General features: G+C 46.7%; 6 protein-coding genes across 11 annotated transcripts; 3 read left to right on the forward strand and 3 right to left on the reverse strand.

Annotated features, from left to right (window-relative positions):
• Window positions 1-37362: 37362 nt before the first annotated feature.
• Window positions 37363-68167, reverse strand: Pav (kinesin family member pavarotti). Of its 3 annotated transcripts, XR_013324025.1 has the most exons (25): window positions 67948-68167; window positions 65442-65637; window positions 63696-63801; window positions 59429-59565; window positions 58179-58285; window positions 57880-58047; window positions 56711-56945; window positions 50550-50652; window positions 50226-50305; window positions 49696-49815; window positions 49126-49252; window positions 48695-48780; window positions 48504-48606; window positions 47736-47794; window positions 46597-46746; window positions 46298-46408; window positions 45066-45264; window positions 42125-42186; window positions 41939-42032; window positions 41015-41157; window positions 40567-40661; window positions 38772-38787; window positions 38616-38673; window positions 38482-38525; window positions 37363-37525 (listed from the first exon to the last, which is right to left on the reverse strand). XR_013324025.1 is itself a non-coding variant. In XM_077706558.1 (24 exons), the coding sequence occupies exons 1-24, from the start codon at window positions 67956-67958 to the stop codon at window positions 37510-37512; spliced, it is 2607 nt and encodes an 868-aa protein (XP_077562684.1). In that variant the 5' UTR covers window positions 67959-68167; the 3' UTR covers window positions 37363-37509. The 3 variants fall into 3 exon arrangements, 2 of the variants coding, with proteins under 2 accessions (XP_077562684.1, XP_077562683.1); XM_077706558.1 differs by lacking the exon at window positions 38772-38787 and having other exon boundaries at window positions 65442-65634; XM_077706557.1 differs by lacking the exon at window positions 38772-38787.
• Window positions 68168-68295: 128 nt separating this feature from the next.
• LOC144178594 (serine/threonine-protein kinase 11-interacting protein) lies at window positions 68296-96696 on the forward strand. Of its 2 annotated transcripts, XM_077706556.1 has the most exons (25): window positions 68296-68450; window positions 68651-68789; window positions 68872-69071; window positions 69355-69522; window positions 69685-69783; window positions 69873-69941; window positions 70227-70356; window positions 72813-72916; window positions 73595-73726; window positions 74179-74548; window positions 75599-76030; window positions 77050-77207; window positions 77609-77701; window positions 80012-80083; window positions 80538-80619; window positions 81857-81974; window positions 84455-84513; window positions 87932-88142; window positions 88262-88326; window positions 92167-92444; window positions 92925-93025; window positions 93107-93294; window positions 93794-93967; window positions 94593-94759; window positions 96114-96696. In XM_077706556.1, exons 2-25 carry the CDS (start codon window positions 68726-68728, stop codon window positions 96294-96296), a joined length of 3717 nt encoding a protein of 1238 aa, XP_077562682.1. In that variant the 5' UTR covers window positions 68296-68450; window positions 68651-68725; the 3' UTR covers window positions 96297-96696. The 2 variants fall into 2 exon arrangements, with proteins under 2 accessions (XP_077562682.1, XP_077562681.1); XM_077706555.1 differs by having other exon boundaries at window positions 68410-68789.
• Window positions 96637-99557, reverse strand: LOC144178599 (uncharacterized). 2 transcript variants are annotated; one of them, XR_013324026.1, is made up of 2 exons: window positions 98680-99211; window positions 96637-97145 (listed from the first exon to the last, which is right to left on the reverse strand). XR_013324026.1 is itself a non-coding variant. In XM_077706563.1 (2 exons), the coding sequence occupies exons 1-2, from the start codon at window positions 99315-99317 to the stop codon at window positions 97048-97050; spliced, it is 198 nt and encodes a 65-aa protein (XP_077562689.1). In that variant the 5' UTR covers window positions 99318-99557; the 3' UTR covers window positions 96637-97047. The 2 variants fall into 2 exon arrangements, 1 of the variants encoding a protein (XP_077562689.1); XM_077706563.1 differs by lacking the exon at window positions 98680-99211 and adding an exon at window positions 99218-99557.
• Window positions 99558-99924: 367 nt separating this feature from the next.
• On the forward strand, window positions 99925-107123 carry LOC144178596 (FAST kinase domain-containing protein 3, mitochondrial-like). 2 transcript variants are annotated; one of them, XM_077706559.1, is made up of 6 exons: window positions 99925-101354; window positions 103357-103595; window positions 105196-105326; window positions 106360-106485; window positions 106574-106643; window positions 106848-107123. In XM_077706559.1, exons 1-6 carry the CDS (start codon window positions 100065-100067, stop codon window positions 107047-107049), a joined length of 2058 nt encoding a protein of 685 aa, XP_077562685.1. In that variant the 5' UTR covers window positions 99925-100064; the 3' UTR covers window positions 107050-107123. The 2 variants fall into 2 exon arrangements, with proteins under 2 accessions (XP_077562685.1, XP_077562686.1); XM_077706560.1 differs by lacking the exon at window positions 106574-106643 and having other exon boundaries at window positions 106848-106995.
• Window positions 107106-108463, reverse strand: LOC144178598 (fas apoptotic inhibitory molecule 1). The gene is made up of 4 exons (XM_077706562.1): window positions 108082-108463; window positions 107799-108021; window positions 107644-107693; window positions 107106-107551 (listed from the first exon to the last, which is right to left on the reverse strand). Exons 1-4 carry the CDS (start codon window positions 108190-108192, stop codon window positions 107402-107404), a joined length of 534 nt encoding a protein of 177 aa, XP_077562688.1. The 5' UTR covers window positions 108193-108463; the 3' UTR covers window positions 107106-107401.
• Window positions 108464-108640: 177 nt separating this feature from the next.
• On the forward strand, window positions 108641-113753 carry LOC144178597 (zinc finger protein 862-like). Its single transcript, XM_077706561.1, has 2 exons — window positions 108641-109080; window positions 109149-113753. Exon 2 carries the CDS (start codon window positions 109306-109308, stop codon window positions 111322-111324), a length of 2019 nt encoding a protein of 672 aa, XP_077562687.1. The 5' UTR covers window positions 108641-109080; window positions 109149-109305; the 3' UTR covers window positions 111325-113753.
• The last annotated feature ends 474 nt before the right edge of the window (window positions 113754-114227 follow it).

Here is a 114227-nt window from a genome sequence, read left to right on the forward strand (position 1 = left end):
TTCGAGGGTTGTTTGGCGTTAAACCGTTACGCTGTTCGCATTGACGTACTGTTATTATCTATTAGTGCTCGGGCGTTGTCGTCGGTGTGATCAGACTCTGTTTGCGCGCACCTGGATTCCTCGAACTCGGTCCCTCTGTGTTCTTTTCGCTAAATATAACCAACACAGACTCACCTGAAAGGGCACTAAAAACCGTTGCGGCGGAAGGACGGGCAGGCCGGTAAGGACCAGACGCAGGAAAAACAGCTCTTCCAATGCATTTCATCACGTTTATTATTTCCTGCAACCTTCTCGCACTGTCTTTACCGAATGCTTTCGACGTATATATTAGCGCCGAAAAGAACTTGTCCAAGCCAAACTGCGATGCTCTGCTAGTTGTGCTGTGAGTTCCGCGGTAAGCCATTATACGTCAGGGCTCATGTAACAAGACCACCTCTGATATGCCGTCCTGGTAATATCTTTGTTAGGTCTTTGATATCATAAAATGTTACGTGGGCCTGGCTCAAAAAAAAAAAAAAAAGGAAAGATGTGGTCCATTTGTATATATCCGTGTGTAGATCACGGCATTCCATTCTCATCATAATCACGACCAAGGTACCGTGAGGGGTGGGAGTATGATCCCTCCCTTCGTAAGAGACACTAATTTCTGACGGAATAGACGCTACTTCCGACTAATTCCCGGCAATATTAACAATATTAACAGTAAATTAATAAGCAGTACCATTTCAGTCTCAAGCCAGATACTTCACTTGATCTTCACACAATCATTACAAACAGGACACGTCCTAGGCGATTGAAAGAAGGCTCAGGTTATTCCATTTTTTAAATAAGGCAACCACGCAATCCCAGCAAACTACCGACCTATTGCCTTAACCAGTCTCCCATCTGAAATGCTCGAACATATCATAGCTTCAAACCTAATGACATATCTGGAATCCATCAATTTTTTTCTTTTATTGTCGACATGGTTTCCGGAAACTATTATCGCGCGAAACACAGCTGGCAGAATTCAGACATGATATACTACACTTTATGGACGAAAATCTTCAAACTGACGTCATATTTTTAGATTTTTCTAAAGCATTCGAACGTGTCCCACAGAACCTATTATCCTATAAACTATGCAACCTTGGAATCCCTCCCAACATAATTTCCTGGCTAGAATATATATATAAAAAAAACGGAAGCAGTTCACAAGCGCTAATAACTACGACTCGCCTCTTTCTGACCTAACGTCAGGCGTCCCCCGGGGTGCCTGTCTCCGCCCGCTTCTCTTTCTGATATGAATAAATGATTTGCCCACTAATGTACTAGCCAAATTAAGGCTCTTTGCCGATGATTGAATTTTATACTCTCCAATCTGTAAGCTAGACGATAGCGCTAAATTTAAACATGATCTAGATTTAATTGCAGCCGTGTGTGTTAAATCACTCATTCCATTAAACCTTACTTCATGTCATTCACCCGAAAAATGAGCACAGCACAGTATAACTATAGCTTAAAGCCTGTTCCGATTAGCCCTACATCATCATTCAAATACCTCGGAGTGCATCCGTCATCGTCGCTATCATGGGGAACCAAAATTCAAACCATCTGTTCAGAAGCCCCTCGCGCACTCGGGTACTTGCGCCGCATTTTAAAATTATCCTCACCGGGCATCAAAAAGTTGGCATATCATACTTATGTGCGACAGGAACTAGAATACACTCGTTTAATCTGGAACTCCTCACAAAAGTACCTTACTAACGATGTAGAAAGAATCGAAAACCACGCTGCCCGTTTTATTTACTCCCAGTACTCTAACGATATCAGCGTTACCGCACTGGAAGAATCATTGAATCTGCCGTCACTTGAATCGCATCGTATCATTTCTTGACTGTGTCTTATGCATGCTTTTCTCTATGACCCTCAATCACGGCACGTCCTCCTACAACCATCACACCGAACTTCATCCTGCATAAACCTACCTATCTACCCTATCGCACCAACCAACGAACGCACTTCTGCAATGATTAGCTCCTTTTTTCCAGTAGCATAACACTGTGGAACCACCCACTTGATAATATAGTCACGTGCATTAACCGCTAAACTTTCCGCAATAAAGTAAACAATCACATGTCGCAATCTAACTGAATGTACTGTACCCATGCCGTTTTTTTAAAGTTCTGTTTAAGCTATTGTCCTTGTTTTCTGAATGTTTACCCTTTATACTTCTTTTTTTTTTCTTTTTTTATGTTTGATTTTTGTTGCGCTGTTTATTAGATCTTGTACGCCCCCCTTATGCAATGCCTTCGAGCCTTTAAGGTGGAGCAAATAAAATGAAATGAAATAAAATAGTTCCCAACGGGAGACGTAACGGTTCCAGAGGTCAATGCGAACGGGGCATCCTGCCGGCATGGCATAGTCGGTAAGGCATCGACTTCACAAACGGACCATCGCACGGGATGGTCAATGGCATGTGCGGCGGCACTGATCATAAGTAGAGACCGGAACTTCAGGCACGAAAAATTACGGTTTTAGGCGCCTATAATAGGCACTGAAAAGTGCCATTTAGGCATTTATAGGAACCAAATACTGTTGTTTAGGGCACATATAGGCTCAACTCGTATTTATTTCAGCAGCATATTTTACGACAAATTTATGACTTGCAGTAAACACAGTGGACAATTTAAGTTTTGTACAGTGGGAAAGTAATTTTATTTTATTCGTGAAAATTAGCCACACAAGACTTGCTATTTTAACAGATTTACGTGAAATGCAGGGTGATTCGACAACAAAAGAAAAACTCAAAAGCAATGGCAAGGCACACCCATCTCAAATATTTGCGGCCTGAAGTTGTACCTCATTTCGGTCGATAATTGTGCGCCAAAAAAACAACACTCAACGTACACTGAAGTTGGAGGAGAGTGCTTTTTCTTCGGGGCGCTTCATGATTTCATCTGGAGACTGGAATATAATTAAGTTCGGTGCTCAGAACCTTCGGCAGCTGTTTTAGCGCTGGGAATCCAGGAGTTTTATGTCAGACAGAACGGCAGATTGTCAGACAGGAATGGCTCTATCGGAAACCGGTCCCGGATTGTGGCGGGTAAGTACTGGACCTTGGAAATGAGCTCAGCATTCTTAGTCAGAGTGGCGCAAAAGCTCTCATCTGCGGAAATGCTTTTTGCTAAGAGTGTGAAATAAGCACACAAATGTGCCAAGTCACGTTCAAGTGTAGTGTGGTATAAACAATTCGGCTGCGACGCTTTTGTCGTCTGCAATGGTGTTAGTAGCAGCGGCAAGTGTATTTGTACTAAATTTCCTCCCTTAGCCGAGTTTTTAGGTCCCAGCAATAGGACATGTGGTGGAAGAGGGATAATCGGTAACTGCTTCTCGAAGACACAACTGCAAACTGAAGAAAGCTATTAACTAACAGGTATTTATTCGTTGACACAGCAGAACGACCTGACCTGCTCAGCTCTTCACAGCACCGTTGAATCCCATAGCTTCATCGGCGCCGTGGTTTTTATTGCGTTAGCCATGGAGGGGGCACATGGGCAGAAGTTCTCGCCGTTGATCCGCGGGCACAGCGCGTCAGAAGGACATACAACAAAACAGCTCGTGTGGACAAGGGTGACGTCGGGGTAAGGTTGGCTGCGGTTCAGGGCGAGTTGTTGCTAGGGGCGAGGAGGAGCGCGGAGAGATAACACCTGCGGGCGCACGCCGACGGAGCACGACAACCACCCCGCCGCGCCGAGACGACGACGACGACGACGAAGGCAGAACTACGAGGCGCGCGCTCACGTGCGCTCGCGCTGGAAGAATGCAGGCGCACGCCGACGGAGCACGACAACCCCCGACTAAGAAATGCATTCGCATTTAAAATGCCCGCCAGGTGGGATCCGAGCCCACGACCTCCAGAATACCGGTCTGGTGCGATAACCACTACGCTACCGGCGGGGCTGTTTCCCCACCCCCTTCTCGGGTATTTATGTTAAGGTATTTTTTGTTTCCTGCACTTGGGGGTGGTAGCCAGCGCCACTCGGACTCGCACCAGACCGGTATTCTGGAGGTCGTGGGTTCGAATCCCACCCGGCGGGCATTTGTTCACCACTTTTCACCACTTTCTTTCTGACTCAAAAAATTCTTAATCTGTTTGTTTGACCCACCACAACCTCCCCTTTGCTTTCCGATGTTTTCTTGACTTCCAACCCTTAATTATTTTCTATATATATATATATATATATATATATATATATATAGGAACAAAGTTTTCCTGGACGCCGGTAGAATATACACAAAAATGGTTTCGACCACGGTAAAAAAAGAGAACAGATTTAATAACGTTTCGGCCGAGGGACCGGCCTTCGTCATATATATATATATGTATATAAATATATATAATAATAATAATAATAATAATAATAATAATATTTTTATTTTTCTTAGAGGAACAAAATACATGACGGGTCAGCCCAAGCCAGACAGGCTTGTCGGGCTGTACTCGGCAGCCAGTGTCAGGACACTATAAAATACTGCAGGGGTAAAAGAAGAAAGAAAAGAAAAGAAAGGGGAGAGGAAAAAGAAACGGTAGTACAATGAAACCAAAAGGAAAAAAAAATCAAGGAAGTAAGCAATATGTGATGCATACATACAATGTGGCACAGGGTTACGCAACTTCAGAGAAGTTTTTTCTCAAATACATTTTCAGAGCGCTTTTAGATGAAATGGAGTAAATAGCAGTGGGCATAGAATTAAATATATCGGGAACATAATATTTGCGTACAAAACGTCCAAATCGCGTATAACATCGGGGCGTGATAAACAAAGGATGACGTCTCAGTGGTCTTGTAGGGACAAAACGAAACAAAAAATCGCTATTCCAAAAATTGCGAGAGACAACAGTGTGCAAAAACAAAGCGTCAAAAGAAGGCAATTGTAAAGCAGAGAACAAACTGGTATTTTCTGGAATGTTGATATTGTAGGCTACATTTCTTAGCAACGTTTTTATAATGCAGTTTATTTTCGTACGCCAAGTGAAAGAACAGTGAAAAAATACAGTGATTCCGTATCTCAAGATACTGTAGCCAAGTGCATGTAGGATAATCTTACGCACTGGAAAGGGGAGGAGGAAACGACTGTTATAAAGAGTACATGACAAGCCCCGAAGCTCATTGCAGAGCATAGATAGGTGACTGTTCCATGTCATATCTGAGTCGAAGATAATTCCTAAATACTTTACATTCGGCGATAATAGAAGAGGAGAGCATTGACAATTATTACATCGTGAACCATGAAGAACGAGGGGTACAGTATGATCAATTTGCTTGTGTGGATTGTGAAAACAAACCAGTTTTGTTTTTTGCTTATTTATTGTAATAAAGTTTCTGGAAAACCAGTCCATAACAGATTGACTATCCCATTGTAACATTGCAACTGATTTGCTGTAAACGGAGTGCTTGGCAAGAAGAACAGTGTCATCGGCATACTGAAATATTTGGCAGTGGGTTATATGATTAGGTAAGTCGTTTACATAGACATTGAATAATATGGGAGATAGCACGGACCCTTGTGGGACACCAGATTTTAGGAGAACTTTCGAACTAACGTTATCACCAATCTTGACTACCTGTGAGCGATTGCAAAAATAGTTAGCTAACAGTTTGCTGAATGGACCTCGAAATCCTAGTAGATATAGTTTTCGCAGTAGTATTGTGGGTATAACAGAATCAAATGCTTTGCTTGCATCCAAAAAAAGACCCGTTACTACTTCGTTGTTATCGAAAGCGGAGAAGATTATATCCGACAATTTTTCCAAAAGTACAACAGTCCCCTTCCCAGGAACAAAACCAAATTGTGAACTCGACAATAAGTTGTGTTTTTCCAGGAAGTTGGTTATTACTCTGGCTAAGTGTTTTTCTAAAATTTGGCTAATCGCAGGTAAAATCGAAATCGGCCTGTAGTTGTCAACCTGTTTGAAAGAGCCATTTTTATGTAATGGCTTCACAACTGCAGTTTTTAATTCATCTGGAAGAAAACCAAGTTCAATGTAACTGTTCAGCATAAATAGAAGTACCTTTTCTAAAACGGGAAGGTTACGTTGCAACTCGTAGACAGATATACCATCCAAACCAGGCGCCTTCTTTTGCTTAAAACTAAATAGTATGTTGTGTAAGTCATACGAAGTCATGAAAGGAAGGAATGCAGAGGATTCTAAACTGCTAATGTTGTCGCAACCTTGGATATCAGCTGAATGCGTAGCCAATGATGTTTTAGCGAAGTGAACATTGAAATCAGTAACTGCGGATAAAATTACTTTCCCACTGTATTGGGTCCCAGTGGGACCCAATACAGTGGGAAAACTAAACTAAACTAAAACTTTAACTAAACTAATTCTAGAGCTCAATAACTTTGAATTTGATGATATGCACTATGTTCAAATCAACGGAACGTCAATGGGCACGAGGGTCGGACCAAGCTACGCTAACATTTTCATGTGCTCTCTCGAAACCGCATTTCTCGACAAACGTTCTCTTAAACCTTTCTATTACAAACGCTTTATCGATGATATTTTTCTGATCTGGCAACACGGCGAACAAGAACTTCTTTCATTCATTAGAGATTTCAACAACTGCCACCCACAAATTTCTTTCTCCCACCAATATTCGGCTGAAACAATCACCTTTCTTGACGTCTCAGTGTCATTGCATGACGGAAAATTAACCACAAAGCTTTACAGAAAGCCCACAGATCGCCATCAATATTTACACTTTGAAAGCAGCCACGTAAAGCATAACAAGACCAGCATACCTTACAGTCAGGCGGTTCGCTTCAAAAGAGTATGCTCGCAAGAAGCCGACTTTAACCAAAACTGCGCAGTACTCCGTGACTCCCTTACAAAGCAGAAATACCCGGCACAGATTATTGATGACGCAGTAAAACGCGCTAGCAAACTTGATCGGAACGAACTATTGCTCCCAACTAGTCCGCCTCTTGCCCAACCAACTACTAATCTGATTCTAAGTTATTCAGCGTCAGCCCCAAAAGTTACTTCAATTCTTAAAAAACACCATAATATTCTCATGCAAAGCCAAAAACTTCAACGCGTTTTTCCGCATCCGCCCCGCGTAGTCTATCGGCGTTCCACGAACCTACGAGATTCACTCACTTCATCTAAAACCACTCGCCCATCTTACATCGGTTGTCGGCCCTGCCAAAAACCGCGATGCCAAATTTGCCCCCATATGACGACCACCACAACAGCCACTAGTACAGCTTCAAATTTTAAGCTTAATATCAAAGGAAATTTCACTTGTGACACAGAAAATGCTATTTATCTGCTAGAATGCGCGCAATGCCGTCTTCAGTACATTGGCCAGACCGCCAACTCTTTCAGACTACGTTTCAACAATCATAAGTCACACATTAGGACCCTTCCCAATCTGCCGTTATCCAAACATATAAACGCAGTTGGCCATTCGTTTGATAAAATTAAAGTGACAATTCTTGAATCCGGTTTCCGTTCGCACAATGATAGAGAAGTCAGAGAATCCTATCTTATTCATAAATTCAAATCCATGACATCAGGCTTAAACGAAAACATCGGCGCGCTGACATTTTTGGCGCACTCATAGTCGTCTGTGTGAACTTTCACATCTTGATTACACATCTTTGTGCATGGGCATTCGTGTATAATGCGCGCGTGCTCGCAGTTTCACTGGTATAGTTTTAATGTTTTTATTCTATTATCAGTTTCTTTGGCCCCACCTTATATTGTGTAACAGTGACGCATTGGTCGAATGTCGCGGTTGCTCTCTTTCTACTTTGCACTGTAATTGGATGCTGGTTCTGTTGTACTGCACCCTCTCTCCCATTTTTCTGTTTTTGTTTTGTTCGCTACAGCCATGAATGATATGTCAATGTGAATACGAGTTATGTTTTGCTATTGCATCGCACATCATTTTTAAAGATTTATCAGTTGTTCTGACGCACCACGCAGCACGTGCAACCCTCTTTGCTGTGATTGGCCCTTGAAGCCTTTAAAGCTTATGCTCATGCGCTTGTGTTTTATTCTGACGAAGGCCTGTCCCAGGCCGAAACGTCAATAAAGTTTGTTTGTTACCCGTTCGTCTGTTCGCTCTACGGTATATATATATATATATATATATATATATATATATATATATATATATATATATATATATATATATATATATATATACATATATATATATATATATATATATATATATATATATATATATATATATATAAATATATATATATATATATATATATATATATATATATATATATATATATATATATATATATATATATATATATATATATATATATATATATATATATATATATATATATATATATATATATATATATATATAAATATATATATTTATATATATATATATATATATATATATATATATATATATATATATATATATATATGTCTTTCTTTCTTTCTTTATCTCTCTCTCTCTCTCTCTCTCTCTCTCTCTCTCTCTCAGGAGTATATAAATTTCATGTTGGTCTACCATTCTCGAAATGAAGGGACATAACAAGCGGTTTTGGAGGCGTCAATGAATTTTACAGTGACGTCGAAGCTAAGTTGCAGCAGTTGTTGCTAGTGTTACCGGGTACAATTAACATGATGGTAGTGCAAGTAATTTCTGCCGAGTGAGTGCCTTCTCCAGCATCTTCTAGAGTCTGAGAACGGCATGAAGGACCTATGGTTCCCAATTTTTTTCTTTTTTTTTCTATTTTTTTACATTCCAAACTGTCGAGCTGCGCATTGCACCTCGACAGTTTGTGCGGATGCCTCTTCTGAGACGGATGTGAATCTTCGCGGGCCATTGCGCACTAAGCTTAGGCAACCGATGAAAATGATCCCTTGAAGCAGGAAACGTTCTTTCGTATGTACACGCGGAAGGGTGAACATTTGTTCTACGTCAACGCGGCTGGTCTAGGCGCACAGCGTCTAACAGGGCGCTTCAGAAAGCCCTAGGAATATCCGGGGCGCTTGATTGCATGCCTGAGAACGGGTTACGTATCAATCAAGTACGTCAGCACAACATGTCTGACGTTCGGGCTGGCTATCCAGTCTTGTCGAACAGTAATAGTAGGCGGTAAGCAATAATCAAACAATTTCCATCGTTTCGTTATCATGGCCTGAGGTACAGAGTCAATCTCAAAGAGGAGAGGTCTAGGGTAACAAACAGTGATGGAGAGCGTAAATTGTGCGCTGGGAAAATAAGTAGGCGTTACAGTATAATTTCTTTAAGTGTTGTTCTAGTGTGACTGACAGCGGGTAGAGTTCTTGGGTCGGCAAGAATAATGTCACGGTAAAGGCAAGACAAAGAGGACGAAGCTGTATGTGTGGTGCGTGGCTTGGCTCTTTGTATTTTCCTTTAGCACGGCAATAAGCTCTAAACACTAGTGTTGTAAGCGAATGTACAAATAAATGTTTTCTTCACGTGCACAAATGCGTTCGAGTGTGCTTGCATGTGTGCGTGCGTGCGTGCGCGCGCATAAGCGCACACGCGCACGCGCTTATACCCCGTCCATCTTCTTATACCAAATACATCTACAAATTTCTGCGCCTACGTACGAGCGGGCGTCTGCTTGACCCAATCAGGTGGGATGCTTCTAACGGTAGGCCTCTCGTCTATCTTTTCGTTGCCATCACACGTGCTTTTCAGAGACAGTTCGGATAAGGATGTCCCGCTTTGCAATCATTTCGTGGCCCGTGTCCTCTTGTACTGTCGAACGCGCTTGCTTGCTTGCTTGCTTGGTCGCATGGTATCTTGATCACTGGCTTGTTCCTTATCGCATGTCATGTATTCAACAACCTTCTCAGAGGAATGTGAACTGGCATTCGTTTGTGCGATAACCCAACCAAGTCTTACGGGGTGGTTGCCTGAAAAGGGACCCTGATACACTTTCTTCAACTGTTTTTGAAATCTTAAATGCTTGCAGAACATAGTCACCCAACACACCCAGTACTTAGATTAGGGGGTCGCGAAGCACCTCATCCAGAAATTAGGATTATGCCCATCAGATAACTTGTAAACACGCTCAAAAGATTTTTCTTCCTTTCCCCGTCTTGACGTTCTTCGACGGCTCGAATTACGCCACAAAGGCCATGTAGCCGCTATTGGCCGGTTTTCCTTCAGTTACAGCAATGCACGCTTTTCGATAGCAACTTAAAAAAAAAAGCCACAAAAACAAGCAGGAATGGAAGGCGTGTCTGGTGCGACGAGCAAATCACGCAGTGCCGCTACGTGCTGGCAATAACTGTAGCTTTCGCAGTGGTTTCAGACGCGAAGGAAAGAGTGAAAGCGCTTATCGAAAGTGCTGCAGGGTCCCTTGAAGCAGATTCTACATTTAACATTTGGCCTTTGTTTGAGGGTTGAAAATAAAAGCAAAACATAAGCATCAGTCGTCAACTAATTCTTAATGTGAAACCTTCTCCGACCTGCGCATGACGTGCGCGGCGTCGACTAACGACCTTGAAACTTCCGTAGGCGTACGAAGGCTGAAAGACGCTGAGAGCGGACTCCGCGGAGGACAGCCAGCCACCGGAGGTATAGGGGGAGGATGAAAGCCCCAATCGCGTCGAAAGTCATGTTCTTTGACCGCGCCGGGAGCGGGGTAAGCGCCGGCAAGACAGTTTGCCGAAACACCCCCCAAAAGCACCGCTCTGTAAACGGTGCAGGCGCTGCGAATCTCCGTCGTTTCGAAAACGTCATAGAAGAAAAATAGACTCTTCTCAATGCCGAGACCGCGGAGAGGATGGAGCAGCGCGGCATTCAGACCCAATAACTCACGGCATATTTATGGATATTTTGAGGTTCGTGTGATGAGGATAACTGAGAGCAGAATCGCCAGGTACGTCGACACGCTGAAAGGCAGTAAGATCGATCTGCTACACCCATGGCTCTCGAAACTGTAACTCATGTGAAAATTGTCTTTCTTTTGACGCAAAAAAAAAAAAAAAAGAATGTCGAACAAAGCGTCAAGAGAATAGCGTTGCGAATTGTAGAAGTTTCACGTGTGCACCACAATCGCTCTTGACGCTAGCACCTTCCCATTTCTGCGGGAAAGCATAGGATAATTTGAGGAATTTTAGTGATCAAATTGCGGAAGTGCGTACGCTATCGGCCATAGTACGCACTATCTCAAATTCTACATCAGCCTCTGAAGTTACCCTCCTAATTTACGAAGTTACTCAAAAGATTTACGAAAAGGTGACCAAATAAAAGTCAGGCGCCCAGCCATACTTTCCATTTTAAGCGCGCAGAGAGTCTGCACTTTACGCGTGGGAGACAGGGGGTATAGTCAATAGCCACATCACCGATAATATAAAGATTGATTGATTGATTGATTGTAGGGTTTAACGCGCCGACGCAACGCAGGCGATGAGGCGCGCCGTAGTGGAGGGCTCCGGATTAATTTTGACCACCTGGGGATCTTTAACGTGCGCCGAAATCTCGTACACACGGGCGTTTTTGCTTTTCGCCTCCATCAGAACAGCGGCCGCCGCGGCCGGGAAACGAACCCGCGACCTCGTGCTCAGCAGCGCAACGCCTTAGCCACTGAGCCACCGCGGCGGGTTCGATAATATAAAGAGATAGACGTCACAAAGTAAGGAGTATTTGTCCACGCAGCACGCAAATGTGGCATACTGCGGCTTCGATGTTGGTCTCCGCTTGAGATACAAACGAAGCCGTTATACGAATAATCGCCAGTTGGCCAACGCTAAGCGTACGCACGTGGTGTGCAGGCTCTACGCAAGTGACGCACCTCATTCAAGTGTTTCCTGCTATTAAAAACCAATTCCTCGAACACGCAAAGTTGGCAATGGAGAAGCGAAAACGCATTTACCTGTGCAGGGGCAAGAAAAATAAAAGAAAGAAAACGCGCGCTGCAGCTTGTTCTATACACGATCGTCGCAGGCGTGAATGCGCCTGTATACACACACAAGCTCCCGGAAGCGCTCTGCAGCCGGCTGATTATGCCGACTTGAGAAAATAATAGTTCTCCGCGGGCTCGAGTGTAATTAGACGGCCGTTCCAAGGCCGACGTCGTGCGGTAAACCGTTGGCATTGTATGCGAGCACAACGTGCCTCCCTACAGGCATACTGTAGCCGGGCATCGCGTAATCTCAGCCCGCGCTGTCAGCTTCTCGCCATGCGGACAAAGCCGACCCTTTGTCACCAGATTTGCCTTCGCGTGAATAGCGCTGTCCCCGTTTCCGCACATGGCCCCTTCCGAGAGCCCTGCAGCCCGAATCCATTTCGCGCAGCGTCCAAGTTTCCAGCGTACGAGGATTACAAAAGAAAAAAAAAAGGCTTAAGAAGAGCTTCTTTTCTTTGCACTTATCATTACCTTCCGGCCGCCGTATTCAAGGATTCAAAACGCATTTATGCTCCCGCCTCTCTTCTCCTACCCAGCGCTGTGCAATAGACCGGTTCGGGAAACTATGCCACCCGGGCCTCACGCACTGCCTTTGTTTTCTGTACTTCATCTCCCAGCGGCTTCGAGTTACAGTGCGGCCCTCGCAACTCCCGAGTGCCCCCTCGACAAGGGGTATTGAAGAGAAGCGACGGAATATCGCTTCTTCGGAGGCGTTCCTTTATACGCCTCGTTCCTTGCGCAAAAGGCCGTGCAGCGGTAGTCAGCTCTGTCGCGCTGTTTCTTTTTTTATTGCTGTTCGTTCGTGTTCAATTCAAACTGCGATCGCGTGGTGGGAATACCCACAGCGTGACCCAAAACGGGCATCCAGGCCACTTCAAACGCACGCTGCAGGAAAAAATGAAGCGGGGGGCGAGAAATGCGCAAATGGACTGCCCATCTCTAACCCCGTCCCCGTGTACCCTTTTCGATCTTGTACGCACGCGTGCGTGCGCGCTTTAATACGTGTGGGACGTGTTCGGCGACAAAGCACTAGCTTGTTTATACAGCCACATTTTTTGACTGGTGACGTCACGCGAGAGCTCCACCAATCATTTCTGAAGTGACTCAGTCCCCACTTTTTTTTTTTTTTTTCTTCGAACACAAGTAGGAGATCGGCTTTATGGTCACGGAGCATCCACAAAGCCGTGTTAAGCGGTTGCGTTCCAGTTCGAAATTCTTCCGCACGTGGTTTTGATCAGGAAAACGTGCGCCGTTTTCCTCGCGTTGGGGAGTACTGCATAATACTTTTGAGTCACCGAGCTTTATCCATCGGTTGTGAATTTATTACCGTGTACGCTAATAACGGCAACAATCCCCGGCGTATGAAACGGCGCTCGCCGTTATTTGTAATGGAATTTTTTAGAGTAGATTTCGATTTTACTTACAAAGATGTCACAGCAATGGCAGTAAGTAAAAAAATGAGTAAGATAAGTGCCCTCTCACTCTGTGAAGAAGGATGAGAAGAGAAGCTGGGCTCAGCGCAAGGAGTGCATGAAACGAAACACGTTTGTTTGTCATTTGCGACTGGGCATACTTCCCAGCTAATTAGCGGAATGAAACAGAAGGACCGCAGTTTTACTCAAGGAAACACGCACGAAGGACAGCAGTCAGGTCGCACCAGACCATGAGACGTACACGTTGAAATTTTCCCCCAGGTATGTTATCAACGGTGAGCGCGTGAAGCCTGCCTGCGAGTGCATGACCCCCCCCCCCCCCCCCTTTCACAACCAACTCTCCCCCCCCCCCCCTTATGCACGCAAAAAATTAGCACTGTGGCTTAGCTCGGCTATGCCAGGATATACGTAGGGTGAGCTCAGGTTCAGCTGGTTATTCTCAGGTTTCCTGGTTGTCTAGGATTAGCTGATTATCATGCTTACTGCTGCTAAAACGATTTTCAATCCAATCCAATTCAGTCCAGTCTAGTCCAGTACAATCCAGTCCAGTCCAGTCCTAGAGTATCGTACTAATAAATACTAGAGGGAAATCTGTCGCTGCAGTCGCGGGCCGCCGCTGGCGGCGCCATTGCCGCTAGCGACGTTCCTCGCCTGCTTGGTTTAGCTAGCCATATGGATTCTTTTTTGTCTCGAAGCCAAAATCAACAAAAAAGAGTAACATTTTTTTCTTGTTCATCGTGCGTGAAGCTTCTACATAATCACTGACAAATTAATCTTTCTGGAGGTTCAGTTTTATAATAACAAACCAAATTAACCTTCCACAGTACTATTGTTGCTTTTTTGCAGCCAGAGATAACTTTTCAGCCTGTTCATGAGCCATGCCAAGGACAATGGAACGTGCCTGCCCGGTACATCACGAAAAGCTCGCCGAACTCCCCTAGATAGTGGCGCCAGATTTTATGGGTTCAGACCAGTCCAGTCACTGCTCCTCGCGCATGCGCAGCACGCCTCTCCAGGAGCCACGCGAAACGGCTATCAAGCTACTCCGGCGCAGCGAAAGACTTGGCTACTGCGCAACGGAGGCGCACAGCTGGGCACGCGCCGGCGCCAGTGCGTCTGCCGCGGCTATGACGTCACTCCTCTGGAATGCGCAGACCGGTGAATGTGCCGACCCAATTCTCTACACACCCGTACTCCAGCTGGATTGAATCCAATCCAATCCAACACAATTTAATTTAATCCAATCCAATCCAATCCAATGCTCCTCGCGTTTGCGCAGCACGGCCCTTCAAGGTACACGCGAAACTGCTCAACCTCGGCCAGTGTAGCTAACGCTACAAAAAATGGCAGGGAAATAGGTGGACGCTGCGCGTGGCGAGCAATATACACGACTCGGAAAAGATGCGGCGGCGATGCAGGGGAGTATAAAGTGGGTTCTGTAACCATTTTCCCTCCGCAGATGCCCGTGATTCACTGTACAACACGCAATGTGGGAAAACCAGCTTACAACAACCAAGCTTACACCAATCTACCTAAAGTCGGCTTTTCCTATAAACACAAGTGCATTGCCGAGAAGACGTTTTTGGAGCAATATAAGACGTCAAAATATCAAGACCCTAGGCATTTTTTTCTATTATGAATTTTTATATACGCTGAACACAGGTCCCCGAGTTTTAAGGCGAAAGCCTTAAGTGCCCATTTTACGAAAAAGCACCGTTGTTGTTGCTCGGTCAAGAAAAGAGCAGCCGCAGTAAAAAGAAACAAATAAAAAACACGTGTGTGATAAGGTGGAATTTGAACCCGGGTTTGCACAGCAGTAGCCCAGTGCACCATAAAGTTTCTTAGTGATTAACTGATTGTGGGGTTTAACGCGCCGACGCTACTCAGGCGATGAGGCGCGCCGTAGTGGAGGGCTCCGAAGTAATTTTGACCACCTGGAGATCTTTAACGTGCGCCGAAATCTCAAACACACGGGCGTTTTCGCTTTTACAGCCTCCATCATAAAACATAAAAACGGCCGCCGTGGACGGGAATAGACCCGCGTCTTTGTGCTCAGCAGCACAACGCCTTAGCCACAGAGCCACCGCGGCGGGTAGAGTTTCCTAGTAAGTATACGAGAGGAAACTGCACCTGGAATTCTATGACGGCGTGCGGAATTATGGGAAGATCAGTGCTGCTGGCTAGGCATGTCTATCGGATTCTTAAGTGTCTTCTTGGGTTTGTTTTCTTAACTATCCATTACTTACAAGAGAGAGAGAGAGAGAGAATATATTTATTAAGCGTCTATAGTGGGTCGTGTGACCCGTTGGAAGTGGTTCCTTGTTCACTGGAGCGAGCCCATATGACGCCATGGCTGCCTGCGCCCCGTCCACCAGCGCAAGTTATGTCGCCAGTGGGGAGGTGGACATCAATATCTCCAGTTGCTCTATAAAAGAGGGGGGGGAGGGGGGGGATAGAAAAGGAGTAGCTTTTTTGAGCTGGAGTCGCCCTCCCCATTTATGTGGCGGAGTGATCCCGGCTTTTTACAAAATTTGCATTGGGCAGAGCATTGTTCCGGTAACATGAGGTGTAGCCTTGTTGGGTGGGGAAAGGATCCAGATTGAATGAGGCGAAAGAGTGTCTGCTGCTCTCTAGAGAGGCTGGGATGAGGTAGAGGGAGTCTGCCTTTCTAGCCGATAGTGCTGCGTGATTTGTGAGGGTACCCTAAATGGCCGACACTCGCTCCGCTTCTCTCGCTTTGCTTGGAAACTCGAAATTCGCTCAATTTGTTCATGCTAAGGCAGCTGTGTTTCACTATAAGCAAGCACGGCTAGCGCCGGCGAACGACCATCGGCACATATTTACATAGGCACAATGTAGATACGCTAGTTTGTGGTAAGGAGAGTTCGCTTCCCGGTTCTTTGTTGCAGTAGGAGTACATATGTTAACAGTGACCGTAAAACTTGGCCGAGCGTGTAATTACTCTCCGCGAAAGTTGTAGCAGACGGTCTATGCACCGGTTCACCACGCAGGCGATGTCTTTATACATACGCGCATAAAACCTTTCTGAGCTCCTCAAACAATTGAAATGTTCGCAAAATAAGAGTCTTTAATGAGTGTTTTCCCAAAATATTACATTATTGTTAATTAATAGCTTATTCTGCAGGATAGTAGACACAACCGTTCCGGCAGGCTGTCAAAAAGGAATACGCTTTACTTTCAATTTTCTTAACTTTAATAGAGAGTGTTTAGTTTTATACTTATACAATTAAACACTTTTCCTTGCGTTTTTGTTGCACTGTATATATATGAGTTTACGGGCACTAAACGTTTCAATCCAAGCCAATGGTGAAACTAAGGCGAGAGTTACGGTTTGATGGCGGCCCATGACGACACTGGCGGGCTTGACGTGAGCCGCATAGACGCTAGCGCCAGATTCCTCTCTAGTGTAAATTGTAAGAAACTCCATGCAGTGCACAGCGTCGACCGAAAATTGTAGTCGTTGTTTTTTTTTTTTTTCTTCGCGCACATACGCACTTGCGGGATTGGCCAGAAATTCTGAGCTTTCAGGGGATATGTGCCCGCTTCACAAAATCCACAAAACTGTGAATTTGAAACGTAAAAGTTGTTAAATATAGCGTGCCGCGTGACGCCTGAACGTGACTGCACGTGAGTAGAGCAGGTGCTCACCAGTCGCGCAGAACCCTGGTTCTAGGGAAGCTGTGACGTATGCCAGTCTGCTTGCTGATGCAATGCCTGTTGTAAGACGAAGAAACGAAAGCGAAGAAAGGGACGCATGCATGCATGTGTAGCTGAAAAGAAGCCAGTGGAAGTGATTCGTGCCAAAAGATAAAGAAACAAAAGCGAAGAAAGATATGTAAATACGATGCAGCAGAAAAAAAATGTTATTAAGTATACCCAGGCTTTCGCCTTCAAAGCACGTAGTTAAGTGTCCCAAGGAAGTTTTCGTTCCACACGGGCGCGATAACTGGGTACATCTCCTCTGTAAAAATACGAGAAATCGCCCCTACCCCCCCCCCCCCCCCCAAAAAAAAAAAAAGAAAAACATCGCGCATTTGTTTTCTTTTTCTGCGTATAGTTGATATAACATCGATGTAAGGAAAGGGGTTGCCGATGCTCTAGACCCCATCCTTAGTGGTTAGCGCGACTGAAAACTGATCAGGCAGATGAACCCCTCCGTCTCAAAACACCCATGGATGCGTGCCGCATGACGCAGTCGTTTCAACGAGCAGCGAGGTAAGATTAAACATGATTCAGCATGCCTGTTATCCCCCTCATTCGAAAGCTGGAGCGCGCACGACGCAGTGCAGAAAGAAACCCCTTTCCCTCCCCTCCCTTCCTCTCTCTCTCTCTGCGTCAGAGAGGCGTGCATTTGCAATTCATGCGGGGCAAAAAAAGCATTCCTACGACTCATCTTCGCAGGCAATATAGAGAAAAATAAAGTAGCAGCATTCCTCTATAACTCGTCATGCGGAAAAATGAAAAAAAAAAGTGAGATAAAGCGTTGCAATGTCTGGTTTTTGTTTCTTAAGGGGGGGGGGGGGCGTAAATTTTTATCTATTGATTTTCTGAGCGATCCTTCTTATACGTTTTGCGTAAAGTTTTTGCAACCTTTCCATTGCAGTGCAGCTTCGGCGCGTTAACCCCCGCATTTTAATATCACCTTACTTATGTTAAAGGCTTAGCCGTCGGGTCCCGCGGTCTATGTCACTGCTTTTCTTGCCCTGTTTCCCTCTTTTTCCCTAAGCGCCCTCCGCAATCCTATTTTCCCTTCTTATTATTTTCACGTCTTATCACTTCTTAGTGCTTTTACATAATCACGCTTAGTTTGCACGTTGCTCGCCTTTTTCTGTCGTCTTGCGACCCAAGAGGATTCCCGAGGCTTGTCGTACAGCTTCAAGACGAACGGCTTTGTTTTTCGGACGTAGTAAACTAAAGCCGTTTTCTCTGCACTTCGGCCGCACCGGCACGAATCAATCATTACATGCCTTCAAAACGAATATCGCACGCAAAAAAAAAAAAATTCTATAAAGGAAACAAAGAAGAACAACCTTAAATGGTTGGTAAGTGTAACAACAAAGACAAACGTGCACTCCGTAGATGATTAACCAGTGAAACTGTAACGCGCGGCCGTTTTTTACCCATATGTTTCGCTCCCTCCGATGCGCCATTCCAACTTACCAGTGTTGGTAGAAGTGATAGTGTTACCTGCCGCGGTGGCTCAGTGGCTATGGAGTTGTGCCGCTGAGTACAAGGACGCGGGTTCGATTCCCGGCCGCGGCGGCCGCTTTTCCAATAGAGGAGAAAAGCAAAAACGCCCGTGTTCAATATTCAAACGCAGTGTCCCCAAATGGTCGATATTAATCCAGAGCCCTCCACTACGGCGCACCTCATCGCCTGTGTAGTGTCGGCGCGTTAAACCCGTCAATCAATCAATCAATCAATCAAAGGTGATAGTGTTGCTAAATCATCTACGAACCCAGCCATTTTCTCTACCCTTACTTCTAAACCCTTTACATCCTTTTTTTTTTTTTTTTTTTCACGCGTGCGCATAGTATTGCGCCGGAGGAGCTTCTTGCGTACAGGGGACCGCCGCATTGTCCTTTTGCCTAACCTCACAAAGCTTCGCTTTAAAAAGCCTTCTATGAGCTAAAAAATGTCGTAGATGGCTGCAGGATACGTTTGTTCGGAGCTTCTTCGCTCTCGTGTTACAATTTCATACATGCACACACCACAAGTTGCTTTCCTTCCTTTCGAACTTTCGCTTCAGCGTTCGCAGCGTTTCTTTCCCTTTACACGGCGTTTTCAGTCGCAGGTTGGAAGCGAGGCAGAAGTTCTGCGTGCATGGGAGCCACAGAGGAAGGCTTATACATCGCGTTGAGGTACGTTTTTCGCTTGTTTCCACGAAATGTGCGCGTTTTGCGGAACCGGATGGCGTAAAGAGATTCGCAAGTCTGTTCGCGCTGGCTAGTGTAAGTCCTGTCAGACGGTGTGAAATAGTTTGAAACCGGAGGTCTGCTTTGGCGGCGAATTCAACAACGACCGTCGCAGCAACATCCGCGTCCGGCGCAATACCAAGATAAAGCCCCTTGAACCCAACCCCAATGTCGAACAGTCTTTGAGGACTCCGTTTTGACAGAAGCTGGAAAGGTTCACTGAGGGCTGAAGGCTGAACCAAAGACAGCGAACGTTATTTTCTCGTAACGCCTCCGGTGACACGCATGTATTTCGTGGCGCACACTGTTTCTCTTTACTGCAAAGCGCTCTTTTACGTCGCCTAAGTGGGCAAGCCAGGCCTTCTGGTACACGCCGCAGTGGCTTGGTGGCTATAGGAATGTAGCGCTACCGAGCTCACGAGGTCTTAGGTTTGATGTCCGGCTGTGGCAGCTAGCTGTCTACGTGAGTCGCATAAATAATTCGTTCATTTCTCAGTGACGCTTCGGACTTTATAGACACGCTCACACTACTAAACACTCGCTTACAATGCCGAGTTTTGCCGTCTAGGTACAGGTGTTCTCTAGATGGCCACTTGCCAGTTGTAAGTGAAGGATAAGACCACCAATCGGCAAATAGGCATCTAAACAAAACGCAGCTGCTTATATGAGTCGGCCCAGCTGCTTTAAGCGATCACGTGACCGACCAGGTGAGGAGGAGGAGGAGGTAAACTTTATTTAGTCAAGCTCTGTTACGGGGACGTGGTGGCCGCTGGCTTTAGCCTGGCGGCGACAATGGCAGCCCGATTCGTAAGGGAGGCTTGAACCTCCGGATCAGAGCTGCCCAGCGCCCTCTCCCAGTGCTCGTCGCAGGTGATGGAGGGAAAAGGATCATTGGGACAAGCCCACATGGTGTGGGATAAGGTGGCGGGAATGCCGCATGATGGGCAGTTCGGGGAGGGAAATAAGGACGGATGAATGCGATGGAGCAGCGCGCGACAGGGGAGGCTGCCTGTCTGCAGAAGGCGCCACGTGCGTTCTTGCACGTTGTCGAGACTGACGTGAGCAGGGGGATATACACGGCGGGCGAGGCGGAAATGTGTCGCTATGTCGTGATAGCTGAGTAGGCTATCTCTAGCTGATCTGGCACCGTGCGAGGGGACGAGGCTGGGGCCGGCTCGGAAAGTGAACCCTCGAGCAGCAGAATGGGCCGCCTCATTACCTCCTAGCCCGGCGTGAGCAGGGGTCCAGATCAGTTCTACTGAAGTGGAGGGGGGATTTTGAGAGAGAATTTTGAGTGCCTGTGGGGATACGAGCCCCTTGGCAAAATTTTGAATGGCCGTTTTCGAATCCGAGATCACAATTGTGGGAGTCGGCCGGTGCGTTAAGGCAAGCGCTATTGCCGCCTCCTCCGCCGTTGCAGGATTGATGGTGCGGACAGAAATTGAGTCAACTGGTGGGGCATTAGGGCGGTCAATGACTGCTACCGCATACGCATCATAGTGGCGGTAGTCAGCCGCGTCCACATAAAGAATGTCCGGTCGGACGGGGAGTCGCTTATTGAGCGCGCGCACCCTTTGCTCCCGCCGCCCCCTGTGGTAAGTTGGGTGCATATTGCGCGGGAGTGGGCGAACCAGTATATTAGAATGGATATTCGGGGGGATTTGAAGCTTGCTGTCGGTGATTAGCGGAGCTCGTAAGCCGAGTTTTCCCAGAATGTGCCGTCCAGTAGAGGTGCCTGATAGCCGTTGCAGCTGACCTATGCGATGGGCCTCCACCAGTTCCTCCGCGAGGTTGTAAATTCCCAAGCTCTCAAGTCGGGCAGTGGACGTGTACAAGGGGACCTGTAATGCAGCCTTGTAGGCTTTCCTGATGAGACAATTAATTTTCTTCATTTCAGTGGGAGTGACCTGAACGAAAGGCAGTGAGTATGTGATGCGGCTTACGACAAAAGCCTGCACCAGTCGCACTCTGTCTTCCTCCTTAAGCCCTCTGTTCCGGGCGGTTATGCGTCTAATGAGGCCGATTGTTTGATTCACGTGCGAAGAGAGTTGTGAAATGTACTGAGTGTTAGCCCGGTTACGCTGGATTAGAAGACCGAGTATACGTATGCTGTTTACCACTGGGACAGTGATGTCACCAATTTTAATTTGTATATCCGGGACGGACTTGGAGCTGCTTTTTGCCGGTAAAAGAAGGAGTTCAGATTTAGTAGGGGAGCAGTCAAGTCCGGCTGCACGCGCTTCCTCGATGACAATTTGTGCTCCAGTTTGTAAAGTTTCCTCTATCTGTGCATCGCTGCCTCCAGACATCCAGAGAGTGATGTCGTCCGCGTAAAGGCTGAATTTAAGGCGAGGAATTTTCTCAAGTCTCTGGGGGATGTTGAGAATTGCAAGATTAAAGAGTAGAGGGGAGAGAACGGCGCCCTGAGGTGTGCCAATAGAGGGAATATTGATGGGGTCCGAGATTATGTTTCCAACCTGAATAACCGCTGTGCGTGACGTGAGGAAGCTTCGCACATAGTTGTAGATGCGTTCTCCCGGGGATACAGCAGTTAGTCCCTGCATAATAGCCGCATGGGAAACCCGGTCAAAGGCCTTCGTGAGGTCCAATGCAAGGATGGCAGCCGTGTCCACTTTAGATGCTGGAGTGATCACTTCGTGAAATAATTGAAGGTGAATATCCTGAGTTGATAATCCAGAGCGAAAGCCAATCATTGAATGAGGGAAGGCATTGATGGAGGTGAGATGTTTCGTTAGCCGGGCATGGATTATGTGCTCAAGAACTTTACCCATGCACGACGTAAGTGATATCGGCCTGAGTTGATCCATGCTGAGAGGTTTTCCTGGTTTGGGGATGAGAGAGATTTTTGCGTGCTTCCACGACTGGGGTAGGGTACCTGATGTCCAAAAATGATTAAAAAACTTGGTGAGAGTCGAGATTGAAGGATCGTCCAAGTTACGTAACATTTTGTTAGTAATTCCGTCTGGTCCCGGGGCTGACCCTGGGCGGATGTGGAGTAGAGCAGCTCTTACTTCCGCCTCCGTGATATCAGCGTCAAGTTCAGGGTTGGCCGTTCCTTGGTAGAGAGGTAGATCCAGTTTCTCCCCCTTGGGTATGTACAAAGACTTGGCCGCGTCGATGAGCTGTTGGTTCGTGCCCGGGAAATTGTGAGCAATAGCAGTAAGCCTATTAATTTGGGAGGTCTTTGATCTTTCAGGGTCTAAAAGATGTCTAAGAATAGACCACGTGCGTTTCATGCTCAAGTGGCCTTTCATCTGGTCACACAGTTGACCCCACTGATTCTGTGCCAAATGAGCAGCATGGGATTCAATTTGTAGGCTCAATTCTGCCATTTTTCCGCGGAGCTTACGATTACGTTTGTTTTTTCGCCATCGGTGCTGTATGCCCTTGAAGGCCTCCCACAGGTGAAGTAGCCGGGAGTCCACTATGTCGGACAGGATTTCAGGGTCTAATTGGTGGTTATTGAGGTGGGCATCGGTAACTATCTGGCCGACCCAGTCCTGGAAAGTGTCAGTCTGAATTTCTGGTTGGGAGTAGTTAGCGCGGGCGTGGCGGAAATCATCCCAATTTGTTATCTGGGTATGTCTGGGTCGCGGTTTGATGGAATGGGCCAGGGAGATGTCTGTTTGAATAATGAAGTGATCACTACCCAATGATGAGTCAGTACAGCTCCAGCGGACGTTATGTATTCTATGGGTGAGGGTGAGGTCCGGCGTGGAGTCTTTTTGAACGCTGTTGCCAATTCTAGTCGGTATTGATGGGTCTGACTGGACTGTGAGTCGAAGTGCCTGAATGCATTCCCATAGAAGACGACCCTTTTTGGTGCACCTGGGGTAACCCCATGCAGTGTGAGGCGCATTGAAGTCGCCCACTATGAGAAGGGCATGATGTTGAGCAGCCTGTTTAGCGAGGGAAAAGAGCCTGTTAAAGTTATGCTCAATGGCTTTGGGACTGCTATATACATTGAGAATGTATAGCCTGGAGGAGTTATGTTGCACAGGATAGAGGACAATTAGATCATGCGGAATGTCAATGCTATCAAATTGAGATCGTTCGGACGGGATGTTTCTTTGGACAAGAATCGCTGTATGAGGATTAGCCGGACATTGAAAAGCCCTGTAACCCTGCAGCTTAGTCGTAGCTCCTGCTTCCTGTACGGCTATGACTGAAGGGGGAGTTTCCATGCAGGTGACGAGCATTTGCAAATTGTGCCTTTTCTTGCTGTAGCCCCTGCAATTCCACTGCCAGATTCTTAAAGTTTCTTTAGTGCTGGCCATAGACAGGATTATATAGGGGATCAGTGGCCGCTGAGGATGCGGTGGAAGCATTTATACGGGCACCTATTTGGTCAACCCAAGACTGCATTTGCGCTCTTAGCTCCTCAAGATTGGCCTGGAAAGTAGAAAAGTTGGCTAGAACAGCCTGATGTAGGCTGGAGTACTCGGCTTTCTGCTCCGAAAGAGCTAGCTTGCATGAGCTTTCAATAGAAGTTATCTGCCGCTGCAGCTGTTCATCTCGGTCAGAGGGCTCGGGTGGAGATTGGGGGTCGGACGACAGCGCCTTCCGCTTGGGCGGAGGAGCGTTAGGGGGAGACGGATCTTCTTTTCGGTGGATTATTTGCTGTTTTAGGGATTGATTTTCGTGCCGCAGGGTAGCATTTTCCTGGCGGAGAAGGGTGATTTCGGCCCGGATGGCATTTAGTTCTTTAAGAATGTCAGGGGAAAGCGAAGGGGGAGGGGGAGGGTGCGACGAGCTACTGGTAGGAGCGCTCGGGCAGCTCACCTGATATCCCCGCACGTCCTTCTGCCGGTGCTCGCCGTCCCGGCGGGGCTGTAGGGGTGTCTTCGTGGTAGTCTTCATCCCTGTGCCTGCATCGCGAGCTGGGCGGCGGGGAGGGGGGCGAGGTCCCTCTGAAGACAGAGAAGGTTCGTCACGCTGAGCAAGGAAGGAGTCCTTAGTTGGTTTTTCGGAAGACACAACCTGTGCGTAAGTCGGGTGCCGACGGCGGGGCTGGTAACGTCTGGGGCAGTCCGCCGAGCCCGTGAGATGCGGGCCTTCGCAAACGATGCATCTGGGGGAGCAGTTGTGATTCTCGGCAGCGTTCATGGTGCCGCATCGAGAGCAACGCGCGGGGGCTTGGGCATTCGGGCAGACGTCTTGGCGGTGGCCCTGTTGCCAGCATACCGCGCATGCCTCGGTCTTCCTCCGGAAGGGTTTGCAGCGATAAGTGGTGGCTCGGTACCTTATTCAGAAGGGAACTTTCGTGCCGTCAAATAAGATTTGAGCCATGTTTGACGAATTGAGCCGTTTGACGTCTAAAATTCTCATGTCCGGGTTGTAGTTGCAAATACTGTCTCTTATCTGCTCCGGGGTGTCATCTTCGGGAATATTGAAGATCACCCCCGCTACGGTATTCGCCGGCGCCGAGACATGCGCGGCTATCTCGTACTGCTGCCCGCGTAGCGTGAGAGAGGTGATGCTGGCGTACCTTGTTGCGCGGTCTTCCAGTGGGGTGCTGACAAGGATGTAATTGGAGACGTGTTGCACGCGGATCTGGTCCTCTCGATTCGCGGCCAGTCCAGCCTGAGCTTGAACAGCGTCCGCCAGAGTGGCTTGGGCGATCGCCGCAAGGGCAAGTCCACCACGGGGGCGAAGGACGATTTTGATGTCGGACTCCGGTAGTGGGGAAACATGTGGCTGTCGCTTCACGGGACGCCGATGTCCGCGTTGCGGTGTGCCCCTGGTCCCAGGAGTAGCGGTGGTCTGCGCAGGGGCCTGCCTCGCAGCTTGAAGGGCTTGTTGCCGGTGGCGAATGGTGGCCCATCCGGGCTTCTGGAACTCCGCCGGGTCCATTTCTTCTCCTTCAACGACGGCTTCCATTATTGGGAATTACGCGGCAGCGGCGGCGCACCGCAGCTGGCGTGGTCGCGTGCAGAGGTTGCGTCGGCCGGCGACGCAGCGTCGCTAGGCCTGTTAGGCCTGGCGCGACCGGCGGCGTGGTCGGAACTTTGAAGGGTCGTAGCTGGTCGTTACGGGCTCCAATATTCAAGATGAAGGTGTTCCTGGAGTCGCTGAGACTTGGCGTTTCTCGTAGGTCCAACCTTGATGCTTGGTGCGATGTTCAGCAGCAGAAACGGTAGCACAAGAACGAGAGCCGACGTGAGATGCATCTACATCCTGCGGCACCCTAGCGGCCTTTTTTCGCCAGGTGAGGAAACTACGGCGAATGCCAAACCCGGGAAGAGCCAAAGAAGTGTTCGCGTCAAAATGTCCAATGCCGGGGGCATTGCATGAGCCATTAGGGCCAATATGCATGTCCCAGATCGGGATGTCCCAGCTATCATGCACCAAGATTTTAAAAAAAGAGCAATGGCGTTACCTGAAGAATCCCTGGTGCATAATGCTTCCAGTACAGTGGAGGAGCGGAGAGTAATTTTCTCGTTAATGATGTTTGATTAATTAACTGTAACTAATTATCTCAATCTAAAAGTACTGTCCTAATCATTAAAGTTCAATGAGACACTTGTCGGTACCCACGAGAGGCACTGTATTTTTAGCGACGAAGTAATTGCGTACTCATTTATTCTGACTGATAAAGAAACACCGCGAAATATGAAAAATACTGCGTGACGGCGCTCCCGCCGCCTCGCAAAGCAACCCTCAGATTTTATGTGGAGAAGCTGCCCTATGAGTTCCGGCCAGTCTGCTTGTCGGTGCCATTCGCGTCACAAGACGAAAAAACGAAAGTGAAGAAAGATTTGCGAGCACGATGTGGCAGTAAAGAAGTATTCGATAATCGTTAGGCTTCCGCCTTCAAAACACGTAAGGAGACTAAAGTTTCAGAGAAATTTTTTGACGCCCAGTGTCCCGCGTCCCGGCAAACGCTGCTTTGCGGACAGCGTCTGCAGGGCCGCGGCGAAGGCGAGTGATTCCTCGCTTATAGTTTGTTTCAGCATCCAGATTCTCGTACGTGGTCTCTGTTATTGGAGCGTTACCCTTCCTTTGAGCTCTGTGTGACTGGCTTCTATTCGCGCAAACATATATGGGCGTTTAGCTAAGCAGGTCCCGAGTCTGCGCTGCCGTAATAAATTGGTGACCCCTGCATGCAGTCAAGTTTTTAACAGCGAAGGTGTTTAGCAATTCATAATTTTTCGTGTCCGCGGGGAAAAATACCAAGAAATTGCCGCGCACGTGAGCGTGGGCCTTGCGGCGACTGCCAGGCAGTTAGCAAAACCGCGAAGATGCCGAGCGCTCGTGTGTGCGTGCCTCGCGGCGGCCGCCCAGCGTCCCCGGCTTACGTTTGTCAAGCCAAGCCCACCCACTTAGGAAGATTGGCCAAGATCAGCCGAAACAATCCCTCCAGCGTTTGCCGCAATCGTAGCAACACTTGCTCGGAACGACAAAGACATGTCATATATAGCGTACGGTCCTTCAAGGTGATGTCCAATGATTATCGCTTCCAAAAAAAAAAAAAAAAAAGAAAGAAGCTCACACTTATAGCACAATGATGGATTAAAGGTCGTTGCGGCAGCGAAGAAGCAAATCGGCGGCAATCGTGGCCTTAAACCTTCATGACGGTCGTGAAGGTTGCATACAGCTTCGCTACCTTTAAAAGTATCACGCGTTAGTGTGAGCTTCTTTCATTTCTTTTTCTTGTTGCCGAACAAAAGTGCTCCCGCTACTTTCTTTTTATCTCTCGTGCAACTAATGAGTGTATTCCAGCTTCTCTTTTCTTATACAGCCTGGCGTGGTTCATGGACCCTAGCTGTTTCCGCTGATTTGGTTGCTGAGCTGCTTCCGAGGCATTATAGCGTGCGACTAATGGGACGCCCTGCAGGACATTGCCTGCCACTTCAAGTCGCCTGTCGTTCCGCGCTTGCCGCTGCCTGCCAAAAGACAACTCTGACGCGTAAAACTTGTCGCATAGTTCAAAACATTAAATTCTCACTTGCGCAGCACTTCGTATCGCTGTCTTGACGTTACTCAATTGTGCTTTGCTGGCATTCTCTGGTTGAGCACAGTTCCCGAGTCCTCAGGAATTGCGTATTGTCGTTCGGAGCACGTTCGGGGCACGTCCGGATAACTGATTTAAAGCAATACTAACCACATTTTCTGTACCTGCACCTCTTTCCTTCCCAACCCGGCTTTTGAAATGGTGAAAGCGTAATTTATGCGAAGAAATACGGCGCTTATAGTCCTACAAAGCGGCCACATGCATGTTTGCGCTATAAGATATAGCGGGCGAGGGGCACACAAGCTTGTGATCTTTATCTATCATCCGGCCTATATGCGCCATGTGCAGCTTGATTCATTGAGGTTGCAGTAAGGACCAGTTCTAATTCATATCTCTTATGTTCGTGTAAAGTGAACGTAACGCCGGTGAGCGGCGCTGAAAGGAACCTATGGTGGTTTGTGCATGTAGTAGAAAGAGTTAACAACGGTCTCGCAATGACACGCGTGGATGCACCAGGACGCCTCGCAACAGTTGCCCTTCGTTTGGAGCGCGTTTCAGGAACTATAGCCGTGTTCGCTATACTCTGAACAAATTCACGATTGAATGACCATTCAGGCATTTACGGGCTGCTCCTAAACCTCCCTTTCCATCTTCAGCGCGTAACATAGAAAAAACAACAACCGAATGACCTCATTTTCGGAACCAAGGTGACATGGAATAGGCAGAAAATGTGCCAAAGAAGTACTAAATTAAGCATTAAGCACTTTTGCTTCCTTAAGTGCCCCCCCCCCCCCGCGATGCCAAGAACGTTTGTTTTTTCCTTTGAAACGGCCGGCTATTCATTATTCCTGGCAACCTCAGTTACGTCTTCTTTTATATCGGCTTACTTGTGCTCTTGGGAAGCGTACTCGCCGGCTGAACAATCGTTTGCGAAAACTATACGAGTTATTGCTTTCACAGGCCTGCGAATAGCGACAGCAAATTGGCAAGGGCACACGTACGCGCACTGTGTCCTTTTGTAAACATCCGTGTGAGCCGTGAAAACACCGATATGATTTGGAACCCCTGCTGCGCAGCGACGCAGGTCGCCCATTCCAAAGACCAGTGCAACTGGATGCCAGGATTTTAGGCAAAATTTCTGTTAAAAACGGTTCACTGGCGCAGCCCTTTACCGGAGTGTTTTTTTTTCTGTTTTTCAGTTCTCGTGATTCTATACCAACGCTTACTGCGACTTAGCAGCACGGGGCACCAAAAAAATTGTGCAAGCGTCACGTTACTTACCTTGTCCGACGGTGAAGAAGCAGCCCGCCAGCGCGTGCAGCGTGTCACCTACGCACTCGTCCACCTCTGCTCCTAGAGTGAAGAAATGCGGCTGGTTATCGAGGCTTGCTTCCGCGCCTCTTCCGCCAGCACGGGATGCAGACGAGCGGACGCGAAAATCCTGACTGGACTCGGATTCCCACAGCCGCTCGAGCAAGGTCGACGAAACACGGAAAAATCTGGATTTGGGGGTTCACCGTTGGATATGAGTGGAGAAGTTGAGTTATAGGGTTTTGCGCGGTAAAATTGGAGGGCTACAGATTAATTTTCAACTCCAGAAAATCTTTAACGTGCCCCGAAATAAGAAGGCTAAGCAATACTCTATGGCGAGTATGCAATACGTTTTTACGGTAGAACATAGGGTTAACAATAGCGTTTGTTTGTAATTATCGGAACCCTGTGTGTAGGTATGCTTGCGAGAGGTATCTTGATTAGCACTCAAAACAGTGCACCCTATAAGCACAAATTTTCAAGCAACCTTGAGCAGCAGGAGGCCGCTCGTTGGCGTAGTTCGCTTAATTTCAAGTAGAGATACCGAAAGGCAGGGCGTTCAGTTACGGTATAGAGAAAGACTGGCGACCCTCGGTCGAAACCGAACCTGTTTCGCTCCAAAACTGAGGCCTGTAACTTCTTGTGAGGTCATTGCAGTGCGGTGAAACAGAGGTGACTGCGTAACTATGGTGGATCGAGTTGCCTACAAGACGGACGAAAGGGATGCCAAGAAAGCCGTAGCATTGCAAAAAAGTATTTCATCAAAGCGTGCGTGGCAACATTTGTTGGTATTATTACAGCGAAGCTATGTATACAACCAGGATGGCAACATATTTCGCGTCCGTCTGCCCCCCCCTTCCAAAAAAAAAAAAAAAAAATTCAGGCGAAGGCAAAAGCCTAGAGTGCTAGGGCAAATACATCCATAACATCCCACGATCCTTCGCTCTTTCTCAGAACCCTCCACCGGTGCTGCTATTCCGCCTCCGCGACGCGCGCTCCGATTTTCTGCGCGATTTTGTGCACCTCACAACGCGAACATACAGATATAAGTCTCTTGCCTTAAGAACAGCACCTATCGCTTAAACAACCCACAAGTGCGGTGGATTGACGAAAAAATAATGAAGGCTTCCCGCACCACATGCTGAAAATACCGGCTTCCTCTAGGCCTAACTCTTCCAACACAAACTGCATGAAGCACTCGTCTGCTTTGGTTGCCGGCCGCTACCACCGGAATGTGTCGACCCCATATCTTCCATGCGCACGAAGTTCTTCATGTCGGCTTTGTGTTTGGCGGCGACACTTATGTGCTTATTTAAAAATCGCACGTGAACGATTTTTGCCCATGAGAGAGGCGGCGGCCATCTTGGAAAAATGACCACTTTAGAATGGTGGTGTCACTTGAAATATCCGAAACGACACGCGCGATGCGGTTTGCGGGATGGGGATTATTTCATTACACGCTGCATCCACTCTAGAGTGATTGATCAGTGCGATCGATCATGTTGAACGAGCGACGAAAAGAAATTTTCGATCTGTCTCTGCTTTTTCGTGCACCTCTGACAAATGCTTTGCGGTCGCCATGGTACACCGTGATACGCTCTGCGACTACTTTGGCTACATTTGTGAGCAATACCAAATTCAAACACGATCTCTACCACGTGGTTGGTTGATCGGGGTCGTTGCAGCACGCGAGTACAATGTACCCCGCGAAGGCCAAGAACCGTTTGGCAATGTCAACAATCAACGTCGAACTCGACGATAACCGCTTGTGTGCCGCCTTTTTGTTTGACCAACGCAAAGTGCTCATGCATGAAGTTCTCAGTGTCTGTCTTGAAGTGCTATGTTAGTGACATAGTGCGAGCTTTGAGACTCGCACGAAACGGGAAATCCCGGGGAAGGCGTTGGTCAATACATGTGTAAGGAAATGTGCTGCTCTATGGGTATGTATAACACTGTGGGCGTTTTTGCTCACATACGGACGCGAAAAAAAAAAAGATAAAATAAATAAAACCCGAAAGATGGTTATAACGCGAAGCTCTTTCCCATGCATCTGAGTCAAAGTCTAAAATCCAAACTTCTTTGACCGTGTCGAATTGGCGCCATCGGGTAGACGTCGGCTTCATAACACGAGGGAAACAGGTCCCATTCACACCACGTACGAGAAGCATTTTAGGGGCGAAGCACCTTAGGGGCTCGGGCTGTCGGCATCTCCTGTCGTCGTCTCAGGTCGTCACGGCAAATCAAGTTGTCAAACGATGGTTAAAAATTTAGCGTATAATGGATAAAACTAACATGTTTTAAACTAATTTAAAATACAGGAATAACCAGGATTTAACTGCATTGATAACAGAAATTTGTTAAATGCCGTCTCGAAATTGGTTTCAGAAGCCAGGTTTTCTCCTGTAAAGCATACTTCTTAGCATGCTGCGGCGTGTGACACGGAGACAACTTACGGCCAATCTGTGTCTCATTTAATTGCTTAAATCCGGTTCAACGCAAAAGGAGCACCACCGCCCCAGCAAGCGCGCGATTGCTGCTCCCACCGGCGCTTCTCCGGCGCCCAATCAGCGCGTGCCGTGTGGCAAGAGAGAGGCTTACAATCTTTGAATACACTGCATGCTTCGCCCCTCCCTAGGTTTCACGTTATTGGAAATGACCCGGGATATTTTTTTTTACTTGAGGCGCTTGATGTGCCTTTGCGGAAACCCAGTGCGTAAGCTGGAGTCCCCACAGTGTGTTTTGCGCGTAACGATTTGTATTTTGGACTTTGACTTTGAAGACGTTGGCTTTCCACCAGTGAAAACTTCGCGTTTCAACCATCTTTCCCTTCACCCCCGATCATCACCATCGTCGGAGAAAGTTGGCTTTCTTGCAATGCCCTTCGGTGAGGACGGTCGCCATCAGTGGGACATGGAAAGCTTCGCTTTAAAGAAATGGCTGACGACTTCTGTACTCCCTAATGCGAAATCTCGGTCCCGGCGCATATCTGCGCGTCTCAGGAAGCGATCGCGTGATCAGCGAACACGCGGCGGCGCGCGCTACTCTGCCGTTATCTCGCAGGCTGTCGCAGCGCGTCGCCGCCGCAGAGCATGTTGTTGTAAAACGTGTTCGAACATGCCGCGCAGATGTCGAATGGTTCTGGTGAGCCACGTAACGAGGAGGACGCCGAAGGACCGATGTACGTGCAGCGTGCTGGGATCTCTGTGCGCGGTCGCGGCACACTGCCCTCCCCCTCATGCTTTCGTCACTGTCCTCATCCGTTTTCCTTCATTCTTCGGCGTCTCCTCCGTTCGCTCGCTTACGGCGACGGCGACGTTGTCAAACCACAGTAACAGACGCTTAAGTGCTGCGTACTAAACCACATCAACCGTTGGTTATCCGGTGTTGGGAACGCACATACTATGCTGTACCGGTTAGCCTTAACTGTTCGCCTGCCGCCCTAAATGGGGTTGTGAGCACTGAAGCCTACCGTGCGGGTACAGTGGCTGGTGTAGTCCTATAACTATGCCTTCCACACGATTTGTGTCCAGGGCCAAATGAGTGAGGGAGTATGCAGCAGCGCTGGCAATGAAATGAAATGTGGTAAAACGCCATTTTGTCGACTTTATGCAGACGGCCGGCGCCCGTCCGTGCCGAAGGAGGAGGCCTAGGAGTAAATTTTGTTTGTACCAGACTATACCAAAGAGAGAGAGAGAAATAACTTTATTGGGAGAGGCTGGTGATCCTAGGCGTCGGCCAAGAGCCCTTGGGCTCTAGCAGCGTCCTCGGCCAGCTGGAAGGACCAGACTCGAGTATATACCAGTATTTTCTTATTGCTAGACCCCGCCGCGGGAGGGCTTCTTAGTCGGAGTCCCTGCGCTGCAGCGGCCAGTCGCGCGGTTGACCAGGTGAAGTTGGTCGGGTCACGGGTGGGTCCGAACTGGCCAGCAGAGTTTGGAATCCTTCCCAGCCCACGTGGTAGAGGGTGCATGGGGTGGGCAGTACTTGCAGGTGGCGTAGTAGGAAGATTTAGAGCGAAGCTTTCAGCCTCCCACCGATGATATCCGTGCGCGAAAACGCACTGCAGAAAAACTAACTTTCTCTGACTATGATCGTGGGTGAAGTGTAAAAAAAAAATGAAAACGCTTCTATGCTCAGCTCTGCGACAGCTCCATTAGGTTCCTTCCGATAAAGGTTGATGCGCAGCAGAGGGAGGAGATGATGCAACCTGCGACGGTTTACATCATGGCGCCCTGGGCGTGACCATGGGCCTCCACGATTAACAGTCCCGGATCGTCCGCGGACTGCCAGAGACGCGATCCGGCGTTCGTTTTCCCCATGTATTCCTATGAGGCTTCCGGTCCGAGGGCAGTCCTCGGACTGCCCGCGGACCGTCCAGGGCTGGTAAATCGAGGAGGCCCCATGTTGGCCGACGTGACGCAATTCGCCATGGCTGGCCTTCTAGAACGCGTTTCTCGCCTTGGCCTCCGCTGGTGCCCGTGGGTATTGGCGAGCGCCGGCGCGGCTTGATGGGCGCAATTGACAATTTTTTGGAGGGTTGCTATGAATTGGAACTTCGCGTCCGACTAGGTAGTGTGTGCCAGCCCAACCTTCGGTGATTACTGTATCATAAAAATTGCACATAAATGTCGCCTCTACGCTGTTTTGATTCGCGTCCGTCGCCTAGTTTTCTGTTCACGCGTTTTGCCTAACCTAAATTTTCCCGATAGCTTTAGTTTTTTTTTTTATTTCTACGTTCTCCCTTACTGTATCAAAGCCTAATTGTAGTAACTGCGCCATATGACAGAATTCTGCATGCATTATTAATTGTCCAAAGCTTGCTTTGGGAGGTTTCCTTCCCAGCTGGGAAACGCTAAAATGGTTGGCTGTGGACGCACGATTTTATGCCTACGAAGGGCCGTGAAACAAAATGACCCTGCATGGGTGTGGAAGTTGTGTTAAGACGTAGGCTTATGAGCCTACATGAGATACTCTTAGCAAATCCTCCGTAGCTGTAGCGCTGCATTTCAAGAAACCAGGCCACAATTTTGATGACTTTAAGTTGTATATACTTCAATCAAACTTTAAGTCTCCTAGGGACAGAAAATACCGAGAATCCTATTTAATTCACAAATTCAACTCCATGGAACCTGCTGGAATTAATGCGTCTAGGAGCAACTTGGAATCCTTGCGATATTCACAGGTAATACAGCATTAGGCAGTTTCTTGCTCGTACATTATCCAAAGAATATGACCCCTTCCTCTGCTCCTCATGTGGTCACCTAATTCCTTTTGTTTTCATTCTTTAGCTTCCAATGTGGTACGCGCAGGCATCCCTCCAACCTTTTCTGTGAAATTCCATTTTATTTTGATTTTTTTCTTTTTGCTCTGCTTGTCTTGTGCCCCGTGCGTCCATCTAACTTTATCTTTTCGTTTTTGAGTTTCAGGAAAGGCCTGTTCCAGGAATGTTGCTGTTGGCGACACGTGCCATTTAAGTTGTGCTGTTATTGCTTTTTCTTTTGTGTTTGTGTGGTTTTTCCTCCCTTTTTTCTGGACCTAGCCATTCCCCCCTTCTATATCTTTTCTCTTGACCTGAGGCTTGCAGATAGCTTCTGATAAGGACTTCTCCCACCGCCTGTTCTGCTTCCGGCGTTTCTAAGAACCTTTCGGTAGGCCGCACGGCGGGGCAACAAACACCCTCGCATCCTTTCTCCAAGAATTTCCCGGAATATCAACCCCCAGCTGACTTCCCTTTTACCGACTTCGCGGCTCAAACTATACAACCTTCTTTCCCCTAGGGGGGAAGCACTTGTCTACTGTGTCCCTGTACTGTGTCCCTCCCTCTGCGTTCCAATCCCAAACCAATCCACTTCCTCAGTTCCACTTCCTTCTCTCCTCTCACCTGGGGTCCTACCCCTATATAAAGCGTGCCAGCCAGGCGAGAAGTTGCCCTGACGAAGGCAAGTATCTTTGCTGAAGCGTTGGCAACAATCGTGGTTTCTACCTTGTTCGAAGTTTTCGTTATATATATATATGAGGGGCTCATTGAATTAAGACAGAAATAAGGGTTGGCAGTCAAGAAAACCTAGGAAAGCAAAGGGGAGAATGTGGTAGGTCATTGAAACAGATAAAATTTGGAGACTACCACCCTCAAGCGCGGAAAACAAAACACCCCCAAGCGTGGGAAACAAAAAGTACCCTAACATAAATACCCCAGAAAAACGAGGGGAAAATAGCCCCGTTGGTAGCGTAGTGGTCATCGCACCAGATGCGTATTCTGGAGGTCATGGGTTCACATCCCACCCGGCGGGCATTTTTAATGACCTACCACATTCTCCCATTTGCTTTCCGAGGTTTTCTTGACTGCCAACCCTTATTTCTGTCTTATTTCAACGAGCCCCTCATTTCCTATTCTGATTCGCTACTATATGTAAATAAATAAATGGCCTTTCTAGGGTGCAAGGAGACTACAAACTTCTGGCATGTTGCTTTAGCACTTGCATAGCAGACGATACCCTCAGCTGCAACCAGTCGTACAGGACAGCTCCAGGATTAGTTGCACGAGTTGAAGCCTGACATAGGAGAAAAGCTGCACAACTTTCGTCCACTGAATGCAAAGGGGCAGCTTGGCCAAGTCAGAGGGAAGCAGGTGACCAAGGCTTGACTTTTCTTTAAGTGATGTCACACGCAGCACCACTAATAGGTGGCGACAGTGCCACTCTGACAGTTTGGATGCTCCCCTGAAGGGAACGTGACTACGCTATGGGTACACATCATGTGTATTTTGTAGTTTATGTGAGTGCACATAGGATTTGTAGAGAATTTTGCTATGCTTTCTTCCATTTCACATTATAGTTCATTTTACTGCATGAAAGCGGCAATAAGTTTGCCTACTATGCTAAAAGGCCAACTGCACTCAAATTTTCGACAACGTAAAAATAATGTCACCTAACAGTTCATATAAAAAGGGTGCGAAATGCAAAATATTGCGCTCCAAACATCAACGCGCGCGACGAAAACGGCTCGCGACATTCGCGTTTTCGGAACCGAAACTGAATAGAAAAGGCGGCCATAGCGGCGGCCGGACGTGACGTACGTGAGGGAACGGAAGCGACCGCGCCAGAGCCGGCGGCCGCTCAGAGCCGCCTTCAAATGCGCGTGGTAGCGTCGCGTTTCGCTTTTTATTTCCACAGAAGAACTTCCACTAACGTTTGCCCATGATAATGGAGTTGGGCGCAATTCCGGCATCCCGTTGCTATCAATCGAGATGAAGTAGACCACCCGACAGTAATTTTTTCCATCATAATAACTGCCGGAATGGCAATTTTTGGCATTGCAAGTAAAAAACGGACCCTGATTTACAAAGCTATTTGCTCGTATACGATATCGAAAAGCAGCTTTTATTATAGCCGATCCATCGGCTATCACGTCGCCCTCTCTGAAGGGAACAAATCGCACGCGGGCGGTGATAAATCACTATTTCTACTATACATTACATACAAACAGCTTCGTGAATATCGGCCCAGTATTTTTCCCCTGTGCGCACATCGAGAACCGAATTATAAAAGGGATCTGAAACTATAAGCCCGCCTTCAGAGCTAAATGACGCACTAAAACACGAAAACACTTACCATCTACCGCTGTTTTCTACTTTAACCAGAGACAGGTACTGTTGAAAACGTTTTACTTTCAAATAAACTAAATCTAACGCTCAAAGTAAATACTTCACTTGGGAATCGAACAAAAATATAATCTATTGTTTAGGAGAGGAGCAGTTTAGTTTTCGCACTTCCCAAACACGATGGCCAATATTTGTGCGGGTGTATTTGTTACTACGAGAAAGGCTGATTTTGGTTCACTTAGCTAGCGAGACAAAAGTCGCACAAATGTTTATAGCCGCGTGTACAAGAACTCTATTTGGGTCGTAAAACTTTTGGAAATGTCTAAAGGATGGAGGTGGCGTTGGTCCAGCCCAAATGAGGCCAATATTGGACGCGAAAGTGCAAGTGGTCAATAATTTATAATATATCTTTTTTGTGTGTGGTAAATGCAATAGGAATGACAAATTCAAGGCAAGTGCTCCTTTCTCGCTATTTTTTTCTTTGAGTAAAAATATTTTCAAGTAAAAAGAGTTTTGCTAACTTTAACACGTCAGCAAGCACCTGAATAGGTTTAGGCTTCTAATCATTTTTTTTGTTTGCATTGAGAAAAATGGGGGATATTACTGCCTATGCGGTTAGTTTAAACACTTGATGGCGACGCCGGTACAGAGCGCTGGTGTAGCAGAGAAACCCCGGGCGAACGCATCCCTGCGCCCGGCGGAGCGCCCTGCAAGTCGCCGGAGAAGCGCGAGCTTCACGGGACAGGTTCCCCAACCTCCGTCACAGGCCGCTCGGAACTTGTTACGGCGACTCTCCGCCAGGTGCAAACGTCGTCTGCTCGGAGGTACTTTGAACGGCGGTACCTAGCGCTCTTTGTGATTACGAAGCTAAGGATTTCGCCACGGTGATTTTAAGAGCATAGACTACTTATTTGGACAAAAAAAAATTTTGAGTGCAGTTGGCGTAGAGGTCAGAGGGGATCATGAATGCGCAAAATAATCATGAAATGTACGTATGTTGGGGCAAAATGTACCTACTTTGGGGAAAATAGATGTCCGCCATGAAGTCATCTACTCTGGTAGGAATACAGTGAGCTGAAAATAAGATCTTTACAATATCATACTCGAATAGGGGGAGATGGTCCCCCCGCCACTGGGTCCACCGCTGCTTACAAGTGAAATTTAGCGCATTAGAGTAAAGGCAGGGTCCTTTTTGTTGCAAAGCCTTTTATTGGAATAAAATCACCCGCTGAGCACATTTCATTTGTTATCACGCAAGTCCTTGAAGTTATGTACAGCACTGACATTGGCACACGAATGCACACGTAGAAAGCCATTATTGCAGGTCCGGAGGATTCACATCCTTGGTCGCCTGCAACAAAAGCGAGTATGGCATGAATGGCAGTGCAGGACAAAGGGAGAATAAAAGGGAGGAGGTGATGCTAAACTTTACGAATACAGTGAAAGCTCAGGGTGCCTGGAGTCGAACCTCACATCATCTGCATGGAGACATCCAAGGCACGCAGGCCACCTATCTGAGCACCCCAATTATGAGTATACATAATTAAAATCTCTACATGCAGGTTCTTGTTTTCTTTTAATACTTGTTTCATCCTACCGACTACTGCTTGTGATGTTTCGACAAGTATGTTCCCTTAATGCCAAAGGCAAAACACGAGCCGCCTCTGCCAAACAAAACCCTTTCCTGCCACTGTTGCCTATCCTCACTGAAGTACTAGCATTTCCAAGGCTTTGATGCACGATCAGTTAGCGTGATGCTGATGCATGATTAGAATGCCATGCATGCAATTAGGAAATCCCATGCCAGATATTTGGAATTCAGTTTGTTGGCAGAGCCACTCTGTTCATATACAACTTAGTTGTAAAAAAAAAATAATGCACACCTCCTACTCACAATGGCTGTATGCCCGTAATGCCTCTGAAACATCATTATTGCCTCTCACACCCCTAGGTGCCTGCCATCTGCATCCGCACCCCCTCCCTCCCTTAAGGAGGAGGTGATGTTGCAGATCTGAGATTTTGCAGCTATCAGTTCATATACACAGTGGAAACCAGCTGCTCTGGTTGGTTGCTAAACAGTAGCAGCACGTCTAATACAACAGCTTTCCGTCCCTTTGCTCCCACACAATGAAAGCAATGAACACATTCTCTGAAACAGGCAGCTAACGAAAAAAAAAAAAAAAAAAAAACTAATACAAATAAAGGCAGTAATGCTTGCTAGTAGCATGCCTCCCATTCTCTTGAGCTGCATGTTTTAATTTAACATGGCCCTTATCTTCAGAACGAACTTTACTGTGAGGTACTCACTTTGTCACACCTGGATGAGCATGGCCTTCCATGGAAACGGAGCACTGCGAGAAAGTTATTGAGAAGAGTAGGGTGGAAAGTGGTAAAAAACTGGTCACCATAAAGATTTGCGGAGAAAGGCTGCAACTACTTACTCGAGCAGCCACAAAGTTTTCGTCATCGCTTTGACGCCCACGGCCACTGCTCCGCTTCCTGAAGCATGGACAAAAGACAGACGGCCATTAGGATCAAATCGAAGCCTTCTTGCGCAGTGCCACATGAATGGGAACAACGAGGTTGCAAGTGCTTACTTTTCATCGTACTAACCTGAAAGAGGTGCAAAAAGTTGGAAAATAGGTTAGATATGCGATAAGTTGTTGAAGGGATGCACAAAAGGTATTCTTATCATTAATTTTTATCTGCTAAAGCTAGCATGCTGGTACGGTTATGCAGAGCCGTTTAGGGCACTTCTGTTCCTGTTAAAAAAAATTTCGTAGGAAGGTTGGTTATGAACTAGTTCCATTGAATTAAACACACAACAAAGTTTGTGTACAGACAAATCCTTTTGAGGTCATTCTTGTCGAATTGTTGGAAAGTGCCTTGTACACAAAGAAACCGTATACTACAAAATGGGGAAAGGGGTCGTATATGCATGAGAGTGAGAGAAAATGAGCTGAAACGTCTTTTTTCCTATATATTTTATGCTTAGTCTTCGGTCATCATCATAGTTTTCTGCCAGTCCTTTGTCCAAAAATTCTTCCGTGCCGTCAAGCACACTTCAAAGAAAACAATGAGCTCCTTAAGAAGGCTTGTCCATACATTCATGACTCACTCATCTGCCCAGCGTAGCTGGCAAGGCTCGTTTAAGACATCCTGTTGTAGTCAGCGGGCTCTTCTGACTGCATTCACTCTATGTAGCAGCACATGATGCGGTCCTTAAATTGCTGCGACTGAGATGCTATGCTTCCCAGAATGTGGATGAGCTCAGGTGCCAAATCGGAGTCCACCCCCAGCATAGAAGGCAACCGCAGCAGTGCTCCTAGCTGCCAACACCACATAGGCTTTATCCAGTCCAATACAAGGATGCCATCCATCATCCATCCATCCTTTGAGTTGACACCTGACGACAACATTTCTCGAAGACACCTCACCTTTTAGCTTGAACTAAGGTGGAAGCTTGTGTCCATCTGCTGTGAAGGAACGTTATGGTGCACTCCTCCTCTCTGGTCTTCATTGCCAATCCCAATGCGTCCCTACTGAAACTTTTCCGATTTGAACAAGAAAATTACAGATAACTAAAATGGCACGAGTTTCTCTTCATACCTTTTGGGAAGCTTGTGCAAAGCTCAGTTCTAGCTCATCTTGAAGTCCGTCTGTGGAATCTCTTCTTAGCTAGCCAACTTCCAGCTAGCTAGCTAGCCAATAGCTTAGCTAGCCAATACAACTGTTGTTTTTGTATTTAGCAGATCAAAATTTATGGCAAGGTGAGCAAAACATTGTACCCAAACGAACTCAGTTTGGGTAGGTTCTTCTTGTGCAGCGGTGTTGAAAAAGGGCTTGCTTCTGTCTTGGACAATTGCGAAGAATGCAGCCTTCACTTCCTCTGGACTATTGCCTAGTGGCCCAGTTTCCGGTGGTCTCTGCAGTTTGTACAGATTTTCTTCCAAAAGCAGTTGAGATTTGCTTTTGTCGCCCCATCGTTGATGACAGGTAGGACTAGCATAGGGCATGCTTGTGGCAGCGATGGCTTGACAACAACTACAACACAACAATCCTGCACCATTGCTAGGGAGCACACCCTTGTTCTCCAGAAAACCTGGCAATGATGACTGCTAGGTTATCGCGAAAACGGAACTGTGCAAATTTGCATTTCAGTCTGCTTAGTTTTAGTGGTGTGAATTACCATGACAAAATTTGAGGGGAAGAAGAAAAACTTTGCACTACACGGAGGTTTCTACAGAAGGTAGTGATGTTTAAGCCTGGTTAAATATGTTTAAACATAGGGTAGTTCGCATTAGTGAAGCTCGTACTGCTGAGGCTCACATGGAACTAGCTTTATTGGATGTATCAACACGGGGGAAGAAATGCGATCAAGGCTTGACGCACCTGAGTCTGCTCGAGGTTGGAGACAACTGCTTCACCGTCTCCACTTCGTTGAAGACGACCTGTGCTCCACCGGTTGCCGATGGAATCACGTCTCCCTGTGCAACAGGCACAAGAAGGCGTGCTTGAGAAATGAGCAGACAGGTCTAAACCTACATTTTCAAAATGAGCTACATGCATAACAGAATAGATGCTAAGGGACGAAGTAAGTGGCGAGAGAATTCAGGAAGAAAGACTACACCAAGCTGACACAAGATGGCCGGATGCCATGTTCTGAAGTGGATGCTAACAGGCTGCACATGACTACACCCTGCCAGATTGCCCGGTCTTTATAATATTATTTTTAACAACGAAGCCCACAGCTGTGGCCCTAACTAGGATCTGCATCTCGCTTTCTCTGAACAGAACAGGCTTGATTGAGGTTTAAGGCAGCGGCAGACGTCCAGCAGACCTTGTAGAGCTGCTGCTCCACTTCCCCAGTGTCGTCTTGTTCCTGGTGCATGAGAGCGTACTTGGAGGCCCCCTGGGTGACGTCCTTCACCCCCAGCTTGCCCACCGACCGCCGCTTCTTCATCACCGGCTGCATCACCGAACCTGGGCACACACACACACATCACCAAGTTGGCGTCATGGCTGGTGTGAAAGGCCACAGCACCTCGTAATGTAGATTTCCCCCCAAAAATGCACTGCTCGACTTACCCAACACATACGACCCCAATTCACCCGTAGTACAAATACCTATGTGGTATGCCCATGAAAACAAGCTTGGAACACATGATGCTGCCATGGTGCTTCACCAAACATGTGCAATTTAGTCTTCATCTTAGTATTGCCACTCTCTAAATGGAGCGTCTTTCTGAATCTTTAAGAATCTTATGCCCAGCAACAAAAGAAAGCTGCTTCGTTTTTATTGTCATTGCTATTTATTATCCTTTTTGCTACCACACGCATTACCACTGCTTCTGATCAATTTCTTGCAGTGGCTTCAGGTGATCAAAACAAGCAGTCATGTATATGCTGTAAGCCGCTCCATGCTACATAACATGCATCTTTGTGGCATGGCTTTGTGTCAAGTAGTTGGTTCTTGCATAAGTGTATACGTCTGCTAAGAAGCATGGAAAGCTGTTTTTCTGCGAATTTCATGTACTAAGCACTCAACCCTTTTTGCAAACCAACAGCGCTCACAGGTATTTCCATTGAAAAAAAAAAAAAGCCACATTTCATGTCGTTTAGTTCTAATTTCCCCCATTGTGAGATACTGAACAGAATAAATATCCACAATGGCGATATCGAAAGCGGTCTTTGTAGTCACGGGCAGCCTCATAGGAGACCAGAAGTGCAAAGAGCTGTACTACAGCTGGGTGTCAAAGCTCACCGGTGTCAACGGTGCCTGCAGGCTTGTGGTCCACCCAGGTCTCGGTGCCAGAGGACTTGGATCGCCTGTGACGCAACACTGTGCCCATGGCTGGCTGCACACACGAGACGCGACACCCGGCTGTTACTTATCTGCTTCGAAAGTGCCGTAAGAAAAAAAAAGAAGGAGAAAAGGACAACCCAATACCTTGGGCCCACAGCACAGCCTGGGCTCAGAGGTAGCAGGCGACATTCCGCCACCAGAGGCTCCTGCAAGCAAAAAATCGGATCATCAAGTCTTTTTTTTTTTTTTTTAATGAAAACGCACTTATTTTTCTTGATACTTTTGCAGCAATGCACATGACAAACCCAGAACTACAAACTACTTTTAACAGACAGCATATTTTGCTGTTGGCACACTAGACAAAATGAAGTCAATAAACAGAACACAGCCATTCCAGTCAAACTGTAGTTTGGTCGAAACAGCTGGTGGATTGATGCCAAGTACGGATACAACTGGATTGAATAGCTATATCAGGGTAAATGTGTGAGTTGCAGCAACTCTGTTACTGCTGGATAAAGAAACTTTAGCATTACTTCAAATCTCATGCCACATTTGTTTATAACTTCAGTGCAGAACCAATCCCTCTTCATTAGAACTAAGTAAGAGCTGAAGTTAAAGTCAAATAACTAAACTTTTCAAGTGAGAGTATATAAAGCATGCAAACTCCAAATTTCAAGTTTTTGCTGTGCTCAGAAGTTTTGTGAAAATTGAGTGCGCAACCAAGAGTTCAACGCAATTTCAAGTAGACAAAATTGTCTGCGTTGTAAAATAAAATAGTGAAAATAGAAGTTTTTGGTTACACACCTGCTACCACATACCCGTGATTTTTAAAATTCTGCAGCTGCTGCTTTACAGTCGAGTTTACGTTTTGTTCCCACCGTTCTGTATAGATTTCTGGAAATGTGCTCTTAACGTCATTTAAATAGTCACCAAGAATGAATGTTTGTGGATTGTATTCAGCTTCCTATGCAGCCCTCGAGTTTTGAAGCTAAAGCCCCAACCAAAAGGAATTGCAGTTTCAACAGTGTCAAGTTAGGCTTTCCGATAACCAACACTGCAAATAACACAGTAATAACCTGCAACATATAAATGCACTTTTCCAGGCTCGTGCTGGTATGCTCTTTCAGCAACCAGAAAATCAAATTATGGCCAATCCCACAGTTAGGGGATTTATGCCTTTTTCTTTATTTCCGTAAAGCCATTTCGTTGTCTTATTTAGTGTTCCTACTAGTTTTTTTTTTCTTCTCGGGAGTCCTTTTCCAGTTTGTGGAGTTCTAATTTTCGTCTTTCCTTAACCAGCACCAACTAGCCCATTACCATTTCTATTCAGTACCCCTACGGGGTTTCAGCATACGAACAAAGGAGCGAGGGTTAAAGGGGTTGCACCTTAAAGGGGGATTCATTACTGTTAGCAGTTATTTGAAGACATGCACAGATAATGTGAAAAATGATATGCAGTCTGAGGTCACAAAACGGATTCAGTCACCTCTGAAGGCAAGAGTTTTGGTACGTGCCTATGAGGCAGCCAGCTTTCTTTTTGTGCAGTTGCGTTAAGCTGCTACAAAAGATTGTATTACACAAAAGAGTGTAATTGTACTATGAAATACTTCGTTATATCTACAGTTGCTTTGCTAAAGCAAAGAGAAAAATGATGTGCCTCTAGATAAGAAGGAAGGATATCAGAGTTTTACTTATATCCCCAAGGTGAATACCACAGCCAAATTCCATTACCCATACATCTTAAAACAGCAGTTTGGTAAAGAGCTACTCTTAATAGCAGCTTATTTTAATATGAGTATGCGACACCACATGGAAAATAACAAAAGAAAGAAAAGAACCAGTACGGGATTGAATGTCCTTATCCATTTGAAAGGTAATGATTGTATTAAAGACAAGAGTGTCATGCCTGGCAAGTTTACTATTGTTGGCTCTGTCTATGTGTGTGTTTGCGCAGAGCCTCTGATGCGTTTTGCGTACACCTCCATGGGATGCAAGGTCAGCACAGCTCAACACAATGCAATGTGCAGTGGACCACGCACAGCAATGGCTTTGGGATGCTTTATTTCACAAACATTGCTCTAAGCAAACGAGATATATACCGACAGCTCCACAAGTAAGCTTAATCAGCTGTTTTCTCATTCACTAAGAGGTTTGCAACTGTCTAAAAGATAAAAGACAACCAATGTGGTGATAGGCACTGCTGCAAATATCGCACATGCAAACAGCAAACATAAGAGGCCCAGCACTTCCTTTCACATTTTGAGCTTCAATGTGCATAAGAAAACAAGAGGACTAAATGACAATTGTTGTTTTTGCTTCCAATACCAATTTTTTACCCACTCTATAAAAGATTAATTCAGACGAACAAAGCATATGCCGTAGTGAGGACACTTACTTTCCCCAGTGGTGTTTACATCAAATTCTATGCCGCTAAATGGCAGTGTGTTCACCCAAGGTTCCACTTTAGGCAACAAGGTCAACAGGCACCAACCTAGCAGTTTCAGGAGCACTGAAGCTGAGGCATCTTGAAGGAACATTCATGCAAATCCCCCTTGGGAAGCACCATCACGGATTGCACACTTGTCACATTCATTGTGCAGAACCAATGGGGAAATAAAATGCAAGCAAAACTTTTAATAAAAAGGTGAAAAAAATTGACAACTGCATGTAAACTTACAAAACAGCCACGTTCACACTGCAATCGGGATGATGATGCAAAAGTTAAAAGAGCAGATAGAAAGACTGGCATAAAAGAAACTAAGAAAATGCCGAAGCATCCAAAGCATGATGGTCCAATCACAGCATCCGGCTCCCATCAGGAATGCGGTGACAAAAGCCAAACTACGCAGAAAGCTGCAGTCTTGTCCTTCTTGTGCCAAGGTGCATGCAGCAGCAGTATAAGCAGGGAAAAAAAAAAAAGTGCGGTGGGGTAGGAGAGTGCAAGGGGAATGCAATCTGGGTTCAACAGCATTCGATAGACAAAGCACAAATCCAGCAAGCTGCCTGCAGCCCCCACATCCAGCCATGCCACTCAGCGAAGAAGCCAAGTCGGTGCCAGCCCTCGCGCCGTTGTGCTAGGACTCACTGGCAGCGGAGCGTGTGACCATGGCGTTCTCGGAGGCGGGAGGGGCTGAGGGCTCGGGGTAGAACGGGGCAGAGTGAAAGGGGGCCACGGGCACGTCCCAGTTGGCCGAGTTGAGCACGTCGCGCAGAATGCGGAACTTCTCGTGGTTCACACTCAGCTTGGCCTCCAGCTCCGCCTGCTTGTCCGCCAGCAGCTGGTTCTGGGAGGAGGAGGAGGAGGCAGAGGACGCAAGGTTGGCGCCCCTGGAGCGGGAACCGAAATCCTAGTCCCAGCACCAGTAAGCAGCAGAAGGATGATGGGGACTGGAACCCCGCTTTTTCCAAACGCATGACACTTATGAGTAGGCACAAAAAGGCATGCTCTTGTTACACGTAACAGCAGGATCCCGACCCCTCATAAGGGAGTGATGTGTTATGAATGCAGCCATGACCTGTCATGATATTCTGTATGCGCTGATAAAAACACAAGTTGCCAAATATACTTAACTTTGGGACGCCCCTAGATTGCTCTTTTCGTAGAAAATGCTTGGGCAAGGCCCGTCACTCCATCTCACCGCTCATAATTTGTGCTGCCACAAGTTGTAGTGTGGGAAAGTGAGTAGGTGCCGACACCCGTTTGCCACTTTCCACATTAACAAACAAACCGCTGCTGAAGTGACTTGCTCTGCCAGTTCAGTGTCTCTTCGGCAAGATGGAGTTATACAGCACAATGCTGCTTATCACCAGGCCGCAAATCTTTGGCTTGACCTTCATCCCTTGATAAGCTCGATACAGCATACACCAGTTTACAGATGGTTTTCCATGTATTGAAATCTCATATGTATTGCTGTAAAAAAAAAAAAAAAAAAAGAAATAAAGAAAACCAATGTTTTTCCTGTTGCTTTCAAACTACAAACGGAACTGAATGAAGTGCTGTAGTGCAGGTATTTGTTCAAGCCACAAGCAAAATAAAGCCCATTTGAAAGCCTGGGGACGTGGAAGAGTCATTGCTCGAAGGCATGGACCTCCTACAACAGGGATCAATCAGTAGTTTGAAGCAGGAGTGGTAACAAGACAGTAAAATGAGAACACCACACTGGCTGCAAAGTGGAGCACTGAAGACATGACTGCACGGCAGGCTGCATGCCCCAAATGTTGCCCCCCAGAAAGTTCTCGGACTGCTTGCACTGACACTACTTTGCCACCACCGTGCAGAGAGGCAGTGAAAAGGAAGAGCCAAAGTAGGAAGCCCACCATGGCACGCTTCATGCGGTCCCTCTCCATCTGGATCTGCTGCTCCATGCGGTGCTGCATCTGCACCCGCTCCATGGACTCCTTGTTCAGCATCAGCTGCTTCTCGTCCAGCTGCACAAAGGACATTCTCGTCTATCAGCTGCTCATGCACTGCGGTGGCTACCACTTGCAACAAAACGGCTGACAGTAGCAGTGGTTGACTAGTGTTGACCCCCCTCTACACTTCCAGCCTCCCTAACACATGCACGTGCACCCCGTCCCCCCAGTTGAAGAAAGAGGAGGGGTATGCCGAGCGGTACCATGTCCTCGACGGCCTTCTTCTGGCGGAACATGCCCTCGAGCTCGAGGTTCAGGGCCTGCACCGACTGCTCGGCGTTGGAGAGCTTCTTCTCCAGCATCACCACCTGCTGCTCACGGGCCTTCAGGTCCATCCGCAGCACCCGGTGCTCCTGGGGATGGACAGGAGGGGGTACAGCCACAAAAGGGTCCTCGTCAACCCCAGCACGGGCAGACACACTAACACGCAACCACCCATCAAACCGTCCCCACCTTGCTACATACCACCTTGAATGCCGATAGCCCCGCCTTCTGGCAAGTTCAGAAGTTTATCTATCTATTCCTTCAGAATACCCCTAAAGATCCTTTCGCAGAAGGGTATTACATAAGTAGGTAGAACAATATTTCATATTTTACAGTGCAACGAGAAAGGGCCTGTTCCTGGTTTACGAGATGCCAGAACTGCTTGCGTAACCAACCAGGCTGAGTGAATGAAGAGCACAGGCAAGGGTGCAAGTATGGCCATACAAATGAAGAGTGGGACCAGGGAAGCAAAAAAAAAGGGGCAGAGGAAAGCAGAGAGGAGGCATACAGTGGGAATAGGGCAAGAGTGGTGCTGAGCTATGTGGCACTACCAGTGCTTCATCAGTCTTCTCTGCTTGGATAGCCCCTTTGGCAGCAACTGTTCCAACTGTACACATCCAGTTATTTCTTAATCTGATTAAATTACAAAATTTTGTTATCTCAGCTGCACTGTGATTGTTGGCCAAGTTTTTTTTAATATTAAATCTGCTAAAATTGAAATTCAACATTTGTTGCGCATGGTAGGAAAGCCCCATTGTAGAATGCTACCAATCAGTTCAGGCAGGAAGGGCATTAGTTACTATAAGCCGAAATATACTACAAATGGGAATTTTTACACTACATCTTGAGTAGGAGTTTGCAACCTTGAACAAAGCTGTAAAATATCCAGGCAATAGGATGCTGCAAAGAAACTTTTTAAAGGGGAAAAAGAAAAAGTCATTCAGTGACAACCTCTCAGCTACTGACAAGCCCATCAGCAATGAACCTACATTAAAACACGTGAAAATCCGGTGTAGCCTGCCTGCAAGGATGATGGGCAAGTCAGAATAAGACTGACAATAAACAGAAGACACTGTACCTCCTTTAGAAGACCATTTTCTGATTCCACCTCAATGATCTGCCTACGTATGTCCTCCGCTGCAACAGAAATAGGAAGTCCAGGGTTAGAATTTCTCCTCCAGAGGAATTATATGAGCAACTGCAGGTGATGGGTGTACTCAGGAACACCACTGTGTATGTATGTTGGCCGTTACGTGCACAGCACCTTATACAAGTATTTATATGGGTAAGAACAGAATATAACTATGGGCGATGAGGGTATTCGACAACACAACACTGTCCCCAATCACGAGAAGACCACAATTCCACTTCCCTTAAAACCATGTGCATCATGAAAGTCCACCTTTGAAACCCTTGCACTACCCTTGAAAGGATAGGCCTCCACATTGGGCTTTGGGTTACTGTTGCCAGTGCTGCAAGGATTCACACCTTTGTCTGCACAAATCGACATTGTGCTTTTTGATTAAGGGACAGTGGCATATAAGTACTGTCGCATGTAGTCATCTACTGCCAGGGACAGGAGCAGGAGTACAATATTTGCTATAGTAGTCCATGAAAAATGGATGACCCACCAACCCTCAACAAGTGGCACCACACCGCTACCCACCAAAGCGAGGATATGATGGTCGCAAAGATTCCGCGTGGTGTGCACAAAACAGGTTTCTTTGTAAAGCCAGGCATACGCCACATTTTATGAAGCTGGAAGCGACATGCTCTGCTACAATAACCATGATAGCCAGGGGTGTCATGGTTATGACAGCATGCTGGGAAACGAGGCAAGAATTACCTCGCATAGTTGTGGTCACCTTCAGCTCCTTCCTCATTACGATCCTCTGGTTCAGCCACTCAATAATCTTCTGGAAAACCTCGCTGTCGGCGGGGTCCTGAAGCTGTTAGAAAACAGGAAAACACTCGTTCTTGCTACCATGTGGAACGCAAAGCGAAACAGTTGCGAGCAGACAAAGGCAACCACCGGACCTTGTAGTTGTGCAGCAGGGGCTCGAAACGGACCTCCTTCAGTGGCTCAGCGGGCGGGGCATGGGTTGACAGCTCCTTCAGGCTCCCTGCAGCGCACATCAATGCTGGTACTCAACCATCACTTGTTGTAAAGAGGGCCACAAAGATATGATAAAATGAAAAAGCCACTGCAGTGGGTTTGGGAAGTGGTCTGAACCGCCCAAACGTAGGTAATTGCAGATGCAAACTGGCGACTGTAAAGCTGCAGTCGAGGCACGTTCGGTTAACGACAACGATACCAGTGGGGCACCTCATTTTAACAATTGATTACCAATATGCCAAAACGTCGGAAAACTGCAGGTTCAGGGCAAGGAACAAAGACTGAGCAAGGAGAGGGGGCGAAGGGAGGGGGCTCTGTCACAATAAGGCCAAGCACAAAGCATGTAGCTCACCTCCGAACTTGCCCGTGCGAGGCAAGAATGGTCGCCTTCGATTGGTGCGTAGGCTGGTAACCGGTGTGGTCGGCTGGCAGACGGGGACTAGAACCTCTTGAGCCATCTCGGCAAATTTCATCACATGCTGAAAGGCAATGAAAGAGGAACAAACCTGTCCATTGTACTCCTTGAAAGTGGTGGCGGAAGGTTTAATGCAATGTACCGCAATGTAAAAAGAAGCATTTGCCCAAGCGAAGTTCCTGAGTGAGCCAAGCACTTACAATTTAACTCTAATGATGCACAACCTCAACTTCTGTCCTCTTGGTATGTGCGTGTCAGAAATAAAATCCACATGATGACAAGCTTACCAGTGCAAGGTCTGAGAGCACTGGATGTCAAATACTCCAGGTGCACTGAAAAACGCAGCACACTGGCCCTTTCCCGCCTTGACAGTCGTAGCCAGCCGTGCTTCGTTCAACACCCCCTTCCTTATTCCAACAACCCCCGCCCCCCAGAACATTGCAGTTGCTATGCTATTGGTGCATAACTTGGTTCAAGTGCTTCGAAGCAGCGCTGTGCCACACTCACAAGTGTTTCGTCATAGTCGTCTGGCCGTGGGTTCAGGCAGACAATCATCCGCACTTTTCCTTCACCATCAAAGAAGTTCTTGAAAAGATGTGTGATCTTGGCGTCTCTGTAGGGAACCATCTGGACAGGGAAAGAGTAAAGTTAGAGCAATAAAAATTAGACAAGTATATTTTTACTATCAGCTGCAGGGTTAAATGGTGTTGCAAAATTTTTTGAGTTGCAGAAACTAAGGCCAGGAAGGTTTTACGCAAATTTGTATTGATTATTTGATTAGCTGATTTACCAAAGTTCAATCCCTCTGTGTGAGCGCATGATGCTATAAGTATGCAGCATTTACCCTGAGGCACGAGTCATCTACAATGCAAATTTCCACTACAGTGCACATCACGGGTGCAGCAATCCCAGCAAGCGTAACTCAGGCTTCTTGGCTACCCAGCTCCCAACCCTAGAGTACAGAAGACAATCCGTGCCCACATTGTGCCCATGTTTTTTGCCAACTCTAAGTGTGCCAGGAAAGGTGGGGGAATCACCTTGTTGGATCCTGTTGTCTGGTTTTCCCTCAGTATTTCAATACAGGTGCGCAGGACCATCAAGGAATTGTTGATGTTACCTGCAGAAAAAAAGAGCAACGAAAAGAGAACAGCATTAGCAAATTCATCCTACAACAGTTTCTGCACACTACACAGCTACAACAAATCTACAAGTCTAAGCACACTTCCTGAAAACAGAGAGAAAGCAAAATAAGCAAGTCTCTCTGAATGCTGGCACCTCTAGAGTCATGTAAATGTACAGTCTACAAGATGATGTCCAAGTTATTTTTACCATGAAAAATAAAATAAAAGATAAAGGCTCACCCGCTTCCCTCAGCCTGTGGCCAGTGCTGCCAGTTCTGTCTGTGCGCTCACTGCCGGCAAGGTCGACAAGCGAAAGCTGGCTGACCACCAGAGCGTTCTTGTCCTGAAAGTACAAAAAAGGGTAGTAAAATCAGAGTGAAATTCCACATGGAGGAGGCTGCGGTCGCTCAGGCGAACTGGTGTGTTCACATCGGCTCCGTCTTTAATGAGTTATCTCGCAGTGTTAATTAGCCAACACCGAAGTTTCCTCTTCACCAATGTGTTCCTAAAGTCGAGCGGCATCGACAGACACCGAAATCATCGAAGGCAAGTGATTTTTCGCCGACTTATCGAACTTTTCGTGTCAACGCCGTGCGACCGGCTGCTAAGCCTCGGCGTGCAGCGCCGAAGCTAGGTGCAGTCGCTGCACGTGCTGCGCGAGCGCCGGCCCCGGCGGCTGTCGCTCATCTCGGAGATGGAGTCGTCCACTCCGACAACAAGCTCGGATGCCAAGATGTGTGTCGAAGTGATGGGTGAAGAAATTTCTCCCGAAGATTTTCACGAAGACGCCGGCTGGAAACTCGCGGGAGACCGCCTGTTGAGAAACCGCCAGCGAGGAGCAGACAAGAAGCTCCAAAATGACAACGCCATCAATCGCAAGGCAACGTTCAACGCCAAGAAAGTGAAGGCCTCAGCCATTAAGGCCGCAATAATGCCGGCAATGCCGCGCGAGGAAATCAAAATCGTTGTCAGACCTAGGGGCGGCCTAAGCGTCGTCAAGACTGGGCTGATCGACATCACCACAGCAATACACGCAGCGGCTGGAATCACCAAGGAAGCCGGGCACTCCGACACGTTGTGCCTCAACGTGCAGCAAAACATCATCGTAATCAGTACGCCCAAGGAAGAACACGCCTGTCGCTACGAGAAAATTAGCCAAATTGACATTCAAGGCAAGCTGCACGAGGTCGGTGCATACCGCACGGCTCCGCACGACACCGTCAAGGGAGTCATCCGGGGAGTACCTGTGAGCGAAACACCGAGAGACATCGACGTCAGCATCGTCAACGAACGCAACCCGCTAGCCTTGGGAGCCAAAAGAATCGGAACCACGACGACGATCATCGTCGCCTTCAGCGGCACCAAGGTGCCAAATTATGTGAGATACGGCTCCGCCCTCATGAAATGCCAGTTATACCGAAAACAGGTGGACGTCTGCCACCAGTGCGGACGCATCGGACACCGCAAAGATGTTTGTCCGTCGCCGACCGACACCATCTGCAGAGGGTGCGGACAACAGAACCCCCGAGAGGATCATACGTGTTCGCCGAAGTGCAAGCTCTGCGGCGGTAAGCACTTAACCGCCGACAGAGAATGCAAAGCCAGGTACAAAATCCCATACGTCGTTCGCAAGAGACAGTGGGAACGGCGAAAGGTCGAAAGCGAGATGTCACTCGAGCACGACTTTCCATCGCTCGAGCCACCATCTGCGCTTAAGTCGAGAGCTCCTTCCAGGAATTGCTCACAATCGATAAGAGGCAGCAAAGAGAGACTGCAGAGCCGTGACGCTAGTGCACATAGCGCCAAAAGGTCTCCGTCGAGAGACCGGGTGAGCTGGGCAGACACCGTCCGATGCCCCAACGCAATGAAAAGCAGGGACGCAAGCGTCGACCGCAAGAAGCAACAAATGACGAGCAAGGAGACCCAAACGATCGAGGCACTGCGAAAAGAAAATGCTGAGATGAAGGTCACGATCCTGCAATTGACCCGGGAGATGGCGAACATCCGCAAGGAGATTAACAACAAGGAACAACCAATGGAGCAAACACCGACCGCGCCGAGTACTAGCGAGGCAGCGACGAAAGAGCTCTACTCCGCCACGGAGCCTGCGCCAAAGAAGAGAGCCATCGATAAGCAAGCAAATAAGGAGACAGCCAGCGACCTCGACACTCGCTTCGCTGGTATCGACTCCCGTCTAGACAAGCTCGAGAAGCTGATCCTGGCAATGAAGACCACCATTGAGAGAAAGTTCGGCGAGTACGACAGCAAACTCGCCGTACAGGAGAGGAACACTCAACTAATCACGAGCCACCCTATTTTCGCTCAACAGCAAGGTACCCAAGCTCCCGGTAACAACTTACACCTCGGACAAACATGGCCACCGAACCAGCAAGCTTAGTCGTGTGGCAGTGGAACTGCCGCGGCCTCCAACGGAAGCGCGCAGTGATCCAACAACACATCGAGCGCGCCAACCGAAAACCCGACGTGCTACTATTACAAGAGACTCTCACTGCCACACCGTCCCTTCCCGGCTACAGAGTGCACGCCGGCCCTCCAGAGGGCAGGGGCCTGTGCACCCTGGTCAAAAAGGGACTGACCTTCGTGGAGCACGTACTCAAAAACGTCAAGATAGAGCACACATTCACGGAGCTCGTGCCGACCAAACGCAGAAAGGAAAGCGTTTTTTTATTAAACATATACAGCAACCCATCGCAAAGGCTACAGCGGTTCAAGTCGGTGCTGCACAAGGCGAGCACTGCAGCGGGGAGGTCAAAGCTACTGGTGTGCGGAGACTTCAACGCCATGGATCAGACGTGGGGATACACCAAGAACAATGCCAAGGGGAGGAACCTAGCACAAGACGCACTAGAACTAAACTACACCCTCATCACGGACCCGGCATACCCAACAAGAATCGGAAACTCCGTCTCTCGCGACACCACACCCGACCTCACGTTCGTCAAGAACGACGAACCGGTCACCATCACCTGGAGAAACACCGGAGAAGACCTGGGAAGCGACCACACGATCGTCGAAATCATCGTGCCCACGTCGGGAGAACAACCAAGCAGTACAAGAAAGTTCACCTGGGTCGACTGGACCGAGTTCAGGAAGCTCAGGGATCGAGAAGAAGCCGAGACAGACGAGATCACGCACATCGACACGTGGACTCAAAAGATCGTCCGAAACGTGCGCGACTCGACGCGAGAAATCGAGACCGACGTAGATACAGACAGGCTGGACAGCCGACTTGCCCACCTCATCGAGGCAAAGAAATCCATACAAAGCAGATGGAAAAAGCAGAGGCTTAACAGAAGGCTCCGCAAGAAAGTGGCCGAGCTCAACCGCACGATCGAAGAGCACTGTCGCACGCTCTGCAGCCAGCAGTGGAACGAGCTATGCAATGCGGCTGACGGCCAGATACACAACGGCAAGACATGGAATTTACTCAAACAGCTACTTGACGAGACCAAAACCAAGTCCCACCAAAGAGACCGTCTCGCCAAACTTCTGCATCGAGAGACTACGGAGACAGGAGCTGCCACCCTGCGAAAGAAGCTCCAAGACAAATACGTCCCGACGACACCGTCGGTCGACCACGGTCCATACCGCGGCCGACCCAACGTGCGTCTGGACAGGGATATAGAAATTGAAGAGGTACGCACTGCCCTTCACGACCTGAACAGCCGTTCGGCACCTGGGCTGGTTCTCATCACAAACAAGGCCCTAAAAAATCTTGACGACCACTCCATCGAGAACCTTACGGCGTATTACAACAAATGCTGGAGGAGCGGTACCCTGCCAAAGCAGTGGAAAAGGGCCAAGACAATTCTCATACCAAAACCCGGGAAGCCACTGAGCACGGACAACCTCCGCCCGATCTCGCTCACGTCCTGCGTGGGCAAGGTCCTGGAACACGTCCTACTCAACCGGTGGCAAGAGTTTCTCGAAAACGAAGACCTCTATCCCGAGACGATCATCGGCTTCCGCCAACACCTGAGCACGCAGGACGCCTTGATCCAAATCAAACATCAAGTCATCGACGGCGAAACCAGGGACACCAAAGCCGTCCTCGGGCTTGACCTGCAGAGTGCCTTTGATAAAGTCACGCACTCGGCCATCCTTTCGCAGGTATCCAATCTAAACTTAGGTGAAAGGTCGTACGAATATATTAAGGTCTTTCTCAGCGGTAGAACGGCAGAGCTCAGAGCTGGCGACCTGAAGATGGATGAGAAGACATTAGGTAGTCAGGGAACCCCCCAAGGCTCCGTCATCTCACCCATGCTCTTCAACCTCGTTATGATACAAGTTGCCAAAAGACTATGCCAGCTCGAAGGACTGAACCACACGATATACGCGGACGACATCACGCTGTGGGTGGACGGGGGCAGCGATGCCCACATAGAATCCACACTGCAGACGGCTGTCGACGCGATCGAAGAAAGCTTGGAAGGCACGGGACTGCGTTGCTCCCCCACCAAGTCCGAGCTCCTGATCTACCGACCGAACAAAACGCACAGAATCAAGCAGCAAAGGGAGCATGAAAAGATCAAAATCCGAACCAGGGACGGCAACACAATACCGAAGGTCAGCAAGATCCGAGTCCTAGGGATGACGATTGAAGCGCTCGGTAGGAACGGAGGCACCGTCACCCGCATCACGGGAAAGGCGGCGAACGCGACAAGACTGCTCAAGCGCGTTACTAACAAGAAGGGAGGCATGAAGGAGGAGAACCTCACCAGACTCATACACTCCTTCGTTCTTTGCCACATAGCGTACGTGGCAGCCTTCCACAAGTGGATGAAAAGCGAAAAGAACAAGCTAGACATCCTAATCCGGAGGGCCTACAAGACAGCCCTCGGCCTACCCGAAACTACCAACACGAAGCGTCTCCTCCAGCTGGGCATGCACAACACGCTCGACGAGATCGCCGAAGCGCAAAGAACCGCTCAGTTGGAACGACTGTCGTCGACCAAGGCCGGCAGAAAGATCCTGTGCAAACTAGGCATCAGTTATCACGCACAACAGGGACCAAAACGCCCCGTTCCCGACCACGTACGGCGAAACGTACGGGTAGACCCCTTGCCGAGGAACATGCACCCGGACTTCAACGAAGGCAGAAGACGCGCTAGAGCCAAAACACTAACGGACCTGCACGCGAAAGAGCCCGGCGCCAGATACGTGGACGCAGCCGAATATGCTGGCCGCAACGGCTTCGCGATTGCTGTGGTCGACTGCGAAGGCAACTTGCGGGCATCCGCCAGCACGTCAAGCAAGCAAGTCGAGGAAGCGGAAGAAATAGCCATCGCCCTGGCCATCGTAGACCAAGAATGCCACACGATCCTCACCGATTCCAGACAGGCGGTAAGAAACTACGCGAAAGGAAGAATTGCCTCAACGGCGGCAGGCATTTTGAGCCGACAGGCAGACCGCGACAAGAGGATTCGTATCAAGTGGTTCCCGGCGCACGCAGGCGCAGCGTCGGAGAAGAATGCCAACCACAACGAAACGGCACACGCCCGAGCGCGAGGACTAACTGACCGCGCCCAGGGCAACGGCCTCCCGCTGTGGTTCAGCGCCAAAGACCGAATGACCAGCTACAACGAGTTGACCAAGGCCTTTCGGCTGGCCCGTAGACTTCTCCCGCCGCCCTGCAAAGGGATGAGCAGGTCACAGGCCGTGCTGTTCAGGCAGTTGCAAACGAGGACGCTTCCGAGCCCGGCGCTACTGCATCGGATGTACCCGGAATCACACCCCGACGACAAGTGCAGAGTGTGCCGCAGGGAGACGGCCACATTCGAGCACATGCTCTGGGACTGCTCCAAACATCCAAGCGAAGCAAATTCAGGACGTATACCGCCGCAGCTTGAGGAAGCAATGCGGAGTGACCACCAAGAAACTCAACTCCAGGCCGTCCAGCAGGTCATCGAGGCGCTTGCTAGGCAGGAACCTCGCGAGCCGGCAACGGCGAGCGATGATCCTCGCAGAGCACCCGCCAAGACGACGACGTAGGCCACGTCCTAAGCGCGCGTGCGCGCTTTACTGCAGGCACAATAAACGTTTCTCCAATCCAATCCAATCCACATGGAGGAGAAAGCTACGCACTTCTACCGGTTAGTGAAGGCAATAACAGTTTGACTGTAAATAGAAACAAAAGATGGGTGCAAGCGAAATATCTTTTTATCATAGAAACTTCCAGCTCAATGCGTACGATAACTCATTACAAATTCAGCAATTCTAAGCAAATTCAGCGAGACTAAGTAATCACATTATTCCTTCTGTCAGCCCTTGCTCAGTTGAATAAGGTTACAATCGCAGCTAAGGAAGAGATAGGTTACTCTCAGTCTCACCACCCCAACAGCTCAGCAACGAACACCAATGGCTCAGTGTCACAAACACACCTGAAGAACGTCCAAGCCCTGGGCATCAAGCGGAGCCTGAACCAGGCGGATGTTGAAGATGCTATGGCTGCGGCTTGACTCGGCATTGAGTGCAGTGTGGGCAATGCGCTTGCGCTTCTGCCCGCGGCACCAGGCGTCGAACGCTTCATCGGCACTCTTCACCTCAGTCTCGGTCACTCCAAAGGCGTACACACAACGCTTGCAGTCCTCGCGGAGCATCTTGGACTGCAGCTGCCTACAGAAAGGAAGAAGAAAGCTCATTCGCCATTGGTTTTATCATCAGCGGCGGTCTCGACTTGGCATACATGAAAACGTACAAACGAATCCTTCGTCGTCCCAGACTAAGTCCATCAACCTGTGTGGCCTTTTCAAGTTTACAAATTAATGCTACCAACAAATCAAGCTTGAGGCCACTAGACCCCACTGCTCAGTGCACTGGCTCAGGAGGTGACTGGCCTGATATTTCAGCGGACCTGCTTTGTTTTTCAGTGTTTCATAATAAGCAATTCATCAGTGTGACCCACAATTCGATTGATTGATTGTAGGGTTTAACGCGCCGACGCAACGCCGGGGATGAGGCGCGCCGTAGTGGAGGGCTCCGGATTAATTTTGACCACCTGGGGATCTTTAACGTGCGCCGAAATCTCGAACACACGGGCGTTCTTGCTTTTCGCCTCCATCAGAAAAGCGGCCGCCGCGGCCGGGAATCGAACCCGCGACCTTGTGCTCAGCTTCTTCCTCACTGTGTTCACTCGACAAGTCATTTAGCTCAGCTGCTTTATATTGCCACTTCCGTTGGAGGCAGGATTAATCAAAAGTTCCTAAATTTCTTTGTCGGTCAAAGTATGGACGCACATGACACGGTTACCAGTCATGACAGCGCTGCTGGGATGAAGATGAAGTGGTGCGAATGGAGGAAAATGTACTCTATCTGTTGTCTAATTCACCTACAAGTTCTGTACATTTGTGTGAACTCTCCATACATGGCATGACACGCCTGCCACACTTCCTTTTTGCCCGAGTTGTTTCGTTAGTAGGGAGCGAGTTAAAACGGCAACACGAGTGTACTCGGGAGTAGCAGGGCATGTGCATGCATGACCGCCCGAGTTACCTCCGGAGTGGCAGTGAAAGTGTTAAAGGCCACGGCAAGGGAGCTGTGTAGCACTCACTTTGTCTTGACTGGGTCTATGGGGTTGTCCTCGAGAAGGTCGTAAACATAGTTGTTGTAGATCTCTATGTACGACACAAACACAGAGTAAGCCATGTCCGCATCGACATCCTCAACCTTGGCCGTCTCGTGCATGCGAGTAGTCCAGTCCACCACACCGTCGTCCCTCCTGGGTAGAAAGGTAGCAGTAAACTCTCATTACAAAAAAAAAAAAAAAAAGTTTGCCACCGGGCAAACTTAGTTACGCACAACTTATATTTTACGCATATATACGCAAAACTGCACTGCTCCATAACATACTTCCTAATCTTTGCAGGCTTCGGAGCCACAATTTCTTGCTGGTATTCAGCCATCGCTTCGGCCATTGTCTGTGGGTCGTAACCGTTCAGCTTGTCTGGCTTGAACACCTGAAAAGCATGGGAACAGACGCTTGCTTTAACCATCCCAGCACAAGACAGAAGGATAGGCAGCAGGGTAATGACCCCCCAACAACCGCACTCGGATGATCTTAAAATTGAATCAATTCGAATGGTGATTAGGTTGCACACCATGTACTTCGATCAGGTATAACAGCAGCATTCAGATCGCACCTGCATAATTACAATAGCCTAGCATGAGAGGGAGATTGGTTTCAAATTAGCCTTGTTCCCATGGTCACTCTCCCATGAGGTCACTTTTGTCATGGAAGCAAAAGCATCTTCACAAGATGTTAAGCTTAATCCTTCTAAAATGCAAAATCAACCTAGTGCAGCACCCTTAACTATTGCTGCAAAGAGGTGTGACTGCTCCCAAACTGTAAATGCCCCCATAGAAAGACCCAACGATAAACCGAAAAGCTTTGCTGTGAATCACCTTTTTAGCATCTATTCACTCATTGGGAAACATTTCACAATGCCTGGTGTATTCTTGTATACGAGGTATTAGCTTCTATAAGGTTTCAAATTTGATCAGTATAAGCTTTTGGTGCTCTGTTTCTCAAGCAGCATTTGAAAACCGAATACATGTACCAGGCACCGGCAAATAGTGGGCAATTAAAAAACGAGAAATTGGTGTGTTTCGCTACCTGATCAGAGCTGCACGAGACTGCACTGAAAGGCTTTAGAAGCAGCAAACTGCTCTTGGAGGTAATAGGTGTACAACTATTTACAGGGGGCATTACTTTGTGCCCAAACTTTGACCTAGTTCTGCTGGCGATTTGGCACGGATCTCTTCTCAAAACGGTGTCACAGGCTTAGTTTCCGCATTTTCCCCAGTGGTATTTTGGAAGCAGTGCTGGTGATATCATTCACACTGTATTAATCAGAGGGGGGTTCTAAATGTTCAAGCCCGACTATCCAAGGATGTTTTCAATTGCACTCTGAATCAACATTCTTGTACACCAACATTCAAGTCAAAGCAAATATACAGGAGAGCAAAGTATTCAAATGAACAGTTGCCCACCTCTAGAAAAATACACATTACACATAAAACATCAGACAAATTGACGAGGCAACAGTGAGCATGCACACAAAAATGTACAGAGTAACCGCAGAAATGGCATAGACACGCACATATTTTCTTGCTTGGAACTCGCCAATGGAGTTGAACACCACATCCAAGCAGCGTGGCAAAATGCCCCCATCCTGTGGGCTCCCTGTCATGGTGTACGTCTTGCCTGACGAGGTGATGCCATATGTGAAAAGGAGCCCTAGAAAAAGAAAAAAAGAAAAGTAGAACCCTTCAGCAGAGCTTAACCAGGTTTCGCGATACAGTGAGCACATGCAAAAGAGCAATTTCAAAAGTACCTTGGGCTTTTACACAAAGTTCGTGAGATGAAGTTGCAAATTTAGCAACTAATAAAAGCCGTAGGCCCAGAATCTTAATTTCAGCAGCTCATCTGTGCACCTTTTCAACGTCGTGAGAACTGGCTATTAATGGTTGAACACAAGGCGATCAATCACACAGCGATAGCAAGACCAAAAGATCCTTAAAGTCCCTTCAATTCTGCACAGCTTACACAGAGTAGTTTTCAGAAGTAGGACACATATGCATGCATTGTTCTGTTATCAAACTAGTAGTCTTCACAATGAACGTAAAACCTGAAATGCCAAACAACGAAGCTACACTTTTCGTGACTAATAACTTATTTGCACTGTTGCCTTAATTTCAAACACAAAGAAGTCTCCCTACAGACTACAGTAGCAAGCATTACAAGCTGCCATATTCAGTTCACATCAGTAGTCACAGGCCTGCATACTTCAAAGAAGCCACTGAAGGACACAACCGTGCCACATTAAAAAGGCCGGGATGTTCTTTTAACGAGAAACGATTGATCGTAGGGTTTAACGCGCTGACGCAATGCAGGCAATGAGGCGTGCCGTAGTGCAGGGTTCTGGATTAATTTTGACCACCTGAGGATCTTTAATGTGCGCCGAAACATCGTACACACGGGCGTTTTTTGCTTTTCACTTCCATCAACAGGAAACAATAATTAACTTAAAATATGATAAAATAAAATATGAAATAAAATAAACTTGCTGTTAAGGGGTGGATTTCAAATTGCTTATTCTTTTCCCATATGTATATATTTTGAGGGGGTAAAAGGCAGCTCAAAAAAAAAAAAAAAAGAGAGGCCATCAGCAGGCAGATGGCATGACAAAAGGCATTGCTAAAAAAAGGTACTGTTAGTTAAAGGAGTCATGAAGACAAAACGCAAGTTTGGTTCCTTCAAAAGGTTGCCTCGTTAGAATCACACTGACGTCACTTTTAACGTACTCTTCGCTCAAATAAGCTATACAGGGTGTCCCAGCTATCATGCACCAAGATTTAAAAAAAGAGAAATTGCGTAACTCGAAGAAAACCTAGCGCATAATGTTTGCAGTACTGTGAAGAAGCGGAGAGTAATTTTTTCGTTAATGAGACTCAATTAATTAATTGTAATTAATTATCTAACTCGAGAAATACTGTCCTAATCACTAAAGTGTCAATGAGGCACTTGTAGGTAACCACGAGGGGCATCTAACTGCGCTATTTTCAGCGACGAACTAATTGCGTACTCATTTATTCTGACTGGTAAAGGAAACCCGCGAAATATGAAAAATACCACGTGACGACGCTTACGTGCGCATTGTAAAGCAGCGAACCCCATTGTAAAGCAGCGAAAAAAGGCTGAACCCCAGATGCAGGTTCAGTCCGGCCTCAGCGTCCTTTTTTGTGACGGAAGCTAACATGAAAACACCCGTGTGGAGATTTTGGGGCACATTAAGAATATCCAGGTGGTCTGATTGTTTCATAGCCCTCTACTATGGCATGCCTTATCAGTGATGCTCTGTACTAAGGAGGAAAATTCCCATTTGTAGGTCCAAACATTCCCTATTCTTAGCATGTTTTCCCTGTAGGTTTGCCAAGAATTCCCCGCAAAATTCCCTGCATTTTCTTTCGGCAGCTGATAGGTCTTTACGTGGCTCCCTGTTCAGTTTTGGGCGTTAACCAGTGCCACCTGCACCTGCTTTACATAGCCTTCAGGGTGCCGACACCATTCAGAGAATCTATCAGCGTGAACGAAATTCTACTAAATCTGTCACTCAGCAGCATCTGACTATGCATTTCACGTTTTGTACCAAAAAGCACACTCACTTTGCACGCTAAAGTTCTAAGTTAAAACTGCCCATATGAAAAAGAACAAGACATGCAGGGAAATTGAGGTAATTTTAGCTCAGCACCGGGACTGCTGGCACCACCTTTCGTTTACAGCACGCGGACTAAGGGCACCTGAAATACTTTTTTGCATATTCCACAGGAATACATGCAAACAGGCCACTACACCTGACGCATCACTGGCTTGTTGTTATGGCTAATTCTTTCCTCCATGCTCCCTCCTGTTTTATGAACTGGATTGGAAGCAGTCTTGGATGCTTGTGGCTTGTGGGAGCACGACTGCGGATATTTTGACATGAAACTCACAAAGTGTTAAGAGATTCTTTTAAAAGAAAACAAAGTAAAAAATGATGCGAGGTCCAGTTTACTGACAATATTGTTCCTTTTGTCTCCCCGACTCCTAAAATTCCCTGCATCAGTTAAAGATTCCCTTTTGGCAAAACTTACAGCTGGAAATTCCCCCAAAAAGGAAAAATTCCTCGCACGGAACATCACTGCGCCTTATACCCACGTGTAGTTTCAGCCCATAAACCCACAAATTCTGAATTTTCCTTGCTTTATACCAGTAAAGTATGCGAAGTGCCAAATTGCTTTTGGACACTGCATTAGTGAAAAATTACTTACTGTACAATGAGCTATTGCAGCTGTTGTCTTGACGATAAGCTTTATTGACACTAAAAACCTTCAAAGCCTGGGGTTCTGGGAGAAAAAGTTAGCTATACAGACGGGAGGGCCTGACGAACGTGAGCCACCAACACTCGCCACCAGGCCGCCCAGTCCGTTCCCTAATGTTGCATGCTAAATAAAGTTTAGCGAAATTTTTTTTTAAATCTCTTTTTGCAAGTTATTTGTGACGGTAAAGAAGGCTCAGGATCCTACAGAAATGATCATATTTAGATGCCTAATCATAACTTTAGGTAGTGCTACAGCAAGGTAGTGGTCAAATAAACACATTGCAGCCATGTTCTGCACCTACCTGCTAAACAGCGATGAGGAGATTTTAATAACTATACCATTCAAAATACCCACTGCAAGTAACAGCCAGGCATGCAGTATAACCGCACAAACACTATTATACACAAGCAATTGCTAGCAGCATTGCTCGAAAAACAACAAGAAATCAATGGAAGATCCGCTGGTGGATCTCGAAAGGGGCCATGAAGACAAAATACAAACTGCTTTGGAACGACACCAATTTTATCGCAAATTTCAAACCGATAATCAGGTGTCAATAAAAACAGGAAAATCACGCGAGCAGCCACGCAATGGAAGTGACATTGCGGCCGGCCCTGTGCTTTTTCCTATGGCAAGCAAAGAGAACTGGTCGAGCAGTGCTGGGCACACACTTCTAGGACTGCAGTGAGGGCGATGCGTTGAGCGCAGGTTTGCCCCGGCTGGCCGGCCGCATGCCACCACCCGCTCACTGGCTGGGCCAGCCAGAACGTCACTTTAGCCTGGCCGTAATAGCCACACTCTTCTCAGTTTTGCTTTCAAAATCTCCGATTTTGGATGGTCGTTTGTGCCGCAGATATGCGTATTTCAGCTGTAATATTTTGTATCTTGCAGTCTTTTTAGGCAGTCTATATGGAAATAACCTTTGCAAGAGGTTGAAATGTTGCATGCAGTTGGCCTTTAGGGATTAGTGAGCATTTTGTCCCTCCCCCTCATAAACTTGAGGCTCGGCCTGATGCACACACCTTGCTCCAACATCGGAATTCCACAACGCGACGCTTCTTTCCCTCCCCTGCACACAGTGTGTATCGCTCTCAGTGGTCATGTTTGCTCACTTCACAGGCAAAGGCAATGGCTGCCTGTTGCCCCTTCTGCTGTCCATCACTATCACCATTTCTTCGCTGTCAGCCCCATTCCTTCCTCTTTTGCTGCCCGCACTGGCAGCAGATTCAATTTTACAATGCGCAGAGGATGTGGCGGGAGTCGTGGGACTCGTAAGGGCATGCGACAGGTGCAAAAAGGTGAGCTGCACTTCCAACTTGACGTCTCCCGAGCGACATCAGAAAGGGTGCAGAGGCAGTCCCATCAGAGCCACACATTCTTATTATCTGCTCTTCTATTTGCTCTAATGACGGATTGACAGCGAAAAATTTTGACATGTCTCATCTACTGCTCACGCAATGAAATATAAATCTAAAAGTACAGCAAGTAGGTACAGGAACCGCATACCTGGCTTCCCATGGAGAAGGTCGTTAACCAAGGGCAGTCCGACTTGTTCGAAAATCTCCTGCTGAGAGGCGCTGGCATCAAACACATGCTTGAAGGTGTAGCGATACTGAAAAGGAAGGGAAAAAAAAGGACTCTTTTTACAAATGACAAAATGATAAAGAACAAACTTAAAAATGCGCGTTGCAGAACTGCCAGCTTGAAGACTAGGAGGCCCTGATCTCTCGAGCGAAGATGGCAGCCGCTACGCGGCCTACCGTAATGGGATAGCCACCCACTGCCCACAGCTATTTCTCCCCTACCCCTTCCCTATTGTTTCAATAAACACTCTCTCTCTCTCCCCCCTCTCTCTCACTGAATTAACATGTGCTCAGCCAGTGCCACAAAGTTGCACAAACAGTAGTATCATGTTGCAGATGTTCATATGATCAAGGACAATATGGTTAAAACACAGTAGCAGCTGCAGTACACTTTGTTAAGAGTTATTTACCTTCAGTTCGCCAATACTTCCGAAATAAACCACTGCATCAAGCTCACGAGTCCAGCCAAGCATTTTCAGAAGATAATGCCTAAAACCACGGTGGCCTAAAACAAGCGTTTTAATGACAAAGCAATCTCTTTAGCTGCAAAAACAAAAACAAACAGTTTTTCGTTGGAATCAATTGCAAGTTTTAGTGCATTGTTGTAAAGCAAGTTGTTTTAAAGGGGCCATGCAGACAAAACACAAATTTCATTCATTCGAAAGATTGCCCCGTTAGAATCATACCAACACCACCGTTAATGTAAACCTCGCTCAAATACACTATATAATTAGGAAAAAAAGGAAATGGCCATGCGACTTACTAGCTCCTTTCCTGCACTAGAACCTATGATGTCGTATGCCCAGCTGTGCGATTGGCTGAGGCCGGCAAAAGCAAACTCAAGTTAGGCAGGGCTTATAAGCTTGCAGAACGAGCTATTTTCGCATATTCATGCATATGCAGTAATGCATATTCATTTTATAGCAGCAAGAATGGTGGGGCAAAACAATAGAAGTGTCAGTGCACACTGCTGTTGGTACTGCGCGCACTATGCTTGCTATAGCCGCACAGTAGTGCAGCGCTTTGGGGTTGTCTCAGACGACACTGGGTGATTGGCGTAAGCGACATTGTCTTATGTGACCCTATTTGTCGAATATACTCTATGTTTCATGAAACGATTACTACCTACCATAACAAAAAGAAGCCAGGTGCAAATATGGTCAGAAGCAAAGCAAAGGCAGATAGGGGCCCTGTGGCGTCATCGTGGAGGACTACTAGTAAAAAAGGCGTTCCGCAGTCTGCTGCAGAATAAACAGCGCACTGACGTTCACTTGAAGCCCTGTCCTTGTTACGCCATTGCAGACGTCACGAAACATGATTTGGTGGGAGAATCCAAATTTCAACCTAATCAATTTCTCAGTAAATAAAGCACCGTTTGCTGCCAGACATGCGCTGGGGGCACTATAAAACACCAAATCTTTCGAATAAAACAAACTTGCATTATGTTTGCCCGGCCCCTTTAAGGTTAAGGTGCAAAACTTTTCGACCACAATGATCCATAGAACCAATAAAATTCACTAAAATTGGTGTGGACTTCAAGCGCAACAAATTAAAAAAAGGTGCGTTTTTTTAAAAACCACATAGACAAACGCTTAAAGGGACACTGAAGTGAATTTGTGAGTCTTCTACGCTACGGCATACTGTAAAAATATTACTTCGACCGTCTAACCTGCTTAGTTGCATTTTTTGACGGCCCGTTTGTCTCGAGCTGCTCGAACTGGACGGTCTTGCTGTCGACAAGGCGTATGACAGGAACGTCGTTGGGGTTGTACAGCGGGCGTATCCGGCAGTACACCTCAACCGGATCCTGGGGCTCGTTGGAGGCCTGTCTCGGAGGTCCCTTCTTTTTCGGAGTCTTTCCCCTGCTGTGTGTAAAGACACGACAACAACCTCGCATGTGCGTTTACGGTACATACAAAACACACTGTGTCTAAAGGTACGTTGGACGTACCCACAAAATTTTTTCAAGATACATCGGACGTACAGCGCCCAGAGTGGCTCGAAACCAATGTGGTTATCTCATACCATTGATCTCTCAACGGTCGTGCCTTTACTACAGGGGCCCTGAATCTTTTTTTTCGCGTGTTCTTGAGTTGGACCAAAAGTTATTTGAAGGGAAGTGGATATATTCCAGGCAGCCAGCGCCAGTTAGCCTTCAGTGAGGTCTGAGATCGAATGCGGCAATCCCGCACCCTACCATGGCAGCGTACTAACACCGCATCTGTCATCGATGGCTTTACGGGCTTAGGGACGTCGAATGCAAGGAATATTGACTGAGGAATGTCGGACAGGCAAGTACACCCGCCCAATTTTTTACCAATATCACGGGAGCGCCAACCGTTCCGTTGATCAGCGCCGTATGATGGGGCGATACGACAAACTCGGCGAGAGTAGCCGCATGCGCATTAAGCAAAGGCCCCTGCTGTCGTCGTCTGCTAGGCTGTTCCAAGAGCAGGCAGCCACCTCGTGCTGTCGTTGCCAGTCGCTTCCACTTACCCTCTTCCCAACGTTAAGGGCGGGTTGGAGGGCAGTGTGATAAGCGAATAAAAAAATCAGGGGCGGCTGCCTGCTCTTGGAACAGCCAAGCAGACCATGACAGCAGCGGCCTTTGCTTAATGCGCATGCGGCTACTCTCCCCGAGTTTGTCGCATCGCCCCATCATACGGCGCTGATCGACGGAACGGTCGACGCTCCCGTGATATTGGAAAAAATTGGGCGGGTGTACAACCAACGCCAGCAAGCGTGATTGGTTAATCACTGCAGGTAGTGCTCTACATAGGGAAGGATTGGCAGTTGGTCCAGTGTATTACCTCAAGAGACTTCCTGCAGGCTAGCTCTGCGGCAACAGTGCAGCTCTTGGATCATCAGTCGCGGATAGTTTGCCCGTAGCCCGAAAGCTGTCCTCGCCACCGAAATAAGCATTGAAATAAAGAGAACAAACTTCGAATTGCTTCTCGGAGACCAGGTGAGTCCAGAAGCCAAGTGCTGCTTGTTTGCCTCAGCAGATGCAGCAGATATGTTTGGCATGCAACGACTGATCTAAAATCTGAATCATCTCGTCCTTGCGAAAGCATCTATGGAATGTGTAGGTTTTTATATCTGAACCACAAAAGACGTTGTACCCTGAGCAGAGACACTGCGGATAGAGTAACACCTGTAGCACTTCGGTCACTTTTTTTTAAAGTGTGTAGCGTTCCATCAAGACGGAACGGGAAGTGAAGCGTCAAGTTCCTTCCAGATGCAATCAAAACCAGCTGATCAGACGCCATTTGCCGCTGTGCGAGTTGGTGCAGAGGTTACGCCTCTGCTTACGGGTGTTGTAGTCACGGGTCCAAATCTCATGAAGCTTTTTTTTTGGCTGTGGCTAGAGTTGTTTAATAGCTATACTTCACGCTAGTTTTACGGTGAGAGCAGGTGGTCTTGATCTTTACTCAAATGGCCGAACCGCTACCGCTCGCTGAAGCCAAGCCCAACGTAGCCGCCACTAAAGTTACGAACGATCATCTAATTGTTAATAATGATTAATAACTAACAGTGACTCTGGCTAGTCAGTGGGCGAAAGCGGTTTGGCAGGCTGGGTGAAAACCAAGAAAGACTGCTGTCACCGCGCGCCAGTTGCGTTTCCTCTAGACGGAACTTAGCGACAGCTGACATTGAGGCGTTTGGATAAGCTCGCTATGGTCAAACCTTTCTAAGTACCATCAGCTCGCTGAGGTGGCTCGATGTTATAGATAACTGCAGAGGTCAGAGTGCAACCGAATACGTCGACGTACTTTTAAAAACATTTGCGGATACATCCGACATACCTTTAGACACGGCGAAAATAAAGCCTGGTTTAAACGAAGGAAAATATTTTGTGACAAACAAAAAAGCTTAAAGATAAAAAACGTGAAAACGGTGCTCAACCTCACGCAGTGACTAGCGTTCGAGGAAGAACAGCAGTGTAAACAGGCATGACAAATGACACCGGATACCAGGAGCGGCAGAAATTGAAAAGGCGTAGCGAGGACAAAACTGTGGGGAAGGAATGCAGACAGCTCACAAAGATACCTTTTGGACAAGCACCGCAGATTAAAAAAAAGAAGAAGAAAAAAAAAAAAAGCAATGGTAACAGTGGAAACGGGGTTCTCACACGTTGGCCCGAAACGGAATACGAACAACGGTCGGCGACTTACGCAGGCTTCATGTTCGAAGGTTCCCTTGAGCTTTCACGGAAATTCTCTTAGCTATGGGTACCAGAAACCGAGTGCAGTTCACGACTCACGAACATTCATTACAGACTGCCTCCACCTGTCAACAGCTCCAGCGGCTGCAGCTTCGAACCTCAGAGCTACGCCGGCTACGCGGGAACGCGCCCGTCACGAATACATGTTTTAAAATACGGAGGATGCCGTCTCAGCCAATCAACGCCCAGTAACGCGCAGACACAACATTGCCGTCTGGGGGCGGAAAAAAAAAAACCTTCTTTTAAAAGAAGATATTTTAAGCATTTGTAACCTTCGTAGCATGTGCAGAAGCGCTACTTAAGTGTTTAACTTGTAGTGAATATAGAAAAATTAACGATAAAAATTAACAGAGGAGTTTAGTTTTTGCATTTTAACCAGCCCGTAGACTTGGCTTGGTTAGTTATGGTTCATGATTTGGATTTGGCCATGATGGCTGACGACCAGCTGATTGCGTGAGTTTTATTGCGCGATAAATGCAACCGCACCGTTGAGTTTGTTTTTAGTAAACGTGGTTTTATCGGTGTCTAATGGTGTGCGCTCATGCTTCGAACTATCGCAGCTAGTTGTCATTGCAAAGCATGCTAAGGATAAAAAAATAGAATCACATGCGTTCCACCTTGTTGACGCACGTCTCCACCGCCCACTCGTGCAGGACGAACATGCAAATTTCAGTTAGTTGACGGGGAGCTGCTCCAACAACACTAGCAATCGTGTTGAAGAGACAGCCATGACACCAGACTCAAACAGAAGCGAGAGGATACATCGTCTAGCGGCGTTTCTCAGAGATCACGGTGAGAACTTTTGGCTCCGTCAGTGGCCGTCAGTGACCGTGCGGCTTTTCGACCGACCCGGTTTTCTTTTGGTTGTTGGCAGGAGACGTTGTGCTGAACGGGACCAGAAGGCTGACGCTAACCACAGCTTGCCTGAACGAGCTGAACTACGTATTTCGTCAATATTTGGGAGCTCAGGAGAACGAATCTTTTGATGTCCCTTTCGGGTGCAGTGCCAACTCCGACTTTGTCCATGACGTTTTTTTTCTCCATGACTTCATGCAGAAGACATGTTCCTTGAAGGTATGTTAGAGGGTGATGAAACAGTTTGTGATCATTTTCGCGCAACCCTTTTTGCCTTGTAACAAATTCTCGGAGGATAACAAGATTACTTGAAAGTACTGTGTCACATGCTTGCTTGCATGTTGAGGTGTTTGCTGTCAACAAAGACATACCCTGCAAAAAAAAAAAAAGTTTGTTTTTACGAATGGAGGACCTACGTGCAATTGCTATTTAGTAGGGTTCCGCTCGAGAAAGGAACGATTAAATGTTTTTATACACGATGTGCATTTTTTTTAATTTTCAGATTGTTCAGTGCTCTCAAACGATTCAAGGCAGCCTTGACTTGTCCAAGTTTCATAGCCTGAAAATTCTTGAACTCAAGAGAGTTCCACCACATCTGCTTATTGGTCTTGATTCTTTAGTACTACAGCTGGAAACACTGATCTGCCAAAGAAGCATCTCCTCACTGAAGGTAAAGAAAAACGGGCCCACCTCCATAAGTTAAACACTAAAAGCATGCGTTCTAATGTCAAGACACAGTATGCCTAACACCTGTTAGTGAAAGGTTCTCAAATTTTAATTGCGTCTAGTATTCCGCACACATTTACAGTGAGCTTGGTGTGCTGCCTTGCAGGAGATCCTTCGAAGTCGCACCAAAGTGCCGCAACCTTGGTTGAAGATCAGAGTGGTCAATTTGAGCTACAATGGAATCAAAGTGCTGGATAACAGTTTGGTAATGAATGCTGCGGTGCTTTTATCTTCAAACGAATGCCATCGCTATCGATGTTCAATTTTTGCCCCACTTTTTCCTGCTGCTTTCAGGAACTGCTGCCAAGATTACAATATCTTGATTGCAGTAACAATGCCATCTCAGACGCCCATGGTGTGGAGGTTGGTTATCACTTCTTATCCGTTCCGTCGGACGAAGCAAATACAACCTTTTTATGTTTCGGTACTAATTTAAAGAAGTTCTTATGAGCAACAGCATCTGTTGCAATCTTCTCACCTTCACAAATTGAAACAATAGGGCTGTAATCCTTCATGACCACTGTGTGGCATTTTAACTCTGGAGTTCTAGCTTTTAGAAGAACTGCTAAAAGTGAACAAGCTGTAACACTAAACATCCTTGTGCGGGCAGGCTGGCCACCAATGCATACTTTCTTGTTCTCTTTTCAGTTTCTTCACAACATCAGGGTGCTCAACTTGTCATTCAACTTCCTTGAGAAAATAAGGATACAAAACAGAGGGGCATGTGATGCATTAACAGTGCTTTACTTAAGGAATAACCGCATCGAAAACACTTCAGGTATGCTTTGTCCTGGTTTCTGTGTCTCTAAAATTTTGGTATGGACGTGTAGTATAAATGAAGGGGATAAAAATTACCCTAAAATGTTTGTTTATCCTGTGCTTGCTTTATACTTCCATTTCCATTTACGAAAGTTCAGAATTTGATTTTCGGTAGGTTTACTTCGCATCGAAAGTTGTAGGTACAAACAAATGCTGGCAAGTGCAGGGAAGGATAGCACTAGCATTTGTGCGCAAATTGTGAGTGAAGAGAACTAAAAACAATTTGAGCACAAAGCCCTGCGGTGTGTCTCGTCACAGACTTTTTAGATGCAATACAGTATTCATTTTTCTTTCTGACACGTATTGCTACTCGCTTTGCCTGTTTTGGGAGAATTCTAGGAATAACCACGGGCTAACCAACACTAGAAAATCGAAGTGGCTTACTGTGCCCTCTTGCAGCCACATTCAAAACCCATAGGGTGTGATCTTGTTTCGTGTCATTTGGAAATGCCATATTTTCACGTGTATAACCCGCCCCTGTATATAATCTGCACCTCCACTTTCAGCCTTCTGGAAAAGAAAAAAAAAATCCTCGCATACTGTCCACACATTTGATACAGGAAAGGCTGCACCAAAGCTCAAGCAACATATCACATACTATGTGGGCAAAAAAACCGTATATTTAGCGAGTAGAATACACTGACTGCCAGGCGAAAGTCACAATTCACTCAGTGTCACTGCTCTCACTAGAGCTATCACTGAGCCGCAGTTCTCACTGTTGTACACAAGGTCATCTTCACGGCACCATGTGCATTGCCGTGGAGCTGCACTAAAGGAAAAACTCCGCGTATTATCCGCACCCCTTCTTTGCCACTGAAATTTTCGCGTTTTTGGTGCAGGTTATACGTGTGAAAATACAGTAGGCTTGAGTGTTTGCACATGGTACCCGTACAACTAGATAAAATATGATACAATTTTCGTCAAATTGAACTCTCTGGTGCGGTTAAGCCGTAAGCATGTGAACAGAAACCTTGTGAACAGACATACCAATGAAATTTTTTTCAGGAGTAAATCAATTGTGTAACATTACTGCATGGCTTAGAGCACTGCACGGGCCCGGGCCGGCCCGAAAGCCCGGGCCCGACCCGGCCCGCGGGCCGGGCCGGGCCGCCCGAAGTCGATTATCGGCGGGCCCGGGCCGGGTCCGGGCTCAGTGCTGAGGGCCCGGGCCGGGCTCGGGCTCGACGCCATGGGCCCGGGCCGGGCTCGGGCTTGAATTCATAGGCCCGGCCGTTAATAGTTTGACGTGAAGTATAGAAAAGAGCATAAAAATGAATATTCTGAGTTTACTTTTACGCGCGTCTTGATGTTAGTTGTACACATTTACTTTTACGCGCGTCTTGATGTTAGTTGTACACATTGTTTTAAAAACGTGTTTTGCTAGGTCTGAGAGTCACATACTGTAATTTTAATCACATTTCATGTACTGCATCAATATTTTATATTTTGGTGTATAACATATAGAAGATACGGTTACAAGGAATGCCGTAGTGGTGAAGGAATTAATTAAGACACACTGGAGCTGCGCACCTATGTCTATGTACGTGTGTTTTAGATGTCGAACCAATCTAAATGCGGCTGCCGTGGCTGGAAATCAAACTCGCGCGCTAGCGAAGCGCCACCGCTTAACAACCACTGCAGGAAAAATATTTCAACGCACGCACATACTCGTGGATTCAAATGGGAACAAGAAATTTCAGCAATACCAACTTATGACCAAGACAACCACGGGAAGTTGCCAAGAGTCTGGTCATCAAAAATGATGGTGTCTCTTGTGTAAGAACACGAGCTATTATTACGCCGATGTGGCGTGAACTGCAGATGGTGTGAGCTAAACTACGTGCACTTTTAAACCATTATTTTTTTCGTTTCAATTCAGGACGTGCTTCTACAGACTAGATGCTCCGTCTGATTTCCCGCTACGAAGACAATGGACCAAATATAATAAACAAATATTCTTCAGCGTCTAAGACCGGGCTTGGTCACACACACGCGGGCCCTACCTAGGCTCAAAAATAAATGACCGGGCCCGGGCCGGGCATGGGCTTGAGACGAAGGGCCCGGGCGGCCCGGGCTCGGTGTTACGGGCCCGGGTCGGGCTCGGGCCGGGCTCGGGCCTTAAAATCAGGCCCGTGCAGTGCTCTAGCATGGCTGCTAGTTTCCGTGACGCAATACAATGCCAACTTGTGTAAAGCTTTGTGTGCCCAATTGTGGGGCAAATGCAAGAGAGGCTAAGGCACAGGCACAGTTACAGCATTGTCGTAATATGTGTTGCTCTAATGGAGGGTGCTTTCAAATGCTCTGTAGAAGAAACACTCAGATCCTACACTGATACAGAGCTGCATGTCTTTGAGGCAGTTGTTTGTGCATCTTTTTAGTCATTGTGTGCACCCTTTAATTTAAAATTTGTTTCAGGTCTTGAACAGCTGCGGCAGCTCAAGGAACTTGACCTTTCGTACAATTGTCTGGCTGAGAGCTCTTCACTGGCTGGCTTGAAACAACTGTACCTTTTGGCAATTGTAAGAAGGCGCTTTTATGTGACATATGAAGGAGGTATTGGTGGCAGCTTTTTGAGCTGTGTGTGGATATTAGCTATGGGTTCCCAGTCATCAAAGCCAGAGTTTAGAGCTGTGGTCTGAAGCTTGTGGGGGCTGAAATCTCTGTCTCAGTCCTGTCTTTTGCTGTATGAAAAATTGGCAGATTGTGTGCAACAATGTGATGGTCATTTGCCACCCTGTCATACAGTCTGTATTAATGTACACCCTTTGTCAAAATTTTTTCTGCCAATCCTAAGCCTTCTCAACCACAAAGAATTCAAAGAATCGGCTTTACCTTTAAATGTGCAAATGTGCCAAACATATTTTAAAGCAGTAAGAAAGAAAGGTGTTTTTTTCTAGCTTTCCTGCATAAAAAGTTTCATCCTCACTTGGGACGTTAGCTTGTACATTGAATTTCTTGCAGCCTGCGTGTTTCTGGCTTGGCCCACAAAATTTTGACAAACTGTACTAATCAATGATCAGTAATAAAAAAATTGCAACTTTGCTCTCTTGTTTGAAAGAATTGGTAGATAGTAGAAAGGAAAAGAAATTCCACATGGATGACTACACTTGCAGTCTACATATGTACTTCATTGTCTAGATTGAGATAAGGTATAACCTATTGCCCTGTTTTTTTGTTTTTTTTCATAATCTTGACAGCTACGGCTTGTGGGCAACCCTCTCACTTTTCACAAGGAGTATTTTCCCATAGTGGTGTGTCACCTACATCATAGGGCAGCCACAGAAAACTTCAGGCTGGACGACAGGCCATTGCCAAAAAAAGTGGTCAAGGTAACACTCTGTCTATTCAATCCCTGTGTAGCATATGTGCATGCCACTTTTTTGGAAAAGAAATGCTAACAATGCTGCTTTTTTGATTATGTGATCTTTCTCAACTCTCCCCAAGAATTTTTTTTAAATTTTTTTTGGCGGTTAAAAATGGTTGGTGGTTAAAAATGGCTATGTGGTTCCAAGTTCCTCGTCTTTCATTTTCATACTTCGTAGCTTTACAGCTGTAACCAGGCTTTAGAAGCCCTGTAGAATTCATATCTAACCTTCAGAGGTTTGACCAAGAAAACGCACGAGAATATCTTCAACATGTTGCATGCCAAAACTAAGATTAGATTGGCCTTGAACACAGTGCCTCGTGTAATCTCTGTATCTCCCGTTCCGTGTGTTGCTGGCTGCTGAGCGTATCGGAGACAAGCGTGTGTGCTATCCTGTGTTTGTCTCTCTCCACCCAGCCGTCAAACGCCAGGCAGCCTCGCATGAGACAGCTCGAGATGCCAGCACCAGACCCGGTTATCTTCAGGCCTTCATCATCGCGGGTCGAGGCCGGGTCAGGCGACAGCAGTGGCCCCCCTGTGGAAGAAGTTGCAAAGCAGCAAATGGACTTTGCCACGGCTTCTTCGTCAACGTTAAACACTGTCGAGGCAAGGCTTTCTGCATCAGTTGAGCAGGATGGTAGTTCTTGCAGCAGCTTTGAAGCAGCGATGGACACCGCTACGGGCAGACCACCAAGGAAGGGCCGGAGGACCAAGCAACGACCAAGTAGAGTAGCAGCCATTGTGGACCAGGAAGGATATGTCTCCCCGGTCAAGCAGAGCGGGACTGGTGAGACATTTCGATGACATAGTGGTAGCAGCAGATTTCAGAGGGAAAATGTGCTTTGTTCGCGTTGTACTGCTGCGAAGTAAGAAGCAGAACTTGTGTGAAAAGGGACTGTACAAATGGATCTGGACAAAAAGAAAAAAATGTTTGTTTAGTTAGGAAAACCTCGATTGACGCTTGCACACAAAAAAAGAGAAATGTTTCTGCTGAGTTAGAAAAACTTAGGTACTGTGGTTTCCTATCAGGTGTTTGAATAGTGAAAAAGATGTTTATGTATAGGGCCCTTGGTCCTGCAGGTCATCATCATCAGCCTATCTATGCCCACTGCAGGGCAAAGGCCCCTCCCATGGATCTCGAATTATCCTGGTCCTGTGCTAAATGCGAACAATTTATCCCTGTAAACGTCTTGATCTCATCTGCCCATCTAATTTTTTGTCGCCCCCTGCCATGCTTGCCTTCCCTGGGGATCCACTCTGTTACCCTTAGTGACCGGTTATCTTGCCTTCGCATTACATGCCCGGCCCACGCCCATTTCTTCTTAATTTCTACTAAATGTCCTTAACATGCATTTGTTCCCCCTTGGGCCCACCCCACTCTCTTCTTGTCCCTTAATGTTACACCTATCTTTCTTGGCCCGATGTGGTGTTCCACCTTCTCAAGAATATAATACTGCCATACACATTGCTCGTTGAGTCGTCCTCAATTAAAGTTGAACCCTTTTAGTGAGCCTCCAAGTTTCTGCCCCATGGGGTTTATACAGCATGGCATTGTTAACCTGAGCTGTGTCCAACGTAGCACTGAGTTACGAAACAACGATTGCTCCACAGAAAGTGTTGCTGCATGGCTCTAGTTCCACTTGGTCTCTGTGATACATATGTTGTAAATAGAAAGGCTCTTTCTTTTTTTCAGTCCTGTGCCTTAAAGAAATTGCAAAAAAATGGCAAGAACATGGCCATTGTAGCTCTTGCTACAAAATATTGCCCACAACCGCATTGGTCCACAGTGTAGACTGTCAGTGTAGACTTGAGTGTGGACTGCTTTTCCGGCTTGCAGCGGCTGCTGCTGTGGCCCTGGACGGTGAAGTGCTGGACTACAAGATCCAGCTGGAGTGCCGGAAGGAGCAGCTGGGCGACGAGTGGCTCCTGGGCATCTCCTCGCTGCAGCTGCCCGACGCCCAGAGCACTCCGTGTGGGACGCCCAAACTCGAGCAGCCCGGTTTCCCCACTCTGGCCGTCGACAAGCCGTGCGATTCCAAGGACGCGCCCAGTGACACAGACTCTGGGCGGGTGACGCCAGCTTTGGTCACGGATGAGTATGACGGACCCCAGAGGAAAGTCTCCGAGCTCAGCCAGGGGGTCGTTGTGCTGGACGAGGCACCGCCCGACCTGCTGGACGGTGAGCCCAGTGCCCTGTCCCAGCTGGAAGGCTTCAGCTGGACCACAGCCCGGAGCGAGCCTTCGCAGGAGAACGCAGAGGCTGCCGAGGGTGAGTTGCGGGAACACTTCGTACGAGTGCAGCTAGCCGAGGGCCTGCTTTTCTGACTGTTTCAATGCATCAGCAATAAGTGGCACATTGAGAGAAAAATCCAGCAAGGCATTGGAAGCTGTGAAACTGCTCCTTGGGAAGTGTTCCGTAGCACAATGCGTTCCATGGTGTGAGAGGTGGCCATCCACGCCTGCGCATCGCAGAATAATAAGTACAGGAGTGGAAGGATGAAGCCAAACGGGTCAACAGTCAGGCAGCGAAATTCCCCATCATGAGCTCTCCCATTACATGCAGCAGGAATGAGGAGGGCAAGGAGACAGATTGAAGCTATTCAAAAGTGGTAAGGCAGATTGGGAAACTGCATCTTAGGCATCCAATTAGACATAAATGCTTTTGCATTCACAACCCATGAGTGCCTACGTGGCCTCAGGCTCTTCTTCTTCTTCTTTTTTTTTTCCTAGTCTTCTTGCAGTGCAATACAAAGCAGGAGCTGCACATGAAAGTGAACATGATTGAAAATTCGAAAAAAAATCTGGATTTTAGAGCTTCAACTTTCTTTATCTTGCATTGTGTTTCAATCCTAGCTGTGTGTTGCATCGCAGGAAGAGGCGTAAAAAAAGAAAACGCTTGAAGAATTCGGTGTCTTTTACCATGACTCTAAGGAAAGAAGAGTGACAGAAGAAAAAAAAATCAGCGTGGGGCATTTCTTCCATGCATGTTTTTTTTTTCAAAACCCTTCCACATTCCGTTGAGTCAGTTTTGTTGTTGCGAATGCATATTGAAAGTTTAGTGTCATATAGCTACTAAAAGAACATGAGTGCAGTGCTTAGCAAATTTTGTGTGGCTATGATGCAGTATATAAATAAACGTATTGTATACTTTTATGCAGAAGAGCGCTTTGACCAAAACTTATGAGGGACCCTCTCCTTGCAAATAGTGGCAGCTTTTAGCTGAAAAATTTAGGTGCACTGTTGTTACCAATTAAAGTCAATGCCACACCTTCACACCTTCTCTTCTAGATTTGGATAGCAAGTTGTTCCTTGTCCAGACATCTAGTAATGGCAACGAGACATCGATCTTTGTTGGTGTGAAAGACGACGTCATGAGAGAAAGTGACAGTCTGACTGGAAAAATTCTTCAGCGACTGGATCTGAATGTGCTGTCTTCAGCGTCTGTGGTGCGTAATGTCAGCAGACTTCGTTAACCCAATGCGGTGTTCCACCTTCTCAAGAATATGCCGTACACATCTTGGGTTTTGATCTGACAAAAACACCTTTTCTTGAAAGGTTGTGGTTACATGTGGAGCCCTTGTTGCTCAGCTTATTTATACTCCACTTAAAATATAAATCTGAATAGTTCAGTCAGCACTGCTCATTTTAAAGAACCTGCTTACAAATAATGTGCTAATGAGTAGCTAAAAACTTAAGGTGCTGCTTCATTATGCCCATCTTTAATTATGATTTCAGCCATAGCTGATGCACAAAAGGCATTCTCCATGCCTTATTTGTTTGTTTGTTTATTTATGTTGTTGTTTTCTTTGCGTGGTTAACCTTTCGTATTTGGTCCTGCACCATGCAGCATGATGAGACGACCGTGAAGCTGAAGTTTGACACGACTATTCGGAGCAAAAAGGAGAGATGTTACATTTTTGACAGCAGTGAAGATGCAAAGGTCAGAAGAACTTTTGCCCACTTCATGTTTTATTCCTTCTTAATTTTGAGCTATTGGCTGTGTTCAGTGTTCTTACGGTGCAACATCTCTTTCAGGCATAGGCCAGCACTGTTATGTTCTTAGGGTATACCTAGTACACACTGGCGGCCAGCCGAGCCAGCTGAGCACAGGAAAGACACATTTGCATGCAGCTAAGTCGAGGCGTAAAGTGTGTTGATTCACCAGGCATGCATGCTCATTCCTGGCGGCGCGCCCTCTCTCTGGTGGCGGGCTACGTACTACACAAGTACCTTACTGCCAACCAGCCTGATGAGTTTGCAGGTTTACATCTCGGGCCATGGCAGACAAGGCCAAAACATCGCATCACCACCTTGGTGTTCAATGCAGTTCTAAGGCCACTCCCAGTGACCACCAACCACTCAAACCATGTCTCTCGTCGAAATTTACTCTTGATGTAGTGCACTTAATGGCCAGTTTGTCATAGTTGAGGGGATCAGGCAGGATGTTTCTCTAACATTTCTTCACAGTGGCAATTCAGTCCTCTGTACGCCGCATTACAGCCAAACACGGATATATCAAACTCCAAGGGGATCGCGAAATAATTCGATATATGAAAAATTCGATATAAAATAAACTCCCACCTCCCCTCGCGGGAACCCCTGTGTAGATGCGACGCATAGGGGGTCCACGTTGCAGCGTTGGACAGCGGAGGAATGGCGCTGGAACGATGGAGCGGAGCGGTGCAGGCACCGCGTTTTATAGAGCGCATAACCAGACGTGGTTAGGCATAACGTTGAGGGGACTGCGTAAGCCGGTCCCAGTCGATCACGACGTTGGCGTACTTGTAAAGCGGCGTGGACTCTAGGTGTCTGAGCCAAGCGTGGATGTTGCTTCGCCGGAGAACGGCACACCGGTTACATACGCAGCGCGCCCGAAGGAGAGGAAACCGCGGAAGAGAGAGTACTGCACATGCGCCGGCCCCAGCGCGTCTGCCACGGCTATGACGCAACGTGCCACGGCTATGACGCAACACAATCCAACACAATCCACTTTAATCTAATGCAATCCAAGCCAAGCCAATCCAATCCAATCGAATCCAATCCAATGCCCCTTGCGAGAGAGTGTTCGCTATTGGAGAGGAGAGGGGGTGAGCGGCGGAGAGCGCAGCTGGCGCGGCGAGGAGAATGGGGGAGGGGCGGACAACGCCGACAACGACGCCGACGCCGGAGGGACAAGGCGAGTGAATCAGATGATCTGCATTTAAAATATGGGCTCTGAGACCTCACCTATGGCGGACGATTACTTAACGATCGTCGCATTCAAGAATGACCACTAATTCCGCACTCACGACGCAACAGGATGCTTTATTTCTGTGAAAAAAAATCACTGATCTTGGCCTGCTTATTCGTCCTGGAAATGAAATTAAAGACGCTGGTCTCGATCTTCTCGAGGCTGCACAACTAGAAAATTCCAGCAGTACGCTGTGCCTTTGCACACCATGCACAACACGCATGCAAAAGAAGAACAGCGCGCACGTACCAGAAGAACTTTGAAGGTAACGATTCCAAGGCTCTCTGAACGGACTCCAACAAAGCGCTCGTGATGGTCATCTCCGAGAGAAACAGTGATCTCCGAAAGGTGCGGGACAACTCGCCAAACAGTAGCAACAGCAGCAAAATGCAAAAGAAGGAGGAGGCCGCCAGCGCCTTCGTTCCCTCTTCCCTTTCCCGAGACGACATCGGGGGAAGACAGACCCAGAGTGAGAGAGAAAAAAAAAAACTATTTTTCGGCAAACCGGAAAACGTACGCAGCCACAAAAAAAAAGAAAAAAAAAGAAAAGGGACGTGCGCAGTCGGGGCATCCCTACCTCGCACTGTCACATTTTCCGAACGTTTGGGCTTGTGTGCCTAGAGAGATTTAGCATACCGGGCTCCGTCCGCTAACGCTACGGCGGCCGGTAGCGAGGCCCGACTGGGAAGCGCAAATTCGTTCCGGTAGGGGGGATTAGTTCAGCGAGCCAGTCTTCGCCATGCCCGCGCATTCCTCCACATCCTCCTCAACCTCAATCGGGGGTGCAGCGACCGCCGAAGAGCACCTTCCAGCTCGCGCGGCGTTCAATATACGCAATGTCGGGGAAAATACGGTTCGATATAAACGTACGAATTCCTATACTTTTACACAGAATTTTCAAGGGGATAATTTATGAGTTCGATATAGACAATAATGCGATATACCCGTGTTCGATATATCCGTGTTCGACGGTATATTAGCCTGCAGTGACCTAACTGTTTTGTGCGTGCACATTTTCAGGAAGTTGTGGAGATGCTTCTGCCTTTTGTTGAAGCAAAAGCTCGGAAAGATCTTTACTCTGAGCTCTTACAGGTAACCTGCTGTTCTTTACCCATACTCTTGTCATAATTTTGAGATTGTTCCAGTGAAGCCTGTGAGGGGTAACATTTAGCTTTACGAATCGATCTCAAAGAAGCGCTGTTCGTATAGTAAGAGAAAAAGTGATTTTAATTATAGGCGGCGATTTTTTTTCATTGTGGAAGATATTACCTCTTACGTCAAATGTTAAAGGGACAGACAACCGATTTTTGTCGAGTACATGTTCTCTAGCTCATATGAAAGCCAGCTTTTTATAGTGTGGTAACCACAAGCAATTTATAAACAAAGTGGCAGAAATAATTTTCATTTGGCACTAAATTTTCCGAAATTGGAAGGGTGGCAGTTCGTAGTGTAGATTATCAGGCACTTTTTCATTGATTGTATGAGAATGCTGAGAAAAGCATAGCAAGTTTGGTCTTATATTCATGTGCCTGGCCTTGTTTTCCAGTGTGTCAAATGCAATGCTGAGTTTTCAAAGCATGCTGTCAAGAAAGTGGTGGTCAGCACAACTGATGGCAACGTGACAACAGGTAACACTGCCGCAGCAGCAGCTTGTGTCGCCTGCCCCTACACTTGCAAGTGTTGTGGTACTCTTTTTGAGCCTGTCATCAGTGAAGATGACGGACCAAATGTTGACCTTTTCATTCCCATTACTTTTAATACAATGAGTCATGAAGTCACTGGATATTGTAAAAAGGCGGTATTGAAGTTTCGTTTTCCCTAGCAGTCGTTTGCATAAAAAAAATTGGTGAAGCTTGCACTAAGTCGCGCAAGGCCGGAACCGTAGCGGAGCTGGAGGATTTCTTTCTATGTAAGCAATGAAGGACACACCACTACTCATTGCATTAGGTTTGGAATTGTTTATTTATGTGTTCCGTCTTCGCTTTTCACTGTGGTGGTAGTAGTCATCGTCATATCCATTTATATCGTCGTCTTCCTTATGCATGACTGGCGTGTTCGGATCATTTTGTTTGCATGCTTTCACATTTCTCACAAAGTGTAACGCGTCAGCACACGCTAGACGGCAACTGGCTTCGCGAACTGGGCATCTGTAGCGCGAGCTGTCTTGTGCTCCCCCCTTGAGGCGCGGACGCACGTGAACTGTTATTGTGGTATTTTTTTTCGAGCGCCATGCGGAAGCCTGGGCGAGGCCTTGTGCTCCTCGTAAGACGCGTGTTTACGTTAGTGGTAAATGGTGGGAGTAACTGTGGCTTAAATTTTTTTATGACGCCGCACACAGCACATTTTACGGCCAGCAACAACAGCTTCGCTGTTAAAAATAATGAGCACTTAATTTGTTCCGGACTACACTCCACAGCATGTTCAGCAAATATCAGGATTGCTTCTCAGAAGATGTATTGCGAATAGATTGATAAGTCATCGTTCTTTACAGGAAGTGTGCGAGTGAAGCAATAGACATTGTTAGAATTTTTTATCAATTTATTAAATTCTGTGGTCATTATACCAACCTTACATGTTCTTTGCACGCCCAGCTTAGGATGACTACGCAATTCGTTTTTTAAATTGGTTATCAATTTGTGCCTACTGAACTGATTTAACTCTTGCAAACTAATTTGCAAACCGTTATGATAATTGTTTACTTGAACCGGAACAAAATGCAACTGTCTGAATCTGAACAGAACCAGTATTTTTTGTTCGGTTCGAAACCATGGGTCTAACTTTATGTTGTGTTTGCCAATACTTTGTCTTTTGCTTAAAAGAAATATCCTTGCTCGTTCTCCATAGCTGACCTTTTTAAAATTTCAGATGTTCGTGAATCGGAGCGGTGCCCGCATTGCGATGGTGATATCCTCTTAACATTGGACACCCCACAGGCCATTGATGCACTTTCCGATCTCGCTGCAAATCTACCAGATGAATCGAGGTTTGTGTACCCGTCAGTGGCATAAATCATGGATTGGGGGGAGGGTCCTGGCCCCCTTTGTGTTCAGGCTGGAGGGGACACCCCTTGCACGTGCCCCCTCCCCCCCTTCCCCCTTGAGGTCTGCCTTTCATACATCATATTTGAATTGCTTGACAGTTAAGTATGATGCACCCTTAAGTATACTACAACCAACTCTAAAATCTGAAGCCCTTCCTCGGAGGTGAAACGAAATCCAAAAGTGAAAGCTGCTTTTCGTTTCAAAAGGTACTGTTAAGCACAATCGTTCTGAAATGCTATGGGTTACTTCTGACTTGCCGCGAATGGATATTAGGCTGGACTTTAAAATGCAAAGTAAATGAAGAATCCCTGATCATCTACCATTATTTATGTAGACGAATTTGTTGAAGCCATTGACAATGAAGTACAAATCCCATTGCTCGGCTATGACAATATTATTGTAAAAAAATCACCGGTGGATCACCTGCTTCAGAAAATCACCTGCTTCAGAAAAATAAAGTTTCTCATGTCACGCGAAGAGGACATTGGAGAATTCACGGCTTTGATGATACGCAACCCGACGTACACATCTCTACTACTTCAGAAGGAAATAATTGATCTATTCGGAAGGGCAATCCAAAAGGAACTGAGCAACAGCATTCCAACAAACAACGATGCTATCTTCGTAGATGACACAGGAAATAGTGCTGGCATCGAACAAGAGAGCACGTGTGTGCTATGTTGATGAAGATCTGCAACCGGTTGAGGTTTATTTAGTCCTTTGTGCCCTGCTGAATACCAGTGTCTCTGGAAAGTCTCCAACTCCAGAAAGTTTAAGCAACTTTTTGTGAAAGAAAGTTGGAGAAAAACATGAAATCTGTATGCCCAATGCGCCTCTTATGCCGAAAGTCAGCTATATCTGCTGTGTTGTGTGAACAGGATGCCTAATTGCTTCCCTTGATGAAGTGATGAAGGAAGCACCATGCGAGCAGTCTGTGAAGATATCTGGCATTTTGCGCAACATGAAGTCAACAAACACACCCCTCTCTTAAAAATTGCGTTGAAGATGTTCTCTGTGCTCGAGGACTTGAACTGGAGGATGTTCTGGAAGATGTTTGTCAAAAGTCCACAGAATGCTCCAACTCATGGAGACAGCCAAGCGCGAGCTTCACCATCTGCACTCTGAGGAGATGTTCAATATTTGAAGAGTCTGCTAAAGCTGCCGAAGATAGAAAAGGGCATCCTGTCGAACCACTGAGATCCCGACGGCACCCAGCGAGGTACGAAAATGGGCACCAATGGCACCCCAGCTGGAGCAAGGGCCTGCTTTCTATGTATATTTTTTTCAATAATTGATGCAGCTGTAGCAGGCATTGAGTAGAGGTTTAATCTATATCTGGGGGAATATTCAGGAGGACACTGGAACTTGTCCTTTTGAACTGGCCATCAGAAACAGATGTGGGCGTAATCCAACGATACAAGACCATCGTGTCTTGCGTGCTTTGGTTGCACTAAGCACTGCAACCTCAGATCCGTCGACGACGTGGCGGCAGTACTCCTAAACATGCACTCGTCCACCCGCCTGTACTTCAAGGAAATAGAGAATGTTGTCAGGATTATCTTGGTGATGCTGGTCTCTTCCTGTGAAGCGGAGCGATCGTTCAATGCCTTGAGAAGACTTAAAACATGGCTGCATAGTACAATGGGGGAGGAACGCCTCAACTGCGTGGCTTTGGCACATGTTCATCAAGACGTTGTAGACCTCGTAATGTTGTCACAGTTGAAAAACTTTGTCAGTGCATGCAATAACCGCGCTCTCATTTTTGGACCCTCTAAAAATGTTGAAAGCTTGGAAACATCTCTTGAATGATCGTTACTCATATTGCACAGAATACGTATTTCTTATTAATCTTTTTTTAACGCCTGCAATAGCACAGTGCCGTTCAAGAGGTGTGAACCTATGCGTGTCCTTTTATTTTACTTCAAACATGATAGTAATTTTTATGTAATTGAAAATAAAACCTGTATTCATAAAAATGAAATGTTTACCGTAGCAAGATGTGTGTCTCCCCTTGTGATTTTTTTGGATTTACGCCGCTGGTACCCATAATTTCTGTTTGGTGACAGAATGCAGGGCATAGGTACTAGGCAGTTTGTGCCGTTCTCATCACCAAATTGTTGAGACCATTTTTACTAAACTTCGCCCTCTTTGCTGTGTGCAGACAGCTTTAATACACTCCAAGTTGCATAAAAGGCGCTGTTTTTAATCAAATAACATGTTGTACAAGTGAAGTACCTGTTCTGTATTATGAATTCAGTAAGGTGTACTGTTGTGTCCACAAGAATGGTGGTCCACAGGTGGGCTGAACTAGCTTTTTGCTCTTGTCGGTGGTGTGCCTTACGGCAAGTGAACTTTCAGCTTGCAAATTTTTCTGCTGCATTTATTGGAGCATTGTTGTTTTGTTACCCTGCCTGATTTGCAGTGGCTGCACTGAGAGGAAGCCTTCAGTCTCATCATCGAGTAGTAGAGTGGGGGCTCAAGGTTCGTTTGCTTCACACCCTCGTTACTCTTTCCCAAAAATGGCAAAGGAAAAAAGGAAGGGGGGGGGGTTAGTGTATGATTATTGCAAATGTTACTATAATGTTCTGTGCTGGCAGATTAGAGAGAGAGAGAGAATGAACATATTTAACTCAGCGAGCTCATTGGTGCATGATGGCGAGAGCACTGGCCTTGTGGGGGTTGTCTGCTAGTCTGGGATGCCCTGGTCCTTGCTGGCCGCTTGTGCTCTCTCTATCAGCATCGCTGGGTAGAGGGATCTAAGCTGGACAGCCGGTTCACCCACTGCTCATATGCGGAGCAGGGATTGGGTGTGAGCGATGGGGATTGTTGGCATTCCCATACCAGATGGTACAGGGTGCCGGGCTGGGACCAAAAGTTTCAAGTGCTGTAATGGGGAGTGGGGTACATATGGAGAAGGAGCATTTGGCAGTTTTGGCAAGTAATTAAGACAGCATACTCGGGAGAATAAACTAAATTGACCTTTTCATTCTTGTGACTGTATAGCGAGAATATTCACATTTCTGTTTGGAATTACTGTTGATATTTACAGGAATGAAGCTTTTTAATGGTGCATGTGATGTAATAGACCTTTCCGGAAAGTTGCGCGCGCCCCCAAACGGCGGCCGCAAAGCAGCCTGGGAACTGTGAGCGCCGCAGCAGCCGCCGCCGCTGCCGCACGGGCAGCTCTTCATGTAGGTCTGCTTGCCAAACCATGCCGTGCGCGACAGCGCCTGTGGAGGCAGCATTTTTTGACGGTGCAGCTTCGGCGTTTACCATTGTGTAATGCATGCAGAACATCTGCTATCCTAGACAGCTGTTTTATTAACTGGCTTCTTTTTCAAACTTCAGCATTCTTACCACAGCCCGAATTTCTTCAACAAACTGCTGCATTTTGGGGAGTTGCAGTGTGTATCCCATGGATTCATGCTTCACTATGTCTGTATTTGTTTCAAGTACTGTTGCCTAAGAAGTGGCAAGTCTTATCGTGCAATCCTGAGCTCTTTTTCTGTTTTCGGCTGTGTGTAAATATGAAAATAGAAATGTTTATTTCAGTCGAAAAAAAGACGAGGCAGCTGGTATGGTGTCATTGCAATAAAAGACACGTACACTTTTATTCCGTTAGCAAAACGAACCAATGCCGACTAAAAGGTAAAACTTTTCTGAGGGCGCTAATACAAAACACGCATAGTTGACATTTTGCTTACTTATCGATTGAGAAGTGGTTTATATAGGAAGTTGTTCAGGTAGCAACAAATTTTCGATATCTGGTTTGGCTTGTCAGCCATCGCATTTGGTAAATCATACTACATGTAGTATTTCCAAGTTCTTCACTTCTCGAATAACTCGCTCAACGTGTCTCCTCAGGTTGGCGATCTGCCAAGTGCGTGTTTGCTCCGCTACCGTCAGTTGACACCGACCATTTTACATGGGGGGTATTTAACGCCAGGTTCACGGAGCTCATCTTCGATCAAGAATCCTGGGTCAGCTATGGCGAGCTGCCTCCTTTGTTTTCACACAGGAAGCACACCACACCTTAAAAGTGGGAAATATTTCCACAATGAGCGACCGAAAAGAAATAGTCGTAATGCTGAACTCACAACAGCAGAAACCCCATTCCTCCAATACCGCAGGAAATGGGCTGCAGGCAGTCGCTGTCGTTGGAGAAACCTCATCGTTGTCTGCTGGAGCGAAAGCATTGCTTTATCGCTTTGTTACGCCCTTTGTGTTAAAATTTATTACAAAACGGGCGTTGGTTACTCTTGAGCTGACAGGAGTATCTCGACAGTGCTGCATATCACTAGTTCGTTTTGGATTCCTGGAAGCGGTACAAGCGCTTAGTAGGGCGGCGTTTCGTTCACTTCGCGGCAGCTAGGAAACAAAAAAACATAAAAAGCATAATTTACGTTATAATGCTGGGCTTAGCTGTCTTTGCCGGAGGACACCTCTCGGTGAAGACCTGGTGTGGAAAAATGGTCGCATACGGTCCATGTAACATTTGCGTCTGCTCGCGTTGAAATGGGCTCCACATATCCTGTGATGCTCGGACGGCTCCCACAAAGCAAATCGGCCATCACGACCCTTGCGATTTATCCGGCGAACACATTAATCCTATTTAATTTTCTTGTCCTTCGGAAACTTGTGCAATGAAACATGCCGGTCTCGTAGCGTATTGTTGTCCCAACCGAGCACACAGCACGTTTGGCCGCCTCCTGCAGCTTCCTTGGCGCCATATTGTCAGTATAGCGTAAACTACAATCGCCAAGGCAGGTCGTAACGAGTGTAGCTTTATACACGCGGAAATGCATCACGAATAACGTGTGCACACGATATGGGCTTCTTCGTTTTTTTCCCTTGGCACCCCGGGCTGCCGGAAGCAAGAGCTGGTTATTTGTATTTTTCTCGGGGAGCTCCAGTGTCACATTTGTTTTCTATTTCCTCGCGTTGAGGAATTTCTCTTCTTCCGTGGGCCGCCAGAAGCGCGAAGACGCTTTTCAACTGTCAGCAGCTGGTTCCATACTGCAAGCTAGCAGACGACAAAAGGTTCTCATGCGGTGCAGGCAGTTTCAGAAGGATGCGGAGTTTATTTCTTATTTTAGGTTCTATGGTTTAAAGATGCTTTCTTTGATGCGGAACATAACTTTGAAAGCACAGCATTGCACTCTACTTAAACTTTGCCCTTTGACGGGCTCGCTCCGCGGACGCAGCGCGCGGCGCGACCACCCCGTCGCCGCTCGCACCGCGCGCGCACGCAGTTCCCATGGCGCCTTGCGCGGGCCCGCCAGGGGAAGGAGCGGTGCTGCAGTTTCTGGAAAGGTCTATTGGGATTCTTGGGACCATGTAGATATATTACGGGGGTTACAATTTTGTGACATGCTAAACTCAAGAGTGTCAGAGGAATGGCTTATTTTTAGAAACTAACGTAATAGCATTAAAAAGAAAAAAGCTGCTCTGTGTTGTTTACTAATAAGTTGTTACATGTTGTTCCCAATTTTTTTTGTTTGCTGCCATTTTTGGGGGCTTTTTAGTGAACAAATGGGCCTAGGCCTCTGTCCCATTCATTTTTCCCTAGACTTTTGATATTAGTGAATAAAATTTGTTGCTGCTAATTCTATTAGCATACCAGCCCCAAATTTCTTTTATGCCCCACACAGGTGAAGTCCTGCTTGCTTTTTTTAAAGGTAACAGTGATCACTTGGTTTAATAGTGATCGCATCTTGCACCATCTGTATGCCACCTTTAGACAACCCAGTGTTTGTTTTGTTCGCATATTTCTGCGGTGATTCCTGTCTGACAAGACACCCTGGGCTGCTATGGCTGCTGCAGACCGATTAATCAAAGAAGCATGCTGTCTGATGTCTTACTGAACATTCAGCTGAAATCACTGTTGTTCATGTCACAGCGGTGGGTGCAGACAACGTCTCCGAAGAGAGCATCGAGACCGTGATACCCGACCAGCACATCAGCCTCCATCGGCCCGGATTCCGCAAGAGCGCGAGTGACATCACCATCCTGAGCAACCCCAGCCAGAGCAGCATCATGGTCATCTCCACTACGTCAACAAACAACGAGGGCTTGGAGAACACTCGGGCCACCGAGAAGACCTTGTCTCCGTAAGCACACTCTGTTCTTAGCTGGTGCTGAGAACTTGGCTGAAGTAGCTTGCCGGTAGTGCTACGTAGTAATGTATGTTTTACTCAAACCCTTCCTTGTCGTTGCTTTCTTCTCTCAGGCCGCCAAGTGTCGTGCTGCCGACACTGAAGGAAATTCTTGACGAACCTGTCCTGAGCATCAATAGTACGTATCTGTGATGCTCTTTTGTTGACTTCAAACACAGCCTTGCTTTTCTTCTGAAGCAGCTGAAGATAAACTGGACTGTTTTGTGGTTGTTTTTGATCAACTGCATTCTATAAATCATTAATGTTGCTCTCTTGAATGAGTGCTGAACACCAGTAAACAGACACCAGTAAACAGAGGTGTGGTACCCAGTTCTGGTTTATTGCATTTTCGCATGTGCAGTGAGAACTTTTCCTGCCAAAAGCTGTACCATATTTTCCGGTGTATAAGTCGCATTTTTTTTTTCTGAAATTTTTTGTTGGTACGTCTTATCCACCGGTGCGACTTATGTATGGAGTAAATTTGGTACGTGGCGGCCGTGCGTGGTCAGCACTTGAAAAGATGCCTGCGTGCTGCGTGATGTTAGCGCACGTTAAGAGAGACAGCTCTATGGTCTAAATGAATTAATTATTTGTTAGCGAGTCGGAGGAAGAAGGCTTCAATGGTTTTGCCTAAACGCCATCTGTAAACACATGCCATCTCTGTGTATCGTTAAACCATTTTTGAGAAGTTAGTTCTGTCTAGACTTTGGACAGTAGATGCATGCGTCTAGCACTGCTTACCGGGGGATGCATTCAGAGGTGGCAGCCGCTGCAACCATGTACTTTCGCCGCACTTTCTAATAAACTGGTCCTCTGTGAGTTTACCTGATTAACAAGTGCGTTTCGTACACCGGTGTGTCGTATACACCGGTTCGACTTATATGCATTTTTTTTTTAAAGTGCCGTTTTAAGGGGGGGGGGTGCGACTTATAAACCGGAAAATACGCTACTTGGTTATCAGCTTGCGATGTACCTTGGCTGTTCTCAAAGTTTTTAGCCTCATAGGCTTCACCCACCCACCACATCCTTAAAATTGCTTTTTGCCTAAGTCTGCTTATTAATATTTCATTGAGTGGTATACAGGCTGGCACTTCAAACTTGCAGGGAGCACTAGTGGCATGCAAACATGTTCTAGCACCATGGGATTTTTGTTGTGTGCGCAGATGTCATGGTCCGTGCTTCACGTGCTAGCGCACGTGCTTAACACTTTAGTGACCGCAGAAAAATCCGTTGTTTTTGTGTTGTCCAAGAAATATTTCTTTCCTGCCACAGAAAATGACTGATGCTGAAGTACAAGGTATGAAATGATAGAGAAAGGATAGGGCTTTCCGAAAGTATTAATTTCAAACAATAGATTTATTAAGAATATTATTAAAAATTATCAAAACAAAAAGTAACAAAAAAATGAAAATATCAGTGCTACTCTGCACAGGGTAAACACAACAAGAAATTGAAATATACACTTTGAATACAAGGTCATTATAGAATAATACTGCAAATACGAGCTCTGTAAGTACAAAAGTTATTTAGTACATACTTAAGTTATTTACATACATACAGAAATCTAATCACTAGTGCCTATCATGCCACCGCGCGAAGTTTCTCGGCGCGGTGAAACAAAAATTGGCTCCACTGTGCAGTCGGCGCCAAGTAGTCCCGCCCAAACGAAGTCGACACCCTGCAGATAAGAGCTGTGACCTTTAGAAAAGGCCGGATATGTTTACATCAACTTGCGGCAGAGATAGAATGACCCAAGGTAAAAGTGGAACTTGCTGGTGGATACCCCCTGACGTCCTGACATGTCTGTGCTGCTACCATCATCCAGAGATTACAGCTCATATTCATCAAAATCTGTCAAAATTTGTTGTTTCCATGGAGCATCGGCACCACAACCAAAAGCAAGTGCGCCTGACTGCGAAAGACCTTTAAAAATCCCTTCCGCTGCAGAGAGAAGACACTGTAAACAAAACTGGTGAAATACTTCCTTTACCCTTTGGATGGTGTTAGCTGTCTAGCCGCGCTCGGAAAGCATCAGAAATTTTAATTTGTATTCATCGATAACATACCATCGATGGGAATAGGCGTGGCCACAAAAGTGCTAACACTTTTCTGCCCATTGGAAAGACGGTGATTTCGGGCACTTTAGCAAACTATTTTTTCGTGGTTGCAAAAAATATGCAACATATAAGTTTGGTATCAAATTGTAGAAGAGTAAATTTTCTTTACGGTGGTAATTGTTTCGAACATGAATTTTTATATATAAAATATAAACTACAGAAAAATATAGTGCTTGTCCTGCCTCTTGTTTATCCTTTTGGTTATTTTGTGTTTAAACATATATAAGAATCATGAACCATCTAGCCCCCTCCAACAAGTTTTGTTAAAGGAGTACTGACACGAAATTTCAAAGCTGAGATAACTATGTAAAACGCTTCCTTTTTATCAGGAGATATCTCCCAGCAAGTTTCAACAGCAACCGTTCAGCGAAACATATTTAAAATCCATTTTAATCTTCGCCCGCACGAGAAAGCCCAGAGCGGGCCGACGTGACATCATCTGCTACGTGCCCCAAACTGCCGACGTCGGGGCTCCCGTGACGAAGCCGACGCTCTGGATGTGGTTGGCGCGCGCTGCTCGGGCGTGTGTACACGTCATGGTTTTGGGACTGACGTCATGCTGCCCGGGCCTGTGGGGACGGCGAAGACCTCGGCCGGTCTGGGCGCGCGCGTGCGCTCGCTCGCGCGCGCTTCCAGAGAGGCAGCGATACGGCAAGAATGGTGGCGCCATGTGATACATGCTGCCATGGCGGCCGCTCGGCGTTTTTTTGTCGAAACCGAAACTGGCGCGAATAAACGACGCCGTAAATGAATGTTTACGCTGCGCTCGACCGTCTAATCTGTCATTCTATGATTAGTGGGCTGGTAGGAACGCATAGCAGCGAAAAAAACGTAACATAAAAATTTCGTGTCAGTACTCCTTTAAATTATCTGTACAGAAAAGGTTTGGGACAAACACAAAAAAATAAAAATGTCAGTGTTGCCCCACACAGACAGGAAAACACAAAAAGCTTAAGATATACATTTTGTACTTATTCTGTCAGTGCAAAAGTCTTGTAAATATCAAATGCCTAATTGCAAAATTTTTTGACTAGCAAAAAAAGTTGGCACTAGTTGGTTTTGTTGCTGTGTGCAAAGTAGTTCCTCGAAACATAGGTTGGCCACACATGCATTGCAGAAAACATCAGTGGTTTTCTGCTCCTTGCTGTTTTGTTCGTACCACAATTTACAGTCTTGATAATTTTGCATTTTCTGGGGCTTGTGTTGAACAGGGGTATCAGGTTCTGGGCGGGTGTGGTGCACTGTTGCTTTCGGGGCTGAAATGCGATGACAAGAAGTCCACGGAGTCAGTGCTGCTGATGTCATCCAAAATGTCTCTTGGGGAATCGTCCACATCGCTAGAAATGCGGTGTTGCCGTGGAGCTGTCGCACGTGATGTCGACATGATCTCCGTATCATCCACACGTCCATCATATGACACTGGCGGCGCTTTAAAAAATTGTCGCACACGGAAAAACAAATGAATGAGGATTTAAGTTTGTCTACCACTCAGTATATGGCGCCAGCTCTCAGAGTGCACTCGGAAAGCGCCAAATTTGAACGAGAAAACCTCAAAATTTGAACTTGAAAGCGCCAATAGCATACTATCGATTTGAATAGGCGTGGGCAGGAAGGTGAACAAGTAGAGAGAGTATGGTAACAGACGGAATGGGCGAAAAGGGAAAAATCTCATGTTTGAGATTTAGGTGCATTTTGCAAAGTTCATCTGTGGCCCCCTTCTGTGGCCCCCTAATGTGACTCCGTTCGTGCCTTACATTGGCAAGAGTGCATTAAAGCTCCATTTTGAACGGTCCCGACTCACCCTTTACTGCTTTGTTTTGCATGTTTCAGCCTGAGCTTGTCCATGGCCCTTCTCTTTCTAGGGGCAGACAGCCTCAGCGTTTGCCAGAGGAGCAGCAGGAGTGTTTCGGAGACCGTGCTGTCGGAGGGCAGCTTCAAGAGTGCACAGAGCCAGCCCAACTTGAGTGTGTGGCTGCAGGAAGACCCCGCAGAGTGTGCAGCCCCTTCTTCCCTGTGGGACCTGTTTGATGCCAGGGAAGAGATGGAGCCCAGCAGCTTCACTTGCCCCGACCACAGCCTGCTGCTGTACTTGGACGTCAAGATCTTTGGGAGAGACGAGGCGTTCGTCTGCTGTGTGGAGGTTCGTACACGCTCCCCATGTTTCTCGTTGCATAGGTAGTCGGGGGTACAGAGGTGTGCTCAAATGAAAGGGACAGCAACTGGGCTTCCAGTTGGGTTTTCCGGGGCAAAAAGGTGCCGTATGCCCTGTGACAGCACTAAAAAGAACTAGCAAGTGCAAGGCAAAAAAAAAAAAGGGGGAATGTTGTGCTGTAATTGTTTTCCTTTATTTTAAAGCTGTCGAGCTGCAATTGTTTTCCTTTTATTTTAAAGCTATCGAGTTAATGCGGACTGATGCGTACAGTTACCGGGCTGTAGCATTTCTATTGCAATATTGACACTGTACTGAAGGTAGCTGCGAGGAATTTAATTTTCCTTGATGGTACTACTATGCTTATACGGGCAGGACAGTTGCACCCAAGTGTAATGATGCAGCCTTTGCAAGGTCCCAGCCTGCACCTGACACACTTTCTCGTGTCCTCGTTTCATCTCCTTCCCGAAGGTTGACGTAGTGGCGTGGTCGTCATTACAAGAGGTGCCAGCACTTCTGGTCGTATCAACAACCAAGGCCTACTTCTTCAAAGTCAAGGAAGGTGCAGAAAAGTAAGTCTCCGTTTAGGCTGCCATATTTGACATTCTTTTTTCCGCTGTTCAGCATAATAATTTGGCGTGGCTGTTCCCTAGGGAGGACCCAGAGTCCTGGCTTGCACTGTGGGATTCCCGATCGCTCGAGAGCCTCAAGGCCATTGCAACGCTTCTCGGGAATCAGGGCTTCTGTCTCAGCTGGCAGCCAGAAAGGGGGACAACGCCGTGGCACGTGTGCCTGCTTCGCGATGCCGACCGGTGCAACTGTTTTCTCCAGTGCCTGACAGGTACTGTGTAGTAGTATCTTTATGATAGATTGGCTACTTCTCTTTCTCAGTTTTAAATGCAACCCGGTTAGTTAACATAGGCAGTGTTGCATTTCTTTCACCTTGTGCCTGAAACAAACAAGTCTCTTGGACTAATTTCAGCAGCAGACTCTCTCTTACATACCTTGCTGGAACAGGAAGGGTCTCTACCTGTATCAACCCATTAAATGAAAATCGGAAAATAATTTTGTGTTCCTTAAACTTCGCATGTAGAAGATTTGGTTAACATAAATAGTATGGCTTTGACACTTTTTCTAAATAAAATGTTTGTGGCTCTCTACAAATGAGTTGCATAATATGTACCAAGTTCAGCGACATGTCTTGTGTGCACTTTTTCCTTTGTAAAGAGGATGTTGTTCGGAGTCCCCAAGATATTGTGGTAGTTTTAAGAACAGACACACACATAGGGAGAGTAGGTGAGGGGAAATGACACCCTGGTTGTACGCTCTCTCTCTTGCAGGGGCATTACAACAAAGGGTGAGCCAGCCACCTCTGGTGAGCATGGATGTGAGTGAAAGCTTAGACCAGGTGACCAGTGAAGTCGTCGAGTTTTACACGAAGGAGAATCCGGATGACCACCAGGATGATCAGGAGATCGCACTCTTTGTCATGGGATTTTGGAGTGAAGCATCAGGTAAGCAACTGCTCGTTTTGTGTTCCCCTTATGCCATAGATAATACAGTGCCAAAAAATGCCTGCACAGCTCTGACCCAGTAATGAAGAGACATCTCAGATTTTCCTGTAAGTTTTCAGTGTATCTAATCGTAAAAATGAGCTGCCACCTTTTGTTTGCCAACTGATACCTCCTGAATGTTTCATCAGATCACCCTTAAATTTCTCCAGGCCATTGGGAACAGGGAGATTGTTGGAAACCCTTGGTGACGTGCCCAATGGTATAAATTTGAGTGAAAAAGGGTTGGCTTTCTTTCTTCCTGAAACCTCGGGGTCAACACAGCCCAGCCAGTGAATTGGAATTCAATGTCTGGTTACGGGCTATTTTAGTTCCATTGTAACTGCTGTATTTAATTCCAACATTGGCTTTCTGGGCATCATTACCTTGGCAGACCAGTGGGTGTTGCAACTAGCAAACTAACCTCCTGAAAACTATTGTGGGCAAATTTACTGCTTGATTTAAACTTAGAAACCTGAATACATGCACGTCCAACACGCGGTTAAATCATTGCTTCCCAAACAATACACAATGCTGCATTGTAATAGACGAATGGGTTGTCAAAAAGCTGCAACGACTGTATTTCCAGGTGTGGTGTCGTCAGTGCCCTTGGAGTCTGTGTGTATCGTGGTTACAAGTGGCAGCATTTTCGTAAGCAAGATTCACTACTTGAAGACCCCTAAAGGCTCGACTAAGGTTGGAGCCGCACAATATGAGCCCGTGGCGTGCCAAAGGATCAGCAACATTACAGCTGTGGTAAGTGGATTTCAAACATTGTTTCATTGCTACTCAGTATTCGCCACTAGAAGAACTGTTTGCGTAAGCAGCAGCACAGTTTTTGTTTCTTTTCAGTGACAGTGTTCCACTCAATCCTTTTTGCTTTTCTCAATTCCTGCATTTGCACAATCTGTGTATCTTTATCGTTAAAATGATGACATTTACAAGAAATGGGTTTCTTTTTGTGAAATAAAGCGGACCTGGTGTGGACTAAAATTTAGAGAATGAGAACTTGTGAGAAACGAGAGGGAGGGGAGTAAGTATAAAAAAATAGACAAGTGCCCATGAAGAAGTATCATCTGTATAGGGGAAATATAAAATTGTGACAGCCCAGCTCATTGCAAATTTAAGTGGAGACACTGCTCTTAAAACTGCTCCTTTTAATTTTTAAGTGAACTCTGTGAAAATTGCCAGTCTTGCTGCTTTGTTTTTTTTTTTTTTTTCAGATTTCAAATGTGCCACTATTTTTTCAGTTGGCCAATTAGTTCCCAATGTAATTAGCCATTCTTGGAGGAACAATAGACAAAACAGTGCTAGTCACAGAACTGTAATCTTGCTAGTTTCCAATACTATGAACCTTCATAAGTGCAATAACAGAATCGTGTTTTTTTTTTATGCACCGCTTGTAACTAATTTTACAGCTCATTAAACTTTGGTGGCACCAGTGGCGAGAACCATTTTTAATGCCCATTTCAAACACCAAAGATCAATGAGCTGCACAATCAGTTCCAAGCGGTGCATCAAAAAAACTGATTCTCTTATTGCATTCACCAGGGTTCATAGATTGGAAAATACAAAAATTACAGTTCTGTGACAAGCACTGTTTTGTCTATTGCTCCCTCAAAGATGACTAATTATCTCTAATTATCTTGGGAACTAGTTGACTCAAAAAATAATGGCATATTTGAAATCAGTGGGAAGAAAAGCAGCAAGACTAGGAAGTTTCAGTTTTCTTAGAAATTAAAAGCAATAGTTTTAAGAGCTTAAGGTCTGTCTGACAAACCTAATGGATGCAAATGACAAATGAAATTAAGGAGAAATGGCTGCACTGTGGGCATCCATACTTCTGGGTGATGTACAGAGAAACGCACTTAGCAAAAAATTGAGCTTATCGCAATTAGTAGCAGCGCGTGTGTGGTACAGCCAAGTGCAGCAATGTTTACCTTGGACTGAAAACAGGCCAATATTGGTCCCACTTGATGCTGTCATGTGAAATGTTAAAAAAAAAAAAAAAAACGAGCTCCTCTGCAACTTTGTGCTGGCTGGTTAAAGTATGTCCATGTGCTTCTTAGGATGATGTTAAGTGGTATGCCTTTTGAATGTCCTATTTCAGCACCTCTGCAAGAATTCTCGGAGTGCAAGGCTGACGTTTCTCGACGAGGACAGAGGCACAGAAATGCTGTGGACGGTTGCGACAAAAACAGTGGCATCGCTCTACACTTTCCTCAACACAATCCGGGCCCCTTGGGAAGAGCTGTTCGGTGTGGAAATGCCTCTGGCTCTCATGGCGGAGTGAAGAGGAAACTCGCTGGTTGCGCTTCGAGGCACGGGTTACGTTTACAAATGTTAAACTTTAGCGCCAAACGTTATCCAAAAGAGGGACAACATAAGTTCCTAATTTTAATATTTGAGCAATCTCTAATGTAATCTATATGTGCTGGTTTTAACCTAAATTGCTTAGGGAACCTTATTGAACGTGAAAGCGGCACTAGTAAGAAAATGCACATCTTATATAAGGTTACGCTTTGCTTTAAGTTTTTACATTTCTGTTCTTGTAAAAAATTGTGTCGACCTTTTTATATGCATATAACAAACAGAAGTAGTATAGTCGGCTTTTAAGTGTACATATATCAACATTTGCTGCGACAAGCACATGTTTTTATTTTGTAAATACAATAAATACTCCAGACATTTTTTTTTGTGCCCCAGTCTCGTCTACTTTTTGTGCATGTACACGGTCATTTAAAAGTGCTTTAAAAACATCTCCCCAAGCACGAGTATCTTTTCCCCCCCCCACACAAAAGACAGAAGAGCCCTCATCCAACGGAATGTACATGGAGGAACGAAAGATGGCTTTGGTGGTGCCCGAGTTGCCGCGTTGCTGTGAGCCAGTGGCCACCTCACTGCCCCGATGCAACAGTGGCGTTTAACAAGGTTGTTTGGAAGAACAAATTGCAACAAGTCCCCGGTGATTGCCTGATATGTGAGGCTCTTTGCATCGCACAGGCGGGTGGTCTGGCAGTAGCTCGTCGAGATGCATGCTCCCTTCACTTGGACTTCTTCTTCTGCTGTTTCTGCTTCTTCTTGTCTTCCTTCCGCTTCTCCTTGTCTCGCAAACTCTGGATGAGCTTGTAGGTGAAGAAGCCTGCCAGGGAGAGACGCCACCGACCGCGATGAGCGACTGCACTCGGCGCTTCACTTGTACAGGTTACACCGATCGCTGCCTCAAAACTAGGTCGACTTTTTTAAGAGTGATTGTATCATAAATCAAATTTCGAAAATAAAACTTGCGGGCAGTGAACCACCATTATGCGACAACAGACCATCAGTACACGGGGCATTTGAAAAGAAGTTGATCAAAAGAATTGTTTTTTGGGGGAATCGATGGTGTGGCCTAATTCCTCCCTCCCATTGCTTACTACAGCAGTTAGGCGGGTACCTCCCCGACTCCCAAGTTTCAATGTCAGCGATCATACCTGTACAAACAAGCACTGCAGCTCAAACATGATTACAGAGATTGACAAAATGGCATGCATCACAGTGTATGATGAAATAAACATCACAGAATCTTTTTTCTTTTTTTTTTCGTGATGCTTCAGCAGCTTTTTTTTGCAGCTTCAGCAGGGTGGCTAATTGGGTGAGTTGAACTTTCACGGTGGGGTGTACAAACGTTAGCGCACAATATTTTTGCGCTGTGCTCCCCACCTTGTTGCAGTGTCTGCAACTGTGTGAAACTTCTGATACAAAGCACAGTTTGAAGAATGGTACAGATGTGCGAAATTATCGGAAACTTGCACTTGCTGTAAAGTTTTTTGGGGCGAAGTTGGAGGTGTAATTAATTTTCCTGAAGATGTGCCAGCTAGTATAGCATAAACAAGACAGTCCAAGTAGAAATCCAGTATGGAAAGTAGGAAGCTTACAGGTTTGGCTTTCTTTTTTTAATCCATTTATGTTGTAGCTTTCAAACACGAGAAACTCGGTGTGCGGAAGTTTCAGTACACAAAATCATTTCATGCTCACACTGTGTATTCTATGACGGTTCAAATAAATTGTACGTTTTTTAACGCATTTTTTTCTTTAATTTCTGGGCAATTTTTCATGGCCTGAGAAAAAGTAAACTTATTACCTCATCATGGGCCCTTGCATCGCAGTAATGACACCCACCCTAATAGCGTGTACAATTGCATAAATAACAGCTGACCATGCATTCACGGAAAGCAGCTTTCAAAGCCTCAAGAACTTCCAGCCACGCAGAAACATTTCTGAGAAACGTACACGTATCCACAAGTTATGACAATGTGTGCTTGCACAAAAGCATCGCCCATTGTACACATGCTTACCACATTGCCATTATATCATTCAGGATCATTCAGCAAGCTGTGTGTATGTGTTCTGCGACGTCCTCAACTCGGGAAATTACTGTTACAATTCTAACGTATTAACGTACAAGATGCGCAGTGAAAAATACTACGGAAGGGATACGCGATCATCCCGTTGCTATTTTTCGTAAAAAAAAAAATCCCGGAAAAGTTGCAGAAAAATCGTAGCAGCTGTCTGCTATAACGTACACTTGCCCCATTTTCAGTGAATAAACTGTCGCCTGCCGTTACGACTGCGAAATTAGTGAATGCAACGTTCTAGCAAACTTGGGTGCAAGAAAAAAAAAAAAAAAAACTCACCGATTGTTGCAACCGGTACAAATATCAAGATCGCGTACAGGACCATGCTGCCTGCTACGTCCGCCGCTCGAGCTGATCTGCGCGCACGTACCCCGCGCATCTCGCAAGAATCCCCTCGCAAGAGCGCCCTCAAAAGACGGGGTTCCACGCAGAGCCAACGCGACAGGCCACGTGGAACGGCTGGCGATCCTGTTTCTGCCCGCCCTCCGATAAGCGACGAACAAACTAGTCTCCTAGCTGGGTCAGCACCGATCGCGGGCTGTCGCAACAAGCACGCTTGAACAGCGCGCCGTTCCAGCGCCCCCTTCCCCCCTTCTTTTCCCCCTTCAAGGTCATGATGTCCAGGTTTCCGATTCGGTGCTGCCAATACGATCTTGGCGAGGTCAACGGCCGTATGACACTTGCATGCGACGCTTTTCGGAACCCCACACCACACAGGGACATGCCAGCTGTTCCGCATATGGCGTCTACACTTCGCTACTCCAGAACCCAAACTGTCAGTGGAGACAGCTAGCAGAGGCATACTGGTAATACTTACTGATCAGTGTAAGTGTAATTATCGCGGGCAGAATGAAGACCCAATTGTTGAAGCCGTGCTCAATAGGGCCGTCAGGTCCTCCTCCGGTCAGGTCGACCATAACTGTGTTCAGCTAGAGGTGAGTTTAGGCCCGACTGATTGGACGTGAAGCAGGCAGCCTTTCGCTGCGGTTAAGCGCACCGAACAAGCCTAGCGCCAGCGCTCGCCAGCAGGAATAACCGATCTTCCAGCGCTCCACGGCCGTGGGTGGGCGTGAGCGCTGCTGTCTCCACGTTGGCTTTACTGGATGGCTCCGCCAGCGCGGCCGGAAAGCATGCTTGCGTGAGCATCACCGACCATCCAACGCATCAGATGACGTCACAGCTCGGCTCTTCCAGTCAACGCCGGACCGGCCGGAGTGCCGTAGGAATGCATTGGTAGTATTAAAACTATTTGTATTTTCAAATACTTTCAAATAGCAATACCATCTTGCGCAATAAACTGTTCGCGGTGAATTCGGGTTTGAGCATGGGCCATCACCAGTGGCTGTAGGCCTGCTGTCATAAAGTTCTCTCATAAATTTATTTTTTGTTAAAACACACTCTAACAATTATTTTACTGATGTAAAAGATATAATGGTTACTTTATAAGTAAAAAAAACAGTGTAATAACATAGGTTACTTGTATCACTTGTACGGCACAGAGCGGCACATATACACTAATCCAGTAAAATCGGCAACACTGGGTCAAAATGGCAGCCTGCAGTGCTGTAAATTTGTGTACCGGGTGCCCCCGTGGAATTTGTAGACGGAACCAATTATAATGCGGTACTAACGTAACCAAAATTGTGACAAGTACAAATCGCGCGATGTCGTTGGCTGTGACCGCCCGGCGGACCGCCAACTGGCTACACCGTGCAGTGTGGCGTCAGTTAGGGACACGCTCTTTCAGCTGCTGTACCGGTGTTCGTACCTGCGCAGCTTACCGATCGCACGGCTATTGCTCGACGCAAGAAAGCACACCGTTGCAGAAAGCGTACGCATGCTCGTCCTGCTCGCTCAGGCATTTCTCATCGAGGCACGGCTCTGGTCACGTAACGACGTCGACGCTTATACTTCAGGATGGCGTGAGCATCGAAGAACTTCCCGTTCTCATCAAGAAGGCAACTGCCGAATCCCTCCTGGACAATCACCAAGCTGCCAGTAAATTTCCAGAAGACCATCCAGCAGCGACAAGGGCTGGCGCCTCGGCCAAAACGTCCGCGATGATAAAAAATTGTACGTCAATCAAAGACGTCTACGTAACTCTGAGGAAGGTTGACCCCAAGGAGCTGACGCCCGCCGTCGGCGTGCAGGCGCTGGACAAGCTTTTGCAAGTCCGGAACGCCGGGACAGATGCGAGACCAAAACGCCCGAAGAACACTGATTCTGAGGGAGTGTCACTGGTAATCGGTGAGCTGTGCAACCTCATCACTACTGCCGGGAGCTCTGAGGTGATACTGGACGGTCTCAAATGTGTTGTCAAGCATCGCTACAGCGAGTCAGACGGGAAGGGCCTCGTGGACTCCTTCGTGCAGGTCATACTCAGCCGCATCTGCGACGGCACCATAAGGCTCCCGGACATCTTAGAAGCCACGTTATTACTAGTTAGTTGTGGAACCCAGTACCTCGACACGGTAGATCACTTTTGGCAGAGCATCGTCTCGCAGGCCGTTGACATGGAGAAAGAAAACCTCCTAAAACTGTACAGCCTCCTGCCATACTTCAAGAGATCGCAGAGCGTCGTGCTACGTGCCGTAGCGCGCAACACGACCAAGAACATCCTCTCTTTAGGGCCTGAAGATGTGTCGTACATCTTGAGCGTCCTAACGCGGCTCAAACTGGTGCCCCAAAGCCTGTTGCTGAGCCTGACCAGTTGGGTGAACCTGAACCTGCACGTAATTCCTGAGGGTGAACTCTGCAATATGGTGCGTTGCCTGCAGGAGCTGCGCTATCTAGATGTGAACTCTTCGAAGGCACTCGAGCGCTACGTCCGCATCAAGGGCTCCGGCAGCAGCGAGGAGACGATGGATGCTCTAGCTCGCTACTGTCGGGCTTTTCGCTGGAGGAGCGAGCCCGTGCTCAATTCGGCATCCGACTTCTTTGTGGCCAATCACAAGGTGCCAAAAAATTTATCAGTTGCTTTGAAAAAGGTGCATGCACAATTATATACACAATAAGGTTTTCTCCAAACCAGTGATGCTGGCGTAATCACCAGCTTCTATGGTTCCTACCTTCATGTTTCCCTATTATTTCCTGCATTATGCCATGACTTTTAGACTCTTGTGCCGTTACTGGCTGGCACAATGGTTGGTTCAAGTGGCGAGCCGGGTTTGTTTAGCTGTAGTTTCCCTAAGATGCCATACACTATAAGTTGACCCATTATACCTGATCCTGAACCAAGCCAAGATCCTGAAACCAAGATCCTGAAGCAGTGGTTGGGCGGCCAAGGCATCGGCTTGTTGCGCTACTAACCTCGAGATCGTAGGTTTGATTTCCGGCTGAGTCAGGTTGTGAAAAATGAGTGCTTGACTGTATGAGATCGCAGCTCATGTCAAAGGACTAAATCGGCCCATAGAGCTTCACTAGGTGTGTCTCACAGCCTAGGCGTATGTCTTACATAGTAGACCCCAATGTGGGAAGTATGCAGCATATAATTGGATTGGCATATTTTTTTATTTTAAAGACGATAGTCTTTCTTGGGCGGCTTAAATGCAGAAATTTTGGTCTGTCTGTCTGTTACTCAATTCAGCCACCCGGCTAAAGTGAAACAGAAGCTCACAGGCAAATCCGAACGTCTAGGTCCGGTTTCAGTGTTCATACTTGGCAGCATTGTTGAACAAGAACAAGACATTATGCAAACATAAGGCAGAAAATCAATACATAAGTCATATTTGCAGTGTTTCTTTATTTAAAAAATCCATGGATGCTTGGTTTTTACGATAGCAAATGAAATACTACATCAACTGCAAAAAACCATAGCCTGCTGTTGCCCGCGCTCCTGGCGGCATTTAAGAAAACATATGGCAATAGCAATGAAAGGTTCCACTAGATAGTTATAGTTTCCATGTTTCGCTTAGAATGCTCGTGCAGTAGGGCAATGTGGTTCTATAAACGTTGTAGTAGGGTGCCTCGATTCACGGGCGTCTCTGCCGTACGGTAGCGCATACATTGATGACCTGACTTAGAGCTGTGGAACGCAGCAAATTAAATTGACTTGAGCAAACATCTAGCGTGTTATCTTGGGAAGAACGAGACGGGAGATGAACAGCATGAGAGGTGAGTGGGAAAAAGAAGGGGGGCATTTACTTGGCGGGGGCGCCCGTCGACATTTGCAACGAAATTAGCAGATACGTGGCCATTTTTTTCATCTTTGTCTTGGTTTTGTGCCAAGGGTGTGTTTACTTTCGGCAATGAGTGTCCGCATTTTTGGCTACAAAGGGAAAGTATTTGCAAGAGTCCGTGAATAATTTTTTTTTCTCTTGACGGTGTGTAGCTAGGTGCGGATACAAGTAGCGATAGTTGCTTTGTGGGAGGGTTTGACCTCACTTGATGTTCTTGTGCGCTTCCTTACTGGTAATTTTTGGTTTGCTGAACAAAGTGTCATCTGACTAAAAATTTATAGTTCGTTAGCAAAGGTGTGGTACTACCTACGCAGTCTTCCACCTTATCAATTTTATGTGAGGATGCCTGAGAAAAACAAAAGGTTTCAGTAGTGGCGAAAAAGAGGTATGAGGAGAGAAAACATTATAATCACAGAAATTTAAAAATGCACACTTTACACAATCAAGAATAGTAATAGACCATTATATAAATTACATTCGAAGGCACTCGGCTGTTCATTGACAATCATATAAAATACCAAGATTGAGATACTGAATACTGTTCATTGACAATTATATAAAATACTAAGATTGAGATACTGAAAAAAACATTTTTTTTGCTTATTCATTCATATAGTTGGCAATTTAAACTGGCATAACTCTACGCTTGCACATCGGAAGTAATGGTTAATAGCCACATTGATGCTTGCATTTAATGATTCTCATCCAATTCTGCCAGTGCAACTGTGACTCCAAGTTGTGACCCAAAACTAATGCACCTCGTTTCCTTCGTGGCAAGGCGGTCTCTGTTCCCACGGCTGTGAGTGTGGTCCGGGCCCTGGGCTACCTCAACACGGTCCCAAAGAATGCCATGGGTTTCTTTGGCTCCCTGGAGTGGCTTCTCCGGGAGAAGTTCAACGAGATTGGCTCTGACGACATGGTGGACGTCCTAGTTGCCTGCTTCTACCTGCAGCGGTACCCACTCAACTTTGTCAAGAAAGTCTTCAGCCCCCACTTCTTGGACAGGATGAATGGCAAGTGGACAGCTTCACACTTATGTGGTCCTTCTTAAAAGGCCTACTGCAGTAGCATCTTCAAATCGCCATTTTCATACAGTGGGACTAAAAGCGCCAACTTGCAACCGAGTGCAGGGCAGCCAGTGGAGATTGAGTGAGGGTAAAACAAATTAGTTTCAATCTTCTGCTGTGCAGGGCTGTATATAAACTATAAGAATCAGTGTTTGTATTGGTAGTAGGCCACATGGTGCCCCAACAAAGATGAGATCACTTCTGAGGGAGCATGAAAATCAGTTTGCACAACTCCGCAAAGCTCTCACGCACATTTGTAGAGCCAAAGCAGTGGGAAATTTAAAGGATTGGTTGGCTCCAGACTATAGCGGCAGCATTCGTGTGGAAGGCAAGAGGTGTATTATGTATGCTGTTACTGACGAGAAGGCGACCCCCAAACCAAGCTCTGTCGCCTCCTTCATGTGAGGTAGCGTGGTGGTTGAGCAGCCAGCAAAGGTTGCTGCCTTGGTGATGACGACAAAACAACGGAGGCAAACTTTAAAATGGTTTACTGCATGGCGAGAGATGAGCCGAAGCACTACAGGAACAATACCTTTCCGGGCGAGGTTACAGTACAGAACTGGAGCAGAGTGACAGCAAGGATTCACTGCTCTAAAACAAATGAATTCTGTGCACGCAGGCACCTCGTATTTATCCCGGATGCGCTAACGGCCAAACAGTTTTCGTACTGCCAATGTGCACACGACCCACAAATAGTAGACACACACAACACTTTTTCTGAGTTCGTGAGGAGCGGCGCTTGTTGAGCCTGAGAGAGGGGGAAGAGGAGATCTTGACTGCGGTGTCCACCTTGCCAGGTCAGGTGTCAACTTGCAGATCCGTTGGATGTCGCGGCAATGGTTTGAGTCACCAAGAGTGAAGCGCCTACGCGGAGGGCGCAAGTATTAGTAGGCTCTGCCACAAAGCACAAGAGCACTGAATAAAGCTTGCAGTAAGTGCGAAATGAATAGCGGCGCGCTGAATCGTAGCAGTGCTTTACCTCATTCACAGATAGCCCTAGCGTCATGAAGTGAAGCTTCTGTGTCAAATGAACGTTGCTGGGTGGCCCGGATTTGCAGCCTAAGTCAATTTCCTCTTTTTCACTGAGAGCTTGAGAGAGATTGATATCTGTTAATGGGAAGCTAATTTGAATTACATTTATTTATTGCATCATTATTTGTCGGTGGCTGCAAACAGAAAGTTATCATCACTGTAGCTGCAATACTGGTTGCTAACCAATGTTCAAAATGCCATCTTGGAAGCTCAAAACCCCTTGCCTGCCAAACTTTGAAGTCTCGTTTGGTTTTGCTCTGTGTAGAATAAGTTGTATTCCTTAGACTCTAAAATTATCAGGCATATTTTTTCTGAGCAATTGTCTGGTTCAAAAAGATTGTTGACAAATGCAGCCACTGGTATAGTTTTATTCCCACGTGATTTTATTCATCCAAGTTTGCAAAGCTGAAGTGATCATGAAGTTGACAACTGGATTAACAATAGACCTGCAATGCTGCACAGGCTGTGTATGAACTGACAGAGCCACTACTACCCAATCTTTCATGTATTGCAGCCAGCCTCGAGCAAAATCAGCTTCGGAGAACACATCAGAAATTAAAGTTCCTGGACTCAGCACTATCCTTGGAATGCAAGCAGTATCACGGCCCCTATTTGCCAAGGGATTATTCATTCAAGAGCGTCAAGCGTGGTACGTATGTGCGTTTTAAAGCAAATCTCTTTACCTCTACCCCCCAAGGATTCTGTCGCGACCGTTGGTGTCAACAGAAAACTCGTGTGATCAAATAAAAGAAGTTACTGGCACCGCCACGAATCGAACCCAGAACGAATAGAGAAACGGAGCTAGAGCCCGTTGTTTTACCAATTGAGCTGTGGGCCCATGCAGAGACGGAGGAGACAGACGGTGCACTCACCAAGAACATGTGCGGGTTTACCCCCTGCATTCTCGCTAAATGCCGCATGATAGCGTCACGTGACCTCTCGCACCGCTGTGCACTCCGCCTACAGCACGCGTTGCAGCCGTGTGTGCACCCTGCGCATGTGCTAGGAGTTAGAAAAAAATTAGAGGAAGCTCACACCAACGCATGGAATCTCACTTCTCCGTCTGTTCCGCCAATCACCTCCATTAGCTGTGACAGGGACGGGGGAGAAGTGAGATCATCTAACACTGGGTTTCCACTCATATGCTTCACCAGTACAACCCAACCAACCCCCATTCACAGATCATGCATTGATTTAACCTAAGCAGAGAATATCTCTGAAGTAATATAGGGTGTGGTTTCACTTCTCTGTTTTCACTCTTTGTAGAGCCACGTGCGTGAATTCAAGTGACGCCGCATAAGCAGTTGTTATGGGTGTCGTTTACAGCTTTGCTTTCCAACCACATTCACAGGGTGAATTAGCACGCGTTTTTTTGTTGTTGTTGTTGCTGTGAAATGCACATGGCTATGTTTATTTGTCTGACGAACCGCACAATGCTGTGCTCTGCATCTCTGGATGAGCTGCTTGGCATTGTGGTCAACATTTGAGAAAGTATCTGTTGCAGAGCTTTGTATGTGCACAACAGGAAAGCATGCTCATGAGAAAGTTGTATGTGCACAACATCATTGGGAATTAAAGACAGCAGTGCAAAAGATGACTTCAGGGCTGCGTTTTCATATTTATCAGGAAAAGAAGTGTTTCCAGAGTAGTTCATGCCCTGACTTGCTTTCTATAATTTCCAGATGGACGGCTGCTTCGCCTAATGTGCTCCATGCAAGATGACATGGAGGTAATTCTGGGTGGCGGAGGCAACTTCAGCTTCTCCGTAGTCCAGCCAAAGCTTCCGCTTTCAGACATGTACATCATAGGTGAGCGGCGGCTTGTTCACTCCAGTTGGTGGCATTTTGTGTTGCTCCTACAAATCCTTAATGGCTGCATCTGTTGTCTTGTTGCCAGACTACGTTGTACAATTGAATAAGCTAGGCAAGCCTGTTCCTGCGGACGCAGTAACTGGTGTGGACAAACGGTAAGTACAGCTTAGCTCCTCTTTCCTGTGAGGGTTTAATTTTTTATATGCCTACGATACCAACAAGTGTTTGCTATGTTTGCAGGGGAGTACTGGTGATGCCAGCTTCTTGCGTTTGAATTAAAGGGCTGGCCTCTTGCTGTAGAATGCAGCATGGCACGTAAGCAAAATGGTGTTTCATGTTTGCTTTTTTTTTTTCTCCAGGTTAGCTGTGATCATCGCCCTCCCTGAGCACTACTGCATGGACAGCTCACATGCAACCGGGAGCCATGCCACGCGAATGAGACTGCTGGGAGCCCTTGGATTCAATGTTGTTGAACTCAGCTACGATGCACTGCAGAAGATGAAGCCAGCCTCTAAAGAACGGCTCAATTACCTCAGCACAAAGATTTTACCTTCCACGTGAGCTTCAGCTGAGACAAAGAATTAGCCAACACATTTGTTTTTGTACAGAACAAATAAATTATTTCACGTTTATTTTGATACTTTTACAATACGTGGTGAATCATTGCAACGTGTGGTTGGTGTCGAAACACGTTTTCTGTATCATGTGCCTTTGTTCATAGCAGGTACGCGGTGCAGCATTGTTTGAATGACTATACCATTGTTTTTTCTAAATCTGGCATTGTCACAGTGCTTCTGTTCAGGCGTTTAGCATATGCATAACAAATAGCAGCAGCAATTTGATTGCGAAGGTATCACCCAACAGACAAGCGGGGCATTTGTAATCCGTGCTTGGACAACCTACTTGACTTGGTTCACTCAGTACTACTCGAAATTATATGTCCCTCGACGACTAGAGTGTGTAAGATTCCTTCCTTCTTGCTGCCACTGCTTGCTGCCGTGATATAAGCCTGGTAAGGTCCCACCTGGAAATGAGTCTCGGTGCCTCCGTCAACAAATTCTGGCTGTAAAAGAAAACGGGTACACCTTTGAATTAAAGAAACACAGAAGGCAGAAGAAGAAAAAATACGACATGTAGAGGATAAATTTTTCTTACCACAACGTCAACTTTTTCGCCATTCACGTATATGTCTAGAGTGTCCTTTTCTGATTTCGGGCAGAAGTTTCAACAATTCGGTAAGTCTGAAATCTGGCTTTTGCATTCTTCGTAAACGCATTCCAATTAATGCGGACCGTGAACCAGGTGCTTACCTAGAACGACCCTTGTCGGCTGGTCGAGGAGGTTGACGATCCAGGTATTCAGTATCTTCGACTGCCTCTCCCTAAATTGGTCCAGCTGCTTGCCGTCCACGACCAGCGAGTACTCGTACGTGAAGCCACTGAGGGCTCGGATCACCACCATGCATTTTGCGCGGCCGACTTCAAAAGGTTCTGAACCCACAAGCTTGAACATCCAGTCGCGTCGCACGACCTCCTGCATGCATAAAATAGGTCTTCGCAGAGGCTGGACGTAAGGACGCGCATTACAACATACCTTTCCGTCAACTTTGATCACCCGTTTACCCGTCGTCGTACCGTGTTCGAACTCTATCTTGTATATCTTGTCACTCAGCGGAACTTCCCACACGGCCACGGTATCGGCCATTTCAGGAAAAAAACTTTCATAAGCACTTCGAAGTCGCTGTCGCGCTCTCAACCTGGTTTGGCGCACTGTACGTCGCCGCACTGGTAACTTAACACATGTTTCGAAATAAAGAAAGAAAAATCCGGCTAATTGCTACAATATATATAGCTACATAAGACGCAATAGAAGTGTATTTACGCTTTCTTTGGAATGTACGTGGCACGAAAAGCGACGGTACTCTTGCTAACAGCGTTGGTGTAAACAATTAACGGTTGTCATAGCAACATAAAGAGCGATGTTCATGTGGCTGCGAAACAGTACTACGAAAATGTATCATCTTACAAATAATTAAAAGCTAACAAAACATTTTAAATTAAAGCGTCTTATTTGTTTTAGAGTGATTTTTGTATACAATAAGTTTAATACTAAAATAAATAAGCTTCTCTTTGTATTTTGAGTAACGCCCTCTAGGCAATCTATCTACGCGTTAGCCGCCCAAACGCCCAAAAGAAAACATCGCAAGGGCAAAGCGCTGGCGGCGAGCTTTGTGTGTTTGTGTGTGAATAATCAGACTTTTAACTAAGCTATTAGCCCGGGCCCGAGGCAGTCGTACTTTAGCAGAAGGTGGCCGCAACAAACATCAAATCAGTTTCGAAATGCAATCACACGCGCATTGTTATCGCTCTGGAAATAATGGATAAGTGGTGACCCTTTCAGAATGAGCAGCATTTGTAGGCGAGTAGAAGTCTCTATTCTTCTGCACGTGTTGTTTGATGAGGCCGAGCGCGACGCGTGCATTTTGAAGCGTCGTAAACTTTTGGATGCGCTCTCGCATGCTAGTAGCAACCGAACTTGCGGCGTGCGTTGAACGGGAAGCTTGAAAACGAAAAATAAACGATGGACGCCTTTGTACGTGAAAACACCCGTGAAAGGAGAGGGAAGCTTATCTCAATAGCGCCTCTTCTTTTTCTTTCCAGGGAGAGGAGGCCGGACAAGAAAGTCGCAAGAAAAGAAGCGTCGAAGGCAGCGGGGCGTTCGAAAAAGGATGGGAACTCCAAGGATTGCAAAAGAAGGTTCAGGAACGTGTGGAAAGACACTTATACATGGCTGCAGTACGAGGAAGTCAAGAACACCATGCATTGCGTGCTGTGCAGAGAAGCCTACTTCGGTCAAGAAAAGTGCGTGCCGTTCGTCGAAGGCACGAACAACTTCAAAGTATCTGTCATCCAGAAGCACGAGAAGACGTCGGCGCATCGGAACCTTTTGAACAAAACTGAAGCGGAGAGAAAAAAATTGGCGAATTCGTTCAAAGCCAAGAAAAAGCCGCCCGAAGATTCGCGCTCAAGATTCGAGCTCCTTTTCAAGACAGTTTACGAGATACAGAAGAGCAAGCTTTCGTTCTCTCAGTTCCCGGTGCTTATCAGCCAACAGATCCAGAATGGAGTGCCACTCGAGGGCCGCTACACGAACCATCATCACGTTGTGCCGGACTTCTCAAAATACATTGCAACGTCCATGATAAATGACACTGTAGCAGACATCTTGCAAGCAAAGCACTTCGGCATTGTCTTAGACGATGTTTCCGATGTCGTTGGATGCCACAGGGATGCTGTGTACATTACATATCTTAAAGATTGCTCCAAATGCACTAAGTTCCTTGGGCTTGTTGAAAACCAAACTGGAGTCGGAATCGCCCTGGCAATGGTAGAAATGCTCGCCAAATTTGGATTCCCGTCCCCATTTGAGAAGCTCCTTTGCTTGACAACTGATGGGCAAACTGTGCACAGCGAAGAAGGTGGGTTGCAGACAGCCTTGGGCAGGGAAGCACCCGTTCTTTACACCATGGACTGTCTCGTGCACAAGCTGGAGAGCTCGGTGAAGCCTGTTCTCTTCAGGCACCCACAAGTGAGGAGCTGTGCTGACAAACTGTACAGGCTCTTCTGCTTCTTCAGAGACCTTCAGAAGAAGACTGGGAGCACCATGGACATCTGGGCGCCCGCCAGCCCCACGGACCAGTACACCCGCTCGTCCGACCCGCAAATGCTAGTCCTTGACCTCAAGTTCCTAACTGCCATCCTCCAAAAATGGGGCACCGTCACAGCCTTCCTCAAGGATAACTATCACAACCTCGACCGTAAGCTGAGGCCCGAAGCTGCAGAAATACTTACGAGCCTGAAGAGCTCAATTTTTATTGCCTATGTTCACCTTCTGCGAGAAATCTTCGAAGTGCTGCACGTGTTCCGAGAAAGAACCACTGGCTGCCGAACTCCGCCCTGCTATGCCGTACTTGAGGAACTCAAGGCCACTGCAACAACTCTGGCTAGCCACATTGTCTTGGGCCCCCATCTAGTACTGATCCTACAAGAACTGCAAGAGAGGAACGGCTTCTTCCAGGGTATGGCAGTCACGCAAGACTTTGACATGGAGTCGTTTCACGCCACTGCTGCTGAAGTGTGCAAATGTGTATCTCAGCATGTATCGCAAATGGCCAGCCAGTGCTCAGAGTCTCTTAGCAAGTTCTCAGTGCTTGATCCAAACAACTGGCCCGCTTATTCTGAAGCACACTTCGGCGCCTACGGCATTGAAGTCATCAGAGAGCTAAGTGACGAGATGCGGTCATTGCTGCCAGACAAGTGCATTTCGGACGTGATTCTCGAGTGGTGTTCCTACAAGTTCTTTGTCAACAACAGCCTAGCAGTGTGCTTACGACAGGACTTCATCGGCCTTGCCGCCACCGTAGTTTCCCGGTTCAGTGCCGTCTATCCCACCATTTGCACATTCCTCACGGCCGCTGCCCTTCTGTCGCCGTCGTGCAAAGTGACGCGCAGGGGATTCGAAGAGCTGTGCATCATTAAGGAATCTCGAAAGAATGTCCTCACAGATGACACACTCTGGCAGACGATGGTCATTAACGTCAATGGGGCATCGCTTGAACTCTGGGATCCAGAGCCCGTGGTCGACCTATGGTTGAAAACCAGTCTCCGCAGGCCAAACAATAGAACTGCCTCAACTAAGCATGTCCTAGACAGCTGTAACAAGGAGGACCCCCAAGACGATAACTCAGATAGTTGCATGTTTGAAAACTGCCAGCTGCTTCTCATAACCGGTGAACTGTGCGAGCAGCCTATGGTGGGCCCCGATGGGTCGAGTTAACTCGCAAATGTAGTCAGCTGTACTTTTTTTGCTGCTTGGGCGCAAAAGCAGTGTTAGGTATGCCAACAAATGAGCTTGTATAGAACGTATGTGTACATAAGTGTAGGTAAATGTTTGCATGTGCATGCAACTGTGTGTTTTTGCTATTCATACGTGATGACCCAACGAAACAAAAAACGCATGGCAAGTTGCTGGGCAATTTTGCTGTGTACATAAAACTTTAGTCTTATTAATCCGATCAAAACAGTTTCCACCTAGGTCTCTCACAATTGCGTAGCTTAAAGCTTACTAGTACAGAAATGAAGTGGTACTACCGATCATTAGTTTATAAGCTCTGGCATTCTAGGACCCTCTGTCTGTAAATCAAGATAACCAATCAGCGTTGTGCTCTTCCCCATCCATTAACTCCTTCACCACATTCTTCCAGAACCCGAGTTAAAGGGACACTAAAGGCTTAATGACTTTGTATGAAACAAAGATTGGCTCTTTAAGCTTTTCTTTGACAGCAAATGATGCTTTTTCTGCACAGAAATGAATAATTTAAGGTGGCATTTCTCTCCCGTTTCGCTCCCATTTTTTTTTATTGATTGATTGTAGAGTTTAACGTGCCGACGCAACACTGGCGATGAGGCGCCCATAGTGGAGGGCTTTGGATTAATTTTGACCACCTGGGGATCTTTAACATCATGCGCCGAAATCTCGTACACACGGGCATTTTTGCTGTTGAACCTGCGTCGTTGTGCTGCCTTAGCCACAGCGGCGAGTGCTCCCATTTTATTGCGACGTTAAAAGAACACGCAAAAAAAATAGCCATTCCGCCTTGGGAATGTGGATGGCCAGTGAAGGTGTGTAAAATGAAAATCACACGCATGATTAGAAAATCTATACTTATTTTTCTCATCATTTGGTAATGGTAGCAACTACTGCATTATAATAACTTCATGAAACTTGGGGAGGACGAAGGCTTTATACCAGCGAACAAATATGGGGCTGTCCCTATCCCTCCCACAGAAGCCCATGATTTGGAGTAATGACAGTTGCCTTAACAGTCAGTTGTCACATACTTTGTTGCGGGGTAAATTCAATAAAACAAGCACTACAATTGTTTCCCGTAACTATGCTCCTGTAAATGCCCGTATACAGTACAAACCCATTAATTCAGATTTCATGGGACCGGAGAGAATGTCCGAATTATTGCGAGTACGGTAATAACTGAAAAATGCTTTCAACATCGCCAAACTTCTTATTTTCTTTAAAAAAGTCAATGATTGTCGTTTGCTTTGCATAAGTGAAGGGTGAGAAAAATCGCTATTTCCCGTTCCAGTCTCGAAGGTTCTTTGTGCACCTTTGATTTCTGCTGTGAATCCGAATTAGCTGAAATGCGGTCACGGCGGAGTGCACTGTGTTTCTCCACCTGAATTCATGGGGAGTCTAAATTAATTTAACTGTGACCAAATATGAATAAGTTTTCAGTCATAGGGCAATGCAACATTTAGATGGCACCACATGCCACATCGAAATTAACCGAAATGCCAAATTAATGGGGGCCGAATTAATGGGGTTTTACTTTTGTTGGCAGCAGATAGAAATTCTGTAATGTTTTGCGGCTCCACTACAAATTATGACAAGTAAATGAAACTCGGCATAATGGTAGAGTTGTCTGAACAGCCAATTTTGTGTAACAAGCACAAAAATACACGGAATTCTAATCATACAAAGCTTTGTTACAAAAGCATCCAAAGAGAGCTGGGGGCGGCATTGCATTTGCAGATAGGCAAAGCCTGCCACTTCTTGTAGGCATTCAGCGTCACCTATTTGTTCGTTTGGAAGACTGCCATTCTTTTTTTGTCCTCTGTGAGTCGTTTCGTTAGCTCAATTCTATGAATTTTTTTCACTAATGAACTGCTTGGTATCCTTTAGGTGGGTTTAGTGGCAGGGAACAGCGTATCAACACGTTTAATTAATGTTCTGCCTTGCACAGAAGTGCCTACCTTGTACCTATCTCCGAACGTAAAATCGCAAACGGGGGCCCATTCCATTACCGCCTTTCCGGAAGCCTGTTCTGATTGGCTTTCACTTTTGTCGCAAAAATTGAAACCCAGTCAGAAAGTGTCCTGATTGCCAACTTGGCGTGGTGTAGCACCAGCCCGGACAGTCATCAAATCTTGCCCCTGTATGCTGCCCGTTGCCAAGTTCCCATACATGGAAGCAGGTGTAAAAAATACACGCGCAATTGACCGACAAAGTTGATGGCAGTCTCATTTCAAGCAGACTATTCTAATCGGATGTTGTCACTGGCTGCAGCATATTGAATGTGCTAGTTGTCAGTAGGTACGGTAGGCTGTTGCAATCACCCGCATCCGTGCGTCTTTTGGCTGCGCCTGTACGCAAGGCAAAACATTTAAAAGAACTCTAAATTACCACGGAGCTCACGCTACAACTTATTAAGTTTGCTAGCCGAAGTTTACATCATTTAAAAAGTAGAATATTGCATAAAATCCCGCATGCCTTTATTTTACAAGCCTATTTGCTTTTACACTTTAGTGTCCCTTTAATGAACCAATGCTGCATACATTATTCCTCACCACGATCCATTAACCTCATCCCCTCCACCCACAGCAAACCTATCTCTCGCCTGCCAGCCAATCAGTGGCAAGTCTTCCCCCACACCTGCTAATTGACACCACAAAACCTTAGACAGCTAGCCTCTGAAACAAGTGAGGTCTGTTACACTGAATGAGCATTTGGTCATGGTAATAAGCCTGAAACTGAAATAAAAATTTACTGGACTGCAGACAAATGTTTTGAATGCAAGGCGAGAACAGTGCATTGTAGCTTCAGCATAAGGAATTTATTTAGATCAGCTCTGGTGATGTTAGAAATTCTGAACTCTGGGGTTATTG

This window comes from Haemaphysalis longicornis, unplaced genomic scaffold, assembly GCF_048455015.1.
Source record: "Haemaphysalis longicornis isolate Haplotype H1 unplaced genomic scaffold, Haemaphysalis longicornis Haplotype H1 scaffold_4, whole genome shotgun sequence".
Lineage (NCBI taxonomy): Eukaryota > Metazoa > Arthropoda > Arachnida > Ixodida > Ixodidae > Haemaphysalis > Haemaphysalis longicornis.

Excerpts from the sequence above, each read along its gene's own strand:
- Pav (XM_077706557.1), bottom strand. Across the intron at positions 42,033-42,124 it reads GGCTGTGCTGTGGGCCCAAG|CCAGCCATGGGCACAGTGTT; the intron begins GTATTGGGTTGT and ends TCGTGTGTGCAG. Across the intron at positions 41,158-41,938 it reads TGCAGGCACCGTTGACACCG|GTTCGGTGATGCAGCCGGTG; the intron begins GTGAGCTTTGAC and ends GTGTGTGCCCAG.
- LOC144178594 (XM_077706556.1), top strand. The coding sequence starts at position 68,726 with ATGACACCAGACTCAAACAGAAGCGAGAGGATACATCGTCTAGCGGCG. Across the intron at positions 80,084-80,537 it reads TTTACTCTGAGCTCTTACAG|TGTGTCAAATGCAATGCTGA; the intron begins GTAACCTGCTGT and ends CTTGTTTTCCAG. Across the intron at positions 88,143-88,261 it reads ACCGAGAAGACCTTGTCTCC|GCCGCCAAGTGTCGTGCTGC; the intron begins GTAAGCACACTC and ends TTCTTCTCTCAG.
- LOC144178599 (XM_077706563.1), bottom strand. The coding sequence starts at position 99,317 with ATGGTCGACCTGACCGGAGGAGGACCTGACGGCCCTATTGAGCACGGC. Across the intron at positions 97,146-99,217 it reads AATTACACTTACACTGATCA|GCTTCTTCACCTACAAGCTC; the intron begins GTAAGTATTACC and ends TCTCCCTGGCAG.
- LOC144178596 (XM_077706559.1), top strand. The coding sequence starts at position 100,065 with ATGTCGTTGGCTGTGACCGCCCGGCGGACCGCCAACTGGCTACACCGT. Across the intron at positions 105,327-106,359 it reads ATTCAAGAGCGTCAAGCGTG|ATGGACGGCTGCTTCGCCTA; the intron begins GTACGTATGTGC and ends TATAATTTCCAG. Across the intron at positions 106,644-106,847 it reads GTAACTGGTGTGGACAAACG|GTTAGCTGTGATCATCGCCC; the intron begins GTAAGTACAGCT and ends TTTTTTCTCCAG.
- LOC144178598 (XM_077706562.1), bottom strand. The coding sequence starts at position 108,192 with ATGGCCGATACCGTGGCCGTGTGGGAAGTTCCGCTGAGTGACAAGATA. Across the intron at positions 108,022-108,081 it reads TGATCAAAGTTGACGGAAAG|GAGGTCGTGCGACGCGACTG; the intron begins GTATGTTGTAAT and ends TTATGCATGCAG. Across the intron at positions 107,552-107,643 it reads GCGAAAAAGTTGACGTTGTG|CCAGAATTTGTTGACGGAGG; the intron begins GTAAGAAAAATT and ends TTTCTTTTACAG.
- LOC144178597 (XM_077706561.1), top strand. The coding sequence starts at position 109,306 with ATGCATTGCGTGCTGTGCAGAGAAGCCTACTTCGGTCAAGAAAAGTGC.